The sequence below is a fragment of the Podarcis liolepis genome (genome assembly GCF_965112155.1).
Source record: "Podarcis liolepis genome assembly, chromosome: 10".
NCBI lineage: Eukaryota > Metazoa > Chordata > Lepidosauria > Squamata > Lacertidae > Podarcis > Podarcis liolepis.
Window position 1 is genome coordinate 2,250,997 of NC_139562.1, and position 139,094 is coordinate 2,390,090.

Genomic DNA, 139,094 nt, shown 5'->3' on the forward strand with positions numbered 1-139,094 from the left:
GGAGCCACCACTCCATCCTTCTGCCGGCTCCAGGTGTTGCTGCTTCCTCCATGTTTCCCTGGAATCCGTGACATCACAAAACGGAAGATCTGTCAGATCAGCAGGTGGAGAGTTTGACATCATCACAAGTTCTCTTCTCTTCTCTTCTCTTCTCTTCTCTTCTCTTCTCTTGAACAACCCTTCCGTTTGAGAAAAATGTTTATGTGCCCAGAAGCATGGAAAGAGTAAGGCTTGCACCCATCTTTCTGCCCCATGGAGTGGGCATCCTGTCATGCTTATCCCTGCAGGCACTGGCCAACTGCAACATCCATTCTTTGCAGCACAGGGTACCCTTCCTTGTGCCTATGTGAGTGCCAGAGTGCCAAGGCAAGGCACCCATTATAGTCCTAGAAAGAGAAGCACTGGCACTGTGCTCTAAAGCCTATGTTCTAGAGACAAGTTGTGTGTGCAAAGGGCTCCTTTCTGTTCCATGTGCCCCTTTCGCCCTGCATTCCCCATGCACACTCAAATTGTGTACAACAGCGGACCCTCTTGGACCCCCGTTTTCCAAGGACAGTCCTGGATTTACAGGATCTGACACAGGTTTTGATTTGATCCCGGAATGTCCCACTTTTCCTTAGGATGTCGCTTTTTTCATCAGAGAAAGGTAAGGAGTTATGGGGGACACACACCCCGGGCCAAAGAGATAAGTAACTATACAATTTTAGAAGACATAGCTGTGATTTGTCTGTTGAAAATAGCATCCAGGCACAATTTCCGAAAATTGGGACATCCTGGGATCCAAACAGAAGCTGGAAGGGCTTTTGTAATTCTGGGACGTCCTGCTCAAGGTGTGACGGTTGAGGGGTATGCGCTGTAAGAACAGGATGCTGGAGCAGAGGGGCCATGGGCCGGATCCAGCAGCCTCTTCTTAGGTTCTTATGTCTATTCACCAGTAAACTCCACTGAGGTCAAAGGGGTTACACCAAAGAAACTCCTTGCCTGGTCAATCTACCCAGTGCAACAGGTCAAGGGGTTGGGGTGGGGGGAAAGACCCACTGCTTATCTTTGTTGCTGAAAGCTGGTCCTGAATCCTATAAGCCAGTAGGCAGGCATGGGATCCCTCGACCAGGGATACGTGGGCCTTCTGTGGGCCTCATCCAGCTCCTAAAACAAGTCTGCATTTGGCTCTATTGGCAAACCACAGCTGGACACTGAAGGGGGACTAATCAATAATAAATTTCCAGAAAACTTGGTTGCCATCTGTCACGGATGCTTTAGCTGAGATCCCTGCACTGCAGGGGGTTGGACTAGATGACCCCTGGGGATCCCTTCCAATTCTACCGCTCTATGATTCTGTTGCCCAGTGCCAACGTGACTTAGGCCCATTAATTTCAGTAGCTGAGTAGGACTAGCACTGGGGGGAACAGCAGCTGATATATACTCAGAACTCACTACATAACAGCAGCCCTTCTTACATTTGTGCTGTATGGGAACCTTGGCTTCCAGGAAGAGACATGCGTAGATGGATGGTTTTCTTAGATCACAGACCGGGAGATTTAAATGTTACACCCCCTAACTGCGTATAGACGCCAAGGGTTGCAAAAAAAGTTGAAAGAGAAACCTTGCTACAATTGCATCAGATATTTTAAACCGCTCAAAGAAAGGGGACACAAAGAACAAACAGAAAAGAATGGTCTTGGATTGGGTCTTTTTTCAACAAATCTGGGTCCGGCAACAGCACAAAACCTATTGGGTCCAGCGATGGCACAAAACCCATTGGTGCCCACTTCCCAAATTCCAAAAAGTCTCATCAATTTGCCTTCATTCACATATCTTCATAGGTACATTATACATATCAATGGTGTCTTGGCTGCTTCAACTTTATGCCATGCTCCCCTCATGGCGGCAGCTGCCCTGGCAGCAGAACTGGTGGCTGTGCTTGAGGCCTGGGGTTAATGTACCCCTGATCCCAGCTGTAAAAATCCCCATAGCCTGGAGGTGATGCCCCCCGGTTTGGCTTGGCACTAGGCCTGGCCTGGCCTGGGGGCCTTCCCTTCTTGGGGTGCCACCTTGTGTGTCTCACAGGTGGTGTTGGAGGACTCTGCTGGGTGGGCCTGGTGCAGAGAGCTGTGTGCAGTCTTGTGGGCCTGGGCCAAGGCCTGCCAGTGGGCATGGGCAAAGCCCTACGGTCCTGCTTTGGTCTGGGTGTGGTTGCATCTGATGCCTGGCTCTGTGCCAGGAGTGGTTGGCGGCTGGGCGCAGAGAGACTCTCCCGGGTGGTCCTTTCAATCCAGTGGAGGTAGTGCTGCGTGGAGATGTAGATGCCCGGCCGCTTTGCCTGGTCGCAGATGGGCGCCCCCAAGCTGGCGACGCCAATCACCCAGTAGCGCTCGGACCTTGCTTCCCGGCACATGAGCGGGGCACCAACGTCGGTCTGTGTGTGGGGAGAACAAAGGATGGCGGGAGGCGGTCAGCAGGTGGGCAGATGGGCATTCAGGGGAAAGGAAGCACTAAGGAGCAAACGGTCACTTTTGGAGAAGGAGAGCGCCACCGAAACCCAGCTGCTGGTTCCTCAGCATAGCTCAGTAGAGAGCTGTGGGTCTGTAGAAGATGGACTAGGAATATGGAAAAATGCTGGGTCAGATCATTCGTTCCATCCAGCGGAATGTTCTCGACACTGACTGGCAACAGTGGCTCTCCAGGATTCCAGGCAGGGCTCTCTCCCAGCTAGATCTGGAGATGCCAGCAGGGCCTGATCCTGGGACCTGCATGCAAGGCAGTTGCTTGCTTTCCTGCTGAGCTATGACCTTCCTGAGAGGGAGGCGGGCGGCTCAAGCGGGGCATTGGGTGATTTGGAAGGGAGGGAGGTGGGTGGTGGCTGGAGCATTCACTAGAGAGGAAGATGGGGGAGATGAAGAGTGAAGGAGGAAGGTGGGGCTGGAGCTGAATGGGGTCCTCAGCAGCTGGGAAAGGGGAGGGATGGGGTGGGCAGATTGGTGGCATTGACAAAGGGGACTTGGCATGGGGGATGGCAAGCAGTCCTGCAAAGTCGGGTGCAGAGGGGAATGAAGAAAATGGGCTTGTGGGTGGTGGTCTGGATTGGGCGGTGTTACGGAAATTACGGGGGTGGGCACATCTTTAAAATATCTGGCATCCTGCAAGATGTTAAATGTTACAAATATTATGCCTGAATGTATCTTTTCAGCTTGACAGCTCAGGGAAGCTACCTACCTTTAAAAATAATATAAAATCAACTCCTTTGCCAGTTTCCTCCATTCCAAAGCTATTTTCCCCTTGAAAAAGGACTCCAGGAAGTTCCCAGAGGTGACAATTTGCTGAGTTGATTGTTGGCCACGGAAAGCCAAATCCCATCACCAGACTTGCCAAGGGGCCAGACATGCAAAGGTAGTTCTATTGTACTTTGGGTGGTGGGCCTTCAGAGGTGTTTCCCTATGCTAATCTTATACCTGGGTCTTGCCCTTATGCTAATCTTGTACCAAGGACTTGTCTGGACATGTTTGGCAAGGCTAAACTAGTGTAACCCCTGTCTACCTCTCCCGTTTTGTGACATGTCAGTGATGTAGCAATGATGCTGTATGAACTGTATTCTGGGATAGGGTGGGAAACTTTTAAAAGTCCTCGTCACCCCATCCTCGGGGTTCAAAATTCCTCCTTGAACCTGTTGCGCAATAAACTTTGGTCTACAGCTATTTGCTCCGGTTGGTGGCTGAACTCCTTCCTTTATTCTGCAGCGACCCACGGGCTCTGCCCGATGAGCTGGGGGACTGAGCAGCCTTGCACCTAGATTTTTCCGTAACAGGAGGGGTGTGAGTTTGTGTTGTAGCAGGAACCCCCCCACCCCAATCATTCTGTTTGCACAAACTTCACACACACTCACTCACACACTACATACGTCCCATTTCTGTTATAAATTCATAGAAAATCAACCATACATCGGATTTGCACTTTTCCATTTTTATTTTACTCCATATGACAAAGACTATCAAAGTGAGGGGGTGGCTTTGTTCTGGTCGGCCATAATCCCTTCACCATACCAGCACATCCACAGGAGCCCTGCCCAGTTGCTATGTCAGCCTTGATAATCCCAGACAGAAGACAATCAAAATGACAAAGAACTTGCATATGGTAGTGGATTCAGAACAGACTGAAACAAAGGACAATGATCAGATCTTCCCTCTGGGGGCAGGAAACTGCAAACTCCCCTTTGTCACCTGGAAAGTACACATGGGCAGGGGGAAAGCCAGGTGACTGGACACTCAGGTTACCACCACAACTCCTCCCTCAACCCCTCCTTTCTGTAATGTATGCATGATGTCAACCCTTTCTGAAATGTATGCATGATGTTTCTGGGGGTGGGCTTGACCTAGAGGAGGGGAATTTCAAAAGTTTTTATAAGGTCTTGCAGCCCATTGTTCTGGGTCTTTTCCTCTCTCTTGCAAGTGAAGGAAATACCCTGTTGCAACAGTTCAATAAAGGCCAAGCCTACAGGCTGCTGTTTTGCTCCAAGTTATCCTGGTTGGTGTCTTTGTTTTGTCCAAGAGAGCCCTCGGATTTTTCCGTTAACAGTTGGCACCCCAGATGGGACACTTGGTTCTCCTGTAAAGGTGAGAGGGGAGATAGAAGGGATCGGGCGCCACTGGGCAACCTTAGCCCAGAGATCCTTCTTCCTCTCCCTGCCTCCTCTTTGCGGGCGGTAATCAATCGTCACCAAAAGCTCAACCAGGGGAGCAAAGGCGAGGTCAAAGCCGGCTAAGGGAAAAGGATCCCGGGATCTGCGGGGGACAACTTCGAACGTGAGTATGGTTTGAAGTAAAACACGTTGGGAGGGGGGTGGAAAGTAACGACCCCACGACAGCCAGACTTTCCTTCTTTCATTTCTGGCGTAGCCCCTCGGAGTCGGCCGGGTGCGCTCTAACTTTACCCTTTTCTAGCCCGATTCTCCCCTTCGGAAAGTGGCCAGGGAGATCGCGGAACTTTACTGTATGGCGCTTGCCTCTCGGAGTCGTCTAGGTACGCCAAAACCTTTCTCTTTCTCTCCCCTCAATTTCTTACGCGGTGTGTGACCGGGGAAATTGTGGTACCTTTTGCTGTTTTCTGACGTTCCCCCCGGGGTCGTCCAGGAACGTCTTAATCTCTCTATCTCTTTTCTCCCCCGTTTTCCGTCTTGGAATTGAGTCCGGGAAAGCGTGGCTCTTTTACTGTTTCTCTGACATCCCTCTCTCGGAGTCGTCCAGGGGAGTCTTTCAAGTATTCTCTTACTCTCCACCTACCCTAACTATACAAATGAACCTTCCCCTCCTGCCTGGCGACCTTTGTTAGGGATGACCTGGGTATGTGAGAACGCAAGGTCGTTTGCTCCCCTTTCAAAACTTTGTTTTCTCGGACCCCCGATCTGGCACTGCACAGCGCAGGCGTCCAGTAGGGAGCCCAAACTTAGTCTCAAAGGCTAGGCAGGAGGCTGTCGTGGAGGGTAGAAGGGGCGGTTCACGAAGTGGGGCCCCACACTAGGAATAGTCTTGTGAACAGCGCTGAGGTAAAGGAATTCCGGGCAGAGAGACCCGTGGTTTGAGTTTCTGGGCTGAGAGACCCGTGGTTTGAGTTTCTGGGCTGAGAGACCCGTGGTTTTGTTTCAGGTTCAGGTTTGAGATTTCCAGAATTTAATTCGTGGTTTATAGATAAGTAGGAATTGTGTTAGTCAAGGGTACTTTGAGTACTGAAAGGATCTTTTATCTGTTCCCCCTTTCTTCCCCATTGCCCCCCCTTTCCTCCCTAGTGTGTGTGTTTCCACTCTTTCTGTCTTTAGCGTACTTTGTTAACGAAAAAAAAAAAAAAGCCCAATAATAACATATGAGAGAATGGGGGCTCACTAAACACCCTAGTTGGACTCCTCCTGGCAACAAAGCTTCCATGAAGCCTTTTTGCCCCAGAGAGGACTCTAATATGCCCCTCCAGCTTGTCATCTCCAATTAGAGAAAAAATAGAAATAAAATAAAGGGGCAAAAATGGTTAAGTTTGTGTTGTTAAACTGTAGCCTACAGCTGGAACATGAAACTGTAAACTTAATGGTGCTCAGAAGGCAGTAGATATAATAACAGCCCAGCCTGAGAGCCCACGCATTAGAGATTTTAGTTTCTCTTAAAAAAATATATATATAATAAAATAAAATAAAATAAAATAAATGAATAAGAGATGTACTCAAAGATTTAGAAATATTTCAAGGGTTTGTATTTACATTGGCCTTGGCATCCACAGGCTGTTCTTAAATGCACATAGTTTTAAATTGCAAGCTTGCTTCAAAATTCTAAATCTAAGGAAGCCATGTTGCGCCTTATTGATCTTAAACAAAACAAAATGGTGAATGGAGTGTACAAATGTTTGTTATTTGAGAGAGGCTCTAAAAGAGAGTTTCCCTCCCAAGTGGTGAAATCCTGTATACGTGCTACTTGTGTTCTGAAAGGGGGATTACCCCACCTGTTTCTTCTAGTTTTAAGTGAGGAGGGTGATTCTAAGTCTAATGGCAAATGATGTTTGTTGTAACTTTTGAGTTTGTGAGAAGGAGAAGTTAACCTAATGTTTCTGCTGCAAAAGCCTAGTTGAGCACAACTGCTCTCTCTAGCTAAAATGCAGTGTATGTATTTCATTAAGCGTATGCCTATAAAAGTATGGTGTTCATTCTAAGAAAATATATTTGAGTCCAGTTTTAACTTTGATTTGGTTGGACAGAAGAGTTATTGTAAGGCTCCTGATATCAGTCTCTATAAGACTTCATGGCCTCCTTTGTTAGAAAATGCCCCCCCTCCCCCTTGTTTCACTCTGCCTCTTTCAGTTGTTTTCTCCCTTCTTACTTCTGTGCTAGGTAAATTTACTCCCGAGTAAGCTTCCTTTAAAGGAAACTGCAAAGAGGAGAGGGGGCAACACTTGTGTATTCCCTTTAAAAAAAAAAATCAAATCTAGGGCTGCTTTAACTGTGCTTTATAAGAGATCCTCTCAGGAGTATAGATGTTTCCTTTCCCAGCTGTAAATCTGTACTTAAATGTGTATGCCTCTTTGGTAGTACAAATCTTGCTGCGAAATCTTGCTGTGAACCCTATATTTTGGAGGGTGGGACTAGATGACCCCAGGGTCCCTTTCAACTCTCCCAATTTGTGGCTGTGTGGAAGACCATGTGTCTGCAAGCATTGGAGGGTAATTCTTAAATTCTGGTGTGGAAATGGAGTTGAAATTCAGCCTAGCTTTGCTCTTTAGTTTTAAAAGGTGAGAGGTGAAGCCCAACTGGTAATATCAAGCATTTGAGTGATTACAGTGTTTATCATTTTGTCTACTATTTAAAAATCAGACTTAAAAGTCTACTCAAAGTTTAAGCACATACAAATGAATAATCAAGTAGAATTAGCCTTGACCATTCCTGTAAATAAAGGGCAGGAAATAATAATATTAATAATAATAATAATATTTTTTTGTCTGCAAATGGTAAGGCTGAAATGGCTGAGAATGTTAAAAAATAAAATAAAAACTCCTATGAATTCTAACTCTGGCCATTTTTTACTCATAAATAAGAGAGCGGTTGATTGTTCCGTGAATGGCCAGAGGGATATTAGCCCTTTCCTGTACATAAAGGAAGCAGTCTCAGTTTGCTTGGGCTGAAATTGCTAGCTTTGGTGAATACTTAAATTGCTGAGTTTCTCTGTTTTGTTTAAAATCAAACCCTGTTTTCAAAATCTACTCCTTACCCTTCCTTTCCCTTATTCAAATGGTAATTTAGCCAAAGGATGCAACATTTTCAATAGTATAAAAGGTTTGCTGAGACATGAACTCTGCACATGCACAGAGGCTAGATCAGCTAAAGAAGAGAGAGAGAGGAAGGGGGGAACTGTAAGGGGGGAGAGGAGGTTTCTTCCAAAAAAAAAAAAAAAAAAAAAGAAAAGAAAAGAAAAGAAAAGAAAACTTGGAACCATTGAGGTAAATCACCCTTAATCTGTCTTTGCTCCAGGGCTACTTAAGACAAAAGGCTAAAAAACAAAACAAAACAAAACAACAACTAGCCCATCAAAAGTCAAGAGCTTTCCAAGTTCCAAATCTTAACATGCCAAATTCTTTTCACAGGTAAATATCAAAGCATTCCCCCCTCAATGGGAATTTTAGGAACAGCATTTCCTGACAAGCTTCTCACATGAAATAATTTTCCCTTTTAACAGGATATGTGAACCCCGATAACAAAGTGTTTGTCCCTTTTTCCTCCCACAGCAACTTTCTTTCTGTTCTGTGAAACAAGTCTGAATCCCTGCTATATTAGTAACTTCAATCTCTTTGTGGCCTTGACACTTCTTTTTAAAGTTACAAATAATCTGTTTTCATTTATTTAATCCGTTTCTCCATGATGTCTATGAAGTTAATCGAAACACAACCAAACATTGTTTGTGGAATGGTACTTGTTTACCTTCGGCCTGAGCATTTCTTATTAATTCTGTCATTTTGGCTAGTGCAAGGTACCTGCACAACTTTAAATTGCCATTCATTTTTCTTGGTATTAACTCATTTCCCAGTATTCCGCTATTAACATTACAGTTGTTGTTGTCACATCATTTGGGATGTTAAAATGCCAAAACAGGTTACTTCAGGTTACTTCAAGTTTCTATTAATTGCGTGTCTTAGCATTTATTTATTTTTGGTTCCTCATAGGTAATTTTGTGTCTGTGTGTTCTACTTTGGGGACATGTTCATCGCATGTTCCATGAAGTTCTTTTATCAGATAGCACATGGTGAATTTAAAGCTTTCCCCCCATGGTTTTCCCATTTTTTTCCAGTCTAGTAGTAATCTGCGTGGTTTTGATAATATATTTAATAATAATTCTTTTCTAAATCTGATGTCTTTGTGTCAAGTTTGTTTTCATCTGACTGGTAATCTAATTTTTTGCTTCCTTTTGTATTTTTTAACCTTTGTATTTTTTTACAGTTCCAGTTCTCTTTCTATACATGTGGAGTAATTTTTATTTTATAATATGAAAAGAACAACAACAACAAAAACTAAGTGAAGGAAAGCAAACAAACTTAGCAGATAATAACAGTAATTATGCGGAAATGTGACAATAATATTGAAATTAATAAAATGCTTAATGTGCTAAGATTGTTATTATTTGCAGCTTCCCATGGAAACTGGAGGACATCCTTTTTGCCTTTTGCCCCCTCCCTTTTCTAACTGTCTTTAAGCCCCAAAACCCTGCCCCTTACAGGATATCACCTATACAGATGTGCAATGATGAAAAGCAGCAACAACCCCTCAACTCAGTTCTTCCCTCATCACAAGACACCAGAGTTTTCAAGTGCCCACAGCTATCTCTTTCAAAGGATATAGACTGCCAGGGGAGTGGGCCTGACAAAGGGGGGTGGAGTTGACTTGCAAGGACATCTTTTCACTTGAACCTCAAGCCTCTGTGCTCCAGGATTCAAAAGATACATGCGTAAAAGATCACAATTGTGTCAAGATATGCAACTGATATTTAATTAGTTTGTTTTGTTTTAAGTGTTATTATGTAGGAATGTTGAAATGTGTCTGACAGTGTGTTATTCCCACAAGGGGGGGGGGGCTATTTTGTGTGTAATTATTTTTATGTTTAATGTCTTATTGCTTGCACACCAATTCTCATGCATTTTATACTTTCTGATAGCTCACACTATTGTGTAGTCCAATGTTTAGATAACCACATTTCATTGTCCCACCTGGCACTCTGCCAACTTTCCCTATCCATTTCAAAATGTGCAAAAAAAACTTGCTTTACCAAGGAGAAGCTTATAAGATACATGAAGGTGCACATGCTTTGGTTTAGCAGGAATGATCCCTTATAGAGTTAAATTGACTTATTTGGACAAAGTGCCCTTTTAAGAACGGTTTTCCTTTAACAGACTGGTTTGAAAGGTTGAGAACCATGGGCACATAAATTCAAATTGGACTCAATTTGAATTGGGCAAGTGTATCCAGGCTGCAATTAGCTCTTTGATCCTTAAAGTGCAAGTGAGCAACTCCCATGACTGCAAGACCAGAGCCTGTAATAATAATAAAAATCCCATGGATTTTGGCCAAGGCAAAGACATTTCTCTCAGGACGTGTCCGAAACCTGTGCCAACTGTGGTGGGTGCCAGGCTACATGATAAATATGAAAGCCCTAAGTGGATTCACCAGGGATTGCCACTACTGCGACACCATGCCGATATGAGACCACAGAAAAGCTACCTTGACACCTGAGAACACACAAATGGGTGGGGGGGAAGCAAACTGCACTTTTCAGTCATTAGTGGACCTTCCTGCCTAAATGTAAAGCATAGATCACTATTGAGAAAATATTTCTTCCAAGGTGCTAGAATACCGCAAGTAACTGAGCAGTGCACTGTTACACCATTATATTTCCATGCAAATATCCTTAAAGTAGCATGATATCCAAGTCCCTTTCAGGTTCACATGGACACACACATCTGGGACGGAGAATACCAGGTTATTATTTACCACCTTAAATTGTGCGGAGAAAAGGATTGCAAAGTAGCCACCTTTGCAATCTTATCTCCGAAGGGGGGAACTGTAGCAGGAACCCCCCCACCCCAATCATTCTGTTTGCACAAACTTCACACACACTCACTCACACACTACATACGTCCCATTTCTGTTATAAATTCATAGAAAATCAACCATACATCGGATTTGCACTTTTCCATTTTTATTTTACTCCATATGACAAAGACTATCAAAGTGAGGGGGTGGCTTTGTTCTGGTCGGCCATAATCCCTTCACCATACCAGCACATCCACAGGAGCCCTGCCCAGTTGCTATGTCAGCCTTGATAATCCCAGACAGAAGACAATCAAAATGACAAAGAACTTGCATATGGTAGTGGATTCAGAACAGACTGAAACAAAGGACAATGATCAGATCTTCCCTCTGGGGGCAGGAAACTGCAAACTCCCCTTTGTCACCTGGAAAGTACACATGGGCAGGGGGAAAGCCAGGTGACTGGACACTCAGGTTACCACCACAACTCCTCCCTCAACCCCTCCTTTCTGTAATGTATGCATGATGTCAACCCTTTCTGAAATGTATGCATGATGTTTCTGGGGGTGGGCTTGACCTAGAGGAGGGGAATTTCAAAAGTTTTTATAAGGTCTTGCAGCCCATTGTTCTGGGTCTTTTCCTCTCTCTTGCAAGTGAAGGAAATACCCTGTTGCAACAGTTCAATAAAGGCCAAGCCTACAGGCTGCTGTTTTGCTCCAAGTTATCCTGGTTGGTGTCTTTGTTTTGTCCAAGAGAGCCCTCGGATTTTTCCGTTAACAGTGTTGTGGGGCACGCATGAATCTGCCCCTGCAAGGGGGACATTTGATGGGGAGAGGAAGGTTGGGCTTGCATCTCCTGGTTTTCATCACTGGGATTTTGGAGGCTGCACGATTGCAGTCTGCCTGGCTCTGTATCGCACTTGCACCATGCCTGCTCAGCTCAGCCAGTGTGCAAAGTCAGCGCTCAGAGGTGCAAGCTGTAGCCTCCTCAGGGGGCAGCAAATCCAGTTCTCCCTTCTCCTCTCCAGCAGTAGCCCTGGAAGGCTTTGGCCCTTGCCTACCTCACAGGGGCTGTTGCCTCCTTCTTCCTCGTATCCAGCACACAGGATCTCATCAGCCACCTTCCGCTTCCACCAACTCTTGCTGCCGCAGGTTTGTAGGGAAAGGAGTTTCACCTTTGATTCTTGCAGGATGCCAGATATTTTATGCTCTGTGAGTGGAAGGCAGGAAGAAGCGTTCAGTTGCATCCAGGAGTTAAATGAGAGATATTTACGGAGAATGTTGATTTATGATCCTTCAATCAATGCCACGTAGCAAAGGCAGCTGTTGAGATGACTGCCCTCCAAGCCCTCAGAGATAGCCTGAGGATTATGCAACAATATTTATTTTGCTGTCTCTCACTCTCAGGCTAACCTACCTAACAGGGCTGGTCCTGATGATGAAAAGGGGTGGAGACCTATGTTTGCCACCTTGAGCTCCTTGTAGAAAACTTGGGATATAAACCTAAGCAGTAAATAAATTCAGGTAGGTAGCCATGTTGGTCTGACACGGCTGAAATAAATATTTTTTTTTTGTCCTTAGAGACCAACTAAGATTTTTCTGAGTATAAGGTCTTCCTCCCAGAGCTTGAGAAAGAGAACTGTCATTGTCTGGGAGGAAGACCTTTTATTGCCTACAGACAGCCACCCAATCTTAAACAACTCCTCGCCCACAACAATACAGCAACCAGACTTAACATGGACACTGGTACCAGAGCCTGCAATAAACCCAAATCAGTGGCGTAGCGTGGGTTGTCAGCACCTGGGGCAAGGCAAGTAATTTGCGCCCCCTAACCCATGGATTTGCGCCCCCTAACCCTAACCCCCAGATGTTGCGCCCAGTGCGGCTGGCCCCCCCTGCACCCCCCACGCTACGCCACTGACCCAAATGCCAACTTTGCTGCCACAGACATCCAGACAACACCATCACTGGACCCAACAACATCAAATATACCATTTTAGGCTTATTTAATTGCTCATCTTCTAACATTGTGTCTGCCATCAAGTGCCAGCAGTGCCCTTCAGCTCTCTATCTTGGACAAACAGGCCAAACCCTACGCCAAATGATAAATGGACATAAATCTGACATCAGGAATCACAAGACAGAGAAGCCAGTAGGAGAACACTTCAATTTCCCAGGACATTCAGTACAGGATCTCAAAGCAGCTGTCTTATTACAAAAGAATTTCAGAAATAGACTTGAAAGAGAAGTTGCTGAATTACAAGTTATTACTAAACTGAAAACTATGGAGAGACCTGGTCTGAATAGAGACATTGGATTCTTGTTTCATTATACATGCTAAAGCTATTTTTGGTCATCTGCATATTTACGGGACCGCCTCTCCTGGTCTGCCCCGCAGAGGACCTTAAGGTCCATGAATAACCATAGTTTAGAGGTCCCGGGCCCTAAGGAAGTCAGGCTATCTTCCACCAGGGCCAGGGCCTTCTCAGTGCAAGCAAGGCAGCAAGGAGGGAAGAGAAGATAGCAGAAGCTCCTCTCATGAGCAGCAGTGTTTTCCCCAAATACGTGAAGGGACATATGGTCTTGTTATATGGTGTTTTCCTGTCATGGGCTGGGTGGAGGATGGTAAGACTTTGGGATTTGAACACAGCTCCTTAAACAAGGAAATGGGCATTCCAATCCTAGAATTGGAAGGGTCCTGGGTCATCTAGTCCAACCCCCTGCAATGCGGGAATAGAAGGCCACCCAGCCTCGGCAAGGAAGGAGAGTCCACCACCTTCTGTGACCAGACATTTGTTCACAACCGTTGTTGCGATTCTTGTGTGTCTGTTACACTTGGCATTGAAGGCATGGGACATATTTGCACTCTGATCTTCCAGGGTGGGGTCAGTCCTCACAGGGGGCTGCTTTCGTGGGAAGGTCCTGGGGCTCTCACTTTCCTCACCCATGTCGCCCCAGCCACTGATATAGCAATGAGTGAGCATCGAAAGTACCACGCTGTCGTCAGGCAAACAGGCCGGCTGGACGTAGTCGCTGCAGCGGACCGGCTCCACCAGCTCCACCACGGAGAGGCTGTAGCGAGGTGACTCGTCGTCCTCATAGAGTTTGTAGTCCACCACCCTCTTTATCCGGCGCTGCTGGGCATCGGGACCAGGCTGTGAGAGCTTGGTAATGCCAACCACCACCTTAAAGACTTTTCTCAATCTGGAAGGGAAGAATAGGTTCGTTGCTGGTGGGACAAGGTTCTTGGACCACACAAAGGTTACCCAAAGAGGTCTGGATGCTCCTGTGGAAAGGCCTAGAGCCCCAACCCTGACACAGCTCAGCTGATGGAGGAATAAAGCAGAGAAGCAAGTCAGAGCCAAGGAGTTTGGTCCAGCTGTCTGGCCAGGGACCCTTTTTCACATCTTTTGTGACCCAGGTGGGAAGGGGCATCGGATTAAAGGGGCTAGAAAGGGGACAGGGAGGGGTTTGTAAAAGGGTAGAAGGAACCAGCTCATTGTCTGGCAAGGTCATCTCCTGGGTCACTCTAAGGGCTGCATAAATGCCATACATTTAAAGCACATGATGGCTCTGCTCTGCCTCCACGGTTGGTGGCTGCAATCCTTCTGAAAACCATTTGCTGGAAGCTGCAGGAGGAGAGAGGACTCTTCCTGGTTGGACTGCACTTTTAGCAGCCCTAAAGACAAAATGCTTGCTTTCAGAATGTCAAAACTGAGACAGATCCCCCAAGGACTGATCTAGCAGTGGCTTTCACCCATCACAACTAAAGAGACCTTCATGCTCTATGTTGGGCAGAGGCAGAAGATGGGACTCTGCTTCCATGAGATGCCCCCAGGCTGCCTGCTTTGTAGACCCTGCCATGCTCTCCTACCCGAGGAGCAGCTGCTCCTTTGGCTTACGTCTTGATCTTCAAGCAGTGGGCTGCACTGAGGACCCAGCGAGAGCTGATGAGCGAACCTCCGCAGAAATGGACCCAGTGCCCAGCTTGGCTTGGGTACTGGAAGCTGACTTGCCAGGGCCATGTTCCTGGCAGGACGTCAGTGCCACTCATGGCCTTCCTCAAGTACTGACTGACCGCCAGCGGACGTCTTCCACAGGCTCCCCTGGAAAGGAACATTTCCATTAGTTTTCAGCCGCACATGTATTGCTGCCGCTGTAGAACCAAAAGGAGTTTGGAGGCTCCATCCCTCAAGGAATTTACTCCCTTTCTTATGGTTTTCATACTATGTGGTACCTGTTTGTTTTGATGCCCAATAGATAGTTGCTGAGTGACCTGTGTTCTTTTAAAATGCAATGCCAGCAAACCATGGTGCTTAGCGCCACATGGAAGACAGAGCAAGCTTATTTTCTGTTGCTCCAAAGGGGAGGATCCGAACCAATGGATTCAAACTGCAAGAAAGACGATTCTGACTATACACTAGCAAGAGCTTTCTTGAGAGCTGCTCAAGAGTAGACCTGATAAGCTCAGAAGGTGGTGGACTCTCCTTCCTTTGCAAACAGAGGTCGGATAGCCTCTGCCCGGAATTCTTTAGCTGTGGTTCCTACATTGCAAGGGCTTGGATTAGATCAGTGGCATAGCATGGGTTGCCATCACCCGGGGCCACACAGAGGGGGTGGGGTGGGCAGGAAACAGACAGAGTGCACATGTGCATACAACTGTAAGGTGTCCATGTCACCCAGAAGATCACAGCCGCAGAGATAAAAAGAGTAATTCTGTCATCTGGAGAGATCGCTTCCTGCTTCACATGGAGAAGCCATTTTCAACTGAGCCCAGTGACAAAAGCACATAGCTGTATTGAAGCATCACCAAGTGTTGAAATGTTGTGCCCTTAACAAATTTTGCATCCGGGGCAGCTGCCCCTGCGCCTGCCCCCCCCCCCCATGCTACACCATTTGGGGTCCTTTCCAACTCCACAGTTTTATGATTGTATAATATACCTGTTTAGTCTAGAATAAACCTGTGGGAGATTTCACTTTGCCTAGTGACCTGGGCAACTCACAGTTGATCTAAATGCCAGGAATTTGAAAACGTTTCTGTCAAAGGCAAAAGATGCCAAGTGCTTGTTCCCTCTCCAAGAATAGGGTTTGACTTTCCTTAGTAGATGTCAGGACACTGAGTGGACCGCAGGGGATATAGATTGGGGAGGAAAAGGCCACTTGGGCTCAGTTGTGCTTTCATTGCCATGGAGGCCACATCCAGAGGGTGATGCCTCTGTGCTATCTCCTTGCTACATTGGTCCATTTTGGCGCTTACTTGCAGGTAGGGTCTCCAGCATGGGTGGGCCAGAAATCAGCCAGGGCCAGAATGAGGAGAAGCCACCAGCTCATCCTTCTGCCAGCTCCGGGCACTGCTTCCTCCACCATGTTTTCCTGGAATCCATGACGTCACAAACCAGGTGTGCCCAGGTCCTGACATCACACAGCTGGCTTTGGCAAAGGTGCAAGAACAGAAGAAGCCGGTGTGAAACTCACTACTTGGTGAGCAGGAAGAGAAAGTGAAGGAAACGGCAATGGACAGCTGGAATCAAAGAATTGTCAAGCCAGAAGGTACCCGAAGGACCATCTAGTCCAACCCTTGCAATACAGGGTTAGGGAAGAGAGAGGATGATTTGTGGCATCAGGGAAACCTGGGCAGAAAGCCAAGAACTAACTGGAAGTCACAAGGAGAACTTCATCTAAGTTGTGTGTATTTGTACATGGAGGCAATTTGTGTATGGAGGCAGGGAGCATGGCTTAGCAGCATTTATTTTACTAAAACATTTTTACACCACCCTCCCTTAGAAATCCCAAGGTCGTTAACAAAATATCGCAATGGCGTCAATGCAACAATCCCAGAAAAATTCAAAATATCCATAGCAGAAGGCAGCTGTCTACAGAGCCTGCAAACTCAATGGCCAATTGTGGAGAGAGGAAGTTAGGATGGGTTTCGACATTAGTTCAGGGGTCGGTGGGTGGGGAACCTTCTTTATCCGGAGTGACCACATTCCCTTCCAAATAATCTTGCCCATGGTGGGCGGGGCCAGGGCAAAAGTTGGTGGAGCAACAATTCTAAAGCTTGCCTTGGGTTCTACACCCCAGCCCCATCTACCAGTCAAGTGAGGTTCATTATCAGAGTCCAAGGATACCTTCCATCCAGGTGAAAGCACCAAGGATGTTGGGAAGCAGGGCTGACATGGAGCATGGTCTATGGAGACCAGGTGTGGCTGGGAGCAAGTGAGGGCCAGTGAGTAAGGCTTGGAGAACCCCATTTGGCCCCCTGCCTGAGATTTCCCACTCCTGCTTTAGTTACAGCAGCGTTGGCTAATCTGGCTCTCTCCGGTTGCTTTGGGTTGCTGCTCCCATCAGCGTCAATTGACACAGCCTTCCCAGCTGAGACTCATGGGATTTGTAGTCCTAAGCTGCTGGAGAGCACGAGGCTGGTCAAGCCTAAGTACAAGCATGCGAGTTTTCTTTATGTTGTTGGTTGCGAGTTGTTTCATTGCCTCTTCACCCCAACATTCTGACCCTGTTGTCCTTAGAATAAGTCTCTGGGCTCGTCCATGCTTCTTCCACTTGCTCGAAAGCACAGGCTTGGGCAGTTTCCCAACTTGTCCAATGTTTTCCAGGCACAGGTCCAAGTAGCTTTGCCTTTGTCCCGCCGCTTTCTCCCAGAAAACCTACTCTTTAGTGCTAAATCTGCAGAAACCCAACTGCCGTTTGTTGTGGTTGAGGAAGTTTTCCCATCAGAAAGTGGCAGGGAAGTGGAAATGCGCATGAGCCCCCAGTCATGTTTTTGGAGACAAAAAATATCCAGGAATGCAGGATTTTCTAGGCAGAATTGATGTTGTTATGGTTAAAATGCCATCTCCCCTGCCTAAGGTAATATTTCTAAAACGATATTGGTTGGTAGCAGTGCCGTCTGTTTGTCTGACAAGGTTTAGGGACACACCCCCTCCAAACCCTAGGAATGAACAAAGTCTAAGATTTTGATTAACTGGGATATGGATTAAAGCACAAGCTGCAGGGCTGTGCCAGACAGGAAATTTCTGGGCTGGCTTTGTCAGTTTGCATTTTGCAGAGCGGAAAGTATTGATCCGATGTGTACAGATCTTTGCTATACTACTTAATTCAAGGAAGTTCTGGAAGCTTCTCTGTGTGAAAGAAACAAGCAGAAGGTTCTTGATTTTTGGGTTATTCCTTCAGAGAAGCTGAGTACAGCTGATTTAAACTGGTCCTGTTATCTCTTTCAGTCAAGGTTATGCTGACTATGATAATAAGGCCAGAAGGAGCATGGGTTTCACTTTCTCTTTCCCTTATGTGGTGTTCTGTACATAACATACTTAGTGTTAAGGGTTTAGACTTATTTTTGTTAGGATCGTCCTACTTGTGTGTTGGACCCTGGCAGAGACACATGCCCGACTGGAATGTTCTCTCCCTCCTGGTCAGTCAGTCGGGAGCTTCAAAAGCTTTCTTCAGCCCGAATGTCACAGTGACTGATAGCAAGAGGCATCGGCACGCTTAGGATCCTGCAGAGTGCTAGCAGTTCACATAACAGACTCAGTAGCACAGCATTTTGGCTAAGCTACTTTATTTACTGTACAGTGGTGCCCCGCAAGACGAATGCCTCGCAAGGCGGAAAACTCGCTAGACGAAAGGGTTTTCCGTTTTGGAGGTGCTTTGCAAAACGAATTTCCTATGGGCTTGCTTCAGAAGACGAAAATGTCTTGCGAGTTCCTGCGGGGTTTTTTTCCTCCCCCCCCCCTTTTTCCCAAGCCGCTAAGCCGCTTATAAGCTGATCCTAAGCCACTAAGCCGCTTAACAGCTGATCCGCTAAGCCGCTTATCTGCTGATCCGCTAAGCCACTTAACAGCTGATCCGCTAAGCCGCTAAGCCGCTTATCAGCTGATCCGCTAAGCCCGCTAAACCACTAATAGGGCTAATCTGCTAAGCCGCTAATGGGCTTGCTTTGCAAGACGAAAAAACCGCAAGACGAAGAGACTCGCGGAACGGATTCTTTTCGTCTTGCGAGGCACCACTGTACATATAATACACTCGGAGTGTTCTGACTCAGTTCCTTCCTCTTTCTCATCAGGCAGCAAACAAAAAGAACAAAGGACAATGGCCCCACACGGAACACAGAAGCAAAAACATCCTGTCCCCGTCACTTCCCACTATATGGAATGAAGACATACACCATCATGTGATAGAAAACAATTCCATGACTGCAAGCACAGAGCAAGAATCCTAACAATTCTAAGATATTATAAGTTTAGGTCAAGTCTGCTGCAACTGGATTTCTTATGGACAGTGCCAATCCTGATTGTATTGGATTTGTGACCATTATGCTCATTTGCCTTCAGTAGCAGTAAAGCTCTTCTGGATGAAATACAATTGCCTCTGGTCTATTTTATTTTATTTTTTAAATACTGCAATGTGTTAAAGTTGTTACTCTGCTAACTATACATTGGAATCTGCTCTGGATCAATACTGAGTAGAATTTCAATGGCAGTTTCTGAGCATCGTTTCTAATCTCCTCAAGATACAAAGGTCTCTCAGATACTGTATATACAGTGATCTTGAGATGGAGAATGCAATCAAAGAGGAGATGTTGTAGACTGGTTGCATATTTCTTCTAAACACGGCAAAGAGCTAACATTTATAGATACGCTAAATGACTGTCTTAGAACAGTTAGTAATGGAATTGACCAGAAGAACATAAACTCTGGGCTTTATCTTAAGTGACAGCCAGGATCTGGTTAGAGATGAAAGCGCTGCTGAACTAATTGGGAAGAGTGACCACAGTGCTATCAAATTCAATTTATATATGTAATGGACAATTGCCAAGTAAGTTCATTGTAGTCACCTTTGACTTCAAAGAAAGGGACTTCCCAAAAATGAGGGAGCTGGTAGAAAGGAAGGTGAAAGGCAAAAACTCTGCAGACCACTTAGGGGTTATTCAAAATCACAATAAGCGGATCTCAACAATAATGTATATTGCACTTGACGAAAAAATACCACCCAGGCCAAGAGGGTGCCAGCATGGCTAAAGAGCAGAGTCCAGGAACCAGGTAACCAGGCAGAGGGCCTTCTCGGTGGTGGCACCCTTCCTATGGAGTACCCTCCCTTCAGATGTCAAGGAGATAAAGATCTATACAGCTTTTAGAACACATCTGAAGGCAGCCATGTATTGGGAAGCTTTTAATGTTTGCTGCTTTATTATGTTTTATATATTCTGTAAGTTGCCCAGAGTGGCTTGGGACACCCAGCCAGATGGGTGGGGTATAAATAATAAAATTATTATTGTTGTTACTATTATTATTATCCTCGTTTTGGCATCTTGCCCTGGTGCTTCTGTTAATATTAATAACATTTGTCTGTCTCAAAGAAAGAGAGGAGGAGGAGCATAAAGCAGCGATGATGTTAGGCTGCCCACATGCTCTCTGGACAGAACCTGGATTCATGTGTTTTATGATGTCATGAATTCTAAGGAAAGGTGGTGTGGTGGATCTTGTAGCCTTGGGAGCTGCCCGAAGGATGAGATGGTTGCTCCTCTCTGTTCTGGTCCTTGCTGCATTCCAGCCCACCCATAACGCAACCGTCAGCAATTGCGAGTAAGAGGCCATTGGGTTGATGGGTGGCATTTTGTAAGGAAAGACAAAATAGGGAAGAAGTTTTTTTCCTGGAAAAAGACCCCAGGTGGTCTTCTGTCTGCCTGTCCATCTACCAGGGTTGCTCTCCTTCCATTTTGCCTTGAGGGTCTCATGAAATTTAGTGGCATTTCAGCCAATCCTCTGAAGTAGACCGATTGAAAGCAATGAACACAAACAAGTTAGGTCCATTACTTTTGGTGGATGTACTCTGAGACAAGTCTTGTTGATTACCACCTATAGCCATGGCATCCAAACAGATCTCCCAAGGTTACTATCATGAATTACATAAAACTGACAAGGGTGGATTTTTAAAAAAAATAATAATAGTAGTAGTAGAATTTTTTTCTTCCAAAAATAAAATTTGTGGAACTATATAAAAGACCTGCAAAATACCAGATGACATATGAGGAGCCCGTGTCAGTAAAAAAGGTAAAATGTGCGATCACCATATTCAAAGAGCTGCACAATCCACCCCTGTCATGCACATGATCTGTTGACGCTCTCTATCTTTTTCAGTGGCATCTGCGGAAGACGACCCATGGCAAGCAGCCATAAGTTGATGCGTATTATGGGCGGCAGCGATGTTCTTCCAGGGACCTGGCCCTGGATGGTCAGCATCCAGACAAAAGTACGAGGGAACGTCTACTTTCCTAGCTGCGGAGGTTCGCTCATTGGCCCCCAATGGGTCCTCAGTGCAGTCCACTGCTTCCCAAAACCAAAGTAAGCAGAAGGGAACATCTGCTTAGCAGAAGGTTGTTCCTGGGGAGGGTTGTGGAATCTGCAAGCCCAGCACCCTGGGGGCATCTCAAGGAAGCAGAGTCCCTTCTTCTGCCTTCCAGGTGATACTTGGAGGAACTGCAGTTCACCTGAACACAGAGCCGTCCTCTTGGGATGGTGGAGTCTGCAGCCCAGGAACTGCCCTACCTGATCAGGACTAAGGTCCAGTTGGTCCAGCATCCCATTGGGAACTTCAGAGGGCTGGGCACTCAGAGGCAGAGCAAGGTGGGTGCGGAGACCCTGGGTGTCATCCCTGAGGGTGCGTGACATCGTCACACCGCCACCCTGGGACGCTCGTTGCGGGCAGCACACCCCCGGGACGCACACCCCGCAGGATGCTCACTTCACCCCCCTGGGATGCCAGCCCCACCCCCATGGGTGGCTAGCCCCTCCCCCTGGGTGCACTCCGCTCTGGGTGCCAGAGCAGCTAGCTGCATCACTGTGAGCACTCGGGCCGATCCACCCCCTTTTGGTTCATAGGAATATAGGGCTCACCCACAATTCCATTTGTCCTGAGACCTGTAGGCAGAGATCCGAGAGGCTTCTTCTTTCTCCCACTGCTTTCCTCAGGAAAACACACTGTTCATCGCTGAATCAGAACAAATGTCAATTGAGTTTTCTATGAATTCATGTTTGCTCCAATTTAGATGTAAACAGCAGGTTTTCCCAGGGAAAGCGGCCAGGCACAGGAACGAGGACCCAGGACGTGGGCCAGCCCCCTTGTGCTAAAATTGTGCTTTTAATTGGGGTGATATTTTAACTTGGGTGGGTGTTGTTTATTGTTCTTAAGTGTTCTGTGTTAACTGGTATTTTGTATTTGTCTTTTTTGTTCTTGTTTTATAAAGCTGATTAATATTCTACAGTTTTTTTGTGGGAACGGAGTTATTGTTTTGTTATTTTTTGTTTTGACTATTTACTTGTGTTTTAACCTTGGATTTTTATCCTGTGAACCGCCCTGGGACCTTGTGATGAAGGCAATATACAAATGAAATCAAGTCGAATCAAATAAATAATAAAACCTCTCAGGCTTCAACCACGTCGCCTCTTACCCACATTTTCTCCAAACTAAAAAGTCCCAAGCCTTTCCTCATAGGCGAGTCTCTCCACACCCCTGATAATTTTGGTGGCCCTTTTCTGAACCTTTTCCAGCTCTACAATATCATTTTGGAGGTGAGGCCAGCTTCACTGGATATCCAGGTGTTCCAGCCTCATGAGAGAGGGAGGGCGGATTTTTTCTCCATCCTTTCTCTGACATTCAGGGAATCCAAGAACAGCCTTCCAGAGGCGAAGCAACCTGCTCCGGTACCCAGAGCAGCGTGTGTCCCAGGGGACGTGACGTGCTGCACATGGGGGGCATGGCGTGCATCCTGGGGGTGTGGAACTCCACCCAGGGGCGTGGCATGCCACCCAGGGGTGTGGTGCACCATCCATGGGGGGCATGGCACATGACCCAGGGGCATGGTGCATGTTCCGGGTGGTGCCGCCAATCGGGGGTTGGCATTTAGTCACCCTCCCTTTGGAATGGCACCCGGGGAGTGCCCCCCCAAACCTCAGAACGCCCCTATAGCCTCCCACGAACCATATATCCCTGTTCTTGGTCCCACCTGCAGAGACCAGTACAAGCTTGTTCTTGGCTCCAACCGGATCAAGAAGCTGGGCCCTGAGGCTGAGCAGCGCTTCATTAAGAGGCTGGTGAAACATGAGAAGTACGACAACCAGCTGAATCAAGGAGAGGTGGTGTTCGCAGACATCGCCTTGCTGGAGATGGACGAGCCCGTCAACTGCAGCGACTACATCCAGCCAGCCTGCCTGCCTGACGAAAGAATGGAGGTTTTGACGCTCAGCCATTGCTACGTCAGCGGCTGGGGCGGCCTGCTGCCAAAAGGTGAGAGCAACCTTGTGAAAAGCAGGACTGTTTGAAATAAATTCATCGCCTGTATCTTCACTGCCAGCCAGCATTTTCCAGGGTGGTTTAGGACTTGTCTGCACTTCCGCTTATCCTGCTGTTTCCCCCCAGGGAAAACCTGCAATCGAGTTCTCCACAGATTGTTGTTTGCTCCTATTCAGCAGTCAAGAGTGGGTTTCCCTGGGGAAAGTAACAGGGCAAGCCGAAAACCACTCGGACTCATGCCTAGAGAGCACAAACCTCTTGGACTCATGCTTTCTAGGCAGGGGACGAGTGGAAGTGTGGACAAGCCCTTCCAGTGGGAGGAAAGTTAATAAATAAAATGGAAATGACCGTGGCAAATAATATACCTAGTTCTGAATGAATAAACGCTTCTGGTTGGGCTGCACAAGGTACCTTACTTGCAGGAGAGGTTTTCTTTCAAGGTGTTCCATCCCTGTTTCACATCCCCTCTCTCTTGCATGAATGAGTTTCCCCCCATTCTTGCCTGTAATTATTCTGCTTTAATAATATACTGGGCTCAGGATATCTTCTTCTTCTTATTATTATTATTATTATTATTTGCACCCCACCCAACTGGCTGGGCTTCCCCAGCCACTCTTTGTGGCTTCCAACAGATTAAAAAACGTTAAAACACCATTCATTAAAAAAGTTAACTGAACAGGGCTGCCCTCAGGTGTCTTCTAAAAGTCAGATAGTTGTTTATTCCTTTGACATCTGGTGGGAGGGCATTCCACAGGGCGGGCGCCGCCACCACCGAGAAGGCCCTCTGCCTGGTTCCCTGTAACCTCACTTCTGCCAGAAGGCCCTTGGAGCTGGACCTCAGTGTCCAGGCTAAACGATGGGGGTGGAGACACTCCTTCAGGTATACTGGGCTGAGGCCGTTTAGGGCTTTAAAGGTCAACACCAACACCAACTATTTATGAAATCAAAACATGGTTAGCAGGGATTTTTTCAGCCAGAACTCACTGAAACTCCATTCCAGCACCTCTCAGGTGGGTGCCATTGCCATTATAAGAGACCAGGGAAGCCGTTTGTGGTGAGTTCCGGCACCTCGTTTTTAGAAAAATAGCACTGCTGGTCCAGTGACTGAGAGCAGCTAGCCGTTAGGCAGGTCTTAAGGCTTGTCCACACCTCTGCTTTCTGGGAATGGCTCTGAGGGGTTTCCCCCTTTCCTCTCTCCTTCCCCTGCCCCAGTTAGGATTCATGGGCAGAGCCCCCCCTGGTCAGGCGTCCAGCTGTCTATCTCCATTCCCACCCTGCTGCTTTCTGCTCACAGATTCCACCCCTCCTGACATCATGCAAGAAGGGGCGACGACTATCTACACTAGAATCCAATGTGGGATGCGGTGGGGCAGGATGATTCCTACACAGAACGTCTGTGCCGGACATGAAGAAGGAACCATTTCAATCTGCAGGGTAGGCTGAAACACGGTCATGAGCCAAGGTTAGGATTTTGTGCTCACCTGATGAAGGGTATCACTCTATGGCTCCACATTAGAGCTCTTTTGTGGCCAACCAAGTTTCAATGTTTGGCAAGCTGAGCTGAGGCTGCTCTCCGAGGCTGTCTACACACCACACGGTCAAAGCACATTCAAAGTGCAGGACTCCCGCTGCGCCCCCCCCCCCCGCCACCGGAAAAAAAGGAATCTTGAGGAACTGCAATTTGGGTGCCTGGAATCAGATATCCTTGAGGAGTAAACTACAGTTCCCACGATTCTTGTGGGGGAGGGAGTCACACACTTTAAATGTAGGATGTTGGTATATGTTTCAATCCGTTTTCAGTTTGTAGCTGGTTTTATCTTCTGAATGTTTTCAAGAGTTGGTTTTACTCGTTATTGTTTTGTTCTCCTCGTGAACCGCCTTGAGGTTGCTGTTGAACAATCAAGCAGGGCAGTGGCGTAGGGTGGGTTGTCAGCACCCGGGGCAAGGCAAGTAATTTGCGCCCCCTAACCCTAACCCCCAGATGTTGCCCCCGGTGCAGCCAGCCCCCCCTGCACCCCCCACGCTACGCCACTAGCGAGCGCCTCCTAAGTATGTGCAGAGCGCCTCCCTCCGCCCCCGCCACGCGGAGCTCAGCCTGCGTGTGGGCAGGCCCTTTGCGTCACCCGCGCTTGGCAATCCCCGGCACCTCTCCTCTCCTCTCTCTCTCCCTGGAGAAATGAAGCAGTGACCCGACAAGGAGTAGCAAAGGATGGGTGTGTTTCGTCCCTGATCCAGATGAGATCAAGGCAACGGGAAGGAGGCGGGGGAGAAGCAGGAGCAGGCCAGCCGGGGCTGCTCCAGACCCCCCCCCCATCTCTCCCATCGCCGCTGGAGGGGTCATGGAGGCACTGAGCCCGGGAGGCGGGTAGCCAGCCAGGGCGCACCTACCCAACCTCGCTGCGCCCAGGCGCGCTGCTCTCTCCAGCTTCCTCCCGGCCGGGCCAGCGGCTCCACCTCTTCCTTTGCCTCTTTGAGCCACTTAATTCCCAGCAAGCGATTAGCAGGCTCGGATCGGATCCTGCGGCAGGCGGCGCCTCCACCTCCTCCTCCTCCCCCTCCGGGCTTTGCTGCTGCTGCTGCGCGGCTCTTTTCCCTCCACCGACGGCATGCTGCGCCTTGGAGAGGTTCCCGCTTCCTCGAGGGGGGCCGGCCAAACAGAGACGACGACCCCCCACCCCAAACAAGCCTCGATTGCTTGTCCCTTCCCTCTGGACTCGCGCCCCCCCAGATGTTGCGCCCGGTGCGGCTGGCACCCCTGGCACCCCCCACGCTACGCCACTGAAGCAGGGTATACGTTTAGAATTGTAGAGTTGGAAGGTACCTCGGGGCGGTCATCTAGTCCAACCCCCTGCAAGGCTGGAATTAGATGCAATTAATAATAATAATAATAATAATAATAATAATAATAATAATAATAATAATTTATTCCCCAGGGCGGTTAACACCAGTAAAATTACAATGGAAACATAATAGGGGGAAAAACAACAACAACCCAATTTAAAATACAGGTTAAAATGCAATTTAAAAAGCAGCCTCATTTTAAAAGTAGCCCATAAATCAAAACCGTAAGGGGAGGGAAGACATAAGGGTCAGACTGAGTCCAAACCAAAGGCCAGGCAGAACAGCTCTGTCTTGCATGAAAGATGTCAAGTCCCGCAGGGCCCTAGTCTCTTGTGGCAGAGCGTTCCACCAACTTGGGGCCAGTACTGAAAAGGCCCTGGCCCTAGTTGAGAGCAATCTAACCACCTTACAACTTGGGACCTCCAAGGTGTTGTCATTTGTGGACCTTAAGGTCCTCCGTGGGGCATACCAGGAGAGGTGGTTCCATAGGTGCGTGGGTCCTAGGCCACAAAGGGCTTCAAAGGTCAAAACCAGAACCTTAAACTTGACCCTGTACTCCACGGGGAATAAGTGAAATTGATGTGCTGTGCTGCCCCTGACAGGATAGCTGAGCCTAGTATCATTACCCCATTTGCCTCTGCCTTGATCTCCACAGCATCATGCCTGCACCTCATTCCACCACCTTCTTTCCCCCCTCCCAGGGTGACAGCGGAGGCCCCCTGATGTGCAGGGAAGAGAGGTCTGAGCGCTACTGGGTGATTGGAGTCGCCAGTTTCGGACCGGTGTACTGCGGCACAGCGAGGGTGCCAAGCGTCTTCATCTCCACGCAGTACTATCTGGACTGGATCCAAAGGACCTCTAAGCTGCAGCTCTCAGTTCCCACACACACCCCGCTGCTGGCACAGACCCAGGCCACAACAACGCGCAAGCCCAGGACTTTACCTACAGCGGCCAGGCCAAGACCCCACAGGCCTCCCTGGGTGAGGCCCCCACAGTGGGGTGTGAGGCCTCCTCCCCAGGTGCAGACCACGAGGTCCTCCTTCCCTCCCTGGATGAGGGAGAACTATTTTTGGGGTAACCGGAGGCCTGGCCGCAGGACTAGGTACAGACCGCAGCAGCCCGGGCCCCGGATGGCACCTCGAAGTCAGTTCGCAGATCCACCAGGGTACTACCCTGGCTCCGAAGACTACTACGATCTACTTGTGCCCTCTGGAGAGCAGGATTGAGAGGGGCAGCTGGGGCAGGGGGCAGGCATTATGAAGCAGAGGGGCAGGCTAGAGCCCACCATGATAGGCATCGGATATTCTATAGAATAATAAAATGAAGATGGTTTGAGCAAGCTTCTTGGGATTCGGCAATGGGTCTTTGTGTCTTTCACACCATCATCTCACCAAATCTCAGAGAGATGTGTTGGGAAATGGCCAAATCCAGAGCCATATTCTCCTACTTATGTTCATAATTCCTCCAGATCTTTCTTTCCATTAAATGGAAGTGGTGGAAAAAGAAAAAGAAAACAAGAAAGAAGGGAAGGATGAAGGATATTCCACGTTTAAGAATTCCACAATGTATTTCACAACAAATTAGAAACACTTTATATTTCACATTTTACAGTTTATACTCCAAAACTATTGCAAGTTAATTTATTACCCCAAAAGAGTTTGCAACGTGGGGTGCTCACCCAAAGGAAACATGGCTCAGCAAATGACCTGCTATAAAACCATTAAGACACTTTCCAGTCTCCCAGGCCTAATCAATCACCTACTCCTTTAAGATAGGACTACAGCTTATTTTACCACTGTTAGTAGGCAAATATAAACGTCCCCTGCATACCAGTAAAACCGCTGCCAGCTCCCAGCCCCTCTAGGTTCGCCATACCTCCCAATGCTGCATCTGCACCAACCACTGACAGCCATCTCCAGAATCAAGCCTCTTCCGGCTTCTCGGCACTGCAAGGCTGTTCCACAATAGCTACCCAGCTCATAAATCACCACGGCCGGCATCCACTCCAACTGCTTCACCACTGCTGCCCAGGCACGGAGACTCTCCAGGTCCTCCTCACCCTCCAGCATTTTGGTGCAGCTACTCCTTTGCTCATTCACAGCAAACACTCTGGCACTGCACAACCAGATCTCCTCAGCACTCTTCTCAGCCTCAGGAACCCATCAGCACATCAAAAGAACTTTCTGGGCCCATAACCTGTCAATAAATTCTACTCAATATTGATCCAGAGCAGAATTCTGACCTATAGTTAGCAGAGTAAAAACTTAAACACTTTGCAGGATTCCAAAAAAATAGACCAGGGGCAATTAATATTTCATCCAGCAGAGCTTTACTGCTACGGAAGGCAAATGAGCATCATGGTCACAAATCCAATACATTCACTGTCCATAAGAAATCCAGTTGTTGTAGACTTAACTTATAATAACTTATAAGTCTAAACCTTAACACTGTATACAGAACACCACACTAGAAGGAAGAGAGACAGAAAGAGAAAGTGAAAGTGAAACCTAGACTGTCCTTCCTTTTATAGTCAGCATGACCTTGAAGAAGAGATAAAAAAACCTGTTTAAGCCAGCTGTACTCAACTTTTATGAAGGAATAACCCAAACATCATGAATCTTCTGAAGCTACCAAAACCCTCTTGAATTAAGTAGAATAGGAAAGATCTCTACATATCAGATCAATACTTTCTGCACTAAGAAATGCAAACTGACACCCCACCCCCAAATCCTAGGAATGAATAAAGGCTGGGATTTTGATTAATTGGGATATGGGTTAAAGGGACAATCTGCAGAGCTGTGCCAGACAGGAAATTTCTGGGCTGGGTTATGCAAACCAGCCTGGCTGACTTAGGGAACAGCAAACCTGTTAACATGACAAAAAGCGTCAATAGGCCATTGGAGAGAATCCTTTCACTTGGGGAGAGACCTGACCAAAGTGATGGTGTGTGTTTGAGGAGACAGGAAAAGGAAGATATTTGAGCAAGGTCTGTTGGGAAAGAGAAGAAGGGAGAAGAGCTGAGATCCATCTTGGGCAGGCTGGCAGACGGTTGCCTACGCTGCTGCCTCTGGAAATGTGTATGCCGTAAGATCTGGACTCCCTCCATGTAGACTAGAGGTGTGACCAGGTAAATAAATTATATTTCTTAAAGCTGCAACAGTCTCTGCCATGTCTTCAGTTCTCCAAAGGAGCACAGACACTGTGTGAGTGTCTGGGACCCCGTGGGCTCTTGCTATCGCTTGGCAGAGAGAGGTAGTGTCAGGCATGGAGAATCCTCTCCTCCCCCAGTAGCACCAAAGGCAAGAAGAACAAGCATGTCCGTATTTATGGTTTTTATTCAGTCATCTGGTAGCAAGACAAAGAATCCATGTCTCCATGCAAAGGAGACGTTGCCTACTCTGAGCCCCCCTCTTCCATCCCCAACAACATCCTGAGTACCTACGGAAAGTCCCAGGTGTCACACTCCTCTGTTCTTGAATTCAGAGGGACTGACAGGACCTTGGGGAGGGAGGATCTCCCAGACTCTTCAAGGAGGTCTCTGCTTGCTGCTCCTTCCCTCCTCCCTCCTCTACAATCTTGTAACTAGTATAGCATCTAGATCAAGGGAAGTATTAGTGCCACTGTATTCTGCTCTGGTCAGACCTCACCTGGAGTACTGTGTCCAGTTCTGGGCACCACAGTTCAAGAAGGACACTGACAAACTGGAACGTGTCCAGAGGAGGGCAACCAAAATGGTCAAGGCCTGGAAACGATGCCTTATGAGGAACGGCTAAGGGAGCTGGGCATGTTTAGCCTGGAGAAGAGGAGGTTAAGGGGTGATATGATAGCCATGTTCAAATATATAAAAGGATGTCACATAGAGGAGGGAGAAAGGTTGTTTTCTGCTGCTCCAGAGAAGCGGACACGGAGCAATGGATCCAAACTACAAGAAAGAAGATTCCACCTAAACATTAGGAAGAACTTCCTGACAGTAAGAGCTGTTCGACAGTGGAATTTGCTGCCAAGGAGTGTGGTGGAGTCTCCTACTTTGGAGGTCTTTAAGCAGAGGCTTGACAACCATATGTCAGGAGTGCTCTGATGGTGTTTCCTGCTTGGCAGGGGGTTGGACTCGATGGCCCTTGTGGTCTCTTCCAACTCTATGATTCTATGATTCTTTGATTCTAGGCAATTCTTCATTCAGCTGTAATTCGACCCTTTCCCCTTCTCATCTAGTGTCAGGAGCCCAGGCTGCAGTCTTGATAACACAGCACGCAAGTCATAGTTAGCTTGAAGATTTATTGCAATACAAACAATTAGCCTTGGACATCTAACCAAGCGTCCACCTCTTACAAGTCAGTTGACCCTTCTGAGGAGTGCTTCCTGGTTCTGCAGAATATCCTGAACCTATGACCCTTACATTTCTGGGTTTATTTCCTGTGTAATACCTTTCCCATACGTCTACTCTTTGGGCTCAGGGGATTTATTGCCACCTCTTCCAGTGAGGAAATGCTACCTCTCCTGCTTTCTGAAGCTGCCTGTGCTTCTTGAGCGAGCTGACTTCTCTCCCTCCCACTCTCTGCCAATGCCTTATCTACATTCCATTCCATGTCAGGGGAAGGAGGACTGCTCCCAGCTGTCTGACTGCTTCCTACCTCATGCTGTGTTTCTCTACTTGGGTCACATGTGTTCATGACATCTAGAAACTGCTGGAGACAAAGGGTGAGGGTGAAGTTTCCCACTCTACCTCCTCTTCCAAGAGAAGCCGAGCAGACTGAGGAGACACTCCCCAGCCTTCCTGTTTGGTCCAGTCCCTGACACCACACCCCTATCCAGAGCTTTCCTCCTCCCTTTCTTCCTCCCCCCACCCCTTCAGTATTGGTCTGTTGGTGTGGCTCCTATGAAACTCCCTTTGCAATTCCTGGGCATGAACATGTTCTGCATATTTCCACGATCTTTCTTCAGGCCCATAACCCTTCCATGCAATCAAGTATTGCAGTCTCTTTTGTGTCATGTGTGAGTCTAGAATTTACGCCAAACTCCTCCTCTCCCTCTACCAGAACAGGAAGTGGGAGTGCTTGCCTGAGAGTTTGTTAGGCGTGTGCTGGCACTACTGGGGACAGCACAGATCTTTGGAATACAGTGTGTATCTTCATTGATATTGGCAATCTGAGTCTGAAAGTACACTTCAAATGGCCCCACCTGCTGAGGATCTAGTTTCCTGCATCTATCTCTCTGGGGCAAATCATGTGTAGACAGACACACCTGATCCTCCACCTTTATCTCACTACCTGGTTGTCTATGGGCATCTGCTGCTCTCTTATACAACTCCTTAGCATCGTCCAAGCATTTCCTTAGCAAACTTCGGATGGCTGTTAAGTCTTCTATGAAGTCCTCTGCTGCTGGTACTGACAGGGTGTCTGTCTGTGATGGGAAAGTACATGGATGGTATCTGTAACTGGCATAAAAGGGGGGGAGGTCTGCTGAATTGAAGTATGAAGTGCATTGTGGTACGCAAACACTGCCAAGAGCAATTTGGATACCCAGTCATCTTGCTGGTAGTTCACATAACACCGGAGGTCCTGCTTAACATGGCGTTAGCCCTTTCCAACTCCCCATTAGTCTCTGGGTGTCAGGCTGAGTGAGGGACACTTCTACCTTGAGTAACTGCATGAGCTTCTTCCAGAACTGCACGGTGAATTGGGTCCCCCAATCTGAAATCACTTTAAGGGGAGCCCTTGCGACTTAAATACATTTTCTACAAATAGTTGTGCCATCTCTTGTGTGGTCAGCAGTCCCTTACAGGGCATGAAGTGAGCCATCTTTGTGAACACATCTACCACCACCCAGATCACTGTCTTCTGCAGTGACTCTGGCAGATCAGTGATGTAGTCCATAGCTACGGCTTCCCATGGTCCTTGCAGTGTGGATAGTAGTTGAAGCAATCCTGAAGGGGCTTCCCTGGGTCTTTTTACCCGCTGACAAACCTCACAGGCTTGGACGCATTCCTTGACCTCCTCCCTCAATCTTGGCCACCAGAATTGCTTTGTCACGTGGTATAGCGTTTTGTGCTGTCCAAAGTGTCCCACTGTAGTGTTGTCATGGCATTGATGTAGGACCTTGGCTCAGAGATCTCCTTCTGGAACATAGCGAGCTCCCCCTCTATACAGTAGCCCATCCTTTTCCATGAACCCCTCAGCGCCACCTGTGTCTCCCCGCAGCACTACTAACTTGCACTTTGCAAAAGCATCCTCCTGTGTCTTCAACTGGAATTCGGAAACTTTGACAACTGACCCAGCTGCTAGCTGTAGCTGCTCTGGTTTCAAGATGTGCTGATACACTGGAACTGGCTCATCATCCTGGTACTCCAGCTTCCTGGAAATAGCACCCGCCCTTTGATTCTGACTGCCAGACACATACTGTACTCTAAAGTCGAAGCTGGCAAAGAACTGTGCCCAGCGAATCTGCTGTTGATTGAGATGTCTCATTGTCTGCCCTTACTCCAGATTCAGATGGCCAGTGCACACCTCCACCTTGTGTTGTGCCCCCTCAAGGAAATGTCTCCACACTTTAAGGGCTTCGCGGATAGTCAAAAGTTCCTTTTCCCAAATGGTGTAGTTCTGCTCGGAAGAAGTCAGCTTCCTAGAGTGGAAGGCACAAGTGTTTGGTTGCCATCTTGGTCCTCTTGCAGCAGTACCACCCCCCACTGCTTTGTCAGAGGCATCTGTTTCTATGATCAGCAGCCAGTGAGGGTCAGCATGAACTAGGTACACCTCTGAGGAAAACATGGTTTTGAGCTGCTCAAATGCTTGTTGTGCCTCAGCAGTCCACTGGAAGCACTTCTTGCCCCTCAAACAATCCGTGAGAGGTGCTGTGAGTCTTCAATAGACCGGAACGATCTTGCGGTAGTTGTTGGCGAACCTCAAGAATCTCTGCAGGTTTTTCTTCATCTTGGGTTCCTGCCATGACACTACGCTCTGCACCTTAGCTGGATCAATGTGTACCCCCTCTGCTGTGAGGCGGTAACACAGGAAATCTACTGTAGAGACGTGGAACTGGCATTTTTCTAACTTAGCATAAAGCCGGTGGAGGTGTTCTCTCAGCCTCTACAGCACCTCTGTCTCATGTGCTGTTCCTGGCTTTCAGAGAAGTTAAAAAGATCATCAAGGTAAACAACCATGAACTTATCCACCAGGCCACTGAGGATGTGGTTGATGAAGGCTTGGAACGTTGCTGTCCCTAACTGAAGTCCAAAGGGCATGACCAGGTATTCGAAGCTGCCATACCTAGTGCAGTACATTGTTTTCCACTCGTCTCCCTCCCTCACACGGATCAGGTTATAAGCCCCCCTTAAGTGCAGCTTCGTGAAAAATTTCTCTGACCTCAGCCTTTCTAACAAATCCCCAATAGTTGGTAGAGGATAATGATTAGGAACCATTAGGGCATCAATCTTCCTATAGTCCACACATAATCTAAATTCTGTAGTGTCCTTCTTCTTCACAAATAGCATTGGGGCACCACCTGGTGCCTTGGAAGGTCTGATGAAGCCCCTTACCAGATTCTTCTCTAAAAAACTCCCTCAAGGCTGTCATTTCTGTCTCGGACAGGCAGGCACCCGTCTTTGGTAACAATATTTTGGTATTTTTCTCCATATAGTGTTGTGAGTTGCCATGAGCACAAGATGTGGGTTGGAGCAGGTGAAGAAAGACAGGGCTGTGTCAGAAGGGTGCAGCAGGACTTTTAAAAAAATGGCTGTTTTCTCACTCTAATTAAAGTGGCAATTACTAAGAAATATTGTGTAACATTGGGGGCGGGTTTTTATTTTCACAGGAACATAATGCATTTTATACATTTTGGAATTCTTAAATGTAGAATATCCTTCATCCTTCCCTTCCCTTCTTTCTTGTTTTCTTTTCCGTTTCCACCACTTCCATTTAATGGAAGAAAGATCTGGAGGAATTATGAACATAAGTAAGAGAATATGGCTCCGGATTTGGCCATTTCCCAACACATCTCTCTGAGATTTGGTGAGATGATGGTGTGAAAGACACAAAGACCCATTGCCAAATCCCAAGCAACTTGCTCAAACCATCTTCATTTTATTATTCTATAGAATATCCAATGCCTATCATGGTGAGCTCTGGCCTGCCCCTCTGCCTCATAATGCCTGCCCCAACTGCCCCCTCAATCCTGCTCTCCTGAGGGCACAAGCAGATCGTAGTAGTCTTCGGAGCCAGGGTAGTACCCTGGTAGATCTGCGAACTGGCTTTGAGGTGCCATCTGGGGCCAGGGCTGCTGATATCTATACCCTGGCCTGTGGTCAGGTCTTGGGCGCCTCCCATAGTTCTCCCTCATCCAGGGAGGGATGGAGGATGTTGTGGTCTTTACCCAGGGAGGAAGCCCCCCACTCCACAGTGGGGGCCTCACCCAGGGAGGCCTGTGCTTTTTTGGCCTGGCTGAGGTAGGTGAAGTCCTGGGTTTGCGCCTTGTTGTGGCCTGTGCCAGCAGCGGGGTGGGTCTGGGAGCTGAGAGCTGCAGCTTAGAGTTCCTTTCGATCCAGCCTAGAAAGTACTGTGTGGAGATGAAGACGCTTGGCACCTTCGCTGTGCCGCAGTACACCGGTCCGAAACTGGAGACTCCAATCACCCAGTAGCGCTCAGACCTCTCTTCCCTGCACATCAGGGGGCCTCCGCGGTCACCCTGGGAGAGAGGAAAGAAGGTGGTGGAATGAGGTGCAGGCATGATGCTATGGAGACTGAGGCAGAGGCTACTGAAAAGAGGCAAATAGGGTCAGGATACAAGGCTCAGGCATCCTGTCAGGAGGGAGCACAGTGCACTAATTTCATTTATTTATTTCATTTATTGCCACTGGGTGCCACCCCCTTCATCAAGTGAGCACAAAATCCTGCCTTTGGCTCCTGACCGTGGTTCACCTACCTTGCAGATTGCAATCTTTTCTTCTTCGTGTCCGGCACAGATGTTCTGTGTAGGGATCTTCCTGCGCCACCAGTTCCCACATTTTTTTCTGCTGAAGATATTCATTGGCGCTTCTTGCATGATGTCAGGACGAGCGAAATCTGTGAGCAGAAAGTAGCGGGGTGGGAATGGAGATGACCAGGGGGTGCCCTGCCCATGAATCCTAACTGGGTCAAGGGGAGGAGAGAGGAAAGGGGGGAAAGCCTCAGAGCCATGCCTAGAAAGCAGACGTGTGGACAAGCCTTAAGACCTGCCTAACGGCTAGCTGTTCTCAGTCCGTGGACCAGCAGTGCTGTTTTTCTAGAAACGAGGTGCCAGAACTCACCACAAACGGCTTCCCTGGTCTCTTATAATGGCAATGGCGCCCACCTGAGAGGTGCTGGAACAGAGTTCCAGTGAGTTATGGCTGCAAAAATCCCTGCTAACCATGCTTTTATTTCATAAATAGATACCCTGAGCCTTCAACCATGAAGATTCCAAAAGTGATAAATACAGCAAAAAAAACCCCTTTTTCTAAAGCAAAATAATTACAGGCAAGTACGAGGAAAATCTCCTCCATGCAAGAGAGAGGGGATGTGAAACAGGGACGGAACACCCCGAAAGAAAACCTCTCCTGCAAAGAAGGAACCTTGTGCAGCCCAACCAGAAGCGTTTAGTCATTCAGAGCTATAATTTTTGCCATGGTGACTTCCATTTTATTTACCGCATTTTTCGCTCTATAGGACGCACTTTTTCCCCTTCAAAAATGAAGGGGAAATGTGTGTGCGTCCTATGGAGCGAAGACGCCATAGCCCCGCGACCCTCTCCCGGCTGGAGAGGTGACGCGCGGCTGTGGCAGGAAACTCTACAGCCCCGTGTCACCTCTCCAGCCGGGAGAGCGTGCACGCAGGGCTAAAGCAGCCCCCCGCGACCCTCTCCCGGCTGGAGAGGTGACGCGCGGCTATTGAGGCTCCTGCCATAGCCGCGCGTCACCTCTCCAGCCGGGAGAGCACGCGCGGGGCGAAAGCAGCCTCCCGCGACCCTCTCCCAGCTGGAGAGGTGATGAGCGGCTATGGCAGGAGCCTCTCTGCTGCGCCTTTCCGCTGCTCCCTGACCTGCTCTTTGGGGCTGGTGGTGGGCTTCCCCCCGCCAGCCCCAAAGAGCAGGTCAAAAGGAACCTGAAGCCTGGAGAGCGAGTGGGGTCAGTGCACACCGACCCCTCTCGCTCTCCAGGCTTCCAAGGTAGCCGCCTGAATGCACCTTAAACGGCACCTTGTTTTAGAGCAGGAAAACAAGAGGGGGAAAGTTCTCCCCCTCTCTGTGCAGCGCCTCCTGCCGCTTCACTGAAGGGGCGCTGGGCAGAGAGGGGGAGATTTTCCCCCCCTTGTTCTCCCCCCTCTAAAACAAAGTGCGTCCTATTGTCCGGTGCGTCCTATGGTGCGAAAAATACAGTACTAACTTTCCTCCCACTGGAAGGGCTTGTCCACACTTCCACTCGTCCCCTGCCAAAAAGCATGAGTCCAAGAGGTTTGTGCCCCCTTGGCATGAGTCCGAGTGGTTTTCTGCTTGCCCTGTTACTTTCCCCAGGGAAACCCACTCTTGACTGCTGAATAGGAGCAAACAGCAATCTGTGGATAATTCGATTGCAGGTTTTCCCTGGGGGAAACAGCAGGATAAGCGGAAGTGCAGACGAGCCCTAAACCACCCTGGAAAATGCCGGCTGGCACTGAAGGTGCAGGCGATGAATTTATTTCAAACACTTCAGGGGAGCCAGTCCTCCTGCTTTTCACAAGGTTGCTCTCACTTTTTGGCAGCAGGCCGCCCCAGCCGCTGACGTAGCAATGGCCGAGCATCAAAACCGGCAGGCTTTTGTCAGGCAGGCAGGCAGGCTGGATGTAGTTGCTGCAGTTGACGGGCTCGTCCATCTCCAACAAGGCAATGTCTCTATACACAACCTCTCCTTGCTTCAGCTTGTTGTCGTACCTCTCGTGTTTCACCAGCGTCCTGATGAAGCGCTGCTCAGTCTCAGGGCCCAGATTGGTGAGCCGGCTGGAGCCAAGGACAAGCTTGTACTGGTCTCTGCAGGTGGGACCAAGAACAGGGATATATGGCTTGTGGGAGGCTGCAGGAGCGTTCTGAGGTTGGGGGTGCCATTCCAAAGGGAGGGTGACAAAATGCCAACCCCCGATCAGTGGCACCCCTCGGGACATGCGCCATGCTTCCAGGACACATGCCACGCCCCCATGGGTGGTGCACCACGCCCTGGGGGAATGCCACACCCCCAGGATGAGGGCCACGCCCCCCATGGGGAGCACGTCATGTCCCCTGGGATGCACAGGATGGGAGGCTGTTCTTGGACTCCCTGAATATCAGAGAAAGGATGGAGAAAAAATCCTCCCTCCCTCTCTCACAAGGGTGGAACACCTGGATATCCAGTGAAGCTGACCTCACCTCCAAAAATGATATTGCAGAGCTGGAGAAGGTTCAGAAAAGGGCCACCACAATTATCAGGGGGTGTGGAGGGACTCCCCTAGGAGGAAAGGCTGCCACGCTTGGGACTTTTTAGTTTGGAGAAAATGTGGGGAAGAGGTGACACGGTTGAGGTTGCTGGAACTATGCAGGGTGCGGAGAAAGTTGAGAGAGAAAAGTTTTCCTCCCTCTCCTGAAATGCCAGAAGTTGTGGACACCCCATGGAGATTCAGGAGAAACTAAAGGACATCCTGCATGCAGCACATAGCTAAGCTGGGGAACTTGCCCCCACGAGAGGCAGCAATGGGGCACCAGTCTACATGGCTTTAAAAGACGATTGGGCAAATTCTCGGATAGTTATGCTCTTCCGTCATAGTCAAAGGTAGCAATGCTCTCTGAAGGCTCCTGCCCACTTCTGTTTGTTCCGTTTGTTCCGTTTGTTCCCTTTGATTCTATGATTCCCCGTGATTTCAAGACATGGGTCTGAGAGGGTTTTTTTATTTTTATTTGATTTGACTGTTATCCTGTGGTTCACAGGATAAAAATCCAAGGTAAAAACACAATAGTCAAAACAAAAAAAATAATGAAACAATGACTCCATTCCTACAAACTTTTTTTTTTAAAAAAACTGTAGAATATTAATCAGCTTTAGAAAACAAAAACAAAAAAGACAAATACAAATTGACATGTAACACTTAAGAACAATAAACAACACCCACCCGAGTTAGAACAACACCCCCATTAAAAGCACAATTTTAGCACAAGGGGGCTGGCCCACGTCCTGGGTCCTCGTTCCTGTGCCTGGCCATTTTCCCTGGGGAAACCTGCCGTTTACATCTAAATCGGAGCAAACATGAATCTGCAGAAAACCCGATTGGTGTTTGTTCTGATTCAGTGATGAACAGTGTGTTTTCTTGGGGAAAGCAGTGGGAGAAAGGATAAGCCTCTCAGATCTGTGCCTACAGGTCACAGGACAAATGGAATTGTGGGTGAGCCCTATATTCCTATGAACCAAAAGGGGGTGGATCGGCCTGAGTACCCACAGTGGCGGAGCGAGCTGCTCTGGCACCCGGAGCGGAGTGCACCCAGGGGGCGGGGATAGCCACCCATGGGGGTGGGGCTGGCATCCCAGGGGGGTGAGGTGAGCGTCCTGCGGGGTGCACTGCCCACCACGAGCGTCCCAGGGCGGCGGCGTGGTGATGTCACACACCCTCAGGGATGACACTGAATGCCAGCCGCACCCACCGCACCCACCTTGCTCTGCCTCTGAGTACCCAGCCCTCTGAGGTTCCCAATGGGATGCTGGACTAGCTGGACCTTAGTCCTGATCAGGTGGGGCAGTTCCTGGGTTGTAGACTCCACCATCCCAAGAGGACGGCTCTGTGTTCAGGTGAACTGCAGTTCCTTCAAATATCACCTGGAAGGCAGAAGAAGGGACTCTGCTTCCTTGAGATGCCCCCAGGCTGCTGGGCTTGCAGATTCCACAACCCTCCCCAGGAACGGCCTTCTGCTAAGCAGATGTCCCCTTCTGCTTACTTTCCTTTTGGGAAGCAGTGACCTGCACTGAGGACCCATTGGGGGCTGATGAGCGAACCTCCGCAGGAATGGATGTAGACTTTCCCTTGTCCTTTTGTCTGGATGCTGACCGTCCAGGGCCACGTGCCTGGAAGAACATCGCTGCCGCCCATAATATGCATCAACTTATGGCTGCTTGCCAAGGGTCGTCTTCCGCAGATGCCACTGAAAAAGATAGAGAGCGTCAACAGATCATGCGCATGACGTGGGTGGATTGTGCAGCTGGCATAAGAGACTCGGACACGCTTGACTTCCACACTTCTCCCCAAAATGCTTTCTTGCAGCAGACAAGCATCTCTTTCTTGACCACCTCAACAGAATGAAGTACAAAGCTGGAGACACCCATGGGACCAGATCCCTGTGCACCAGAGATCCCATTCACTGCCCATGAGCTAAGTGAACTTTGGACAACATGGTGCCCTCCAGGGCTGGCCACCTGCAAACACCCTTGCAGAAGACCAGGGCTGTTTATGTTAAGTAGAATTGCTTAATTCACACTGAGATGGAGAATGCTGAAAGGGTTTAACAGGAAGATTCCACTGAAGAGCAAGAAGAGTTATCCAAGCACCTCAATGGGTTGATAATTAACTGCTATTGATCTCTGCTAGCTAGCGCATGGGTGTTTAACCTTAGGTCACATGAGTAAGGTATTCAATGTGCAAATCACCATCTTGGGGAGTTGGTCTTTGGTCCTTTGTTCCCAGTCAGAGTGGGGGGGGGGGGAGATAATGCAACTCTCCAAGAGATGCATAGCCTTAGGTAGGTGAATGCAGGCTAGAATGGGAGAGAGACACAGTTTTGATTTCTGGAAGAAGTAAAGTTATTTCTTATAAGATGCTGAGCCTGTGCTGGACATGCACAAGAAATTGTAAATTTATTTAGATGCATTGTGGATGTTTCTGTCCTGTTTTGAATAAAGTTCTGCAAGTAAAGCGCTGAATCAAACATATGGGCCTGGACAATGTTTTATACCAAAAGTAGCCAGTTTTGTATGCATCCAGTTGCTTCAAGTGGCGCAATATAAATACCGTATATGCAATAGTTTGTGTTCTAGGACCTTCCCCTTTGGACTGCTCTACAGTCCAATCTTTGATCAAGATTTTGGTTGCCTCCAACATGACATAACCTTGGGAGATCTCTCTGGATTCCCTGGCTATAGGTGGTAAACACCACAATTAATTCACCAAAATTAATGTGTTTGTTGCTTTCAATGGGTCTACTCCAGAGGGTTGGATGAAATCTCAAATATCACAAGATCCTCAAGGCAAAATGGAAGGAGAGCAACCCTGGTAGATGGACAGGCAGACAGAAGACCAATAAAAAAACTTCTTCCCTCTTTTGTCTTTCCTTACAAAATGCCACCTTTGGCCTCTTACTCGCAGTTGCTGACAGTGGCGTTATGAGTGGGCTGGAATGTAGCAAGGACCAGAACAGAGAGGACCAACCATCTCATCCTTTGGGCAGCTCCCAAGGCTACGGGGTCCACCACCACCACCTTGTCTTAGAATTCATGACATCATAAAACACATGAATCCAGGTTCTGTCCAGAGAGCATGTGGGCAGCCTGACATAATTGCTGCTTTATGCTCCTCCTTCTCTCTCTTTTTTAATTAATATTAACAGAAGCACCAGGGCAAGATGCCCAAATAAGGATGCACCAATTTTTTAATATTCCTTCTTTGCAGCTTGCACTTTTTTTGCCAAAGTTTGCATTCCTTTGTTTTCTCCTCAAGGAAGCCTTCCTGCCTCTAATAGCTTCCTAATAGCTTCCTAACAGCAACAACAACTTTATTATTTATACCCCACCCATCTGGCTGGGTTTCCCCAGCAACTCTGGGCAACTTACAGAATATATAAAACATAATAAAGCAGCAAATATTAAAAGCTTCCCAATACAGGGCTGCCTTCAAATGTGTTCTAAAAGCTGTATAGTTCTTTATCTCCTTGACATCTGAAGGGAGGGTGTTCCATAGGGAGGGTGCCACCACCGAGAAGGCCCTCTGCCCCGTTCCCTGATTCCTGGACTCTGCTCTTTAGCCATGCTGGTATCCTCTTGGCCCGGGTGGTATTTTTTCCTCAAGGGCAATATACATTATAGTTGAGGTCCTCTTGTTGTGATTTTGAATAACCCCTAAGTGTTCTGCAGGCTTTTTGCCTTTCACCTTCCTTTCTACCAGATCCCTCATTTTTGGGAAGTCCCTTTCTTTGAAGTCAAAGGTGACTACAATGAACTTACTTTGCAATTTCCAGTACATATATAAATTGAATTTGACAGCACTGTGGTCACTCTTCCCAATTAGTTCAGCAACACTTTCATCTCTAACCAGATCCTGGCTGTCACTTGAGATAAAACCCAGAGTTTATGTTCTTCTGGTCAATTCCATTACTAACTGAACTAGGACAGTCATTTAGTGTATCTATAAATGTTAGCTCTTTGCTGTGTTTAGAAGAAATATGCAGCCAGTCTAGAACATCTTCTCTTTGATTGCATTTTCCACCTCAAGATCACTGTATATACAGTATATACAGTATCTGAAAGACCTTTGTATCTTGAGGTTAGAAACGATGCTCAGAAACTGCCATTGAAATTCTACTTAGTATTCATCCAGAGCAGGGATGCGGGTAGCGCTGTGGGTTAAACCACAGAGCCTAGTACTTAGAATCATAGAATCACTTGCCGATCAGAAGGTCAGTGGTTCGAATCCCCACAACGGGGTGAGCTCCCGTTGCTCAGTCCCTGCTCCTGCCAACCTAGCAGTTCCAAAGCACGTCAAAGTGCAAGTAGATAAATAGGTACCACTCCGGCAGGAAGGTAAACGGCGTTTCCATGCGCTGCTCTGGTTCGCCAGAAGCGGCTCACTCATGCTGGCCACATGACTCGGAAGCTGTATGCCGCTGGCTCCCTCGGCCAATAAAGCAAGATGAGCGCCACAACCCCAGAGTCGGCCACGACTGGACCTAATGGTCAGGGGTCCCTTTACCTTTACCTTTATGGATCCAGAGCAGGTTCTAATGTATAGTTAGCAGAGTAACAACTTTAACACGTTGCAGGATTTATTATTATTATTATTTTTTAAAAAAAGACCAGAGGCAATTGTATTTCACTCAGCAGAGCTTTACTGCTACTGAAGGCAAATGAGCATAATGTTCACAAATCCAATAGAATCAGGATTGGCACTGTCCATAAGAAATCCAGTTGCAGCAGACTTGACCTAAACTTATAATAACTTAAAATTCAAGGCCATGCAGTGCGTGACTGCACCTCTTTCTTGTTGTTGCTAAAAAGTGTGGCACTTGCGGTGACAACTTCATGGTGAGTACCATGTCTAGGAAAAAAGCACTGATTGGAAGGGTCATTAAGTCCAAGCTCCTGCAATGCTGCCATCTCAACTAAAGCATCCAAGAGAGATGACAGAAAACCTCCAGCTCACCCATCTTGGCTCAGAAACTTCTCGTATTGCCATAGTGTTACCTGCCACCCCACGACCCTTGAACTCCCCATATACGACCCACTGCAACCGCGCCAACATATACATTAGAGGAAATTCACACTAAAATGCTGTGTGTGTGTGTGTGTGTGTGTCCCCACCCACCACGAATGAAGAATTCTCAAACTGAGATGGACATGTGGAGAAAGGAACAGATGAAGGTGATAGAGTACATGGAATTGGCAGAAATGACTGGCAGAATCCGAGACCAGGGAGAAGAGGCGGTGGAAGAAGAATGGAAAAAATTTAAAGACTACTTGCAGAAATACTGTAAAATCAATGAATGTTAAAGGGATGTTGGATTGAAAACAAGCGGTATTGGTAAAAAGATTAACAAGATTATGTAAATATGGTTTGACAATGGTGGAAAATATATATTTATAATAGGTTAAGATGCTGAGCAAGGACAAATGATAGAGGGTAAGGACTTGCTGAATTAAATATCTAAACTGGAATACAAAAAGGGAGGTGTGAGGAGGTCAGGAAACTAGTAAACGAAGTATAAGATATGAAATTATTGATTTTTTTCTTTTCTTCTTTTCTTCTTGTTAACTGTTTTCTATTTTGTATTTTTCATGTGTTTTGTTTTTGTATTTTTGTAGTTCTTCTTTCTTTTATTAGGGTTATTCTTTGTTCTTATTTTTTAAGTTTGAATTTTGAAACTTTTTAATGTTTGTAAAATTTCAATAAATATTACTTAAAAAAAAAAAAGGAACGTGAGACTGCAAAAATGAGGGAATGAAACGGACAGCTCCTCCCACTCATAATCCCGTACCAAGCAACAGAATAAGCAGGGAGAGCCGGCTGAGAAAGCACCAATTTATTGCAGATGTGCCCTGCACATTACAGAACAGCTGCCGGGAGACAGCTGGAACCACAAGGTCTTCCCACAAAGGCTTTGGTATGGATGCACAAGGGCACTGAAATGTCTGGGGTGCATTTGGGAACCCCCTTGGCCCTCTAGTGAGCCCCAGGGGGGCAGAGTCCAGGCAGCGGCGTTGGCTCCTCTGGAGCAGATTGATCTCAGAAACAAGCTTTGCCCCTATATCCCTTTGCTGCCCCATCCCTCCAGCAATTTCCATGGCCAAAAAAAGTGCATATGTGTGTGTCTGTATCTCTATGTACTTAAAAGATAACTATTTTGTCCCGGGAAGACGGCTTGTGAGATCTGATTTCATGTGCAGTAAGGAAAGGGGAACCGAGCTGACGGCTGCAGCAGCTTGTACAGGGTTAGTTTGAAAAGGGGAGGGCAGGGCAGCTGAGTGGCCAGGGGCCGGGATGGACTGTCCGGCTACTTGACTGGCCTGTTCTTCCTAATGTTCCAGTAGTAAGTCCCCACCCAAGAAGGCTTACCAAAGGTCCACTTCTGCGTGAGCCTGGTCCTGGGGGGAGGCCGGGTCACCTGTATGTTCCACGAAGGGTATTGCTGCACAGTGAATGGTGGGTAGGTTCTGGGGGGCGGCTTAGTCAGCACCCACATATTCCACGCTGGCCGGGTCGGAGCCACGGTCCACGTCTGGGTCCAGCCGTACGACCCCCAGGGCGGCTGGGTTTGCACGGGCTGCAGGGGGGGCTCGGTCTCGGCTGGCGGTTGCTGCCAAAGGGGAGGGGGGGTCGTCACGACAGGCTGGGTGTAAGCCCAGTTCTCAAACTGCTGGATTTCATTGGGGGAGGCCGGCCGCTGCCTGGTGGTTTTCATCCAAGGGTTGGCAAAGGTCTCAAGCGGCATTTGGACGTAGGGGCCCGTGGGCCACCACACCTGGGACGTTGAGCTCTGTGGCGGGGGCGGGACCATCGTTGTAGGTTTCCCCACAAAGCCGCCCTGGAAGAAGTCCTCCTTGGTCGACCACTTTATCCAGTCGAGGAAGTGCTGTGTGGACGTGTAGATGCCCGGCTTCTGTGCCTTGGCACAGCCCGTCCCCCAGCTGGTGACTCCGATGACCCAGAAGCGCTCAGACCTCATTTCCCGGCACATGAGGGGGCCTCCGCTGTCACCCTGAGGCAGGAGGAAAAGACGGGAGACGAGTGAAGAGGGTGCAGCTGCACTCAGGAGAACTGGGTTGCACATCCGCCAGCAGCAGCACCAAGGAGCTCTCATGACGACCACAAAGGATGGAGGCATCCCTCATCTTGGCAGGAGTGCCAAGGAGTGTGGTGGAGTCTCCTTCTTTGGAGGTCTTTAAGCAGAGGCTTGACAGCCATATGTCAGGAGTGCTCTGATGGTGTTTCCTGCTTGGCAGGGGGTTGGACTCAATGGCCCTTGTGGTCTCTTCCAACTCTATGATTCTATTCTATGATTCTATCTTGCATGCAAGAGAGAAGGGGGTCACACAAAAAGCAGGGCTTCTGCACATGGGCAGAGAATATCGCGCCGGGGTTGTTTCACTCATGCCTCAGCTCTATTTCAGCAGTGAGGTGAAATTCTGGGAAGGGCAGAGCAAAAGAGAGCCATACGACCGCTGGAAGCCACCTTACACTAAATCAGCCTGTTGCTCCAATTAGCTCAGAACTGTCTATGTTGATTGGCAGCACCTTTCCAGGGTCTGAGGTCTCATTCACTCTTCCTTTCTGCCCCGCTCTTTCCAGGCGCTCCTTCCATGTTTTAAAGCTCTGAATCTGAGGGTGGATCTACACTCATGGTTTCAAATGTTAAGGAAGGGTTAAGGAATGACTCTGATAATGTATATGGACCCATGATGTTCCGCTTTTAACATTCATAATGTGTTATTAAGGTGTGGCACCAAAGGGCACAGCAGAGCAACCAGCAGACTGCATTTTGATGAAAAAGATCAAGGTAAAAAAACCACCACTTTAATTAACAAGTATGCCTTGTGATATTTTAGAACGACATATCTAATAACGTTCTAAGAACGTTAAACAGGTCAGTGTAGATCCAGCCTAGGTGTCTTTTTTGCCCCATGAAAACCTGCTCTTTAGCACTCTATTGAAGCAAACATCAATTTGGGTTTTCCAAGGATTGTGTTTGCTTTCGCTGTGCTTTCCAGAATGGGGCTTTGGAGCAAAAAAACAAACAAAAGGGGGTGATCAGACACAGAGCTTTAAAGCACAGACCTGTGCCTGGAAAGAGCTGAAGAAAGGTAATTGTGGATAAGTTCCCAGGCAGAGAAGCTGGCTGGAGATGCCCAAACCTGAGACCTTCTGCATGTAATGGAGATTCGCTGGACCAATGTTCTGACTCGGGATAAGGCAGCTTCCTATGTTCCCAATGCCAAAAAGATGAATAATCTGGGAGCAAGAGGACTCTGTGGTGGGACAGGCAAACCTTGAAGGATGGGGAATTCTGAGGGACAGCCAAGCACGTCTTCTGGAGAAGGTGAGAGAGAGCCCTGAATGAGATAACTTGCCTGCCTTGCCCTCCTTGCTGAGAGCTGCAGTGTGGCATAGTGGTCAGACTAGGACCTGGGTTCAAACCTCTACTCAGCCAGGAAGCTCACTGGATGAGCTTAGGGGGCCGTCACTGCCTGTCAGCCCAACCTACCTCACAGGGTTGTTGTGGGGATTAAATGAGGAGGGGGAGAAACACGTCTGACACCTGGATCTCCTTGGAGGGAAAGGCAGGAAGATAATAACATATTGATAACCACGGGGGCTGTCTGAATATGGGATGGAAAGGGGATTTTCCTGGGTGGGACAGAGTTAGGCCATTCCTCCAAGAGGAGGGGGCTTCCCTCGTCCTGCCCCTCCCTCCAGCTTCCCCCCTCCCTGGAGAAACAGCCTTTGGCTTTGCGCCACTGCATACCTGGCAGCTGTCAATGCCCCCTTGCTCGTGCCCAGCGCAGATGTTGTTGAGGTGGATGCGCTTATTGTACCAGCCGGTGCTGTTGCAGATGTGGGAAGGGATGAGGTTGACTTTGGCCTCTTGCAGGACATCCGAGGTCACGCCTGGCTCTGCAAGCAGGAAGTCTTGCTTTAGCATTTCGCCTCAGGACGCAACCTGGCTTCCAAGTCAATACAACTGATCCGGGAACTTTCTGAACCAGCTCTCACCAACCCGGTGCCCTCCAGGTGGTTTTGGGCTATGATTCCCACTGGCCCCTCTTATCAGCTGGGAGGTCCTACAGCCTCTGGAGAAGCAATATCCGCTTCCCAGTCCTGCCATCTTTGGCCATCTCGATGCATCCCTTGGTAGGTAGGAATATAGCCACCCACCCACCCTACCCGGTCCAGGAGCTGGGTGAATCACATTTTTTTTTAGTTTAGGGACTCCCAGTACATCCAAGAGGTGGCTGGTCTCCGGTTATGTATGCATAGGGTAGCAGATGTGGTGTCCTCCCACCAGGTGTTGCCAGGCAACGCTTCCCCTGTGAGACCCTCTTTGATGTACATCCCACCCCAGGACTCTCACTTGACACATCTGTCACTCCCCAGCCGCTGACATAGCAATGCGTCAGAGACATCACATCCACGTCCATGTCAGGCAAGCAGGCCGGCTGGATGTAGTCGCTGCAGTTGAACGGCGCGCTCATCTCCATCAAGGCGATGTCGTTGAGGTTTATCCGTTGGATATACTGCGGGTGTACGATCAGGTTCTTGATGGTGCGCGCCTGGGCGTTGGGGCCAGGGTCAGAAAGCTGGTTGGCTCCCATCACCAGCTTCCATTGATCGAGAAACCTGTAGCAGAGAAAGATGGAAAACTGGCCCACCAAGGGGGAAGAAAGAGGTTCTCTTTGAACTGTGTGCCATTCGTCTATGATTTTGGGGAGAGATTCAGGAACCCCATGAAAAGCGGTTAGACTGAATGGTATTGCAGGTGTCTCTGGGTTTCCAAGGATGGTATGAGGGAGGGACTATTTTAAATTGTTGTTGGTGTTGTTTGATTGATTTGTTGTTGTTGTTGTTGTTGTTGCTGCTGCTGCTATTCTCTTATTAAGTTTCTATGCCACCCTTCACCGGAGGACAACAGGGCAGTTTACAATATAAAAACACAAAAATACGCACATAACATAATAACAAACGAAACAATACCCGCCACAGTTTAAAAGGCCATAAATGGTTTAATTAGCCAGAGGCCTGAGAGTGTTAGGATATTTCCGTTCCACCTTAAAAGGGAGCAGGCTTTGTGAGTCACAGAGTCTGCGCATGTCCTGTTCACAGGATGTTTATGTTTGCTGTTGCTTTCGATTTCTCTCTCTGTCGAAGACACTGACGCAGAACAGTCATGTCTTTCTTTGTTCTGATCAACGCTGAATAAAGTCTGTAGATAATGCTCACCTGGGTGCTGTCAATTCTGCTGTCAATTATCTGCTGATAAAGAGTGTGCACGAGCCCTGGAATGTGGCAAGGTATTTCCAGGAAACTCGTGTCGCTAAAAGCTGATACTGCGTGACTACAGGGATCGATGGATCGTCCGGCAGCCGGCTTGGGGCCATGATGGACTTTATCCCCCTGGCAGTATCCCAACAGAGAGAAGGGGAACGCTTTTGCCTGGTGCCTAAAGATATGTGATGAAGGCGCCAGGTGAGCCTCCCTGGGGAGAGCAACCCACAAGTGGGGAGTCACCACAGAAAAGGCCCTGTTCTCGTGTTGCCGTCCTCTAGGTAGCTGTGGAAATATTCATATAATATAATGTCATATATAATTGTTATATAATATAATGTATATGCTATTTATTATCTCAGTCAGTAGAGCATGAGACTCGTAATCTCAGCATCGTGGTTTTGAGGATGAACAATTCTTGCATTGCAGGGCTTGGACTAGATGATTCTTGTGGTCCCTTCCAACTCTACAGTTCTACGATTCTGTGATTTGAACAAGGAAATTCCTGGCTGCCTGCAGCACTGTTCAGGGCATTTTATGGAGAGAGAAAAGTACCATGAGCGTGGCACCCAAATAATAATGCCAGCGATAACAATGACCATCGCTTTAGCTGTTATTATGGTTATTAACCTCTGTACAAGCAGTGCATGTAGGGCAACTATGCTTTCAGGGTGGCTAGCAGAATAGATCATAAGCAATCATTGCAATGCACCATACCCTGTGGAATTAATGATACAAAACAGTTCATAAAACCACAGGGTTCAGACTAGGCTTAGGTACCCCATAGACTTAAACTAGGTTAATGCTAATTTCACCTCCCCTGGGAACTGTAATGAGGTGACAAAATCTGTATCTTGTCAGCCATCCAAATGTTTTGGACTACAACTATCCTGAAACATCCATTAATTCCTGGCTGAGGAAGGTCATAAACTTGGGGCTTTCTGGCACACACCTCACTGTACCAATTTTTAAATTCTAGAACTTCGTAGCTAGAAACCTGTGTTTCTTTTTTCCTCCTCCATCCCAACCCCCTTTCCTTTTGTGCCATGCCTTTCAGATATGAAGGAGGGAGCCATCTTTCTGCTGCTTGTTGCCTCCCCGACCCCCTTTTTTTGGCTGTGGTGAGGGGCAAAAATCTTTTAAAGGATGAAATGAGCTATAATGATCTCTGGTAGGCAAGCAGCCTGATATGCAACAATGTCTCTCTGACATTATGTAGGTTTATTTACAAGAAAAACACATCCAGAGCATGGCTTCCCACCTGTTCATATTAATAGTAGTTGATCAGTCTGAATCACCGTCCCTCTCCCAAAAGGAAGGACGCCAAAATCCTGCCTTTCTTTTCCTTCCCTTCCTTTCCTTTCCCTTGTTCTCTGAGCCCCTCCAGTCTCCTAGTACAGGGACTGTTAGTACTGCCTCCTCCTCACTCCCAGATGACGCAGCCTCAGACTCTGGCTTATCTGCTGGCTGCCTGGCAACGCTCTGGCCGCCTTCCAACTCTCCCTCTTCTTGAGAGCAAACAGCATCTTCCCTGGGAAGGAGGGGGGCCAGACTGCCCTTTCTGGACTCTGACAGCCAGATCTCATCTGCAGAGATAGCCCCTTGCTCGCTTAGCTCAATTTCTGAGGCCGACTCTTCCGCTGCGCTCTGGGGGGCCATGTTCCTGACATGAGCTCCACAGCTCAGCCGGCATTACATCTGCCAGGCTGAATGATCTGCAGGGACAGCACATCTGGAGACTCTACAGCAAAGTCCCCCACCCCTTGCCGCATGCAGCTGCCCCCTGGTACCCTGCTCACCTTCTGTCTAAGAAGCAGTGCGCTGCAGTGAGGACCCAGCGAGAGCTGATGAGGGAGCCTCCGCAGGTGTGCCTGTAGCCCTGGTTAGATGGGACCTGGATGCTGACGAGCCAGGGCCATGTCCCGGGGAGAGCCTGCGTGCCTCCGATAATCCGAACTGAGCCACCATGGCTGGGCGCCAAGGGACGTCTCCCGCAGACTCCACTGGAAAGGGACACAAAGCACGGGCAGCCCACACATGCCATGTGTGACAGGTGAGAGGCACACAAGACTCAGGAAAGCAGAGCAGCCCTCCCTGAAAAGTCTGCCTTCTGCCACAGGAACCCGCCCAAGCCAAGCCTTTGCCAGAGGCCCTTTCCCAAGCAACCCCACCTTGGGATGTGAGGCAGGCGACTTTGTGGGAAAAGGACTTCTCTGTAATGGCACCTGAGTTGTTGTTGACATTGGTCTGTCTCCAGAGACAATGGGGTGCACCTCTGCATTAGCAGGACCAAAGAAGAAGAGGAAGAGTTTTGGATTTGATATCCCACTTTATCACTACATGAAGGAGTCTCAAAGTGGCTCACAATCTCCTTTCTCTTCCTCCCCCAAAACAAACACTCTGTGAGGTGAGTGGGGCTGAGAGACTTCAGAGAAGTGTGACTGGCCCAAGGTCACCCAGCAGCTGCATGTGGAGGAGCGGGGAAGCAAACCTGGTTCACCAGATTATGAGTCCACGCTCTTAACCACTACACCACACTGGCTTGGAGTGACCTCCCAGGGATCAAGCCTGGGCAATGTGTCTGGAGGTCCTGGGCTGCCCAGACGACAAGACCCCTCTTTTGGCCTCATTGATGTGGTCCAAAGGTTTAAGAAACCAGAGGCCTTTCTCCTGGGCATGGCCGGCCAATTGGTGTCAAAGAAAGACAGAACATTTTTTATGTATGCTACAACAGCAGCAAGAATACTCGTCGCAAAGTATTGGAAGACACAAGATCTACCCACTCTGGAAGAATGGCAGATGAAGGTGATAGACTACGTGGGACTGGCTGAAATGAATGGCAGAATCCGAGACCAGGGAAAAGAGACAGTGGAAGAAGATTGGAAGAAATTTAAGATCTATCTTAAGAGACATTGTAAAATTAATGAGTGTTAAAATGTTGCGGCTATAGAAGTAAGTGGATTACAGCTGTAAAGATTAGGTTAAAAGAAAAGGAAGGATTACAATTAGATTAAATTAAGGGTGAGGATTTGCTGAACTAAATATTTGAAATTGGAATGCAGAAAGGGGAGGTATGAGGAGGTCGGTGAAGTAAGTTTTAAGAGAATAAGGATTTGAAGTTATATTTGTTCGTCTAAGTGTGTGTTTGTTTGTATTGTGTTTGATTTTATAATTTGTGAAAATTGAATAAATATCTTTAAAAAAATAATGATGATGTGGTCCAAAGGAGAGCAGCGCAAGATGTTTGGCAACAGTTAGGCTGCAGGAGTTGCCGGAAGGAGGCATACAAGACGCCATCCAACCACCTTAGGAACTCCACTCCAGATTTGTATAGGGTTTACTCCTGAGCCTTTTGGTTTAGGACCAGAGTTTTTCTTCTCCTCTATGGTCTCCCTTCCCAGGTGGATGAGCCCCACCTGCCCCTCACTTCCATCTCTTGGTTTCTTCTGCTCCATCTGCTAGAATCTGTCTTCACATGCAGAGGAAGCCCCTAACTCACCCAAGTTGAGTGGCAACGTGGCAACATAAGATGAGCCTGCAGGATCAGGCCAATGTCCCTTCCAGTCCAGCATCATGTTCTCACGGTGGCTGGCCAGACGCCCGTGGGAAACCAGAAAGCAGGATTCAGTTATGGAACTCCCTCCCTAGATGTACTTGCCTGGTGCCCTGCAGCCCATGTCTAATCACACCTACTCAGTAGTAAGTCCCATTGAGTTCAATGGGGCTTACTTCCAAGTAAGTGTGGTTAGGATTGCAGGCATGTTCTTGGTTGGAACACAGCTGAAAGGCACAGGGGTTGGCGGAACAACAGGAAGGATGTCAAAAAGGGGATTCACTTCATTTAAAGTGATCTAAACGTCTGACGCAGGTGGCGCTGTGGGTTAAACCACAAAGCCTAGGACTTGCCGATCGGAAGGTTGGCGGTTCAAATCCCTGCGACAGGGTGAGCTCCCGTTCCTCGGTCCCTGCTCCTAACAACCTAGCAGTTCGAAAGCACATCAAAGTGCAAGTAGATAAATAGGTACTGCTCCGGCGGGAAGGTAAACGGCATTTCCGTGTGCAGCTCTGGTTCGCCAGAAGCAGCTTAGTCATGCTGGCCACATGACCCGGAAGCTGTACGCCGGCTCCCTCGGCCAGTAAAGCAAGATGAGCGCTGCAACACCAGAGTTGGCCACGAGTGGACCTAATGGTCAGGGGTCCCTTTACCTTTACCTTTAAATGTCTTACTTAGGGCTCATTCACACTTCTGTTTGCCCTGCTCCTTTCCCCCAGGGAAACCCATGGGGTAAAAGGCAACTCACAAAAAAGATGGTTGCCGATTGCTCTGGACTAATCCACACTTCCACTTCTGCCATGCTTAGAAAACATGGGGCTAAGAGGCTTTCCTCTTGTCACACTGCTTTTTCCTAGGGAAAGATGCTCTTGAGCACACAGTCGGAGGAGAGGGATGTTGAGTATAATTGTTTAATTAAATTATTTAATTAAATTTCCATTAAAATGGAAAATAACTCTGTATATGTGCTGCTAAATGCAGAGCACGGAAACTTCCACTGCAGCTAAACAAAGGAGTTGCATAATTAACTTTGAATGTATCTCTGCTACTCTGTCACAAGGTGTTTAACCTTTGGATCCCACGGGGTGTATGCAAGTAGTATTCACTTGCAAACCTACATTTCGTGGGAGTTGGGTCTTTGTTCTCTCTCAAGCACCTTGGAAGAAAAGACGTGAGGAGGTGATTCTCTCTAGGAAAACACAACCTCCAGCTGTAATGGGGGCTGTGGGAGAGACACGCCTTTGTTTTCCGCTCTGGAAGAAGTAATTTTATAGTTCCAAGATGCTGTGCCTGTGCTTGGTCAAGCATGTGATATCATGAAACTATTTGGATGTAACTTACTTTGTTTTTGTGTCTGTTTTGGAAGAAGTTCTATTAGTAAAGCTTATGAACCATATTTTTGGACTGGGCAATTTTTAGTCGAAGAAGAGTGTGTTGTATTCATCCAATTACTTTCCTATGTGCAATACGAATAACTGCAATAAGAGTGATTCAAATTCCACCCTGGTTGCCATTTGTTCCAATCTATCACTAAAGAGCGGGTTTTCCATGGGAAAGGAGTGGGAGAGGAGGAAGACTGCTTGGACCCCTACATTTTAGGCATGGGGAAAGTGGAAGTGTGGGTGAACCCTAAATTTAAGGAGGCCAGGAAAGACCAGCCAGGGACAGAGGCAGGGGAGAAAGTGTCTGCAGTGGCTGCAATATATGTGACCTGATACGAAAGCCAAAGGCAGGGGTTGGTGTCCACCACAACAGGTGCCTGTCTGAGCAGGAGGGCTGGGCTGGGGCTCTCATCTCCCTCCCACCTTCCCACTGGATTCTGATGCCACTTACCTGCAAGTTTCACCTAGCGCATGTTCAGAGAAGAATACGGAAAGGACCAAAAGAGGAAGAGGAAGCCACTTCATCCTACATGTCTCGACAGGTGGCAGCTTCCGCCGCCTGTTCCCTTTGCTCATGTGACATCACAAACCATGCGCTTCTGGAGCCCCGGCCAATCAGCACAAGGCAAGTATGACATCACTCTGGAAGAGCCTGCCGTTCTCTTTCAGCGGAATGGATGAGGGTCTCCCACGGAAGTTCTGTGAGGGGCCAGCCTGAGGCAGGGCTGGCCGGGCAATGCAGCAGAACAACCCCTGGCTCTCCTCTTGCGCCATAGCCATTGTAGCCCAAGAGTATTGTCCTCAAGAAGGGATGGGGCTCAGGAGCAGAAGACTCCAGGTTCAATCCCCACTGCCATCTCCAGATGTGGAGAGCTGCTGCTAGTCTGTGCAGACAATACTAAACTAGGTGGACCGTTGGCCCAACTAAGTATAAGGCAGTTCTGTATGTGCCACATGTTGTTGTTGTTGAGTCATTTAGTCATGTCCGCCTCTTCGTGACCTCCTGGACCAGAGCACGCCAGGCACTCCTGTCTTCCACTGCCTCCCACAGTTTGGTCAGACTCATGTTTGTGGCTTTGAGAACACTGTCCAACCATCTCGTCCTCTGTCGTCCCCTTCTCCTTGCGCCCTCCATCTTTCCCAACATCAGGGTCTTTTCCAGGGAGTCTTCTCTTCTCATGAGGTGGCCAAAGTATTGGAGCCTCAGCTTCACGATCTGTCCTTCCAGTGAGCACTCAGGGCTAATTTCCTTAAGAATGGATGCGTTTGATCTTCTTGCAGTCCATGGGACTCTCAAGAGTCTCTTCCAGCACCAGAATTCAAAAGCATCAATTCTTCGGCGATCAGCCTTCTTTATGGTCCAGCTCTCATTTCCATACATCACTACTGGGATGTATGGAATGTACTTCCATACATCACAGCCTGGGAGTCTGTTCAAATCATTGGTTGGGCAGGGGGTGGGAATCCTCATCCAACAGGGGTGGTTTCTGGCATTTGAAATCATTTTTATTGGTTTTCCATGGGCCAAAGCCAATGAGGGCAACTCTAGACCATCTGCAAAGCCTAGCAAGTTTGCACATAGCCTTTTGTCTGCTCATGTGATGGGCAAGAGGTGTAGCAACACTTATCCCATTGTCACCCCATTTGCTGCAGTCTCCAGTCTCTGCTACTCCTTTTGAAATCTGGAGGTAGTTAGAGGACGGATGGCGGCTAAAAGATTGAGGCTGAATCCTGACAAGATAGAAGTACTGTTTTGGGGAAACAGGGAACAGGCTGGTGTGGGGGACTCCCTGGTCCTGAATGGGGCAACTGTGCCCCTGAAGGACCAGGTGCGCAGCCTGGGAGTCATTTTGGACTCACAGCTGTCCATGGAGGCACAGGTCAATTCTGCATCCAGGGCAGCTGTCTACCAGTTCCATCTGGTACGCAGGCTGAGACCCTCCCTGCCCACAGACTGTCTCGCCAGAGTGGTGCATGCTGTGGTTATCTCCCACTTGGACTACTGCCATGCACTCTATGTGGAGCTACCTTTGAAGGTGACCTGGAAACTGCAACTAATCCAGAATGTGGCAGGATCTAATCCAGGATCACAACTAATCCAGGATCACAGGAAGTGGCGGCCGGAACCATATAACACCGGTCCTGAAAGACGTACAGTGGCTCCCAGTACGTTTCCGAACACAATTCAAAGTGTTGGTGCTTATCTTTAAAGCCCTAAATGGCCTCAGTCCAGTATATCTGAAGGAGCATTTCCACACCCATCGCTCAGCCTGGACACTGAGGTCCAGCTCCGAGGGCCTTCTGGCAGTTCTCTCACTGCGAGAAGCAAAGCTACAGGGAACCAGGCAGAGGGCCTTCTCGGAACGCCCTCCCATCAGATGTCAAGGAGATAAAAAACTACCTAACTTTTAGAAGACATCTGAAGGCAGCACTATTTAGGGAAGTTTTTAATGTTTGATGTTTTATTGTGTTTTTAATATTCTGTTGGGAGCTGCTCAGAGTGGCTGGGGAAACCCAGCCAGATGGGTGGGCTATAAATAATAAATTATTATTATTAATTATCATCATCATCCTTAAGCTATGAGATCCTAGCCCTGTCCTTCCAGCCCATGGCACGGGTTATGGGGTCACACGGCAGTTTGCTTCTGCCAGGAATACTCCTTTCTCTGGCACAGCCTCTGGTGAGACATCAGGGCCAAGTCCAAGGAACATCTTGTTGCAGCGCTTCTGTCAAAAACATGGAACTCTCTGAGGCCTCATCCACACTTCGGCCTGTCCTGTGTTTTCAAGGTCCAGATCCAAGAGGTTTTCATTTGCCCTGCTCTTTGCCAGGGAAAACCCAGTGTTGAATCAGAACGAACGCCACTCCACAGAAAACCCAATTTGTGTTTATTCTGATTCAGCAGTAAACAATGGGTTTTTCCCAGCGAAAGCAACAAGACAAGCAGAATTGTGGGCAAGATCTCAGACTATCAGATTGTTGGTTGAATTAATGTGGGTTTTATTTTATCTTGTGTTTCCTCCGTTTTTAAGCTGCTTTAGAAACCCATGTAGAAAAGGAGGGCATAAATTAAATAAACTGAGCTGAGCCAAACATAACACTGGTGTGTTCTTTCTATGTCTGAACTATTGGTCAAAAGAGACTGCAGCACCCCACACCCCACCCCGAAATGTTCATCATGTTGTACCCGCGTTCTGTGCAAGACGAAAAAGTGGATGGAATTCCTTGTTTTGTGTTCTACCCTCTAGATTTTATAATCAACAGCAGAGTAATTAAAACCAAACATTCCTAAATACTACCAGAAAAGAACATGCCAAAGAGAAAGAGAAAGGCTTGTGGTACCAAAATTGTGCAATACGCGTTTGTCTATTTTGAAATTAAATTTTGTAAAATATTGCAGTGAGTTGTGTCAATCATCCTGCTCCATGAAGGAGAAATTGTATACCTGTTTTTCAACTGGTAGGAGTTGAAGCATCTGAGTTTGTCACAAAAGAGAGGAAAAGTTTTGGGATGCCTTGTCAGGAATGAGCCAGCTCCAAGCAAAGGTTTGCAGCCAACTGCAGAAAGCAGCCAGTAACAGACAGGCTTAGATGTTAGGCAAGGGAGAGCTGGCAGCTGCAGACTTTGGCTCTTCCTGACCTTGGCAGGCAGGATGATAAGGCAGTAGTTGAGAGAAGGCTAGAACACAGCCAAAGCTCGCAGGAAGCACAAATAGGCACGAATAGACTCAGAGATAGCCTCTCAGAAAAGGAAGAGGTTGGAGCTGATCCACTAAGTCAGAAGAGTCAGCGAATGGGAGGGCTGCTAGATAGGAAACAAAACAAGAGACATAAAGTTCCTAAGTTCAATATCTTCGGTCGACACCGGAAGGAGTCTTCAGAAGAGTCACCTTGAGTAATGATGCTGGAGGCTTTGTTAGAGCCATCTGGAGCTGTTTGTTTTTGCAATAAATCCTCCTTTTTAATTATCTACGCTTACTGTGTTATCAAGCTGGGAACTTGGACTCCTGATATGTCTGTAATTGTGGCTGCTCTCATAAATAAGTATGTTATTTGACAAGACCTGTATGTGGTCAAGTCATTTTGGAATAATGGCCTAGAAATATCATAAATACCTATAGATAAATGGAAAGATATGTTGGGAAACTGTGTACATGCAGCTACTCACACAGAGTCAATTAAGGTTTGGCAGACAGCCAAAAGGTTATGTGAAGGAGTAAGTCTGCCTGGTGATAACAGAGGCATGGGGACAGCTCCATGATTGGTCAAGCTCTCTCAAGGGAGTGATGGCCTACTAACCGGAGTTGTGTCAGAGAGAGCTAGCAAAAGATCTGTGTTCTGTTCCTGTAAATAGTCCACTGTATATAATAAACACCTAACTACAAGTTCCTGGTTCCTGCTTCGTCCATCCTGTCTGCAGCCAAGTTGCCAATTGCTTCCATGGATTCTGCGTTTACTCTGCTAGGTCTGTCTAAGGTCCTGCAACTAGTCAGAAAGTTGCAAAACACCAATAGGTTTTGCCAATATGATGGACCATGAAGCCTGAGGTCAAAAGGATGCCTGGAAAAGTGGAGGGAAGAGATGCAGACAAAAAGCAGATAGGCCAGTAATCCTCTCTTGGGGCTCATCCACACTCCCTTTCATACTGCACTTTCTAGGGATTCCAGGTCTGTGCCCCAGTGGCTTTTATTTTCTGCCCTGCTACTTTCTCTGGGAGAGCCTGCATTTTACTGCTGAGTCGGAGCAAACGGCAGTCGGCTTTTCTGCAGCAACGCTGACAGCAGCGAAGGCAACATCAATTCCGAAATTTCAAAGCTTGCAATATTGGGACTCCGAGCAATCGCCATTCGAACACAAGCAAAGCGTGGCATGTCTTTATTTTTAAGCACAACGATTTCAACACATTGGATATACCGACACGCTCCATTGTGGAACACTTTGCTTGCGTAACTGAACGCTTATAAAGTTAATAAAAGGACGGGCTGCGTCACAAACGCCGACGTCAGGCTTGCAATGGCGCCCGTTTGCCAGGCCAGTCACCCCAACTGCTGCCATAGCTGACGCTGGTGATCATTTCTCTGTTCTTTTTGCGTTTTGGAATATATGGTATGAAATAATACGGGGTCGTTGTTGTGGGTGTTGTGGTAGTAGTAGTGGTGGGTGTTGTGGTAGTAGTGGTGGGTGTTGTGGTAGTAGTGGTGGGTGTTGTGGTAGTAGTGGTGGGTGTCGTGGTGGTGGTAGTGGTGGGTGTCGTGGTGGTAGTGGTGGTGGTAGTGGTGGTAGTGGTGGTAGTGGTGGTGGTAGTGGTGGTAGTGGTGGTCGTGGTTGTGGTTGTGGTGTCTGTTACAGGCTGTGGCTCTGCCCCAAAGGGCGGCAGCTGTGGAAACCGAAGCAATATGGGTCGTTTGGGTTTCTGGGGTGGCGGCTGAGGATTTGGCTCGGGTGCTGTTTCCATTTGCGGCGGGGCTAATATCTCTGACCAGTCCGACTCAGACATGTGCAGATTTGGCTCGAGTGTCGGCTCACTTTCTTCAGGCGCCTGCTCTTCCTCCTCGGTCGGCGCCGGGGGCGGTTGTGAGTTCGGCCTTGTGTAGCTCTGGATCCAGTCGAAGAAGTGCTGCGTGGAGGTGTAGACGCCGGGCTTCTGGGCTCTGGCGCAGCCCAGTCCCCAGCTGGTGATCCCCACCACCCAGTAGCGCTCGGAGCGATCCTCCCGGCACATGAGGGGCCCGCCGCTGTCGCCCTGCAGTGGGGAGAGGACAGCCGTGTGAGGAAGGGGAAGGCCAGCCACTCAGTGGAGAGAGTCCCTGCCCTGCCAGAGGAAGGTCCCAGGTTCAGTCCCCAGTGGCATCTCCAGGTGGACAGGGGGACTCCTGCCAGAAACCTGGAGGGCCATGGCTGCCGGTCAGTGTAGACAGTACTGATGGCCAGTGGTCTGACTCAGGGCTCATCCACACTGACCTTTCTAGACACAGGTCTGTGCTTCCAAGCTCAAGGTCTGAGTGCTTTTCGTTTGTTTGTCCTGCCACTTTCCCCAGGAAAACACATTCTTTCGTGTTCAATCGGAACAAAAAGCAATTTGGGTTTTTCTGCAGATTGCTGTTTTCTTCAATTCAGCGGTAAAGAGCAGCTTTTCCTGAGGAAAGGAGCAGGAATTAAAACAACCCACTTGGACATGGCACTTTAAAGTGTGGTTCAGTGCCTAGATATGCAGCAGGAAAGGAAGTATATAACAAAATAAGAAGTCATAGAAAAAAATGCTGTTCTTATTATTTTTATATAACAATATTACCTCAATATATTATTTTTATATATTACATTATATTAGTTTTAATAATAATATGTTTTAATACAGGCATAGGCAAACTCGGCCCTCCAGATGTTTTGGGACTACAACTTCCATCATCCTTGACTACTGGTCCTGTTAGCTAGGGATGATGGGAGTTGTAGTCCCAAAACATCTGGAGGGCCGAGTTTGTCTATGCCTGTTTTAATATAATAAAAATGTCAATGAATCATCAAATCATCAAATTATCGAGTTGGAAGGGGCCCATCTAGTCCACCCCTCTGCAATGCAGGAATCTCATGGTAGATGGCTACCCAACCTCTGCTTAAAAACCTCCAGGAAAGTCCCTCATCTTCCCTCTGTGCTAGGTTGTAAGAAAGTATTAGAAAGTATATTAAATGTAAGGTAATAATTATAAGTCCCCTTCATGGATCACTGCCTTGCCATGGCGAAGGGGCTTGAATAACTCAGAGAAGCTATGAGCTATGCCGTGCAGGGCCACCCAAGATGGACAGGTCATGGTGGAGAGTTTTGACCAAACGTGATCCACCTGGAGGAGGAACCGGCAAGCCACTCCAGTATCCCTGCCAAGAAAACTCCATGGACAAAGACAACAGGCATATAGAAGTTATGACGCTGGAAGATGAGCCTCTCAGGTCGGAAGGCATCCAACATGCTACTGAGGAAGAGCGGAGAACAAGTACAAGTAGATTCAGAGCTGAGGAAGCGGCTGAGCCAAAGCCGAAAGGACTCTCAAGAACTGTGGGCAAGAATCCCGTAAAAGAAATGGAGTGGCCCTCATAGTCAACAAAAGAGTGCCGAAAGCTGTACTGGGATGCAATCTCAAAAAATGATAGAATAATATCGATACGAATCCAAGGCAGACCTTTTAACATCACAGTAATCCAAGTTTATGCACCAACTGCTGAAGAAACTGAAACTGACCAATTCTATGAAGACTTACAACAACTTATAGAAATGACACCAAAGAAGGATGTTCTTCTCATTATAGGGGATTGGAATGCTAAAGTAGGGAGTCAAGAGATAAAAGGAACAACTGGCAAGTTTGGCCTTGGAGATCAAAATGAAGCAGGGCAAAGGCTAATAGAGTTCTGCCAAGAGAACAAGCTGGGATTCAAGCCTCATCATGGGACTGAAACTGCCTTGGTCGCACTGGTTGATGATCTCCGGCGGGCGAGGGACAAAGGTGAGAGCTGTTTCCTAGTTCTGCTGGATCTCTCAGCGGCGTTTGATGCCATCGACCATAACATCCTTCTGGACCGTCTTGAGGGGCTGGGAGCTGGGGGCACTGTCATACAGTGGTTCCGCTCCTTCCTCCTGGGCCGTGTTCAGAAAGTGGTGGGGGGGGGGATGAGTGTTCAGATCCCTGGGCTCCCACTTGTGGGGTGCCTCAGGGTTCTGTCCTCTCCCCCATGCTTTTCAACATTTACATGCAGCCGCTGGGAGAGATCATCAGGGGGTTTGGGCTGGGTGTTCATTAGTATGCGGATGATACCCAGCTCTACCTCTCTTTTAAATCAGAACCAGTGAAGGCGGTGAAGGTCCTGTGTGAGTGTCTGGAGGCAGTTGGAGGATGGATGGTGGCTAACAGATTGAGATTGAATCCTGACAAGACAGAAGTACTGTTTTTGGGGGACAGGAGGCGGGCAGGTGTGGAGGATTCCCTGGTCCTGAATGGGGTAACTGTGCCCCTGAAGGACCAGGTGCACAGCCTGGGAGTCATTTTGGACTCACAGCTGTCCATGGAGGCACAGGTCAAATCTGTGTCCAGGGCAGCTGTTTACCAGCTCCATCTGGTACGTAGGCTGAGACCCTATCTCCCTGCGGACTGCCTCGCAAGAGTTGTGCATGCTCTGGTTATCTCCCACTTGGACTACTGCAATGCGCTCTACAAGGGGCTACCTTTGAAGGTGACCTGGAAACTACAACTAATCCAGAATGCGGCAGCTAGACTGGGGACTGGGAGTGGCTGCCGAGACCATATAACACCGGTCTTGAAAGACCTACATTGGCTCCCAGGATGTTTCCGAGCACAATTCAAAGTGTTGGTGCTGACCTTTAAAGCCCTAAACGGCCTCAGTCCAATATATCTGAAGGAGCGTCTCCACCCCCATCGTTCTACCCGGACACTGAGGTCCAGCACTGAGGGCCCTCCTGGCGGTTCCCTCCCTGCGAGAAGCCAAGTTACAGGGAACTAGGCAGAGGGCCTTCTCGGTAGTGGCGCCTTCCCTGTGGAACGCCCTCCCACCAGATGTCAAAGAGAACAACAACTACCAGACTTATAGAAGACATCTGAAGGCAGCCCTGTTTAGGGAGGCTTTTAATGTTTGATGTATCACAGTATTTTAATATTTCTTGGAAGCTGCCCAGAGTGGCTGGGGAAGCCCAGCCAGATGGGCGGGGTATAAATAATAAATTATTATTATGGTCATCACAAACACTCTTTTCCAACAACAGAAGAGATGACTCTACACATGGATATCACCAGATGGGCAGCATCGGAATCAGATTGAATATATTCTCTGCAGCCAAAGATGGAGAAGCTCTATACAGTCAGCAAAAACAAGACCTGGAGCTGACTGTGGCTCAGATCATCAGCTTCTTATAGCAAAATTCAAGCTTAAACTCAAGAAAGTAGGAAAAACCACTGGGCCGGTAAGATACATTCTAAATCAAATCCCTTAGGAATACACAGTGGAAGTGAGGAACAGGTTTAAGGATTTTGATTTGGTGGACAGAGTGCCTGAAGAACTATGGGTGGAGGCTCGTTACATTATACAGGAGGCAGCAACAAAAACCATCCCAATGAAAAGGAAAAGCAAGAAAGCAAAGTGGCTGTCCAACGAGGCCTTACAAATAGCGGGGGAGAGAAGGCAAGAAAAATGCGAAGGAGATAGTGAGAGATACAGGAAATTGAATGCAGATTTCCAAAAAATAGCAAGAAGAGACAAGAAGGCCTTCTTAAACGAGCAATGCAAAGAAATAGAGGAAAACAATAGAATAGGAAAAACAAGAGATTTGTTCAAGAAAATTGGAGATATGAAAGGAACATTTCGTACAAAGATTACCATAATAAAAGACAAAAGTGGAAAGGACCTAACAGAAGCAGAAGACATCAAGAAGAGGTGGCAAGAATACACAGAGGAATTATACCAGAAAGATATGGATGTCTCGTACACCCCAGGTAGTGTGGCTGCTGACCTTGAGCCAGACATCCTGGAGAGTGAAGTCAAATGGGCCTTAGAAAGCACTGCTAATAACAAGGCCAGTGGAAGTGATGATATTCCAGCTGAACTATTTAAACTTTTAAACAATGATGCTGTTAAGGTGCTACACTCAATATGCCAGCAAATTTGGAAAACTCAGCAGTGGCCAGAGGATTGGAGAAGATCAGTCTACATCCCAATCCCAAAGAAGGGCAGTGCCAAAGAATGCTCCAACTATCGCACAATTGCACTCATTTCACACGCTAGCAAGGTTATGCTTAAAATTCTACAAGGAAGGCTCAAGCAGTATGTGGACCAAGAACTCCCAGAAGTGCAAGCTGGATTTAGAAGAGGCAGAGGAACCAGAGACCAAATTGCAAACATGCACCAGATTATGGAGAAAGCTAGAGAGTTCCAGAAAGACATCTGCTTCATTGACTATGCAAAAGCCTTTGACTGTGTCGACCACAGCAAACTATGGTAAGTTCTTAAAGAAATGGGAGTGCCTGATCACCTCATCTGTCTCCTGAGAAATCTCTTTGTGGGACAAGAAGCTACAGTTAGAACTGGATATGGAACAACTGATTGGTTCAAACTTGGGAAAGGAGTTTGACAAGGCTGTATATTGTCTCCCTGCATATTTAGCTTATATGCAGAATTCATCACGCGAAAGGCTGGGCTGGATGAATCCCAAGCTGGAATTAAGATCACCGGAAGAAATATCAACAACCTCAGATATGCAGATGGCACAACCTTGATGGCAGAAAGTGAGGAGGAATTAAAGAACCTTTTATTGAGGGTGAAAGAGGAGAGCGCAAAATATGGTCTGAAGCTCAACATCAAAAAAACGAAGATCATGGCCACTGGTCCCATCACCTCCTGGCAAATAGAAGGGGAAGAAATGGAGGCAGTGAGAGATTTTACTTTCTTGGGCTCCATGATCACTGCAGATGGTGACAGCAGCCACGAAATTAAAAGACGCCTGCTTCTTGGGAGGAAAGCAATGACAAACCTAGACAGCATCTTAAAAAGCAGAGACATCAACTTTCCAACAAAGGTCCATACAGTTAAAGCCTTGGTTTTCCCAGTAGTGATGTATGGAAGTGAAAGCTGGACCATAAAGAAGGCTGATCTCCGAAGAATGGATGCTTTTGAATTATGGTGCTGGAGGAGACCCTTGAGTGTCCCATGGACTGCAAGAAGATCAAATACATCCATTCTTATTTTTTTTATAAGAAATTTATTAAGATTTTCAAAATATTACAAAAAAAAAATTCAAAAAAAATACAAAATAAAAATAATTAAAAACAACTCAGTCTTTCCATTACTTATTTTTCATTAGTTTCCCGGACCTCCTCACGCCTCCCTTTTTTGTATTCCAATTCAGTTTGTTGGTTCAGCAAATCCTTCCCCTCTTTATTTATCCTAATCTTTAATCTTAAAATATTGTATAGTAACATTAAATCTTTACCTATTAGTAATCCATTTTTCATATTCCCTTATAGTATTGCAGCTAAAAACCACTTAGTTTCTATCCAACATCATTCTAGCATTCATTAATTTTACAATATTTCTGTAAATAGTCTTTAAATTTCTTCCAATCTTCTTCCACCAACTCTGGGAGCCAGTGTGATGTAGTGGTTAAGAGCGGTAGTCTCGTAATCTGGGGAACCGGGTTCGTGTCTCCGCTCCTCCACATGCAGCTGCTGGGTGACCTTGGGCCAGTCACACTTCTTTGAAGTCTCTCAGCCCCACTCACCTCATAGAGTGTTTGTTGTGGGGGAGGAAGGGAAAGGAGAATGTTAGCTGCTTTGAGACTCCTTAGGGTAGTGATAAAGCGGGATAGCAAATCCAAACTCTTCTTCTTCTTCTTCTCCCTGGTCTCAGATTCTGCCAGTCATTTCCGCCAGTTCCATATAGTCAATCACCTTCATCTGCCATTCTTCCAGAGTGGGTAGATCTTGTGTCTTCCAATACTTTGCGATGAGTATTCTTGCTGCTGTTGTGGCATACATAAAAAAAGTTCTGTCCTTCTTTGGCACCAATTGGCTGACTATGCCCAGGAGAAAGGCCTCTGGTTTCTTCAAGAAGGTATATTTAAATACTTTTTTTCAATTCATTATAGATCATCTCCCAGAAAGCCTTAATCCTTGGGCACATCCACCAAAGGTGAAAGAATGTACCTTCAGTTTCTTTACATTTCCAACATTTGTTATCGGGCAAATGATAGATTTTTGCAAGCTTGACTGGGGTCATGTACCACCTGTTACCATTTTCATAATATTCTCTCTTAAGGCATTACATGCCGTAAACTTCATACCTGTGGTCCATAACTGTTCCCAGTCAGCCATCATTATATTAAACATAACAGATTTCACCGTTTCATCCTGAGTATTCCATTTCAACAGCAGATTGTACATCCTTGACAAAATCTTAGTATTGGGTTCTAACAGTTCTGTTTCTAATTTTGATTTCTCTACCTGGAAACCAATTTTCTTGTCTGAATTATATGCCTCCATTATCTGATAATAATGAAGCCAATCTCGCACTTTATTTTTTAGTTTCTCAAAACTCTGCAATTTCAGTCTATCTCCCTCTTGTTCCAGAATTTCCCAATATTTTGGCCATTTGGTCTCCATATTGAGCTTTTTCTGTGCTTTGGCTTCCATCGATGACAGCCACCTTGGGGTTTTATTTTCCAATAAATCCTTATATCTTATCCAAACATTAAACAATGCTTTCCTGACAATATGGTTCTTAAATGCTTTGTGTGCTTTGACTTTATCATACCACAGATATGCATGCCATCCAAATACATTGTTAAAACCTTCTAAATCCAAAATGTCTGTGTTTTCAAGAAGCAGCCATTCTTTCAACCAGCAAAAAGTTGCTGATTCATAGTAAAGTTTAAAGTCTGGCAGGGCAAATCCACCTCTTTCCTTTGCATCTGTTAGAATTTTAAATTTTATTCTAGGCTTCTTGCCCTGCCAGACAAATCTAGAAATATCTGTCTGCCACTTCTTGAAACAGTCCATTTTATCCACAATTTGTAATGTTTGAAACAAGAACAACATTCTAGGCAATACATTCATTTTTATCGCAGCAATACGACCCAACAGTGAAAGCTTCAAATTTGACCAAATTTCTAAATCTTTTTTCACTTTGGCCCAGCATTTTTCATAATTGTCTTTAAATAAATTTCCATTTTTTGCTGTCGTTTTAATCCCCAGGTATTTCACTTTCTTAACCACTGTTAAGCCTGTCTCGTATGTATGGAAGTGAGAGCTGGACCATAAAGATGGCTGATCGCCGAAGAATTGATGCTTTTGAATTATGGTGCTGGAGGAGACTCTTGAGTGTCCCATGGACTGCAAGAAGATCAAACACATCCATTCTTAAGGAAATCAGCCCTGAGTGCTCACTGGAAGGACAGATCATGAAGCTGAGGCTCCAAGACTTTGGCCACCTCATGAGAAGAGAAGACTCCCTGGAAAAGACCCTGATGTGGGGAAAGATTGAGGGCACAAGCAGAAGGGGACGACAGAGGACGAGATGGTGGGACAGTGTTCTCGAAGCTATAAACATGAATCTGACCAAGCTGCAGGAGGCAGTGGAAGACAGGAATGCCTGGCGTGCTCTGGTCCAGGGGGTCATGAAGAGTCGGACACGACTGAATGACTAAACAACAACAACAATAATAATAATTATAAGTACAGTCAAAATCACAAATGTCAGCTATATTGGCAAATGATGGGAAGTCTATATTTATTTTACTTTGGTTTCTTGTTGTTGTTTTACTTTACTTCATGTACCATTATATGATTTTAGCTTAGCTGATATCTAAGTGGAATTAGAAGGTTAAATTAACATTCTAAGTTAAACTAATTTAAATATATATATATAGTATATGTGTGAAGTTAAATCTGTAATGACATTAACGGATTTCAATAAAGAATTTTTTCATCCAAAAAACCTCCCCAAAAAACTCGAGCTTCGGTGAGGTGCCATCTTTTGTAAGGTGCTGTTTCTCTGGGACGTTTGCAAATCGCTTTGACTTGCACGCAGAAGGTGCTAGGTTTCATGAGACTGGGACCATGTAAGTTTTCTGAATGGCACAGAACACAATGGTGGCAGATGCCCTCATTTTATCCCCTTGCCAGTGGTGGACTCTCCTTCCTTGGAGGTTTTACAGCAGAGATTGGATGGCCCTCTGTCCAGGATGCTTTACCTGAGATTTAGGGAAGCTTTTAATGTTTGATGTATCACAGTATTTTAATATTCTTTTGGAAGCCGCCCAGAGTGGCTGGGGAAACCCAGCCAGATGGGCGGGGTATAAATAATAAATTATTATTAGTATTCCTGCATTGCGGATGGGGGGTGAGCTAGATGTCCCCCTGGGGTCCTGTCAGGGAACTGCCATCGCAGTCAGGAGTGGAGGAAGGGCTCCCGAGCGATGCCGGAGAAGGTCCCAGCAGGAAAAGAGGGGACTCAGTAACCAGGGAAGGAAATCAGCGTTACACCAGGGAGAAAGGCGGGCGGAGGCGGGCTTCGGAGGGATGGCTCCAGGACTCTTTGCCAGAGACCAGCGGGGAGAGCATTGGTCCTCCACTGACCACACCCACCCTGCGCAGAAGACTTCCGCGCAGGGAGGCTAGGCGGAGACTATCCGTCAAGGAACTTTTATGTTGGAAGAAGTTCAGGAAACGCCCACTGACGGATTCTGCCAGTGACTGAGACAGACGCGGAATCAGGACTGTCCAGCCAGGGAAAGGTTTATCCAGGCAACCTCACCGAGAGTGGCGGCAACTTACGCACGAGCAACCCCCCAATTCCCATTACAGGTCCCTTCCAATGATTCTACTCCCCTTTTAAACACTTGGCCTTGATGCTTGCTGGGGCACACCTCGGCCCTGCTTTGTAACTTTTCCTCAGCACTAGCCGGTGATAAGAGAATTGAAGAAGTATCTGGCTAAAGACGCAGGAAAGTTGGAAGATGCAGGTGAGTGGCAGCAGCCCAAATTCACATACCTGGCAAGTGTCAATGCCTCCTGCCTCGAACCCTGCACACAGGTTGTTGACTCTGATGCTTCCATAGTACCAGGAAGTGCTATTGCACCTTTCTTGGGAAATAAGTTCCACTTTGGCCTCCTTCAAGATGTCGGATGGAGCATTCGCTGTAAGGAGAAAACAGTTACGAAATTTCTACATGCACAGGACCCGTCCAGTGAACGCTCCAGCCTTTTTCTCTGTTGTCTACTCAGTTTCTATTCCCGGGAAAAACCCTTAGAACCAGCCATCCTTCGCCTCCCTATGTGGTGAGTTATGCTAAGAAGGCTGTTTGACCCAGTAGCTCCTTGCCAGGGACTAGGGCTGGGGGTTCCCATTCCCTGGCGAATCTCACTCCATGTGCTTGACTGGGTCAATAAAAGAAGTCAATATCAGAATGTGTGCAGAGGCAGAACTTCTGAAATAGGTGCAGATCGACTTGCACAAAGGCGAGAGTTGGGCCATTGTAAGTCTAAAAACAGACTACAGTTCAGTGTTCAAAATTCCCATTGTTCTGGGAGTGCCTAAATGAATACCTCCAAAGTCAAGCTTCGAGGACAGAAATCTGGCTGAGTCTGGAATAACCTTGTGAATTGAAAGGATAAGAAAGAGGGATTTATATCTAGATGCTAGGATAGAGATGATCAGGAAAACAGGAAGACACAATGAGAGATAAAGGAGGTGCTGTGGGATTGGTGGAAGTCAATATCTTCTTGTTGTTTTAGTGTTTATAGTATTAACTTGTAAGATATGGATTTGTGTGTTTTTTTGTTCCTTTCTTTAGTTTTCGAATGTTGGTTTTTGTGTGTTGTGTATTAGCATTTTCCGATATTTTTCGTGTTGTTGTGTGGAAAATACTAAAAAAAAATATTTTTTTTTAAAATTCCCATTGTTCTAGGCGCATTTTGCAATGGGATTTTATTAGGGCAAGCGATTTCTGAGCTCTGCGCGCAGTACTGCACCTAAAATTTCAGATTAAAACAGCAGAGTGGAAGGAAAGGAGGACCTTTTTCTGCCTCCCCACTTCCAGCTACTCTCTGAAGACAGGAGAAGAGACCCCCTTAAGAATATTAGGGGGGTGGGCAGCAGAAGGACTAGAGTAGACCATGTGAAAAACAAACATAATATTTTAGCTGCAGTTCATTCACTTTCAGCTTTGTATTCTTGTTATTAAAAAGCGTGCCTAGACATTCTGTTGTTGTGCCCATGACCTAGTCTTAAGGTGTCATTTAGCTCCTAGCTTCCATATCTCAGTTTCTAGCTTTCATATCTCTGTTTCTAACACTGCTACAGTTTATGAGATGTTTGTGTCTTAGCCATACCTTCAGAGTGACATATTGAATGATTTCATTTTCCATTCAGTGATTTTAACTACATTTCCTCAGGGCTTATTATTTGAAGGGCTGTACCAGGGCTTGCCACTCTGGTGCCAAACCAGATGTTGTTGGACTCCAACTCCCATAATCCTCTACCATGGGTGATGCTGGGTGGGGTCGATGGAAGATGGTGTTGAACAACATTTATAGGTCATCAGGTTTGCCTAAGCCCGGCATGTCCAAAGTCTGTTTGGGGGGGCCTAATCCTGTTCAATCCTGGCAGTTTATTTCCTGTGGTAAAAAACCCCTCAAAAACTCAAACCCTAAAAAAAGGTCAATAAGTTTAGTTAGCCCTTTGGTCACTTCATCAAATCTGGCCCTCTTTGAAAAAAGTTTGGACACCAGGGCCTAAACTGTGCAGTATACTTGAGTACACTCTTTGCAGCCCATATAAATCTGTGCACCCTTTCCTGTTTCCTCTTCATCCCTAGGCCCCACTTTTGTGCATTGTTCTGTCTTTTTGGAAACCATTTGTCCTGTTCCAACTTTGCATATCAAAGGACGTGACTTGAATTGGGACAATAACCCACAGACTTGAACTGGTTTCATAGTTATCTCACCAAGGGACCCTGGGTTGAGTGTCAAGAGATCTCTAACACATTCATCCCAACATCCTCATGAACTACAATTCCCAGGATTCACTGGGGAAAGCAACAACAGTTACACTGATATAGAGCCAAACTGAGTTTGTAGACTACAGCTTGAAGTCCAATATTACACGGTGTGTCTATTTTTCTCCTTTGACGCCTTCACTCTTTCTCTCTTGGCTTTGCCACCCCTTTCCTGCTTTCCTCTCTTCTTTTGAAACAGGGGTAGGCAACCTAAGGCCCGGGGGCCGGATCTGGCCCAATTGCCTTCTCAATCCAGCCCGTGGACAGTCCAGAAATCAGCGTGTTTTTACATGAGTACAATGTGTGCTTTTATTTAAAATGCATCTCTGAGTTATTTTTGGGGAATAGGAATTCGTTCATATTTTTTCCCAAAATATAGTCCGGCCCACCACATGGTCTGAGGGACGGTGGACTAGCCCACGGCTGAAAAAGGTTGCTGACCCCTGTTTTAAAAGCCAACATAACCGTTCTTAGCTCAAGGCATCTCAGTTATGACCTCAGCCCACCAGCTGCAGCCCCAAAGTGTATGGAGATCATATGCCCTTGGCTCACGGTACAGCTTTTCTGCTGCAAACTTCTGATTTTGCAGCATTGATGCTTTTAGGGTCTTGGAGGCTGGGTTTTTTGGGGGTGGGGTGGGGGAGAGAGACTGCCAGCAGAGACTGGGCTTCCTTCTGATCAATCACACGGTTGTTCCACTGCTTCCCATCCTGTCCCAGGCCTAAAGGAGCATCAGGGCATTGCTGCATCTCTCTCACATTTCTCATGCGTGTAACCCCAGCCAGCGATGTAGCAATGGGCCATGGCAGACACGTCCACAAAGCTCTCTGGCAGGCAGGCAGGCTGGATGTAGTCACTGCACTGGATCGGGTCATCCAGCTCTATCAAAGCGATGTCGTTGACTTGCTGCTGTGGGATGTAGTTCTCGTGCTCCACCACCCTCTTGAGGAAACGCACCTCCGCATCAGGGCCAGGCCGGGAGAGCACGGTGGAACCCAACAGCAGCTCCCAATTTTCTAGATATCTAGAGCAGAGAAAGAAAACAGGAAGCGTCTTATGCAACACTTTACCCATTTACCCCAGTATTGTCTGCTGTGATGGACAGCAGCTCTGACCACAGCTGACCAGAGTTGAACCTGGGACCATTTGATGGCAGTGCCCATGCTCTACCACTGAGTTCTGCCCCTTCCCCAAGAAGGGGAGCGTAAGCTAGCACTGGGGTTGCCAGAGTGGCACCCATGGGTGCAATGACCCCCTTCATGCTTTTCCTTGGCGCCTGTGTGAAATCTCCGCCTCTCTCCCTCCACTCTCAACATCTTTATCAACGACTTGGATGATGGACTCAAGGGCATCCTGATCAAATTTGCAGATGACATCAAACTGGGAGGGGTGGCTAACACCCCAGAGGACAGGATCACACTTCAAAACGACCTTGACAGACTAGAGAACTGGGCAAAAACAAACAAGATGAATTTTAACAGGGAGAAATGTAAAGTATTGCACTTGGGCAAAAAAATGAGAGGCACAAATACAAGATGGGTGACACCTGGCTTGAGAGCAGTACATGTGAAAAGGATCTAGGAGTCTTGGTTGACCACAAACGTGACATGAGCCAACAGTGTGACGCGGCAGCTAAAAAAGCCAATGCAATTCTGGGCTGCATCAATAGGAGTATAGCATCTAGATCAAGGGAAGTAATAGTGCCACTGTATTCTGCTCTGGTCAGACCACACCTGGAGTACTGTGTCCAGTTCTGGGCACCACAATTCAAGAAGGACACTGACAAACTGGAACGTGTCCAGAGGAGGGCAACCAAAATGGTCAAAGGCCTGGAAACGATGCCTTATGAGGAACGGCTAAGGGAGCTGGGCATGTTTAGCCTGGAGAAGAGGAGGTTAAGGGGTGATATGATAGCCATGTTCAAATACATAAAAGGATGTCACATAGAGGAGGGAGAAAGGTTGTTTTCTGCTGCTCCAGAGAAGTGGACACGGAGCAATGGATCCAAACTACAAGAAAGAAGATTCCACCTAAACATTAGGAAGAACTTCCTGACAGTAAGAGCTGTTTGACAGTGGAATTTGCTGCCAAGGAGTGTGGTGGAGTCTCCTTCTTTGGAGGTCTTTAAGCAGAGGCTTGACAACCATATGTCAGGAGTGCTCTGATGGTGTTTCCTGCTTGGCAGGGGGTTGGACTCGATGGCCCTTGTGGTCTCTTCCAACTCTATGATTCTATGATTCTATGATTCTATGAATGCTCACTGTCCTCTTCATGAGGTCAGAAAAGCCCTGCAGTATGGTCAGAGCAAAAGAGGCCCATCTAGTCCAACATCCTGTCCTTACAGTGGCCAATGAGATGTCCCAGTGAGAAGTCAGCAAGCAGGACTTGAGTGTGACAGTGTGGGATGTGTCATCACTGAAGCAGTCAAACACAGCATTTCCTGTTGCCTAGAGTGGACACGGAAGTGAGAGCTGGACCATAAAGAAGGCTGCTCACCGAAGAATTGATGTTTTTGAATTATGGCACTGGAGGAGACTCTTGAGAGTCCCATGGACTGCAAGAAGATCAAACCTATCCATTCTGAAGGAAATCAGCCCTGAGTGCTCCCTGGAAGGACAGATCCTGAAGCTGAGGCTCCAAGACTTTGGCCACCTCAGGTGAGGAGAAGACTCCCTGGAAAAGACCCTGGTGTTGGGAAAGGTGGAGGGCACAAGGAGAAGGGGGACGACAGAGGACGAGATGGTGGGATAGTGTTCTCGAAGCTACCAGCATGAGTTTGACCAAACTGCAGAAGGCAGTGGAAGGCAGGAGTGCCTGGTGTGCTCTGGTCCAGGGGGTCACGAAGAGTCAGACACAACTAAATGACTAAACAACAACAGTGGACACACAGGGGAATGTGGCTCCAGAGAGGGAAGACTTCCTGTCATACCTGCCGTGGAGCCTCCTCCCCCTTTGTGTGACCAGGTAGATGGGCATGGTCCTAGCAGACCCTACAAAAGGGCTAGCCATGCAGCCATCTTCCCCCTTTTGCTCTTTTCCTCTTTTGCCATCTTCCTCTCTTCTGACTCTTAGCCAGCAGCACATGGCTCACTCTTCCAGAGGATGGAAGCCACAAGGTAGAAAGTCTGAGGCCTAGCTCAAACTTCTTTTCTCTACACATGTTCCTGTAACTACAAGATAAAGCCTGCCTTCAGGACAATACTGTGAACTGAATGTACGGTAAGTAAGCTTTACTCTTTGTTATGTACTGAGCTTGGATCCTAGAACAATAGGCAGGTAGGATCCTAGAACGCAACAACCAGTTGGCTTGCAGGAGCAGCCCAATCAGGCTCTAGGAGGGAAGCAGAGTCAGCCAATCACACAGGACCCATTGTGTAAATAATGTATCTAAATCCCAAGGTTTTGAGGGAAATTCATTCATTACGAGCTGCAATAAAGAGCATGAAATCACTACGTGACTTGTCGTGTTATTACAGTGGTACCTCTGGATGCGAATGGGATCTGTTCTGGAGCCCCGTTCACTTCCTGAGTAGAACGCAATCGGCGACTGTGCATGCACGGGTCAAGTTTCGCCACTTCTGCGCATGTGTGTGACATCATTTTGAGCATCTGCGCATGCATGAGTGGTGAAACCCGGAAGTAATGAGTTCCGTTACTTCTGGGATGCCTCAGAGCGTAACCTGAAAACGCTCAACCTGAATCATATTTAACCCAAGGTATGACTATATTTTTAAGAGGGATGTTATGTACTGAGTTGAATAGGATCCAAACTGAAGCAGTCTGATTGGTCCTAGAACAATAGGATCCAAATTGCAGCAGTCTGATTGGTCCTAGAACAATAGGATTCAGAATGCAGCAGTCTGATTGGTCCTAGAACAATGCAGCAGTATGATTGGTTGGCAGGAACCACCCAATCATTCTCCAGATAGAAGCGAATCCACAACCTGATTGGCTTACAGTAGAATTCCAGAATTAGCCAATCATGTGCAGCCCATTGTGTAAATAATGTATATAAAGCAGATACTTTGAGGGGACATTCATTCATTCCTCCTCACCACTATGAGCTGAATAAAGAGCATGATATCACTTTGCGACTCTGAGTATATTTCAAGGGAAATAAAAGGGGAAACTTACTAAGAACAATCCAGACTGGACAAGCCAGTCTGGATTGCTCAACTCAAGTGATTCTAACGAATCCATCAGCTTGGTGCCAGCAATGTACAGGGGAATGTGCTCTGCTGCTTGCTCACTAGTGGGAGTGAGGAGGGATAGTATGCAATCAATATATCCTCTCCTACTTTCCTCAACATTCCCACAGACAGCAACTGTCTCCACTTGCGATTCTCAGCAGCTGGTATTCAGAAGCATGAGGGGCAGAGCATAGCAACTGTGGCTTATAGGCACTGACAGCTTGACCTCTGTGGTTTTGTCCAGTCCTCTTTTAAAGCCGCCCTACAAGTCTGTTTCTCGCCCCAGATCCTTTGGCTCACCTCTTATCTCTAAAGCAGTGGGCTGCGGTCAGAATCCACTTGGCGCTGATGAGGGACCCTCCGCAGGTGTGCTGATAACCTGACCGGAAAGGTGTCCGGATGCTGACCATCCAAGGCCAGGTTCCTGGCAAGGTGTTGACGCCTCCCCCCATCTGAAGGGAGCTGCTGTGGCTGGATGCCAAGGGGCGCCTCCCACAAACTCCACTGGAAAGGAGAACAGCGGAAAGAGCATCAAGGGTACCAGCAGGATTTATTCCTTGGTTAGCTTATATATCCTGCCCTTCAATAGCTTCTCCAAGACGATTTACATCACTGTCAGAAATGAAAATGTTGCGCTTTTCCTCCACCAAAGACCAGAAGGTTACAACAGCTAATGTATACCTGAAGGAGCGTCTCCACCCCCATCATTTAGCCTGGACACTGAGATCCAGCTCCGAGGGTCTTCTGGCGGTTCCCTCATTGCGAGAAGTGAGGTAACAGGGAACCAGACAGAGGGCCTTCTCGGTAGTGGCGCCCGCCCTGTGGAACGCCCTCCCTTCAGATGTGAAGGAAATAAGCAGCTATCCTATCTTTAAAGGACATCTGAAGGCAGCTCTGTTCAGGGAAGTTTTTAATATTTAATGCTGTGCTGTTTTTAACACTCGATTGGGAGCCGCCCAGAGTGGCTGGGGAGACTCAGCCAGATGGGTGGGGTATAAACAAATTATTATTATTATTATTATTATTATTATTATTATTATTATTATTTTATTTTATAATGTTATGTACTAAGCTTGGATCCTACAACAATAGGCAAGTAGGATCCTAGAATGCAACAACTGATTGGCCTGCAGGAGAAGACCAATCAGGCTCCAGGAGGGAAGCAGAATCAGCCAATCAGAAGGGACTCATTGTGTAAATAATGTATATAAAAGCCTGAGGTTTGGGGGGTAATTCAATCACTGTTTTACAAGCTGCAATAAAGAGCATGAAATCACTACAGGACTCCGAGCAGATTTCAACTAAGTAAGCGCCAACTCGCTTAGAAGCTTATCTTTAACAGAGCTTGTGGTTAGAACACCTGAAAACAGGGCATCTTGCAGCTGAAATGGGGTTTATCTATACACTTCAGCAGATATAGAATCTGTGTCCCAGGGGACCAGGGCCCTGCAGGATTTAACCTCCTTCCGCAGGGCCTGTAAGACAGAGCTATTCTGCCTGGCTTTCAATTTGAACTTAGCCTGATCTTTTATTCCCCTTCCTTCCCTCCCTCTCCCCTTTTTATGAAGATTACCCGCTCTGGGATCTCACAGCTCATTCTCCCCTGGTCTCCTCGCTGGCTCAAATAGGACTAATTTAGCCAGCTAATGTTTATTGGATGGATTCCCCCCCCCAATTGATTTTTGAATTCCGAATTTATTGTTATTCATGTTTTATACCGTATTTTATGCTGTTTTTTGTTGCATCAATTAAGTGTTTTAAATTTGTTGTTAGCTGCCCTGAGTCCGGTTTTCTGAACTGGGAAGGGTGATATGGAAAAAAAATTATTATTATTATTATTATTATTATTATTATTATTATTATTTCCAATTCTTTCAGGAGCTGAACCCAACTCTTCTAAATTCAGGGGAAGTAGGCTATCCTATTCTCCCAGAAGGGGTCCACCTCTCCGCATTACTTATGCTGCCTCTCAGAGGGGTGATTTGTAGGATCAACAATTTCGGTGGCATCCTAAAAAGAAAGCTCTGTTATGTACTGAAGTTCTCACCCTGGGCCAGCAGGGGGATACTGTAGATAGTTATGCAAATAAGGGATCGAAAGTGATGTTCAGTGATTGGATAGTTTTAGAAAATTGTTACAGTTACATTGTACTGGAGCTCTATATAAGCAGGCTGACTGTGAACCCTTCAGTTCAGTTCTGGTCTGGCCTGTGAATAAACAAGAGCTGTTTGAAGAATCGCTGTGTCGTCTGATATGTTCAACCACAACTTGACAAGCTCAACAACTTGTGGGGTATCCTGGTTTTTACTTTTTGAAAGACTGCAACCCTAGGTAACTAGTAGCACCCAAGCCTGTCCCCAGCCTGGCAAAGCGATGCGCCCTGCAGGCTGTGGAACTGATGCCGTCTGCATAATTCAGCTTTCTGGGAAAGACATCTTTGCAATGAGCTAGTGGGTATCATCCAGGGGAACAGCGACTGCTCTTGCTGTGGTCACTCACCTGCAGCTGTCATCTGCGGCACGCATAGGGCAGGTTGTGAGGAGGGCCAGGAGAGCGAGAAGCAGCCTTCTCATCCTCTTTGCGATTGCTGCTTCCTGCTCTCTCGCCACTTGACATCATATAGAACTATGTTCTATATGACATCACACAGAAGTGCCAGCAGTTGTTCTTTAGTTTCCTTTGGAACGAGTCATTGAGCCCCAGGAAGGTGCATTGAGAAGTCTCAGGGCTGCACCAGGGATACATTCAAGCACCTGAGCATGGAGCTAGAGGGAAACTGGGAAGGAACCTTTAACTCTTTGTTCACCATGCCCAGCTGAAGAGGAGGATTGCCATAACCCCGCAGAGTGCTTGAAGATACCGTATTTTTCGCTCTATAAGACGCACCAGACCACAAGACGCACCTTGTTTTTGGAGGAGGAAAACAAGAAAAAAAATATTCTGAATCTCAGAAGCCAGAACAGCAAGAGGGATCGCTGCGCAGTGAAAGCAGCAATCCCTCTTGCTGTTCTGGCTTCTGGGATAGCTGTGCTGCCTGCACTCGCTCCATAAGACGCACACACATTTCCCCTTACTTTTTAGGAGGGAAAAAGTGAGTCTTATAGAGCAAAAAATACGGTAGTTTACTTAGAATTATTACTATGATTATTTGTTAAATTTGGATTAGAATAGAGCATGTGCAGTGTAGGGTTGGACTGGAACTGCGGGGTAAAAGGTAAAGGGACCCCTGACCATTGGGTTCAGTCATGACCAACTCTGGGGTTGCGGCACTCATCTTGCTTTATTGGCCGAGGGAACTGGCATACAGCTTCCGGGTCATGTGGCCAGCATGACTAAGATGCTTCTGGTGAACCAGAGCAGCGCACAGAAACGCCGTTTACCCTCCTGCCAGAGCGGTACCTATTGATCTACTTGCACTTTGACGTGCTTTCAAACTGCTAGGTTGGCAGGAGCAGGGACCGAGCAATAGGAGCTCACCCCGTCACGGGAATTCGAACCACCGACCTTCTAATCGGCAAGTCCTAGGCTCTGTGGTTTAACCCACAGCACCACCGGAACTGCGGGGACCTGGGTTCAAATCCTTCTTCAATCACGAAGCTTACTGGGTGCTTCCTAGAGCAATCTGCTGTCCCTCTTCTTAAACCACAGAGTTGCAGCGAGAATAAAATGTGGACTGTGCAGAGATTGCAGAAATCAGAAACCAGGAGGATCAAAATGTCAACGAAGAATGGGACAAATTTATATTATATTTGAAATACCATGGTAAACACCTGAACTCTTTGACAGGTTTTAAATGACTCTTGTAATGTTACACAGATTTTGGATACAATGGAGGATTGTAAATTAGATGGACTTATAATATCCAGTTAAAAAAAGTTACTTAAATAACCCACGGAGGGGAGGAGGAAAGTCTTGATATTCGGAAGAATCTTGTGTCATGTTTATTATTTGTGATTATGAGTGTGAATGAATTTGTAAAATCAAATAAAAAATTTAAAAAGAGAGAGAGAATAAAATTTAGAGGATCTGTTATGCATAAATGTGATCACGTGAGGGATACAAAATTTTGAAGTGGCTTATTTGTATATTTTGAATGACCTCATAACCAATTATATATTCACTAACAGTTATTAGCCAACGTGTTGCGTTTTCATTTTTGTAGATTGTTACATTTTGCAACACAGGGGTTTGTGTTTGTTCAGATTCTAGAAATTCAGCAGAGAGAAGCTTCAGTTGTTAAGCAAATAATGTCTTGTCTTATTCACACTTATCTCTTGTCCGACGCCTTCCAGGAGCATGTGTGTGCCCTTCCCCTGGGAGCTTTCCCCACAAAAACCTGCTCTTTAAAGCTGAATCGGAGCAAAAGTCAATTTAGGTTTCCCGTGGATTGCCGTTTGCTCCAATTGAGCTTTAGAGAGCAGATTTCTGTGGAGAAGGCTTCGGTGTGAAAAAAAGGGCACTTGGACACAGAGCTTTAAATTGTGGGCTGTGCCTGGAAAGAGCAGGGGAAAGGTTAGTGTGGATGAGCCCTCAGGTGGTGCACTTACTGTTGCGTTTACTCAAATATCTCACCTGCAAACGCAGGAGTACCGCATGCAGATAAATAGTGAAGTATACTGCTGTTAAGCACCATCAATGTACATGGTGCTCTTCAAAGTAATAGAAGGGTGGGTGGGGGAATACAGTAAGGGCTCATCCACACTCACCTTTTGCCTTGTGCTTTTTAGGTACAGGCAGCTGAGCTATCTATCTATCTATCGATTGATCGATCGATCGATCGATCGATCGATTGATTGCCTCAGCACTTTCTCCACAAAACTTGCTCTTTAATACTGAATTGGAACAAACAACAATTTGGGGTTTCTGTGAGTTGACATTCAGCAGTAAAGAGTGGGTTTCCGTGGGGAAAGCACGAAAAAAGTGATTAAGCACGACACTGTAAAGCACGGACCTGTGCCTTTAAGCAGTAGCCAGATCAAGCTTTGCTTTCCTGGCTGAGTTCCACAAAGAACTATCATTGCAAAGGGAGGCTGGAGAGATAGAAAAATCCCCTGGCAAATAGCCTGGTCCGTGCTGGATTTTTTAGTTCCCTGGATCCCTTAAACAGGATTACTGAGCAGTCAGAGCCATTGCCATATTCCCTTCACCTTGTTTGCTTTAACCACTTCTATATTTCTGCATTGATTGCTGTCCTTCTCCCCCCCCCCCCCATTACCAGTGCTGATAGTTTATTTGCAATTCTCCAAGACTGGATTGTGTCTACGTCAGCGAGTCCCCAGATGTTGTTGGACTACAACTCCCATCATCTCTGAGCTCTGGCTTTGCTAGCCAGGAGTGAGGGGAGTTGTAGTTCAACAACATCTGGGGATCCACAGGTTAAGAAAGGCTGGTCTACGTGATCCTGTGCCTTGGAGATTATGGCAGTTTGTGGTTGGGTCAGGCCCTGCAACCTGGAACCTCTTTGGTTAACGTGTGTGATCTTTGCTTTGACTTTTTTTTGCAATTAAACCATTTCCGTACAATTTGTAGTGTTCATTCATGTTTCTCCTGAATTTCCATTCATAAAATTGGCCGAGATTAATAACTTCTGCTAATTGCAGCCTTATCTGACTCTGCTGGTTTGCCAAGTCTCTGTCGTTCTCCGTTGCTTCTCAGTGGAGGCGATGCCTGCAGTTCTTTGCCTAATCCCTATAGGGGGAGCTGTTGCGTAAGGGGATTTAAAGTTTAAATGGCCCCTAGGGACTCAGCTACATTAGTCAAACTACAACATTATAAATGCGTTATAACACTGTGACACCAGTGTAGAACTGAAATCGCAACACAAAGATATTTTCCATTGTGAGCTTTACAACAATTTACCCCCAAGAGTGTTTTCAAAGTGTTCATGGTATCTCCCCTGCCAGGTAAGTATAATGATGGCTGACTGGGAACAGTTATGGACCACAGGTATGAAGTTTACGGCATGTAATGCCTTAAGAGAGAATATTATGAAAATGGTATACAGGTGGTACATGACCCCAGTCAAGCTTGCAAAAATATATCATTTGCCCAACAATAAATGCTGGAAATGTAAGGAAACTGAAGGTACATTCTTTCACCTTTGGTGGACGTGCCCAAGGATCAAGGCTTTCTGGGAAATGATACATAATGAACTGAAAAAGGTATTTAAATATACCTTCTTGAAGAAACCAGAGACCTTTCTCCTGGGTATAGTCGGCCAATTGGTGTTAAAGAAGGACAGAACTTTCTTTATGTATGCTACAGCAGCAGCAAGAATTCTCATTGCAAAGCACTGGAAGACACGAGATCTACCCACCTTGGAAGAATGGCAAATGCAACTAATAGACTATATGGAAATGGCGGAAATGACTGGCAGAATCCGAGACCAGGGAGAAGAGCTCGTGGAAGAAGATTGGAGGAAATTTAAAATTTATCTACAGAAACATTGTAAAATTTTTGAATGTTGATGACGTTGAAATGATCTGAAGGGGTTCTAGCAACAAGGTAAAATGTAAAATGGGATTGATAAGTTAAATTGGAGATGAATTTGCTGAACCAAATTTTAAAAAAGGGATACAAAAAAGGGAGGCGTGAGGAAGTCAGGAGAATAAGTTAACAAAAAGATGAGAATTTTAAAAAAGAGGGAGTTTTGTTTTTATGTCTTTTCTTTTCTTCTTTTTTCTCTTCCCTTTTGTGTTTAATGTCTGTATTTTTGTATTTTGTGATTCTGTATTATTCTGTTTTTGTATTTTTTTCTGAATCATTTTATTGATAAAACTTAATAAAATATTAATTTAAAAATAATAATAATCAAAGTGGGGTGTGTTTTTTTTACTGCGTAGATCTAGCCTAGATCTGGTTGGATCGCTGTCGGTGGTGTGTTTGGTTGCATATATTGGTGTGTGGGTGTATGTGTGAATACACTTATCTACATGCACCAAGGTTTCTGAATGTTAGTTGCTGGAAACCTCAGGAGAGGAGTGGGCCCTTGTGTTCATGTTCTGCCCATAGGCATCTGACTGGATGCCAGACCCTTTGGCCTGATCCAGTAGGCTATTCTTATGTTCTTGTGATCCTTTGGGGAGATAAAGCTGCAGGAGCTAGCAGGTCACTTCTTGCAGCCCGGTGGGCTGGATCTGGCCATCCTAGTGTAAATATTCATATCTGAGAAATGATTGGATTGGTTCTGCTAGAAAAGCCTAGCAGAGGGAATTAATTCAGAGATTCACTGCTGGGCTATCCAGCTCCGGCTTAGACTGGATAATATTAACCAAGTTGTTGTTTAAAAGAGATTTACGGAGCCATCGGATGGAAGCATACTTGGAAGTGCATCCCGGCAACAGTCAACTGAGCTTAACGAAAGGTCAATATGATTTCAACCTTAATGTTTGAAATTAAAAATAAATAAGCGCAGGCCAATTTAATTTCCCCTCCCTCTTTTTATAATCGGTTTTTGCCCACCATGTTCTGAACCAGAGTTACTGGAGCAATAGCTTTCTGTCCTCCAGTGGGAATAGAAGAGGCAGAATTCCTACACCGCCAGTTTTCCTCCAGTTGCCCGTAGTTCCTGAGGGTGAGGGAGGGCACTGGCAGGACCCGGAATCAGGTTCTCAGGCACATGCCAGACCTGCGTGTTTCCAAGCAAGCATGGTAGCATTTTGCTCCGACTGCTTCCCCTCTGGAATTAAGGCATTCCTGCGGCTGCAGCAGAGGGTGAGCCCACGTGGCAGATCTGTGCGTGGATTCTCAGTGATGTGGATGTTCCCTCACGTATCTCCTCCTCTTTTACTTTGAATTAACCACCTTGTAGTCCCAAGGCCACCAGCGACTTAAAGCAGGGCAGGTTTTGCACCCTGTGTGCCATCCCATTGCTCCTCCGTAAGTCCATATGAGTCCCGCTATCTGCTACGGACTGGCAATCAACTGATTTAATCGCATCCCTTCTCTTTGGTAATCTTGAAAATCCAAGGGAGCTTTGGGCCCTGGCATGTAAGGATGGAGGTCATGGTATCGAAGTGCAAATTACGGTATTTGGGAGACGGATGGCACTTACTGCTGCGTGGCCTTCTGAAGAACTGGCTAGTTGAGGACAGCCTGAGGGTCAGACAGACAAAGAGCTGTAGGCAGGTTGCACCCCATGTGTGGACTCTCTTATTTGGAAGGTTGCCAGCGTCGGCCTGGAGGAGCAGCTCGGGGAATGCGAATAGCATAGAATGCTGCAGAACGCTTGTAAGACTTGGGAGGGTCAGCAGCCACTTGAATGCTATATGGTGCCTCTGGGTTCTCAGCTGAACCTTCTGGGATATTTTGGGCCTCTGGAGGGATGTATGGAGGGTATGGATCAGTGTACGGGATCTCAGGGGGAGTGTAGGGGGCTTCCAGGGTGACAGGTGTCTCTGGGAGATTGTATGGAGGCTCCAGAGTGAGAGGTGTCTCTGGGGGGATATATGGGGGTTCTAGGGTGGCAGGTGGTTCCGGAGGAATATATGGGGGTTCTAGGGTGACAGGTGGCTCTGGCGGGGTGTATGGAGGCTCCAGAGTGAGAGGCGGCTCTGGAGGGGTATATGGGGGTTCTAGGGCCACAGGTGTCTCTGGCGGGGTGTATGGAGGTTCCAGAGTGAGAGGAAGCTCTGGAGGGGTGTATGGCGGTTCTAGGGCAACAGGTGTCTCTGGAGGGGTGTATGGGGGTTCTAGAGTGACAAGTGCCTCTGGTGGGGTGTATGGAGGCTCCAGAGTGGCAGGTGTCTCTGGAGGGGTGTATGGGGGTTCTAGAGTGACAAGTGCCTCTGGTGGGGTGTATGGAGGCTCCAGAGTGGCAGGTGTCTCTGGAGGGGTGTATGGGGGTTCTAGAGTGACAAATGCCTCTGGTGGGGTGTATGGAGGCTCCAGAGTGGCAGGTGTCTCTGGAGGTGTGTATGGGGGTTCTAGAGTGGCAGGTGTCTCTGGAGGAGTGTATGGGGGTTCTAGAGTGACTGATGTCTCTGGGGGAGTGTATGGAGGTTCTAGAGTGACTGATGTCTCTGGGGGAGTGTATGGAGGTTCTAGAGTGACTGATGTCTCTGAAGGAGTGTATGGGGGTTGTAGGGTGACCAGCGTCTCTGGAGGAGTGTATGGGGGTTCTAGGGTGACCGGTGTCTCTGACAGGGTATATGGAGGCTCCAGAGTGACCGGTTTGTCTTGAGGCATGTATGGAGCCTGCAAAATGACAGGGTTCTCTGGGGGGATGAATGGGGGTTCTATAGTGACTGGGTTCTCTGGCGGGGTGTATGGGCGATCCAGAATGGCAGTTGCCCCTGGGGGTGTTTCTTGGGGGATGTATGGAGGCTCCAGAGTGACTGATGTCTCTGGAGGAATATATGGAGGATCCAGAGCGAATGGTCTTTCTTGTGGGACATACTTGGACTCTGAGGAATTGGATGAGACACTGCCTTGTTTTGGAGAGATGTATTTGGGTGGTGGGGGAAGAAATGGAGGCTCTGGGGCAGTGTAAGGCTCCCCCAGAGGAATATAGGGGGGCTCCAGAGATGCAGTCACGTCAGGGGGGATGTAGGGGGCCTCTAGAGCCCTGGGCTGTATCTCTTTAGGAATACGTGGAGGAGCTAGAGGTTTGGGTGCTGTTTCTTGGGGGAAATAGGGTGCTTCCAGGGTGACAGTTCGTTCTGAAGGGACATATGGGGCTTCAATAGGGGGAGGTGTAATTATTGGGGGTATGAAAGGGGGCTCCACAAGGATGGTTGGCTCTGGATCTTTGTGCGGGGACCTCAAAGTTGCTTTGGGCCTTCGAGGACGGCGTTTGGTGGGATGTGTTGCGTGAGCACCATGGGCTTTTGGAGAAGCAGCTGTGGGCAGAGGGACTGTGAGCACCTGTGGGGTCTTTTTGGAGGCATCTGTGGGCAGAGGGACCGTGAGCACCTGTGGGGTCTTTTTGGAGGCATCTGTGGGCAGAGGGACCGTGAGCACCTGTGGGGTCTTTTTGGAGGCATCTGTGGGCAGAGGGACCGTGAGCACCTGTGGGGTCTTTTTGGAGGCATCTGTGGGCAGAGGGACCGTGAGCACCTGTGAGGATGTTTCAGAGGCATTTGTGGGCAGAGGAACTGTGAGTGCCTGTGGGGACTTTTTGGAGGCATCTGTGGGCAGAGGGACCGTGAGCACCTGTGAGGAAGTTTCAGAGGCATTTGTGGGCAGAGGAACTGTGAGCACCTGTGAGGAAGTTTCTGGAGCATCTGTGGGCAGAGGGACTGTGAGCACCTCTGGGGGGGTTTCAGGTGCTGTTGAAGGAGCGGTGGTGGACAGAGGACCAGTGGCCACCTTTGGGTTGGTTGCTGGCTCTTGTGTCATCAAGATGTCCTTTCTGTTAGGCAGGAGCGTTATTCCACCAGGTGACTTTCTCTTCTTCTTCTTCTTCTTGGGCTTCTGCCCTTTGGCTTCCACCATCTCCCCCAAGATCCATTCAAGGAAGTCTTTGGTAAAGGTGTAGATTCCTGGGTTGTTTGCCTGGGCACAGCCCTTTCCCCAGCTGGTGATGCCAATCACGTAATACGGGGAATCCTGGCTTGTCTTGCACATCAGGGGGCCCCCACTGTCACCCTGCAGAGAGAAGGAAGGAAGGAACTTAAGTGCTCTTTCAGGAAAGCAGGGTCCCCTCACACTTATGGTGTAGGTGCAAGTCTAAGCCCACCCAGCTGCCAGGACCAAAGACCACATAAACCTTCTTAGCTGCTACATGACACCACAGACTCACCCCCTGCCATTCATCTCATCATTGCTTGCCAAGAAATGCCCACCCATCTTGTGCTTCCGCCTGTGTTACCAGGAACACATTCACACTATTCATTTAAAGCACATGGCTTCCCTCAAGAATCCCAGGAACCATATGGCGGAAATGACTGGCAGAATCCGAGACCAGGGAGAAGAGTCGGTGGAAGAAGATTGGAAGAAATTTAAAGACTATTTACAGAAATATTGCAAAATTAATGAATGTTAGAATGATGTCAGAATGAAGCTAAGTGGTTTTAGCAGTAATGTTATAAAGGTGTATGTAAAAATGGATTGTTAATAGGTGAAAATTCAAAGTTATAATATATTAAGTTAAAGGAATAAGACAAAAACAAAGAGGGAAAGGAATTGCTGAATTAACTAACAGAACTGGAATACAAAAAAGGGAGGTGTGAGGAGGTCAGGGAAGTAAGGAAATGAAATGTAAGGCATGGAAAGATTTTTTAAAAAGTGTTTTTATCTTTTTTCTGTATTTTGTATTTTTTCCTTTTTATTTCTTTTTCTTTTTCCCCTCTTTTTATTTAAGTAATCTTTTCTTTGAAACTTTAATAAATATCATTTTTTAAAAAAAAGAATCCCGGGAACCATAACTTATCTTTCACAGAATTACAATTTCCAGCAAACTGCAGTTCCCAGGATTCTCTGGGGCAAGCCATGTACTTTAAATGGGCTTTAAATACATGGCGCTATCACTACATAATGAATAATACCGTGTCTGTTTCCATGCTGAATGTGAAGTTCCTTGGAACGTACCTTCAGGAAAAGAGCTGAGATTTGTCAGAATAGAGCAGACGCTCTCTCTAAATGCATTTGTTCGTAAAATTGATTATCAGAATTCATTAGTTCTGAGCTTCTTCTTTTTTGTAATTGTCTGTTTTAAAACTGTATTAATCTCCCTAATTTTTGCATATGCTGACATGAGATTTATGGTTTGGGAGAAAATGTCTGAATTGTATTTTCAGAAAATCGGTTCCCCATCTGAAAGTCAATGGTATGAGGCACAAATTCACTTTTGGAGTACCGATGACTACAGGGCTACAGTGTTTTCTCAACTAATCCCTTAGTTTGATTAACTTGGATGAGGAGGTCTGTCGGGGACTGGGCAGAAGAAGAATGGTGGAGACCACATCCCCAGTCTAACCCTTCCAGGAAGGGGGAAAGACAGTTTAGATTTACAACATGGGTTTGAGGGAGATCACAGCTCAGAAGCAGATGAGGGGGGAAGTTGGGAAATAATGGGAGAGGAGGAGGAGGAGGCAGAAGCGGAGCGGCAGCTAGCTGACATGGTGTTATCAGAAAGCTTCCCAGACCCTCCATCTCCCAGAACCCACCGAGCCTTGAAAGTAGGAGAGAAAAGAGCTCAAAGACAGAGGGCACATAACAGCACCCATAGAAGTGATGAATGAGGAAGTGGGAGAGACTGGAGGGGGGGTGTAGATTATCCAAAAGCCTCTCTCTGTAAATATTGAATAAAAAAGGACAGCTTTGGGAGTCACAGAGTCTGCGCATGTCCTGTTCACAGGATGTTTATGTTCTGATATTCCTTTCGTTTTTGCCAGTTGGTCAGAGATGCTGACACAGAACGGTCATGTTTTCTTTTGTTCTGTTCTACGCTAAATAAAGTCTGTAAATTATGCTCTTCTGCGGTGCAAGCTTTCGGCTGTGTTTCTGCTGATAAACATTGTGCACAAGCCTGGAATGTGGCTAGGAATTTCCAAAGGCTTCGTGCCGCTAACTGCTGGATCTGCCTGTCTACGGGAGATCGATGGACGTCCAGAACTCCGGCTGGGGCCATGATGGACTATATCTCCCTGGCAGTTTCCCAACAGAGGAGGCAGAAGCGGAGCGGCAGCTAGCTGACATGGTGTTATCAGAAAGCTTCCCAGACCCTCCATCTCCCAGAACCCACCGAGCCTTGAAAGTAGGAGAGAAAAGAGCTCAAAGACAGAGGGCACATAACAGCACCCATAGAAGTGACGAATGAGGAAGTGGGAGAGACTGGAGGGGGGGTGTAGATTATCCAAAAGCCTCTCTCTGTAAATATTGAATAAAAAAGGACAGTAAGAAACCTTCCCTTGACTTTATAGTTTCCTGGGCAACAGCTGAGACCCACCGACAACATCCTGACATGGTCTTGGAAAGAGCGAGAGAGACAGGAAAAAAGATTAACCCTGGGCTTATTCATGCTTTCTCTTGTCCTGCTGCTTCCCTCCTTCAGCCCCAGAAAAATGCTCTTTAGTGCTCAGTTGGAGCAAACAGCACTTCAGGCTTTCCCCATTGCCATTGGTTCCAATCTGTCACTAAAGAGCAGGTTTTCCCTGGGGCAAAAGGAAAACCGCTCAGATCTGTGTCTAGAAAGCACAAGTTGCTGGTGACCTGTGGAAGTCAGCTGGCAGCTCACCACACCTCGACCTCAGCTGTGCATGCGAAGCCCCAGCAGAGTCTTCAGAGATCTCCCACTCCCAGCAGAACAGTTTTTCCCCAGAGTCCCTAGTTTAGGGGAAAACTCCTCTTCCACACAGTTCATATCAACTGTTTATTATCTCCAGATGCAAGACAAAGCTAAATACTACTAGATTCAATTCATCTGGTCTCTGAAGTAAGCATACATATGTACAGACAGATCTGCTAACACTATCCCCATGGTAGCTTATGCTGGTGTGTAAAGCCCACAGCCTTCCCCTGACTCTCGCAGATTCAGTATCAGACCCTGACGGCAAACACGACAAGACACGGACGTGCAACAGGACAGGAGCATAATGAAAGCAATGCCCTACTATGCCCATTGGTCTACATTCCTGGACCAATGGGAGGGTGGAAGAATCGGCAAGTCATACACTCAACCTTGCAGGTGTTGCTTTGGTAACCCAGTACAACTGGCACACTTATCTCTGAACATCCAGACATGGGAAGATGTGCTAACTCAAGACATGAGCCCAAGCACTGTGGAATTTCACCCATGACGCCAACACGGATTGAGCGACAAACCACTCCGACACATGCTTTCTGGGCATGAGACAAGCAGAAGTATGGACGAGCCCAAATACAGAAGTGAGATGAGGGAAAGCAGGCCATGCAGACTCCATGCAGCAAGGCAGACAGAAAGCAGAGAGTAAGGTATTATTAGAGTGTGAGGCAGGAGTGGCGAACCTGTGGCCCTCCAGCTGCTGACGAATTGCAACTTGCATCAGCCATGGCCATTGGCCATTCTTGCTGGGGCTGATGGGCATTGTAGCTCAGCAATGTCTAGAGGGCCAGAGGTTCCCCACCCTTGGTGGAGGGGAAGAGGTGAGGAAGAGTGGTCTCAAGTTTTAGGTTCAAAGGGTGTCCACTGTGTGTGGGAGAGGGCACTGTTAGGATATAGTCCCATTCCACCTTTAGAACAGGCATGTGGAGTTGTTGTATGTCACATGTCTGTTTACTTCCAGCATAGTCTGCTAGGAACTTCCGTTGTATATAGCTTTTGCCTATGCTTTTTGCTTGGGCACGAAGGGAAGCAGACATGTTTTTCCTTTGTCCTGCTGCTGAATAATATGCTGTAAATATGCTTACATATGCCTCTGTCCGCTACTTCCGTTGCAAAGAGTTCTTATCTCTGTTGGCTTGTGTGCTCAGTCTCTAAAGGTCTCTGAGGCTTGAGTCGCAGTTTTGGATGCTGTTCAGAGAACCAGAGTTTGCCCAGCTGCTGGCCGAAGGGCTGGAGCCAGCTGGGAGCCTGCCAAATGCCCCCATCTCCCCAGACGCATCCCAACAGGCACTGCCCCAGTTGCCCAAAGCAAAAGGCGTTCCTTAGCTCAGCGACGGAGCATATGCTTTGCTCATCAAAGGTTCAATCCTGGGCAGCTTCAGTTAGTGTCAGGGACTGGGCAGAGGAGGAATGGTGGAGACCTCTTCCCCAGCCTGACCCTTCCAGAGAAGAAGGAGACAGTTCAGAATTACAACAGGGGTTTGAGGGAGGTCACAACTCAGAGGCAGATGAGGGGAAAAGCTGGGAAATAATAAGAGAGGAGGAGGAGGAGAGAAGAAGCACAGGGGAGTGACAGCTGATGGACTCAGTGTCTTTAGAAAGCATTCCAGACCCTCCCTCTCCCAAGACATGGCGGGCCTTGAAAGTAGGAGAGCAAAGAGCTCAAAGGCAGAGGACACTTTTCAGCACCAGTAGCGATGACTCATGAGGAAGTGGGAGAGATGGAGGGGGTGGAGACTCATGAGGAGCAACGCCATTATTCTGAGACGCCACATTCCCAAGTCTCTCTCTGTGGATATTGAATAAAAGCAGATGATAAGGAGTTTTCCTTGTCTTGTCCATCCTGGGGGTTCCTCTGCCGCCTGACAGTTAGAGGGATCTCAAGCAGCTGTGCTAAGGAAGACCTATCCCAGTAGTGGGATTCCTTACCTGGCAGCTGTCAATGCCCCCTTCCTCATATCCTGCACATATGGTGTGAGGACTCATGGCCCCATTGTACCACTGGCTGCTGTTGCATTTCTTGGTGTCCAGAATGTTGATTCTCGCCTCCTGAAGGATGTCTGATGTCTTCACACCTGTCAGGAAAGCCAGCAGATTAGGTTGGTTTCTGCTTTCCCCAAGCACTGCAATCCACAGCTCTTCCCTTCCCTAGCCACACACAAATGCACACACAATTTCCCTGCTGGAATATAGCTTGGCAAAACTACACGTTACATTAAATAGGTATTTGCTTCTGTGTGTGCAGTAGTTGTTGTTGTTAAAGTCGCAGGTTCAGGATCACACACACACAAATTAAAATATGCATTCAATGTAAAATGTAGCTTGGCAGAGGAAGAGGAAGAAACCAAAACAAGTTACATATACACACACACTCATTTTGTGTGCTACTCAAATCATTTGAGCACCTTAGGATATTTTTAAAGCTCCTGTAAGCAAAATGGAAGGAGGAAGGTGTGGGAGTTGCAGTTAAACATGCATGAGTGCTAGTTAGTGCATGAAGGGGTTAAGACCAGGTAGGTCACTCCCCCTTACCTCCGTGAGGGGGGAAGCGAATCTGCTTCTCTTTCTTTTGCTCACTCTCCTCTAGTTATGTAACTGACCAGTACGGACATTTCTGAACTTGTTCCAAAGTACAGACCGCACGCTTGAAACTATAATCTGTATTTTACACCCAGGACAATTCTTCCTCCTTGCTGCTGCATGGAATAATGCATGAACCAGACCTTTCAATTTAGTAAGTAAAGCTTTTAAACTTACTTAACAGGGTGTTGCCTGTTGCCTGTAGGCAAAATATCCCAATTTCTACGCTATTCTGGGGGTAACTCTGAGGGTGTTGTAAGCTCTGCTGGAGGCTCTCTCCTGCGGGAGAGTGTGCAAAGCCTCATGTTTTGAATCTAGGCACCTGGCCAATTTGTTTTAGTATTAATTACCCACATGTGGGTTGGATCTATTTTCCACTTCCAGAGAAGGAAGCACCAGAAAACAGCTACCTTTATGTGAAGGGGAAGCAGCCAGATTTCCATCTGACCTGAAATAAGCAAAATAAAAAATTCCTTCCAGTAGCACCTTAAAGACCAACTAAGTTAGTTCTTGGTATGAGCTTTCGTGTGCATGCACACTTCTTCAGATACACTGAAATAGAAGTTGCCAGATCCTTCTATATAGTGAGAAGGTGGGGAGGGGTGTTAACACACGAAAGCTCATACCAAGAACTAACTTAGTTGGTCTTTAAGGTGCTACTGGAAGGAATTTTTTATTTTGACTATGGCAGACCAACACGGCTACCTATCTACTACTGAAATAAGCCTTCATTAATTCCTGTTCTCCCAGATCTGAAGTTTGTGGGGACTGGATACCAGCCATCCACAGCAGCACCTCTATCTCCCCCTGCCCTGTGTGTTATCTTCACAGCTGCGTTTCCACCCCTACTTGAGCTGCCCCCAGTCCCTGCCTCCCTCTGCTCCCAGTCTCTCACTGTTCTGGGAGGTGGTGCCCCAACCACTGATGTGGCAGTCTGAGAAGCTGGTATCAGAGCCCATGGTGACAGGAGGCAGGCAGGCTGGCTGAACGTAGTCGCTAAATGTCACAGGTTTCTCGAGTTTTATCAGTGCAATGTCGTTGGCCTCCGTGCGCGGGTTGTAATCCTGGTGGAGGAGGACTTTGTGCACCGAGCGGATTTGCACATTGTCCGGCAACTTGGAAAGGTCTGTGGCACCCACCACAATCCTCCAGAGATTCAGTGAGCTGCAGGTAAAACAGAACATGGTTAGCGCGAGGCCCTCCGGAGTTCTTTTAAACAGAGTTCGCTCTGACTACTTCTGCAAAAATGGGGAAAAATAATAATTCCTGGACACCCTAATACTGATAAACATGTATACCTGAAGGAGCGTCTTCATCCCCATCATCCAGCCTGGACACTGAGGTCCAGCGCCAAGGGCCTTCTGGTGGTTCCCTCGCTGCAAAAAGTGAGGTGACAGGGAACCAGGCAGAGCGAACAGCCTCCCATCAGATGTCAAGGAAATAAACTACTATCTGACTTTTAGAAGACATCTGAAGGCAGCCATGTTTAGGGAAGTTTTTAATGTCTGACACTGTATTGTTTTTAATATTCGGTTGGAAGCTGCCCAGAGTGGCTGAGGAAACCCAGCCAGATGGGCAGGGTATAAATAATATATCATCATCATCATCATCAAGCTATGAGGCACAACAGGACTATTTACACCAATTCCAGCTTCATGCAGATGTTAACATGCCAGTCTTGTGGTTTTGTTGGTTGCTGGTACTGAGCAAATAGTAGAACTAACTGATGAGTCACACTGCACACATTTTTCTGGGACACTGCACTGGGCTGAAGTTACCTATAGATTCATGTTAATGTGCCTGTATACTTTTACAGTTAGTCCAAAATGGCGTGCCAGCATTCTGGATGGTCATTTAAATCACAAAGTACATGTATCAGAATAGCTGCTCCTCTTGTCCTTCTGAATGTCCCACCCCTGGGAATCAGCCAGGTATCAGAACCAGCCCCTGCACAAACAGCTTCTGAAGCAGGGAAGGGGTGACCCACTGCAGGGAAACACCTGATGTGCCGATGAGGCAACATAAAGTTTCTGAGACATGGCGAAAGGACAGGAGGAAGCGGACAGCTCCCACCAGTGTCCAGTTTCTAGCAAGCAGCTGAGTCTGCCTAGAATCTCTGCCCACTATTCTGTGGGATGTAATCCACTGGGAGCAGTCAAGTACAACATTCCTTGTTTTGCTAGAGTGGACATGCAGGGGATGTTGGTCCAGCCAGTCAAAACTTCCTGTTCCTCCTGGCCTGGAGCATCCTTCCTTGCATGTGACTAGTAGGTGTGCGTGACCTAACCTGTCCAGGTAAAAGGACAAGGCATGCTGCCACTCTCTCTCTCTTTTCCATCTTTCTTTCATCCTGCAAACTTCCTGGACTGAACTGCTGGCTGCCAGCCAAGCAGTCGCCCAGGTCATCTCCCTTATGGGGTAAACCTGTTTGTACATGTTTGTTTCTTTGTTTTTAATCTATTTAATCTTTTTTTTATATACAAACAACAACCGCAAATGACACATACAACAAAAACCATAATAACAATAATAACACAATTTGACAATTCAGATTTGAATACACTGATATACCTATGACTACACCTTTTTAACAATATTTTACCACCTCTCTCCCCTCCCCCTACTTCACACCACTAACATGTTTGTAACTTTAAGCCTAAGGCCTGCCTTCAGGGATCACACTGTGCTCTGCCTGATCGTGAATAAACTTTCTTTTCACTGCTTATGAATAAGACTGTGGTGCCTTTATTCTTTTAGGAGGGATTCAAGGGGACTTACCAGGAAAACATTAGAACACATTTCAATCTGGACAAGCCAGATGGAATTGTGTATTGTCTTAAGAAACTCACACGAGTTTGCAACTAGTTTTCTGCTGTGTAAAGGGGAATGCGCTCTGCTAAGTAAAGGAACTTGCTAGCTCAAGTTAGGAAGGATATTAATAAACAATATATCCTCTCCTGCCACCCTGAACATTCCCACATATTCTGACATGTTCTTGTGGATAGACAAAGGCACTCTGCACATGCTCAGAAGCACCACACATCTTCAGCCTGCGGCAGAAATCTTGCCTTGCCTTCCCACCTCGTGGACATTCTGCTTGTCCTCAGCAGGCCAGACGTCCATTTTCCTGCCATCTTTCATACTTGCCTTCTCTTAGTCTTGAAGCAGTGAGCTGCTGTGAGGACCCAGCGCTTGGAAAGGACGGATCCCCCGCACGAGTGCCGCGTTCCCTTGGAAGAGGGGATCTGGACGCTGACAAGCCAGGGCCACTCTCCAGCCAGGGCGTCAACACCACCCACAATTCTCATGCTGCCGCCGTGGATGGGGGCCAGGGGTCGTTTCCCGCAGTCTGGTGGGAAGGAAAGAACATTGGAGGTGTTTACTTCTGAATTGGAACAAACACCAGTCAGGTTTTCTGCGGACTGATGTCTATATCAGTTCCAAGAATTGAAAAGGTGATAACATCCCCCCAGAAACTGACTGGCAAGCGAAAAGGATAGAATATTTACAACTCGCAAAGATGACAGGGAGAAAAAGAGGAAATTCAATACAGAAAGTTAATAAATATTGGATAATATTTAAAGAATATCTTAAAAATTACTGTGACAATGTTAACCTCCTGACCGACTTAGAATGAATCTTTAAATATAGAGAAAGTTCATAGCAAAAATTCTTCTGATAAAAAATGGGAAAGTAAAATAATAACAATGAAATGTGTATAGATAAACAAAATGTAAAATAGCACAATGAGAACAATCGGAAGTTAGTGTCTATGGTGTGTCTATGTAGTGGTGTGTATTGTATGTATTGTCTAAGTTGTATGTAAACTGATATATAATAAAGGTGATTTAAAAAGAAAAGAAAAGAAACTTCTCAGTATGCAAGGACGTTTGATTCTGAGGTCTCAGCTCCTGTTTTCGGCAGTCAGTGGTGCCATCGTGTGGCCAGCTTGTGCAAAGGCAGCTTGAATACCCACAAAGAGGGACATTCTGGCATCAGAAAGCCTGAGCTTCATAGGATAGCGCAGTTCTTTGTTGTTGTTTAGTCGTTTAGGTGTGTCCGACTCTTCGTGACTCCATGGACCAGAGCTCGCCAGGCACTTCTGTTTTCCACTGCCTCCCGCAGTTTGGTCAAACTCATGCTGGTAGCTTTGAGAACACCATCCAACCATCTCATTCTCTGTCATCCCCTTCTCCTTGTGCCCTCCATCTTTCCCAACATCCGGGTCTTTTCCAGGGAGTCTTCTCTTCTCATGAGGTGGCCAAAGTCTTGGAGCCTCAGCTTCACGATCTGTCCTTCCAGTGATCACTCAGGGCTGATTTCCTTCAGAATGGAGAGGTTTGATCTTCTTGCAGTCCATGGGACTCTCAAGAGTCTCCTCCAGCACCATAATTCAAAAGCATCAATTCTTCGGCGATCAGCCTTCTTTATGGTCCAGCTCTCACTTCCATACATCACTACTGGGAAAACCATAGCTTGAACTATAAGGACCTTTGTTGGCAAAGTGATGTCTCTACTTTTTAAGATGCTGTCTAAGTTTGTCATTGCTTTTCTCCCAAGAAGCAGGCGTCTTTTAATTTCGTGGCTACGTTCACCATCTGCAGTGATCATGGAGTGATCAAGAAAGTAAAATCTCTCACTGCCTCCACTTCTTCCCCTTCTATTTGCCAGGAGGTGATGGGACCAGTTGCCATGGTCTTTGTTTTTTTGATGTTGAGCTTCAGACCATATTTTGCACTCTCCTCTTTCACCCTCATTAAAAGATTCTTTAATTCCTCCTCACTTTCTGTCATCAAGGTTGTGTCATCTGCATATCTGAGGTTGTTGATATTTCTTCCGGCGACCTTAATTCCAGCTTGGGATTCATCCAGCGCAGCCTTTCGCATGATGAATTCTGCATATAAGTTAAATAAGCAGGGAGACAATATACAGCCTTGTCGCACTCCTTTCCCAATTTTCAACCAATCAGTTGTTCCATATCCAGTTCTAACTGTAGCTTCTTGTCCCACATAGAGATTTCTCAGGAGACAGATGAGGTGATCAGGCACTCCCATTTCTTTAAGAACTTGCCATAGTTTGCTGTGGTCGACACAGTCAAAGGCGTTTGCATAGTCAATGAAGCAGAAGTAGATGTCTTTCTGGAACTCTCTAGCTTTCTCCATAATCCAGCGCATGCTTGCAATTTGGTCTCTGGTTCCTCTGCCTCTTCTAAATCCAGCTTGCACTTCTGGGAGTTCTCGGTCCACATACTGCTTGAGCCTTCCTTGTAGCATTTTAAGCATAACCTTGCTAGCGTGTGAAATGAGCGCAATTGTGCAGTAGTTGGAGCATTCTTTGGCACTGCCCTTCTTTGGGATTGGGATGTAGACTGATCTTCTCCAATCCTCTGGCCACTGCTGAGTTTTCCAAACTTGCTGGCATATTGAGCGTAGCACCTTAATGGCATCATCTTTTAAAATTTGAAATAGTTCAGCTGGAATATCATCACTTCCACTGGCCTTGTTATTAGCAGTGCTTTCTAAGGCCCATTTGACTTCACTCTCCAGGATGTCTGACTCAAGGTCAGCAACCACACTACCTGGGGTGTACGAAACATCCATATCCTTCTGGTATAATTCCTCTGTGTATTCTTGCCACCCCTTCTTGATGTCTTCTGCTTCTGTTAGGTCCTTACCAGTTTTGTCCTTTATTATGGTAATCTTTGTACGAAATGTTCCTTTCATATCTCCAATTTTCTTGAACAGATCTCTGGTTCTTCCCATTCTGTTGTTTTCCTCTATTTCTTTGCATTGCTTGTTTAAGAAGGCCTTCTTGTCTCTCCTTGCTATTTTTTGGAAATCTGCATTCAATTTCCTGTATCTTTCACTGTCTCTCTCACATTTTGCTTGTCTTCTCTCCCTTGCTATTTGTAAGGCCTCGTTGGACAGCCACTTTGCTTTCTTGCATTTATTTTTCATTGGGATGGTTTTCGTTGCTGCCTCCTGTATAATGTTATGAGCCTCCATCCATAGTTCTTCAGGCACTCTGTCCAGAAAATCTAAATCCTTAAACCTGTTCCTCACCTCCACTGTGTATTCATAAGGGAGTTGGTTTAGATTGTATCTTACTGGCCCAGTGGTTTTTCCTACTTTCTTCAGTTTAAGCTTGAATTTTGCTGTAAGAAGCTGATGATCTGAGCCACAGTCAGCTCCAGGTCTTGTTTTTGCTGACTGTATAGAGCTTCTCCATCTTTGGCTGCAGAGAATATAATCAATCTGATTTCGATGCTGCCCATCTGGTGATGTCCATGTGTAGAGTCGTCTCTTGTGTTGTTGGAAAAGCGTGTTTGTGATGACCAGCTTGTTCTCTTGACAGAACTCTATTAGCCTTTGCCCTGCTTCATTTTGATCTCCAAGGCCAAACTTGCCAGTTGTTCCTTTTATCTCTTGATTCCCTACTTTAGCATTCCAATCCCCTATAATGAGAAGAACATCCTTCTTTGGTGTCACTTCTATAAGGTCTTGTAAGTCTTCATAGAATTGGTCAATTTCAGTTTCTTCAGCACCAGTAGTTGGTGCATAAACTTGGATTACTGTGATGTTAAAAGGTCTGCCTTGGATTCGTATCGAGATCATTCTATCATTTTTGAGATTGCATCCCAGTACAGCTTTCTCCACTCTTTTGTTGACTATGAGGGCCACTCCATTTCTTTTACGGGATTCTTGCCCACAGTAGTAGATGTGATGGTCATCCGAACTGAATTCGCCCAGTCCCGTCCATTTTAGTTCACTGATGCCCAAAATGTTAATATTTATTCTTGCCATCTCATTTTTGACCTCATCCAACTTACCCAGGTTCATGGTTCTTACATTCCAGGTTCCTATGCAATATTTTTCTTTACAGCATTGGACTTTCCTTTCGCTTCCAGGCATATCCACAACTGAGCGTCCTTTCGGCTTTGGCCCAGCCGCTTCATCAGCTCTGGATCTACTTGTACTTGTCCTCCGCTCTTCCTCAGTAGCATGTTGGATGCCTTCCGACCTGAGGGGCTCATCTTCCAGCGTCATAACTTTAAATGCCTGTTGTCTTTGTCCATGGAGTTTTCTTGGCAGGGATACTGGAGTGGCTTGCCGGTTCCTCCTCCAGGTGGATCACGTTTGGTCAAAACTCTCCACTATGACCTGTTCATCTTGGGTGCCCTGCTCGGCATAGTTCATAGCTTCTCTGAGTTCTTCAAGCCCCTTCGCCACGGCAAGGCAGTGATCCATGAAGGGGAGCGCAGTTCTTTACTTCTAGGGAAAATGGTGCTGGTACTACGAGCCCTTCAGTACCTACGGGGGGGGGAGCACTGGGAGAGAGGACACTTACGTATGTATCATAGGGTGGGGCTCTATGATGTCATGGGCCTGCCAACTTTCAAAAGACAACCCAATATCAGAGCAAGGCTGAAGGATGGAACTGTTAGAATTCCTGATCTATGATTGCAGTCATGGGATTTTTGTCTATCACATGACGGTGTATGTTTTGACTCCACAAAGTGGGAAATGACGAAGACAGGATGTTTGTGTTATTGTGTTCCAATGAAGAGGGACTATTGTCCTTTGTTCTTTTTCTCTTTGCTGTCTGATGCTAGAGAGAGAGGGAGCCATGTTGCAGTGCTCCGTGTGTGTTGATATGTAAATAAAGTAGATTAGCCTAAACGCTGAGTCGCTGAGGTCTGTTACGCAAAGCTGCGAAGACTTGCAGATCCCTAAGCATGCCAATGTCTGTTGGCATCGGTCGCAGTGATGTTCGGGCTGAAGAAAGCTTTTGAAGCTCCCTAATGATCGACCAGGAGGGAGAGAACATGCCAGTCGGGCATATTTCTTTGCCAGGGTCCTACTCGAGTGTAGGCTGAACTCCTGGCAGGAACTTGTCAGTCAAGGTGCAGAATTACAGAATTGACCTTGAAGGGCAATTGGGAAAGGAGAAAGGGTGTGTGTGTGTGTGTGTACGTGTTTTCATTTCGGTTGTTGCTGATTTTTTGTTTCCTCCTGGAACGTTTTTGTGGAAACAGAGGTTGGGGGAACTCTTCTGCAAATGTTTCCTCTTTCACAACGATGTGTGCTGTGGCTTCTAAAGTGGCGTTTTAAAATAGTACAGCTACAAACCTTAAAGGTCAACGTTTCAAAGATGCAGTTCAGAGATGAGGCTCATTCTTTGCAAATGAAAGGTCTAGGTTGAGTCTCTAGCAGCGGGGAAGCATATGCCCATACTGCCCAGGGTGGGCGCACTCCCGAAGGGGGCGTGGCATGGAGGGTGCCCTCCCAGGCATGGGATAGCCGCTCGGGTGCCTGGAGTGGCGCATGCAACCTGCAGCCGGGGGAGGAGCAAGCCATCCATGGCGGACATTTGGCGCTCCACCCACGACTCCCAAGCCTCCCCCAAGCTGTCAAAATGAAGGGGGAAGGGGGGGCAACGCCACTGGCAAAATGGCACAGCTCTCCCCTTACCCCGATGGCTCGGGGTAGGTTTGGGAGTCACAGGCAGGAGGCACGTTGAATGTCGCCCCCCTCAGTGAGGGCACCTGGGGCGGACCGCCCCCACCGCTCCCCTTCCTAAGCCCCTGGTCTCTAGCATGCCCAGGTAGGGCTGGCAAGGCCCCCTTTTGAAGCCATGAAAATACACCTGAAACAAATGGACCAGCTGTCTCACTCAGCCTAAGCACTCATCTTCTGCTTGTCCCATGATCTTTTCCGTTTGTCTCATGTTTTCTAGGGCTCTGAGAGGTTTTTCTTCCATCTCGCCACTTCCCCTGGGAAAATTCGCTGTCTACCACTGAATCAGAGCAAATTTCCATCCTCAGTAAACCCAATTAGCATTTTTTCCCCCCTGATTCAGCAGTAAACCACAGGTTTTCCTGGGGAAAGAGACAGTACAAGAGAAAAACTATGGACCCATGCCTAAAAATCGTGGGACAAGTGTGGATGAGCTCTAAGGCAGTAGCCTGTGTTTCTATGGTCTGTGTGTGTGGTTTGGAAGCTGCACGGTCAGGGAAGAAACAATGCTGTCCAGGGTTGTAAAGACTGCGGAGAGAATAATTGGGTGCACTCTTCCCACCTTGGATCAAATCTACGCTTCCAGGTGCCATAAGAAAGCGGCAGAGACAGCGCATGATAGTGCAGAATAGTGATCTCTTTCAGCTTCTGCCTTCTGGAAGAAGGTACAGGGTTATAAAGACTAGGACTAGCCGCCTGAGAAACAGTTTCTATCCAAATGCAATTTTGGTTTTAAACGCAGTGTAAGGAGTCTCTATGGGAGTATATTGTATTTTAAAAATGGGGTATCAGAGTTTTTAGGGGGCTAACCAGGTTGGGATAGCTGGAATAGCAGGCTTGTTGGTTTTGAATGTCTTATGTAGATTTTTATTTTATTTTTTTGGTTTTGAATGTCTTATGTAGATTTTTTTCCCCAATTTCATTGTTCTGTTTGGGACAATGACAATAAAGATTATCATATCGTATCATATTGTATCGTATAAAAGAAATAATTTTAGACTAGCTGATAGTCCTGAGCTTTAAATTGCTGTCCTGAGAATGCCGCCCCCCACCCACCGCAAACTGAGACCTGACAAGAGACCTTATCCATCAAGGGGATATCTGGCAGGGCCCCTAAAATAGAGAGAGAGACAAACCGGTTGCAAGAGGCAGATTCAAACAGTTGCTAGCATTTGCATCCCCAAAAGCAGATAACTAATTGTAGCCTGGAATGATGTGTGTTGACTCCAAGTAAGAAGGACCACCAGGTTCCATGGGACTTACTTCATAGCAGTCATAAGCCAAGGGGAATTGGGACCTGGAACTGTGTGTGGGTTTGTCTTCACTTCTGTTTCTCTTGGACCTAGTAAGGATGGTTCTGAAATGGTTTCTGCTTGCCCCATGCTTTCTAGCCATGAGTCTGGGCGGTTTTCAATTTCCCCGCCACTTTCCCCAGGAAAATTTGCTCTTTACTGCTGATTTGGAACAAATGTCAAGCCACAGGAAACCCAATTGATGTTTGGTTCAATTCAGAGGTAAAGAGCAAGTTTTCCCTGGGGAAAGTGGCGAGACAAGCAGAAGTTTGGATGAGCCCTCAGTCTAGTAAAAACTTCATTCCTTCTGCCTCATCTTAGGATGGGAACGATGCAGAGAGCACCACCATCATATTCTTTGCAAGAAACATCCTCTCCCCCCCTTCACATTTATTTTTTGTTCCCTCAACATCTAGCTTGGGAAGGGCCTCCTGCGGCACTTAAAGGTGCTTTGTGAGTTTGGGTTGGTCTTAATAAAAGATCTGTTCTCCATCTTGGGGCGAATCTACGGCAATTTCTATCAGACGAAAGGTATTCAGGATAGTATTGTCCCTTAACACATATTAATCATTTCTCCAAACTCTCAGGGTGATAGTGAGAGTGGTTTGCGTTCACTTCTCCAATATATAGACATTTCTACAGCTACCTACTTAGCAGAACACTAAGCGCTCCAAGTGTCGACTGAGACAGTGCGAAATGAATTCTTGCTTCAACACCAATTTTTAGGCCAGGAGGGCCGTTTGAATCCTGGGGTTTCCAGCTCACAGCAAACAGAGAATCAGGTCCTAAAGCAGGCACCATGAAAATATTCCACCAGGTATGTTGAAGAGCTGGTTGGATGCCCTGACTTTCAACATCTGCCTGCGCCAAAGCCTCAGACACAGGGCAAAAATTATCAGGACTCTGTAATGGGTGGAACGAGAGACTCTCTTATGTTGAGCCTCCTTAACCAGACTTGTCTCAGGAGCCCAGAAGATGACTATCATTTTGCTTTTCTCTTCTGCCCTAGTTAATCTGAATAAAACACAGCTACAATTCACCTCTCATGGATCACAGCCAGCTCCAAAAATGGGTGGGGCTGGCTTCATTAAGATCTGGGTTGTGTTTTGGTGGGAACATGCCTAAAGAGAACGGCTGAGTGAGAGCTCTAGGGTGGGCCTGGTCAAAGGCACAACGAGATAAAGGTCTCACCCCCAGCCACAGACGCCAAGCCCCACTTACCTGCTGGATCATATCCATGTGTCCCCAACAACCTCAGCAAGGCCACGACCCCCAGAAGCAGCCCAGCTGGGACTCCCTTTATGAGCTGCGGTTCCTGGTAGCGGTTCCACATCGTTTGGCCTCAGCAGCAAGATGTCGACTTTGGTGGGTTCTCCTTCTGTGTTGCTAGGAGACAGAGCCTGGCCATGTCCACCGAGGAAGGGGGTGGGATGAACAGGTCACCCATCCCCTATGGACCAGACACAGGGTAGCACCACCTCCAAGGAAAGAGTCTCCAGGAAGCAGGCAGAACCTCTTTGCTGGCAGTAGAGCACTGGGCGTTACAGTGTCTCCAAAGAACTTCTGGAGGAGGTCTGGTCATCATGGCTGGGCTGTGGAACCTCTACACAATAGACCTTCTGGAAGCCTGCAATCTTCTGGAAGCCCAGCAAGGCCTTTCTGTTTGGTCTGATCTGAGCAGCAGATGTTGGGACTCAATCCACAGCCTGCCCAATTTCACAAATAACCACAGGAAGGATGCTCACAGAGAAACCCATAGAGCTATGGAAACATCACAGGGGCTGTTGAGAACAACTCAACTTTGATCCACCTCAGCCTGCAAGACACCTTGGGGCCAGGCTGGCAAATGCCTCCACATCACCAAGAGACCTTTGGCCAAGTGGTGAGGCTGAAATCGGTTTCCCAATTCCTTCTCTGACATTTCTTGTGCCCAAAGGTTCTTCTTCCAGGCAGAGTTGAGATGACCAAATGTCATATCCACTTTCCTTAGCTAGCTAGTTATTTTTCTAAAACTGATTACAGTGGTACCTCGTGTTATGGAAGAGATCCATTCTGGAGGCCCATCCGTAATGTGAAATGCCTGCAACTTGAAGCGCCGTGTTTGTGCAGGCGCGTGGCGCGATTTGGCGCTTCTGCGCATACACAAAGCATGATTTAGCACTTCTGTGCATGAGCGAGTGGCAAAACCCGGAAGTCACCTGTTCTGGTACTTCTGGGTTGCCACGGGACATAACGCGAAAAGACGCAACATGAAGCGGATGCAACACAAGGTATGACTGTATAAGCTGTTGTTATATCACCAATGAAAATTGTATGCCATTCATTACTCTTATTATATTTTCTTCCCACCTTTCCCAAAACAGCCAGAGGCAATTTAAAGGGGGGGGGGGGAATCAAATATATACATGGTTTTAAACCAGACTATGAACAGCAAATAATCCATATAATACTACCCCCCCACCCATTTTTTAGAAACAAAATCACCTGGCAAAATGCAGACCTGATTACATCTTTTTCCTGGAAAAAATACCTCTGTGAGCACAAGTTTATTACAATTTCATTTATTATTCCTGGGATACGGTATAAAAGGTGAAATAAAAATACTGCGTTAATAAAGGGCATTTTGAGCCTTGAAAGCATATCTCAGCCACATTTGCAACATCCTTATTAGGCAGACCACTGTTACAATTTCCAGCTGGGGGAAAGGAGGAAGAAGACTGCCTACAAGCCAGGATGGCATTCAAATCCGCATGATGCTTCCTCAGCTCACAAGCAGAGAGATACTAAGAGTCCAGCCTTCCTCCAGATTAGTGCACCATTTGCTTCCCATGAGGAAGTTTGCTTTTAGTTTCCAGAAGATTTGCCTCTCCAGTCACCTGCAGGAAATATGGGAAACACATTCCTGATTGATGTTGCTGTGGCAGACCCTGCCAGTGTCTCCAAGAGGTTGCAGGATACTTTCCTCAACATTGTATACCTGAAGGAGCGTCTCCACCCCCATCGTTCAGCCCAGACACTGAGGTCCAGCACCGAGGGCCTTCTGGCGGTTCCCTCCCTGCGAGAAGCCAAGTTACAGGGAACCAGGCAGAGGGCCTTCTCGGTAGTGGCTCCACCCTGTGGAACACCCTCCCATCAGATGTCAAAGAGATAAACAACTATCTGACTTTTAGAAGATATCTGAAGACAGCCCTGTTTAGGGAAGTTTTAATGACTGATGTTTTATTGTGTTTTTAATATTCTGTTGGGAGCCGCCCAGAGTGGCTGGGGAAACCCAGCCAGATGGGCGGGGTATAAGTAATAAATTATTATTATTCAAACCCATCAAACCTCCTTTGGGGTAGTTTCTCGGGAATGGTGGATGTAGAAATAATTTGCCCATGTGAAGTCCACCTGCTGGAAACTCTTACTCACATGGTTCTTAAATGTAAACTATATGCTGATCTCCGCCAGCAGTTTCTAGATCAACTCTGCATCCCCGAATGGAAACCAGAGTTGGAGGTCATACATTTTCTATTACTGGGGAATGATCAGGAGCTCACCAAGTTAGCAGCTAAATATCTCTATTTGGTTTTCTGTCACAGAAACACATTGCAGACGTCTGATCTCCCTGGAGACCTAGAGATGTAACGTTAGACTTTTCGCCTCTTTTCATTTGACAAATGTTCTGTGACACTGGGGAGGTGGTCATTCTGTATTGATTTACTATGGATGTTTGTATGTGACACCAATAAAAGGTTTGATGATGATGATGATGATGATTCTCGCCCTGAGCATTTGGGCCACAGAGCCTGCTTGGAGCTGCTCAGCTGCTGCCCCCAATCCAAAAACTGAGATGATCCATTTTGATGCCTGGTTCCTCCCCACTCCCCACACCTGGTGAGGACCAGACCTTGTACATAGCTGGCTTTCTATGGGGTGAGAACATGGTGCCACCAGTTTGCTGATGTTGAACCTGTGAAGGTCTGGCCAATGCATGGATGGTTGACCACTTAGGAGCCCCACAGAGGAAAAAAGGCAGGATGTTAACAAAGGAATATCTGGGCTTCTCAATTCATCCCAGGCTTCTCAAGTTCTTTATTATTGCATACAGCAACCGTGTGAACGATGCCTTATGAGGAACGGCTAAGGGAGCTGGGCATGTTTAGCCTGGAGAAGAGGAGGTTAAGGGGTGATATGATAGCCATGTTCAAATATATAAAAGGATGTCACAGAGAGGAGGGAGAAAGGTTGTTTTCTGCTGCTCCAGAGAAGCGGACACGGAGCAATGGATCCAAACTACAAGAAAGAAGATTCCACCTAAACATTAGGAAGAACTTCCTGACAGTAAGAGCTGTTTGACAGTGGAATTTGCTGCCAAGGAGTGTGGTGGAGTCTCCTACTTTGGAGGTCTTTAAGCAGAGGCTTGACAACCATATGTCAGGAGTGCTCTGATGGTGTTTCCTGCTTGGCAGGGGGTTGGACTCGATGGCCCTTGTGGTCTCTTCCAACTCTAGGATTCTATGAACAGCTTGGCTTCTTTTTGTGATGCGTTGTGGTTCTAGCGCTGCCTTGCAGTTTTCTTAGGATATGAGCCACCCCCTTGAAGTGGAAGGGCTGTCCGATGGGCTGAGAGAGGGTGCGACACAGGGCATAGGGAAGGTGTAGGGAGAAGATAGTCCGATGTATGCTTCCGCAGTTAAGCCAAGCCCTACCAGGCCCTGCCTGAAGGCTGGTGAATTCCAGTGAGCAGAGAGACATTTGTCAAAGAGAACACAGAGCAAACCAGGCAACTTCTGGCTGGACGGAATTCTTTCCTAAATGCAAGTCACCCAGAACACTTCCCTCGGGGGAGATGAGCGAGGCACGGTTGGCAGTTGATCCCACAAAGTCCTCCTCCAAGGAGAAAGAGGAAGAGGACCAGTCACCGCGAACACTCAAAGTGGCAAGGTTTTACAGAGTATGTTGTCATGGGCAGAGGCAAAGCTGCCTGCTGCAACCACCTCTAAGATCATGCCTTGCTTTTGCACTGTTGGACCAGCCTCTCTGAGGATCCATGGACATTTAAAGCAGGGGTAGGCAACCTAAGGCCCGTGGGCCGGATCCGGCCCAATCGCCTTCTCAATCCAGCCCACAGACAGTCTGGGAATCAGCGTGTTTTTACATGAGTAGAATGTGTCCTTTTATTTAAAATGCATCTCCGGGTTATTTGTGGGACATAGGAATATTGTCATATTTCCCCCCAAAATATAGTCTGGCCCACCACATGGTCCGAGGGATGGTGGTCCAGCCCATGGCTGAAAAAGGTTGCTGACCCCTGTTTTAAAAGCACCGAGGTCCTGAGTGCAAATCCTGCATCTCTAGGCAGGGCTGGGGACTTCCCTTCCTTGAAACCCCAGGAAGCTGCTGCCAGTCTGTGTAGACAATACAGACCTAGTTGTGCCAAATGGTCTGACTCAGTATGAAGTAGTTTCCTATGCCCCTAACATGTGGATTTCCCTCAATGAAAAGGGTGCTGAAAGCCCTCATTGGAGTTCGCAACTGTTCAGCTGTGCATGTACAAAGTACGGCGAGTGGCAGGAGCTTATGCAAGGGAGGCTAAGAGGCCGACGCGCAGCTGCAGCACAAAGGCTTTGGGCTACACGAAGGAGAACAGCAGGGCTCCAGCGACGGGTCACTGCCCCTCGCAAGCTGACTCTCCCCAAACTCCATCTGTTTATCGAAAAGCGCCTTCTGCAGAGAGAGCTCCTTGAGGGCAGACAGGACGTCGGGTCCCACAGGGCCGCCTCGAAGGAGGTTGTAATTCTCCGCAGGATCTGACTCCAAGTCAAAGAGCAGCGGGGGCTCGTGGCCTGTGAGGGGGGTCGTCCCGTGGCAGTCCTGGTCGGGGGTCGTGTCGCTATGGAAGGCTCCTGCAATGACACAAAAAGGAGACATGGCGCACCATGGCCGTCCCAGGTCAGGAAGGGGTTCAGATGACCACAGGGAGTGCAAGGCAGGATCAAGCCCTGAGCTTACCTTGCGTGAAGAAGTGGGCTTTGTATTTTCCATAGCGGACTGCGAAGACGCCGAGCGACTGGCTGGGGGCTGGGGGGTAATAGAACATGGTCTGACGGGGACTCTGAAAGAGGAGCCAGAATGATATGCCTTGTGATATTTGGTTGAAAGGCAGCATATAAATTTAAGGAAGAACAATATGGGGAGGGTAATATGCAAAGCATGAGATTTTCCACTTCATTGGCTGCCAAGAGAGAAAACATTGAGTGGGATGGCATCAGCGACAGGTCTGCTTTGTGGAGTGTAATTGACTGGTGCAGTCAAATGCAACATTCCTTCTTTCCCTAGAATGGGCACAAGCAGGGGGACATCCGGTCAGTGTAACTTCCTGTTCCACTGGTCTGGAGCATCCTCCCCCTGCATGTGACCAGGGAGAAGGGCATGGCCCTGGCTGACTCCATAAAAGAGACGAGTCATGCAGCCATCTCTCTCTCTCGATTCCACGCTGCTCTCCTGCTGCCAGTTTTGTTCTCTTGATGCTGTTCTCTTAATGTATTTCGCTGTCTGCTGGCTCTCAGCCAGCAGCGCAAGGGCTTTGATCCTTACAAAGGATGTAAGCCACACTTTTCTCTGTACTTTTAACTGCTAGCTAGAGCCTGCCTTCGGGGATCATACGGTGAACTGAATGTGAGTAAACTTCTTGTTACTTTTAAGGAGAGACTCTTGTGTCCTTATTCTTTTAAGAAGGATAAAAGGGGACACCAGGAATAGTCCAATCTGCTTAACTAAAGAGATTCAAACTAATCTGCAAACTAGCTTTCTGCTCTGCTACATGACTCACTAGAGTGAGTGAAGGAAGGATAATATTTAATCAGTATATCCTCTCCTACTATCCTTAACATTCCCACATGCTTAACCTAACCTTACCTGGAAGCACAGAAGTATTTGCTCCAGCAGCAGCAGCAGCTGGACATATCAAGGGCCCCATTACCTTCAGTAGTTTAGGGCCTCATCAAACCTAAATCCAGCACGCTTCTCAAACTAGGTAGCACAGCTGCTCTCCAGCATCACCAAGCTCCCCCCAAGCACCATGGCCTCAGAGATTCGCTCGACGCCTTGCGGTCCCTCAAATGGTGTTGGAGGGAACGTGGTGGAACTGCTGCAATCCCGGAAGACCAGTCTGCAGTGGCACCACGGAAGCAGGATGGAGTGCAGAGGGGTCAACGGACCACCCTGCTTCCCTGCCCCTACCTGGCCCCCACCCGACAGCCCATTTCAATTCACGCTGACTGTGACGGCCGATGCTGAGATGGAGAAACCAACCGGAAGCTCACCTTCCCACTTCCAAAGAGGATGGGGCTGAGGTTGTAGCCATCCAGTGTGACATTGGGGAGAGGAACCCCAGCCAAGGCCGCCACGGTAGGCAGGATGTCTAGGGTGCTGGCCAGCTCATGGGTCACGCCTGAATGCAGAAACAGACAGGAAAAGAAGGGGCAGCGAAAGACAATGGGGGTATGGTACTTTAAATTTTGGCGTTGACTTGTTTTAGCCCACCCGGGGAGGGTATACCCCCTAGAAATCCATTAAAAATAGTATTAATTATAACACCCCCGTGTAACCGACAGGCAAGCAATACACCCAGTTTCACCGCCAGCCAAAGCAACCCCTGTCCTTCCTGCTAGATTGTAAACACGACCTGCAAGGTCCAGGATGGGGAGGCAGTCCTTTAAAAAATATTTTTTTTAAAAAAAACAACACAACACCAGGTGCCCAGCCCCGATTTGGAAGACATGCGCTGTGGCATCCTCTGAACACAAGACAGGAAGGGTAGCCAGGGCAGATGCAAGCAGTGGCATAGCAAGGTTAGCTGGTACCCGGTGTGGAAAATTTCTTGTCACCCCCTCCCCCCTGAAATCTAGTTGGACTCCCAAGAGACTGCGATCTACTCACAGTATAAAAAGACTGGCTGTGATCTACCCATTGTCATTGCCAGGAGTTGTTGAGGTTTTTTTTAGGGATAAAAGGTAAAGGGACCCCTGACCGTTCGGTCAAGTCACAGACGACTCTGGGGTTATGGCGCTCATCTCGCTTTATTGGCCGAGGGAGCCGGCATACAGCTTCCGGGTCATGTGGCCAGCAGGACTAAGCCGCTTCTGGCAAACCAGAGCAGCGCACGGAAATGCCGTTTACCTTCCCGCCAGAGCGGTCCCTGTTTATCTACTTGCACTTTGACGTGCTTTCGAACTGCTAGGTGGGCAGGAGCAGGGACCGAGCAACGGGAGCTCACCCCGTCGCGGGGATTTGAACCGCCGGCCAACCTTCTGATCAGCAAGTCCTAGGCTCTGATCAGCGCCACCCGCATCCCTTTTTTTAGGGGAGGATTGGCCAAAGTTGTTGAGCTTCTTTTGGGGTTACAGGCTTTGGGTCCTGAGCTGAGGGAAATTCTCCTTCTCTCCTTCCTTTCACCCTCCACTTGTTTGCTTGCCCTACTCCTTCCTGTCCTCTCCTTGCCTGCCTCCTAAAGCAGCCTGGGAGCGCGGGGCTGTCAAAAGTGAAGGCCACTGGCAAAGCGGCACAGATCTACCCCTTCCCCTGACAGATCGCGGTAGGCGGGAATCACAGGCAGGTGGTGTGCAGAATGTCACCTCCTTCAGTAATGACACCTGGGGCAGTCCACCCCCACCTTGCTCCACCCCTGGATGCAGGACTGCACCTGATCTAGCGGTTGCTGCAACCCTGAGGCAGCAAGGGCCGGACATACCTGGGGCCAGACATACCTGGGGCAATGTGGCCTGGCCAGTAGGCCACAGCAGGCTCCCTCACTCCTCCCTCATACGTTGTGCCTTTGCCACACTTGAGGTGGCCAGAGCTCCCTCCTCGGGACATGCGCATAGTTTCAGGGCTGTAAGCGAGAGGAAATAAACATTAGGATCATAGCTGTCAAGTGTCCCTTATTTGGCAGGACAGTCCCTTATCCCAGCGCCATGTCCTGCTGCTGTCCCTTTTTGATGAGGCTTCGTTTGGCTGCTGGCTGGGCTTTCTGCCTTTGACTCGGAAGGGCTCAGAAGTTGAACATACCTGTGCCCGGAAAATCCCTTATTTTGGCTGCTGATCCCTTATTTTTGAGGCTGCTGGTCCCTTATTTTCAAATCTGTAAGTTGACAGCTATGATTAGGATGCAATATTCCCCCATCCCACCCCTTTTTCATTTAAAACATTTTCTAAATTACATTTCAAAATATTCATTTAAGCAACCTTAAATCAATAACTTCCCTTCTCTTCTTTCCATGGTTCATTGTACATACCTTAAAGGTAAACGGACCCCTGACCATTAGGTCCAGTCATGGCCAACTCTGGGGTTGCAGCGCTCATCTTGCTTTACTGGCTGAGGGAGCTGCTGTTTGTCCGCAGAGAGCTTCCAGGTCATGTGGCCAGCATGATTGAGCCGCTTCTGGTGAACCAGAGCAGCACACGGAAACGCCGTTTACCTTCCCGCCAGAGCGGTACCTATTTATCTACTTGCACTTTGACGTGCTTTCAAACTATGTTGGCAGGAGCAGGGACCGAGCAATGGGAACTAATCCCATCGCAAGAATTCAAACCACCAGCTTTCTGATCGGCAAGTCCTAGGCTCAGTGGTTTAACCCACAGCGCCACCTGTGTCCTTTTACATACCTTACATCCCTGCATATTTTATATGAACTAAACCGTTCAGTAATCAATTGCTACATCCATCAAATCTTATTTGCACTGTCGCATTTATCTTAATGCTACCAGGGTTTTCAAACGAACACAATTTTCACCCATATATTCAGTAAACATTTTCCAGTCTTCTTTAAATGTGCATATTTCTTGTTTTCTTATTCTATTGGTTAGATATATTCCATCAGTTTAAGTTGCCCTTCTTCTTTGGTTGGGACCTCACTCCTTTTCCATTAAAACATCTCCTTTCTAACAAACTTGGTGCAGATCACTTGCGTTTTACGCAGGGATTAATGTCCCAGGGCTGTGTGTATAAAGCCGAAATCGCGTATGGTCAAAACAACACCTTGGAAGTGCCCCTGTGTGATCATCTTTACCTTCCAGAGCCGGCATGCCAAAAGGGTCTTAACCCCTCACCACAAATGGGAAAGAGAGCTTTCAAACACTGAGTTTACTTACTGGTCTCTGGGAGGCTCTTGCGAGATCTTGCATGGCGATCCCAAGATCTCATGAGAGCCTCCCAGAGCCCAGTAAGCAAGTCTGAGAGTTTAAATGCTCTTTCCACACTGGGGAAGCCCTGCGCAAAAAGAGCTTTTAAGCTCTCTGCCTTCCATGTGTTTAATTTGTGCAGTGTCAACCACATACAGTTGAACTTGCATGTGTTCAATGCACATAAGTTGCCTGGAACTCAAAGCTCCCCAAATTCTGCAGCCATATCTTATGGCCAGATGGAGCAATTTGCCTTCAAGGAGCTCAGGAGCTCGGCCATAGTCAAAAAGTATATATGGCAGCAGAACTAGTCTGCAATGTCAGCAATTCACTGTCCGTCCTAATAAAATCCGCCACAGTCTTTGCCAATCTTTCCTGCTTCCTGAGCAAAAAAACCCCTTTGAGACCCAGTTCTGGGTTAGATATCTTGGAGATGAGAAGCAGCCTCACCCGTTGTCGGCGGTGAAGAACACCAGGGAGTTTTCGGCTACCCCGCCGTCCTGCAGTGCTTGCAAAATGTGCCCCACGGATCCATCAAACTCAAGGAGGGCGTCTCCGAAAGGGCCCCTGGGCGAGCGGCCTGCGTATTCTTCACTCCCAAACTGGGGGTAATGCGTGTGCTGTGCATGAGTAGAGAACAAGGCACTTGTCAATGTTCCTAACTTCAGCAGAATAGTTTTATCAGGAAACCTCGGAAGAGCCCTGCTGGTTCCATTGGCCAAGGTGGCCCAGCCAGACGCCTCTGGGGAGCTTGCAAGGACAGTGCAGAAGGGACTAACTCTTTCTCCCCCTTTAGGCATCCTGGCTCATTGCAGTTGATAGAACAGATGCTGTGAAATTAAAACTATGTGTACCGCCATGCTCCACCCCCAGCTTAATTTGTCCAAAAGTTGATCTCTACCATTCCCATTTTCCTGGCTGGGGCTTCTCTGTGGTGGCTCCCTTGTTATATACAGTGGTACCTCAAGTTACAAATGCCTCAGGTTACAAATGCTTCAGGTTACAAACTCCGCTAACCTGGAAGAGGTACCTCGAGTTGAGAACTTTGCCCCAGGATGAGAACGGAAATCGTGTGCCGGTGGCACAGCGGCAGCAAGAGGCCCCATTAGCAAAAGCACGCCTCTGGCTAAGAACAGTTTCAGGTTAAGAACGGACCTCCGGAACGAATTAGCGGTAAGTTCGTAACTAGAGGTACCACTGTATAAGTCTTTCCATCTGGAAATATGCCCCCCCCCATGACTTCTAGGAGACAACTTAAAGAAACACATTTTCTCACAGGCCTTTGAACTTATTATAAGGCTGCTGCAGCGCTACTAACTGGTTTTATCGCCTTGTTGCAGTGTTTTAATGGTGTTTTAACTTCATTATTTTGTTTTGTTCCCACTAAACATCAGGAAGAACTTTCTGACGACGCAAGTCATACAGTAGCAGAATAGACCATCTACAATAGCAGATGATGGAGTTTCCTTCCTTGGAGGGTTTTAAGCAGAGGTCGGACGGCCATCTACCATGTATGTTTTTGTTAAGAGTCCGTCATTGTGTGGGGTTAGGCTAGAGGACCCTCAGAGTTCCTTCCAACTCTTCCAATTCTTTGTTAAAGACAGGGGCAGCCCAGCAGTGCTCTTAACTGCCCGCACCTGGTGGTCAGAAACATGCAGCATTTTATATTTATAAAATCATCATTTGGCAGCAGAAGAGCCTTGAGGTTTTGAGAAGGGTCTGGACCATCAGAAATGTGCATACATGTGATTATTTTGCAGGATGCACTTCATCACCCAAGGGTGGGGCTAAGCATGATACGGGGAACTCAGACTATTATTTTAAAGCACCCAACCCTTTTTCAAAAGCCGCTCAAGACAAGAGACTTGCAGCAGTTCTGCTCTGTGTGAAGAAACACCTGCTGCAGTTATCTCCCGCTTGGACTACTGCAATGCGCGCTACGTGGGGCTACCTTTGATGGTGACCCAGAAACTACAACTAATCCAGAATGTGGCAGCTGGACTGGTGACTGGGAGTGGCCGCCAAGACCATGTAACACCAGTCCTGAAAGACCTACATTGGCCCCCAGTACGTTTCCGAGCACAATTCAAAGTGCTGGTGCTTTAAAGCTCTAAATGGCCTCAGTCTAGTATACCTGAAGGAGCATCTCCACCCCCATCACTCAGCCTAGACACTGAGGTCCAGCTCCGAGGGCCTTCTGGAGGTCCCCTCCCTGTGAGAAATGAGGTTACAGGGAACCAGGCAGAGGGCCTTCTCAGTGGTGGCGCCCGCCCTGTGGAACAGCCTCCCATCAGATGTCAAGGAAATAAGCAACTATCTATTAGAAGACATCTGAAGGCAGCCCTGTTTAGGGAAGTTTTTAATGTTTGAAGTTTTATTGTGCTTTTAATATTCTGTTGGGAGCTGCCCAGAGTGGCTAGGGAAACCCAGACAGATGGGCAGGGTATAAGTAATAAATTATTATTAATAATAATATTAGCTTCAGAGGGGAGCGGGGTGTGTCAAACTCCCAATCAACCAGAGAGGTGGAAGATCATGCGGCCACTCATTCTTGCCTGTGTGGCACACAAGCGCATCTCACACAGCCGCAGGCAGCGCTGGAGCTCTGCTGGACTCCAGAGAACAGGCTCCAGCCCATCCGAAGGACAGGAATAAAACTCAACTGCCTGGGTTCTTTGCCCCAAGCCTGCACAAAGAGCTCCGGAACTTACATGGGAGGCATAATATAGCAGGAAGGGCTGGTTGCGCCGTGCGCTAGCGACAATGAAGTCTCGGGCAAAGCTGTTGTAGAGAGGCTGCAAGTGTGGGAAGGACACAGGTTGCTGTGTGATGCTCTGGTTCCAGAACAGGGGGACGGGAACCACTCCCTGGTTGCAGGTCCCAAAGCAGGGCGTGTCCGGGGGGAAGCAGGTGAGGTTCTGGCAGGGGCCCTGAAGCAGGACGAAGAAGGGGAAAGGCGGCGTTATCACAGGAGAGAGGAGGAGTCAGAGCATGCCAGTGACACAGAATGCACACAAAACCACAGGCGTTCATTGCCTTAGAAGCCCATTTAAGGGTTGCCACTCATCGTTCTAGCTCCACCAGCGCCACTCCCATATGGGCAATGATGAAGTTTAACCTTAATCTTTCTCTCTCACAGACACACATACAAACACACGGCCAGATTTAGGTTTGATGAGGCCCTAAGCCACTGAAGGTCATGGAGCCCTTAATGTCCAGCTGTCCTTTGTCAACAACAAATTGTCACTGTTTTGTGTGTTGAATGTATGCTATATGGTAATTGATGGACCTAATAGGTATCTCAAGCCATTTGCACATGTTGGCATGCAACTAGTCCACGCAGAATGTAGGCACCCTATATATAGAAATATACCTGAAGGAATGTCTCCACTCCCATCGTCCAGCCCGGACACTGAGATCCAGCGCCGAGGGCCTTCTGGCGGTTCCCTCCCTGCGAGAAGTGAGGTTACAGGGAACCAGGCAGAAGGCCTTCTCGGTAGTGGTGCCTGTCCTGTGGAACGCCCTCCCATCAGATGTCAATGAAATAAGCAGCTATCTTACTTTTAAAAGACATCTGAAGGCAGCCCTGTTTAGGGACGTTTTTAATATTTAATGCTGTATTGTTTTTAACACTCGATTAGGAGCCGCCCAGAGTGGCTGGGGAAACTCAGCCAGATGGGTGGGGTATAAATAATAAATTATATTATTATTATTATTATTATTATTATTATTATTATTATTATTATTATTATTATTATTATTATAGAAAGGAACAAACTAGTGATATTTTAGGCAGCAGGCTAGCATGACTTACATCAGAGGAGCCTACACAACACAAAACACTGTTGCTGTATGTAGGTTTTATTTTATTGGTTTTTTATCTTATATTTTTGAAATGTACGTACATGCAGGTTTTTTTCCTTTAATTTTTTTTTGGGGGGGGGGCCCAAGAGAGTGGGGCTCTAAGCTAGAGCTTGTTTAGCTTATATGTAAATCTGGCACTTCTCTCTCTCACACACAATTCATCAACATTTCACAGTGAAGAACTTAACAAGAGCCTTGCCAGAGCAGACCAAATGCCCATCCAGACCAGTAGCCCATTCCCAAGAGGGGCAACTACGTAGATGCTCCCAGAAAACCCCCAAATTCCAGGCCCAAAGGCAACAGCCTTCTCCTGCTGTTGCTTCCCAGTAAATAGGGCTCAGGGCCACATTCTGAAATGTAATGTTTAAAGTTCAGTGCGTTGTTAATTTAATGCTTAGAAATCCCTGCATTGCAGGGGATTGGACTAGATGAATCTCAGTATCCCTTCAAATCTACAGTTCTGTGATTTGTTTGTGAGAAGCATTTTCCAAAGAATTAAGTGATATTGTATTGCCAATATAATATCAAGGTAAAGGTAAAGGGACCCCTGACCATTAAGTCCAGTTGTGGGGTTGTGACGCTCATCTCGCTTTATTGGCCAAGGGAGCCGGCGTACAGCTTCCAGGTCATGTGGCCAGCATGACTAAGTCGCTTCTGGCGAACCAGAGCAGCACACGGAAATGCCGTTTACCTTCCCGCTGGAGTGGTACCTATTATCTACTTGCACTGGCGTACTTTCGAACTGCTAGGTTGGCAGGAGCAAGGACCGAGCAACGGGAGCTCACCCCATCGCGGGGATTTGAACCGCTGACCTTCTGATCGACAAGTCCTAGGCTCAGTGGTTTAACCCACAGCGCCACCCGCATCCCAAGGTAGTCAGGTCCAAATCCGAACCTGCTGAATTCAGTGCTTTTCTTTTTTTATATAAAAAAATGAACAAACCACCAAATTCACAGGGAATGCTGTAATTGAGGGGGAAAACCTTGCATCTCCCCAAGCAGATCTGAGTTAGACCCTCTCATCAAAACTGCTTCAGCTGCAGCCTAAAGCACAAGGGTCTCCTAGCCCAGTTCTCCTCCTTTCCTGCAGCGACGCCAAACCTCCCCCCTTCTGAGCCTGCGATGCTCCCTGCTTTGCCCACCGGGCCGCATCTCACCTGGTCATGCGAGTAGGGCACCCCCAGGAAGTGGTCGAACCCTTGGTGCGTGGGCAGGAACGTCCCATTCGGTCCGAGGCCCAGGTGCCATTTGCCTACCATGGCGGTGGCATAACCTCGCCCCTTCAGCAGCTCTGCCAGAGTCACCTCGGCCAAGGGGAGGCCTCCTCGGGAGCCAGGGTAGAACACGCCGGGGTAAATGCCGGAGCGGGTCTGGTAGCGACCAGTCAGCAGGGCTGCCCTGGAGGGGTAAGAGCACGTAGGAAAGACACCAGACTTCTGGGCCAACAGCCAGGCAGTCACCCAGCTCCAGCCAAACCCCACCCACTCCAAAAGGAACATGCCGTCACCTGCCCACTCAAGGAAAAGTGCCCCAGGCAGCGCCAGATTTAGGGCAATCTGGGCAGTTCCTCCCCCCCCCCACTGGGCGCTGAGCAGAGCGGGTGCAGAATAATACTGTATTAGCCTGAATATAAGCCTCCCTTCCCCCTCGCCAAATTCCGACCATGAAAAGTTAAACTGCAGCTTAAATTTGCGACCTTACAAAAATGGGCTTTTACGATATCGCTGCTGAAACAGACGTACAGTAAAAAGGAACAAAACATGTTTTCTTGCCAATTTGCGAGCTTCAGACTGTTGCCATTTACAAGAGTGCCTGTGGAATTGTGGCGATTGAATAGTGATTTATGATTTTAGCGGTTGTATGGAAACTTTTGCGGGCTTGCAAGATCAAAGGTTTCAATGGGCTCAGAGTTACAATTCTACCAAACGCAGGAATTTTCAGCCTGTAACCCAATTTTAAGGGAGCAGATTATATTCCGTTATTGTCTTTCCTCCCCCCCCCCCAAATTTTAAAGGTGTGGCTTATTTGCGGGCCAATACGGTAATAATAATACCCAATAATAATGACTCAAGGTTGGAAGGGGTGCCCAATTTTGTCCTTGCTCAGGGTGCCATATTACCAAAGTCCACCTCTGCCCAAGGACTAAGGGAAGGGAGCGATAGAACATGCAAGAACCAGTCATCGTGTGTGTACTGGTGTCCAGAACATTTTACGGTTAGCATAGTCTGTATAACTGCATATCTGGGGCGTGGGGAGGAGGGACTGAGTCCGAGAAAGATGACTGTCCCCTTTGGTGTGACTTATGTCACATTAACTCAGTGTTTCGCAACCACTGTTCCGCGGCACACTAGTGTGCCGCGAGATGTTGCCTGGTGTGCCGCGGGAAAAAGTAAAAAATTCGAAAGATTTTTTTCTTTTTTTTAAAGTCAAATTTTCGATTGGGGCGCCGTCACTAGATGACCCCTGGGGTTCCCTCCCTCCCTCCCGCTCTGCGCCTCCCTCCTCCTCCTCCGGGGAGGCCCTTCCTGGCTCTCGGCCAAGGCTTGGCGGCTGCCACTCACTCACTCGCTCGCCCACCCGTCCCTCCATCCCTGCACCCGGCCTCTCCCCCTCCGTCCCCGGCGCGGGGGCTGCTGGGATCCGTAGTCCCCTTGCCCTTGGGCTCCGCGCCCGCGCGGGGTGCGCAAGCTACGTTTCCCAGCGTGGCCTGGCGGGCCGGGCGTTTTGTTTGAAGCGCTCTTCTCCCGGCCATGGAATGAGCGCAGCGGCGGCGGCCGGGCGGGCAGGGGCTCTTCCGCGCAGACCCCGCACAGCCTGCCTGCGCCCCCGCGGAGATCGGGCAGCAGGATGGAGCCCGGGGATCCCCGCGGAGGCGGAGCGGCGGAGGCGGGGGCTGCCCCCCAGGTAGGGCTGCGTCGGGGGGGGGGTTATTTTTGCAATGCTGCATCTGCGCCGGAGGGGACGCATCGGACCGCGGGGAGACCCCTTGGCGTGCGTGCAAGGCAATGCATGCGTGCAGGCGTTGCATGGAGTGCAGTGCAATGCAATGGCAACGCGGCGCCCTGCATGCATGCATGCAACTTCCACCGGCGCTCCGGACTTGGCAGGTGAGGGGGGTCCCCAGTGGGCGGCAGAGAGAGCCGGGGGGGGAGCAGTGCTGCTCCCCGAGCCGAGCCCAGGGGGAAACTTCGGCGTCGTTGCGCCGGGTGTTGGAAGCGGAGGCTGGCGGGGGCCCCTCACCTGCAAAACCTGGTCGCCTCTCATATATTTCGTGCATTGCATTCATTGCCCGCTTTCTCCTCCAAGGAGCTCCCGGGGGCGCGCGTGGTTCTCCCCGTGTTATCCTCGCAACAACAGCCCTGCGAGGTGGGTCAGGCGAGTGGCCCAAGGGAGCACCCAGGGATTGTCCTGGCCAGGTGGGGTGATTTGAACCCTGCTCTCTGCCCAGTCTTTGTCCTCATTTAGCCCCCACATGTGCATGACTGTGCATGACTGAGGTTTTCCCCCCTCGTCTTGGCTATGGTGTGAGTCTGTGCTGTTAATTAATGGGGTTCTGCCTTCGGAGAAGATGAGCCAGCCCTCAAGGAGGTGATTATGTAATTTGCTAGCAATTCATGTCCCTCCCGGCGTGACGCTGCGCGCTGACGTCATGGGGCTGTAATGGTGGTGTGCCTTGAGATTTTTTTCATGAAACAAGTGTGCCTTTGCCCAAAAAAGGTTGGGAAACACTGCATTAACTAACTCCAAACAATTGATCAAGAAAGGGAGATGGGGACTGGCATACCGGGAGGGGCTGCAGACAGGGCTGCTGCTATAGAAGTCGGTGAACCGGAGGCCGGCGGCCGCCATCTTGTCCAGGTTGGGTGTCGAGGAGGTGGGATGCCCATAGCTGCCCAGATCTCCAAAGCCCAGGTCATCGGCGAAGATGAGGACAATGTTGGGGGGCTGGCTGGCTGAACTCAGCGGAGCCAGGGCCACCAGGCACAGAAGCACAAGTCCCAGAGAAGGCATGGCTGATGAAGGTGTGTCCCCAAAGACCGTCCCCGGATGCTGCCCAGGTACTTAATGCCAAGGTTGGTGCCAGGAAGCCTGTTGGCCTACAGTCAGAAGAAGCTTTGCTGGAGTGACTACAGAGATAGGGCAGGAACCCAATGTTCTAGCCTCCCCAGCTCAAAACAACCATTGCCTCTTCTCAGCTACCCGACTCTAGAATAGCAAGATCACAGCACTAGGAGGTTGTCACGGATAATCCTCCTCTTTGAGGCAGATGGCAGGTGCTCTGTAGAAGACAGGTCTGCAAGGAGAACCAACAGCTTGGCAGGGATGGAGATATTGAAGAGTTCATCACTAAAAACATGAAGACCAAAGAAAGAAGACTCTCTTAAAACAAAAGAAGAACGCTGCTGCATCAAGCCAAAGGAGGCCCATCTAACCCAGGATCCTGTTCTCACAGGGCCAACCAGATGATCCAGTGGGAAGTCCCAAGCAGCATCCAAGCACAACAGCTCCTCTCCCCAGTTGGGAATCCCAGGAACTGGTGTCCTGATTCTGAAGAGCACAGCCAGCGTGGCTAACTAGCGCTTATCCACCATGAATCTGCCAAACCCTCTTTTAAAGCCATTTAAGGTGGTAGCCAACACTGTTTAAGGATACACAGAGTGAGGTAGGACTTTGTTTCATCTGTCCTGAAATCTTCCAACATTCAGCTCCACTGAAGGGCTCTAAGTTCCAGCATTATAAGAGGGGGGAAAGAAACCTTTGCTCTTTCCACTTCCCCTACACCCATGTTTCCAACATTGATAGAACCTGTAATGGGAGACAAAAAAATGCATATGCCCTATTCTTCTCATTTTTCACAGGGATTTATAGCCAGCTTCACACTTTCTGTGTTTAACTTCCCTCCCCCCAGCCGGAAGAACTCCTGCAGATGTCCATGTCGGATTCTCAGGCCTCAGTCAGAGGTAACTGGCATCTCTCCAGGCTTGAGATCCTTGTTGACCTCCCCGTCTGCATCTCCCAGCAGGATACAGGCAAGGTCACATTCGGCGATTCCACTCAGCGTGAGAGGGACACACCATTCCTCCGTCCTCCCTGCTTCCCTCAGGGAGGGGAAAGAGACAGACAGAAATCTATTTACATGTCTTTATTTCTGTCATTGCAGCAGTACAGAGAAACACGTCTGCACTCTCCAGACTCCAACAGTAGAGAGAGAGAAAACTCCACCCCTGTACTTCCAGTACAGGTCAGATGACACTCTGAGCTAACACCCGGTGCTCAGTACAGTGAATAGACTGCCCCTTTGTTCCAATGGTACAGTCCCAAACATCAACATCCTGTTTTGCATTCCAGCAACTTGCAGCTCGCTCTCGCATTGCTGCTTTTTCCTGACAGTCCATACCATGAATATGATCATGTTTGCCACACCATTCCTGTGACTAACTGCTTTTCTAATCTAAAAAGCCACAAACATTGCAACTTTTCCACACAGAGAATTTTCGCTTCTCCTTTCCTGCCCTGTGTGCTGCTCTGCAATATCCCTTTGCAATATACTGACCAGGTTTTGATGCGGTCACAGCAAAGATGTGCAGAGCTCATTACAAATGATCCGCAGTTTTGTTTTAGATCCTTTTCTTAAGGAACCCTAGCATGGAATTTGCCTTTTGCTTATCTACACACTGGGTTAATGATCCCACGATGCCAAGATCCCATTCCCAGTAAGTCACTGCCAGGTCAGACACTGTCAGCCTCTGTGTGAATTCAGGATCTGTCCCAGTTTCCATCAATTTACACTTACACCTGCCATTTTGTTGTCATCCAGTTCGGAGAAATCCTTCTGAAACTACACACAATTCTTTTATGTTTCGACCACACGGAATATTGTGATGTTTTCTGGAAGCAGGACCACTTCACTGCTAACCCTTCCTTGAGATTATTTCTGAACATTTTTTAAAACAACAACAACACTGGTTGGGACTTCGGATTTTGGAGGCTCTGCTTTCTAAATCCCTCCACCAGCAAAACTCTCCGCTTATTCCTACTCTTGTATTCCTGTTCTTTAACAGGTTAGCTGACCTTGAGCCAGACATCCTGGAGAGTGAAGTCTAATGGGCCTTAGAAAGCACTGCAAATAACAAGGCCAGTGGAAGTGATTTAAATAGCTGAACTATTTAAAATTTTAAAAGATGGTGCTGTTAAGATGCTACACTCAATATGCCAGCAAGTTTGAAAAACTCAGCAGTGGCCAGAGGATTGGAGAAGATCAGTCTACATCCCAATCCCAAAGAAGGGCAGTGCCAAAGAATGCTCCAACTACCGCACAATTGCACTCATTTCACACGCTAGCAAGGTTATGCTTAAAATTCTACAAGGCAGGATTAAGCAGTATGTGGACCGAGAACTCCCAGAAGTGCAAGATGGATTTCGAAGAGGCAGAGGAACCAGAGACCAAATTGCAAACATGTGCTGGATTATGGAGAAAGCTAGAGAGTTCCAGAAAGACATCTGTCTCCTGAGAAATCTCTATGTGGGACAAGAGGCTACAGTTAGAACTGGATATGGAACAACAGATTGGTTCAAAATTGGGAAAGGAGTGTTACAAGGCTGTATATTGTCTCCCTGCTTATTTAACTTATATGCAGAATTCATCATGCAAAAGGCTGGGCTAGATGAATCCCTTGCTGTAATTAAGATTGCTGGAAGAAATATCAACAACCTCAGATATGCAGATGACACAACCTTGATGACAGAAAGTGAGGAGGAATTAAATAACCTTTTAATGAGGGTGAAAGAGGAGAGCACAAAATATGGTTTGAAGCTCAACATCAAAAAAAAGAAGATCGTGGCCACTGGTCCCATCACCTCCTGGCAAATAGAAGGGGAAGAAATGGAGGCAGTGAGAGATTTTACTTTCTTGGGCTCCATGATCACTGCAGATGGTGACAGCAGTCACGAAATTAAAAGACGCCTGCTTCTTAGGAGAAAAGCAATGACCAACCTAGACAGCATCCTAAAAAGCAGAGACATCACCTTGCCAACAAAGGTCTGTCTAGTTAAAGCTATGGTTTTCCCAGTAGTGATGTATGGAAGTGAGAGCTGGACCATAAAGAAGGCTGATCACTGAAGAATTGGTGCTTTTGAATTCCCGGTGCTGGATGAGATTCTTGAGAGTCCCATGGACTGCAAGAAGATCAAACCTCTCCATTCTGAAGGAAATCAGCCCTGACTGCTCACTGGAAGGACAGATCCTGTAGCTGAGGCTCCAGTACTTTGGCCACCTCATGAGAAGAGAAGACTCCTCCCTGGAAAAGACCCTGATGTTGGGAAAGATGGAGGGCACAAGGCGAAGGGGACGACAGAGGATGAGATGGTGGGACAGTGTTCTTGAAGCTACCAGCATGAGTTTGACCAAACTGCGGGAGGCAGTGGAAGACAGGAGTGCCTGGCGTGCTCTGGTCCAGGGGGTCACGAAGAGTTGGACACGACTAAACGATTAAACAACAACAGCAACAGGTTAGCAGCCCACATGAGGACACCTTTTCTCACCTTCTTGCCAAGTTCCCATGGAGTTAGGGCATTTGTGAAATCTAAGTACACTGTGTTCCCCAGCAAAACCCATGCAACTGGCTTTTTACATTCTCAAAGAACTCTAAACCTGTTCTTTAACAGGTTAGCAGCCCACATGATGACACCTTTTCTCACCTTCTTGCCAAGTTCCCATGGGGTTAGGGACTTTGCGAAATCTAAGTACACTGTGTTCCCCAGCAAAACCCACGCAACTGATTTTTTTACATTCTCAAAGAACTCTAAAAGCTTAGGGCTCATCCACACTCAAGGCTGGATTTAGGTTTGATGAGGCCTTAAGCCAGGCACCCCCAAACTCGGCCCTCCAGATGTTTTGGGACTACAGTCCCCATCATCCCTGACCACTGGTCCTGTTAGCTAGGGATGATGGGAGTTGTAGTCCCAAAACAGCTGGAAGGCCGAGTTTGGGGGTGCCTGCCTAAGCTACTGAAAGTAATGGGGCCCTTTATATGTCCAGCTGTCCTTTGTCAACAACTATTTGTCACTGTTTCCTGTGCTGAATATATGCTATAAGGGAATTTATGGACCTAATAGCTATCTAAAGCCATTTTATTTGTTTTTCATCTTATATTTTGGAAATGTACATGCAGTTTATTTTTAAATTTTTTTGCGGCCCCCAAGAGAGTGGGGCCCTAAGCAGTGGCGTAGCGTGGGGGGTGCCAGGGGTGACGGCCGCACCGGGCGCAACATTTTGGGGGGCGCGTTTGGCCGGCCCTCCTCGAGGAAGCAGGAACCCCACTGTCCTCGGACCTCCTCCGAAGCCTGGCGGTGGGGCAGAGAGACCTTCTCCCCGCGCCAGCCTTCGGAAGGCTGTCCTGAAGACTTGTGGTGGGAGCAGTGGCGTAGCGTGGGGGGGCAGGGGGCTGCCGCACCTGGAGCAACATCTGGGGGGGGCACGGAAGAGACTCGAGTGCTAAAATCCACGGGTTAGGGGGCGCAAATTACTTGCCTTGCCCCGGGTGCTGAGAACCCACGCTACGCCACTGGCCCTAAGCAATAGTTTCTTTAGCTTATGCCTAAATCCGGCCCTGATCCACACCCACCTTTGCTCCACATTTCTAGTTCCCTGTCTGAGTGCATATTTTATTTTATTTTTTGCTTCTTCAGAAGCTCACCTCCATCTAATCCAGTGGGGTCCCCCTCAGCCTCTGCATTTTAGGCCAGCTTCCAAGGCAAAGCACCTAAATTAATCTTCCCGAGAAGCTCCTCTTAGTCCCCCAACACAAAGCCCACATCCGCCCAGAGCAACACTCACCCAACCTCAGAAATGCTCCAAGAATATGCCTGGAGGAGGGCAGGAGAACGTCCCTGGCGTTGCCTTGAGGCATCAGTCCGGCAGCTGACTTCACGGGGCACGCCCACACTTTCACTTCCCCAGTGCTTCAAAAAGGTCATGGAAAAGCATTAAAAATGCTCAGTTACCTGAGGTTCTGCCCACCCCACCCCCGGCAAGCAGAAGCCCGCCCCACTCGACAAAAGAAGCACAACAATTTGGGGGCGATCGCCGCCCTCCTCCCTAACAAAAATTCTGTGCACTTTCCCCGGCAAACGTCACTGGGTCTTCGCCGAATTGAGTTTCGCTCTGAATTCGCTCTAGGCATGGCACCAGCAGAAGTGTGGCCACTCTCGAGCCCCGGCCGGGCATCTATTCCCCCCGTTTGCAGAACTGGGGGGGGGGGGGATCCGGGGCGTCGGCGCCCGGGGCGCAAGAGCGCAAAGGGCGCGCGAAGGGGCATCGCGGTGCCAGCTGTGCCCGCAGAGAGAGGTCGCCCGCCCGCCCGCCTGCCCCTTTCCCCACGACCCGGCGAGGCTGCCCAGATCGGGTGCAGCCCCGCCACGATCCGCCCGACCCTCCACCTTCCCTCCGCGCGCCTCGCCCATAGCGGGGAGACCCACCGGGTTGAGCGACAGCGGCGGCCACAGCTGTTCTTGCGCGCGCGCCCCCCCCCCGAGATCCCGCGGCGCTGGGCATGCTGGGACTTGCAGTCCCCGAGAGTTGGTGAGTCCACTGAAGGGCGGGGCCCTGGAACGGATCCCAGAAGCGGTCCCGAGCAGGATCCGCTCCTAGCGCCTGCGTCGCCGCCGCCGCCGCCTCCTCCCGCTTAGCTTCGCCCTTGCGCCTCCTCCGGTTGGAAGGGTCCCCCCAGCAGCCAGGGTCATCTAGTCCGACCCTTTGCAGTGCGGGAATCTCCACTGAGATGATTCGTTCTTCCTATTAGCCCCCCTTCCTAAGGAGATCCCGTAAAGTGCAACAGATCAATGGGGCTGACTGCATCTCAGGCAGACAGTAGCGCATTCTGTGTATGCTCAGGGGTCTCCAGGATCGCTCCCATGCTCCATGCCTTTTAAACATGCCCAGAATCTGATGCTGTGCCTTCCTCGCTTCCGTGCTCACCCCGTCTGCCCTGCCTCTCTTCCTCTGGATCTCAACTGCGTGCGCGCAACGCGTGTGCAAAGCAGCGTCACTGGGCCCGGGGCTGCGCTGCGGGTGGAAGGCATGGGATGATGCGACATCGCGGGCGCAAGACAGCATCTTCCGGGAAAGCTCTCTGCAAAAATTGCAGCGCAGCTTTCTGTCTGCAGCCGGCAGCTCTGGATCAGGGCTGCCGCGCGAACCTTTTGCGAGAGATTTTGGGCAGCGGAGATGCGAGGAGAGAGCCGGCCCTTGCCTTCTTGCCGAGCAAGGGCTTTGCTCTAGAGAAGGGTGGCCACTCGGGCGCAAAAAATCTCTCCTTGGCAGTGGCAGAAGCCGTGAAATAGAGAACAGAGACATGGCGGGTTGGGGGAGGCAGGAGAGAGAGAGAGACTTGAGAAACAGGCTGGGCGGGGAGGAAGAGAGAGAGAGAGAGAGAGAGAGAGAGAGAGAGAGAAAGAGAGAGAAGAAAGAAAGAAAGAAAGAAAGAAAGAAAGAAAGAAAGAAAGAAAGGGAGAGGTCTAGATGGGGCGTGTGCCATCTGCAGGCAAAGGCCAGAAGTGGGCATGGTGGGAAAGCCAGAGGGCACGACATGGGCAGCAAGCAAAGGCCTCCATGTTCTAGGGTGTCTCTTGCGTGCCCATTCTTGCTCACAGCTGGCAAGGGCCTCTCATCGTCTTGCCACAAAGATGCCCTCCTCCCGGATCTGGCAGCGGCTGCTTGAAGACGGGTCTCGCCCACCACTTGGGCACAAATGGCACAGGGTGGCATTTCCAGGAGTTGGCACAGTGCCCAGCCAGAAGGGGGGAGCAGAGGGGGCACCGGGCCAGACAGAACCCCAGCGACAGACGGCGCTGGGGGGGTGGGCCAGACGGTTAATTGCAGGCCTGCTTCATTTGTACTCAATTAACAGACTGGAGAGCTGGTGCTTTGAACAGGGAGCTGCTGCCAAGGAAATGCCAAGAACAGGGACCCAGAGGCGGGGGGGGGGGGGAGGTGAGAGGAAGGTGGGGGGCATGGAGGGAGGGAGAGAGAGAAAAATCACCCAGCATTAGCACCCAAAGGGAGCAAGCATGGCGGCTTGCCAGGGTTAGATTTGGGGCGAGGAGCAATACATTTAACAATGTAAAATATCTTCATCCAATTAAAAAGTAAAACTCTGGATACTGAAGCCCCTGAGAGTTTAACCCTCTCTCACCGCAGCCATGCTCTTATGCAGAAGGCGCTGTCACAAAAAGTGATGCTGATCGCCCCCCCCCCCTTTACATGGCTGTTTCCTTCTTTCTTTCTTTTAAAAGGCTTATTAGATAAAATTCCTAGACCGGAAGCTTTTTTGCTAGGTCTAATGGGAAGGGAGATTAAAATAAAAGATCAGAATTTGTTTATGTATGCCAAAACCGCCGCAAGAACCCTAAAGGTAAAGGGACCCCTGACCATTAGGTCCAGTCGTGGCCGACTCTGGGGTTGCGGCGCTCATCTCGCTTTATTGGCCAAGGGAGCCGGCGTACAGCTTCCGGGTCATGTGGCCAGGTCAGAAGGTGTATTTTCAGAAAGTTTTTCAGCAGCAGAAACTAAAGGCGGAAAACTCTCTAATTGTCCTGGCCCGAGAGTGGGGCCGCAATGGAGTTTCCCGGACTCCTGCATTGATTAGCCCAATGGTAGCCTTTACCACATTTCGGGCATTTTTTGGAAGGTCTAGCCCTGTTGGCAGCACCATCCTTGCTTGCTCTCCCCCCCCCCCCCGCCAGGGGCTCTGCATTGCTTAGCAAAATGGCCTGGGCGCTTGCAATTAAAGCAATTACCATATTTTTCACCCCATTGGACGCACTTTTTCCCCTCCAAAAATGAAGGGGAAATGTGTGTGCATCCTATGGGGCGAATGCAGGCTTTCGCTGAAGCCTGGAGAGCGAGAGGCATCGGTGCGCACCGACCCCTCTCGCTCTCCAGGCTTCAGGAAGCTATCCGCAAGCCTTGCAAGCCCGGTGGGAGTTCCCACGGGCTCACAAGGCTTGCGGGCAGCAGCCTGAAGCCCCCGTGAGTGTCTGCAAGCCTTGCTCGCCCTGCAGGAGGTCCCGCCAGGTGCGCAAGCCTTAGGGCGGCAGCCTGTCGCCTGAAGCACAGGGAGCCCTCCAGAGGGCTCCCCGTGCTTTGGGCGAGTGTCTCCAAGCCTTGCGCGCCCGGCAGGAGGTCCCGCCCGGTGCACGAGGCTTGGGGCGGCAGCCTGTCGCCTGAAGCACAGGGAGCCCTCCGGAGGGCTCCCCGTGCTTTGGGCGAGTGTCTGCAAGCCTCGCATGCCCAGCAGGAGGTCCCACCGGGTGCGCGAGGCTTGGGGCAACAGCCTATCTCCCGAAGCACGGGGAGCCCTCCGGAGGGTGTCCTGTGCTTTGGGCAGGTGAGCGCAAGGCTTGGGGTGGCAGCCATGGCGGGGGGGGGGGGGAAATAATTTTTTTTATTCATTTCCCCCCCAAAAAATGAGGTGCGTCTTATGGGCCGGTGCGCCCTATAGGACGAAAAATACGGTACCTGTAGGTCTGTTGGTAGCTTGGATAGCGCCGGCAAGCAAAGACATCGCATGGCTCTGGCTGCCAACATCTGCACAGGCTTGAATCATGTCGGCCAGGTCATATTTAGGGCGATGTATGATTGACTGCAAGGCTTTCTTGCAATCGGTGTTTGCGTTTTCAAAGGCCAATTTTTTCATCAGTTCATTCTGAGCTGTAGTGTTATCAATCTGCCTAGTGACTAATTCTTTCAATCTATCTATAAACTGATGGTAGGGCTCCGAATGTTGTTGCTTAATATTAAGGGATGGGGGTGGATGTGGGCTGAGGCGAAGGGGGGGTTAGAGAAAGTTGTGATGGAGGCAAAAGCTTTGGGTAAGGAGGTAGATTGTCTGTTGTGGCTAAAAGGGCAGGTGGTGGGGAATTGTCTGCTGCGGTTGCCGACAGAGACGCCTGGGGACCTAACCTAGCGACAGCATCTGCACACTTCTGCCAAGTGAGCAGACAATGAATCGGAGCCCTCGGTTCTGCGAAGAGGATTTTTCCGATTTTTTGCCAAGTCTCCATCCCCAAAGACCCTGTTTCTGGGTACCAGGGGCACTCACAAGCAATATGACATAATAATCGTTCAATTTCTTTTAAAGAAATATGAGCACCTGCTACTCTCTGCCTGACTAAATGAAACAGTTCCTTTGGATGCTCTTTTTGGGACTTTGTAAGCTCCCCCCCATACTCACGGTGTAGCGCGCTGAGAACTTTCCAGTCGAGTGAAGTATGAGGCTGCGTGAAGGGATCTGGCACGTCGGGGTCACCAGATGTTGGATTGAAAATGAACGACAGACGAGTAGATAGGTGTCATACAGGAGGCGTCTCTCGAGCAAGCCTCGGAGACTCCCTTTTATTGAATATTACTGCATTTGCCACGTGTGCTTGTTCCTGATTGGTTAACATAAGTTCAAAACAAGGGTTGCATACAAGACATTAATTATTGCATATGAGACATTAGTCATAGACAGGTTAAAGGTTGGGAAAAGGAACGCGGAGTTTACACAGGCATGGGTTCGGACTTCCCGTACCAGAGTGGTACGAAAAAGGAATGTACAAGGAGGGGTAAGTACAGATTGATATGGTGTGAACTCAAGGTGAACAGAACGTACCAGGGTGATGATGGAATGTCTTAGCATCAGCACAGTTTGTGCAGCGTGAGCAAAACAAAGCTTAGAAGCAAGACTTCCCAGAATGCAAGAGAAAAGAAGAAATACTTGTTAGTATCTTGGCTCACAGTCAGAGGTACCTGGCCTCCCCCGAGGCAATTGAGTGAGATACTGTGTTTACCTTCCATCTGCAACCCCCGGCAGGCTAGGTAAACAAACCCGGCGATTCTTCTCATTAGTCGTGAGAAGAACACACCCTCTGCTTCTCTGCTTCTCTCTCCCTCCCTGCATTCTCCCAGAGAGGAGAAATGAGACAGACAGGAGTCCTTTCTACATGTTTTATTCCTGTCACTCAACAGTACATGGAAATGTGACTGCACCCTTCAGTCTCCATCAGAAGAGCCACAACTCCTCCCCTGTACTTCCAGCACAGGTCATATGACACTCTGAGCTAACATCCGGTGCTCAGTACAGAGAATAGGCTCCACCTTTTCCCCAACAGTACATCTGCAAAACATAACATCCTGTTTTGCATTCCAGCCATCTGGAGCTGGCTTTTGCCTTGGTGCTTTTTCCCAACAATACTTTCCCATAATGCGACAGTTATGTGCAGAGAGAGAACTTCCCTTTATGTGGCCAGCATGACTAAGCCACTTCTGGTGAACCAGAGCCGTTTACCTTCCCGCCAGAGTGGTACCTAATGATCTACTTGCACTTTGACGTGCTTTCGAACTGCTGGTTGGCAGGAGCAGGGACCAAACAACGGGAGCTCACCCCGTCGCGTGGATTCAAACCACTGACCTTCTGATCTGCAAGTCCTGGGCTCTGTGGCCTCAAAATGGAAAACACAAGATATACCAACCATCCAGGAGTGGCAGGTGAAGATGACAGATTTTGCGGAACTTGCCAAATTGACAGGGAGGATCCGGGACCAAGAGGACCATAGATACAAGAACAATTGGAGTAAATTTATTGAATACCTAAAGGAGAACTGTAAAAACTTAAAGACACCAGCAGGACTGGAATAATACCTTCAATGTAAAATAGTAGAGATATAAGAGTAATATACGTGATAAGAATTTGATAAATATACCAACTGAAGGGAGGGAGGGAAGTCAAGCCTCGGCAGAGTCAAAGGGAATATATTGTGATGGTACGGATTGTTGGAAAAAGAATACTTAAAGAAAACAATAAAAATTTATTTTTTGGGGGGGAAAGATAAAATTCCTAGAGTGTTAATGGACTGTCTGTGAGGAGAGGGGACATGTCTCCAGATTATATCATCCCATAGCAAACTCATTCCCTGAATTTAGAACATTATTGCCTGGGTGGGGGCCAATAAATTGAATCTTGAAAAGATGGCGGTATGGGGTGTCTTCCAAGTTCTCAAGTCCAAGAGGTGGGGGTCACAGCTTGTTCTGCGTGGGCTTGCATGCCCCAGGGAGGAGCAGGGCCAGAGCTTGGGGTGTCTCTTGGATCCAACATTTTCACTTGAGGCCACAGTTACCCAGTGGCCAGGAGTGCCGGTGTCTGCCTCTGGCTGGTTCACCACCTACAGCCCCTTTTGGGCAGAGATGAACAGGTGATATGTAACGAAGGCACCAAGTAAGCCTCCCTGGGGAGAGCATGCCACAAACAGGGAGCCACCCCAGAAAAGGCCCTGTTCTCAGGTTTTGCCCCCTGGACCTCTCACAAACCACTTAGAGGGTCTTACAACAATCTGGTGGAATCTGAGGGCTGGATGAACTCAATATGGGATGTGATACACAAATGCAACATTCCTTGTTTGCCTAGAGTGGACATGCAAAGGGGATGTTTGTTCCAGTCTTTTAAGAGGGAAAGTAAGAAGAAGCCAAAAATGAAGAACAGGTGCATCTCTCTCTCTCTCTCTCTCTCTCTCTCTCTCTCTCTCTCTCTCTCTCACACACACACACACACACACACACGTGCGCACACACACACACACACACACAGAGGGAGAAAGATGTGCCTGTTCTTTTTTGGCGATCACTCATAGCCAAGTTAAGATTGTCTTCCATGAATATGTTCTTAACAGTGAGTCTGTAAGTGACTGCGGAGGCCGATTCTGGATCCACATGTCATTCCACAGCGGGGACATAGTTTTCCGGGCGGGAGTTGATCACGGTGTGGATTTGCCAAGCGTGCCTTCCTCTTAGCTTAGTGCTCTCTCCCTCTCTCTCTCTCTCTCTCTCTCTCTCTCTCTCTCTCACACACACACACACACACACACAGAGTGCTTCAGTGCAAAGATGGGCATTTCCCCTGATGCCTTTTGTACAGTTTGCTGAGTTAGATTAACAGGGACGTGGGGTGGTGGGAGATTTTTTTTCTTTTTTTGCGGGGGGCACAGTGCCAGCCACTTCCCCATCACCCTCCCTGCATCAGCCACCCAAGGGGCACCAGCTGAATGGGCGGCTTGATGGCCCCAGTGCCTTGGCAGCGGTCGCTGAAGCGTGGGAGGGGGATTCCTTTCCTTGCATGCCTGTCCCCCCCCCATCTACATTGAAAGGCCTTTTTTGTGCAAAGGGTGGGGGTGGATTCCAGCAGGCGGCTCCTAGGGAACAGCCAGCAGAGACTCTTTCCAGGGAGGGCCACCCTGATGGGCTCCGGCTTCCCCTCTGGCCGCTGCCAGCCCCCTCCCCCAGGAAGCCACCCGTTGGGAAGCCGGGCATGACTGAGCATGCAAGGCGCCCATTCTGCCCTGCCGCAGCCCAGCGGTCCCTTCCTGACGCCAGTACATGCGCTGCCAGTCACCTTGAGGGACAGGCAGCGTTCAAGGAGAAGCACGGGCCTGCCAGACCCTGGCTGGGATTCTGCTGCCAAGGTAGGTGCTGCCGCCCTCTGAGCTTCTGCCATCCCCTCAGGTGCCCTGGCATGACCTGCACCCTTGTGAACCATCTTCTAGCACAAACCCTGCTTCAAGTCCCAGCCAGGAAGGTTGGAGGAGGCCTGGCAGGGCTTCATCTGGGACGAATTCAGGCTTGAAGGTACAGCCTGTTCGGGATAAGGCTGTCCTCGCTCTGAAGGAACAGGAGTGCTCAGCTTTTACTTGTGTGCTAGCTGAGCCCCTTCCTGCAGGATGTGGATCAGGCCACAATGACACAAGCCTCGGTCACCTCCGGGCTAGATTACTGCAATTTGCTCTGCATGGGGCTGCCCTTGAAGAGCGTTCTCCAAAACGGCCGCTAATGCAAAATGCTGTTGCCAGACTGCTTTCTGGTTTGTGTTTGTTGGACCATATCATCTTCACTGGCTTCACTGGTTTGCTTCTGGTCCCAGTTCAAGGAGCTGATCTACAGAAACCGTAAACAGTCTAAGTTCAGGGTATCTGGTAGACCGCCGTCTCCCCTATAAACCTGCCTGTAGCTTGAGCTGATCTTCCATCGTCCTGCTATACACCCCTCCATCAAAGGAGGCTCAGCTGGAGAGGATACTAGTGGCAGCAGCCATACGAGGATCCTGCACTGGCAGGTTCTTATAGGTCTTTCATCGGGGCCACAAAAACATTTTCATTCCACTTGGCTTTCATTATTTCCTCATTTGTGTTTGACCGCGCTCCTCTCTCTCTTTTAGTACCCTACTACTTTTAATTCTGATACCTTTAAAATGGTTTCTTGCATTTTCATTGCCACTGTTGTAAACTGCCTTTGGGGGCCTTCAGTTGGGAAAAGTGGTACTTTGCAAGTGTTTTGCAGTGCTTGTTCCACTCTGGTAAGGAATCGATGCTTCAAGGTGGCAGCCCTTACCCTTTGGAACTGCCTGCCCATTGATATTAGGCAAGTGCCTTTGCTGTATTCAGGGGCGGAGAGTCTCGGGACCTTCAGGGCTCCCCATCTGGCCCTTGGAATTCTACCCAGGCTGCACCCCTTCCCCACCCCACCAGACCCATTTCTCACCTTGAGTGTTTTTTCTTGACTGGAATGTGCCCAAGAACTCCAATAAGGCTTCTTGCATGTCTAGATGGAGGACAGAGAGGTTTTGTGCAAGGCTGTGTCGAAATTATTCCAGTGTTCACGTGTGAACATATATTTCGATCCATGAAAATACGCAGAGCAGTTTGCCACAATTATACATACATACATAATACAATGAAAACCATGTATACAAAAGTTGAACTGGAGAGATGCAGACTTGTGCTCTTTAACTTGTTCACAAATGAACATTATTATTAAAACTAGACTGATGACTGAGCAGTAAGGTGGCTAAGTTTGCTGATGAAATTCTCCAGGGCGGTGAAAACAAAAAAAGGTTGCAAAGACCATCTGAAAGAACCGAGAGCCAGTGTGGTGTAGTGGTTAAAAGCGGTGGACCCGTAATCTGGTGAACTGGGTTCGCTTCCCCGCTCCTCCACATGCAGCTGCTGGGTGACCTTGGGCTACTCACACTTCTCTGAAGTCTCTCAGCCTCACTCACCTCACAGAGTGTTTGTTGTGGGGGAGGAAGGGAAAGGAGATTGCTGGCCGCTTTGAGACTCCTTCGGGTAGTGATAAAGCGGGATATCAAATCCAAACTCCTCCTCTTCTTCTTCTTCTCCCAACTGAGTGGATGGTAAAATGGCAAATGCAAGGCAGTGCAAGCAAGTGTAAAGGGATGCATGTCAGAGCAAAAAATCTGAACTTCGTGTGCACTCTTGGGGTTGGAACTGGGGGTGATGAATCGGGAGCGAGACCTGTGGTCGTAGCAGAGAGTTTGATGAGGATATTGACCCAGTGTGCGGTGGCCGTGAGAAAGGCAAATTCATTAGGAAAGCTAAAGAAAGCTGCCAGTATCATAATGCCATTGCACAAATCCACAGTGTGTGACTGCATTTGGAATACTGTGTATTGTTCTGGTTGCCTCACCTCAAAAAGGATACTGTATAATTGGAAAAGGTTCAGAAAAGGCCACTGAAACGACCCAGGGGATAGAGGGACTCACCTAAGAGAGAAGGCTGCAGCTTTTGGGACTTCTTAGAGTAAGTGACCACATGGCAAAAGTGTGGGACTGTTCAGGGAGGCAGGAGAGGATATATTGTTTATTAATATCCTTCCTAACTTGTGCTAGGAAGTTCTATAACTGAGCAGAGTTTTAACATTCCCCTTTAGGCGCACAGCGGGTAGCAGGTTGCAAGCTTGTTTAAGCTTTTCAGAATCCTGGTAGGATCCCTTACTTCCCTCTGAAAAGAATAAACACGCCACCATCATATTTAAGATATATAAAAGTAGTTTACTCACAGCATCATCAGTTCACAGATGGATCCCTGAAGGCAGACTTAGTTACAGATATGTGCATTTGAGTCTATCCCATATGGAGATAGTCTCTTTGTCCTCTGTTGGCTGAAAGCCAACAGGACATCTCTAGCTAAAAAGCTACTGGTCCAACAACAAAGTCCAAAAGGAGAGAGAGAGAACTTTGTCCATTTGTTACCTGCACAGGTAAGGCCACGCCCACCTCTAGTCACATGCAAGAGGAAGTATGTCCCAGTCCAGGAGGAAACAGGAAGTTCCGACTGGCTGGACCAAACATCCCCTTGCATGTCCACTCTAGGAAAACAAGGAATGTTGTACTTGACTGCTATCTATGTATCACATCCCACAAAAAATGTTTAAAATCATGCCTGGCCTGCAGTAAGTGGGTAGAGAAATCCTCTGGTGGGCATCCACCAAAGCTGACTGTTGGGAGACTCCGGGTGGATAACGGAAAGTCCAGCAGGGCTGGAGAAGTTTGCCTTGGCCGTGGGGTGTCTTCCTTGCGTCCCTGGGCCTGCCATGAAGTGAGATCTGGCGTTTGCCACTCAAAGGCTGCTCTCAAAGGCTGCGCTCTCTCTCTCTCTCTCTCTCTCTCTCTCTCTCTCTCTCTCTCTCTGCTCTGATGTCTACAAGGAAGAAGATTCCACCTAAACATTAGGAAGAACTTCCTGACAGTAAGAGCTGTTTGACAGTGGAATTTGCTGCCCAGGAGTGTGGTGGAGTCTCCTACTTTGGAGGTCTTTAAGCAGAGGCTTGACAACCATATGTCAGGAGTGCTCTGATGGTGTTTCCTGCTTGGCAGGGGGTTGGACTCGGTGGCCCTTGTGGTCTCTTCCAACTCTATGATTCTATGATTCTAGGAACAGACTGAAGGTTTAACTTGGCAAGGGAGATGAAAGGATGAGAAAAGCTTCACCCACATAAATTCTCTGTGTCAGGCTGCTGTTAAAGGCATAAGGACAGGACCAGGGAAAAGCTGGCGAGCTCTGTGCCCACTTGCTTGGTTGTGTGACTGTCAGCAGGACTTGAGAACCCTCTCTGCCATGAATTTGCCTTGTTGTTGTTGTTGTTTAGTCGTTTAGTCGTGCCTGACTCTTCGTGACCCCCTGGACCAGAGCATGCCAGGCACTCCTGTCTTCCACTGCCTCCCGCAGTTTGGTCAAAGCTTCGAGAACACTGTCCCACCATCTCATCTTCTGTCGTCCCCTTCTCCTTGTGCCCTCCATCTTTCCCAACACCAGGGTCTTTTCCAGGCAGTCTTCCCTTCTCATGAGGTGGCCAAAGTCTTGGAGCCTCAGCTTCAGGATCTGTCCTTCCAGTGAGCACTCAGGGCTGAGTTCCTTCAGAACGGATAGGTTTGATCTTATTGCAGTCCATGGCACTCTCAAGAGTCTTCTTGAATTTGCCTAATCCTCTTTTAAAGTTGGTGGTCATCACTGTATCAGTACAGTGGTACCTCAGGTTACAGACACTTCTGGTTACAGACTCTGCTAACCCAGAAACAGTACCTCGGGTTAAGAACTTTGCTTCAGGACGAGAACAGAAATCGCATGGTGGCAGCACAGCAGCAGCGGGAGGCCCCATTAGCTAAAGTGGTACCTCAGGTTAAGAATGGTTTCAGGTTAAGCACAGACCTCCAGAACGAATTAAGTTCTTAACTCGAGGTACCAAAGTATTGGCTGTTAGCTGAAGGTCGGTGGCTCTCTGGGTGACATTCCCAACCCAACCTGGAGATGCCAGGGATTGACCCTGGCCCCTTCTGCATGCCAAGCAGGCGCACTGTCTCCCTGAGTTTACCCCTCTTCCCCTTGAATTTGCACCAGCCAGGCTGTGAACCAGAGCCTATTGGCGTCAGTTCCCTGGAAGAGGGAAGGCAGCCTTTCCCAACCCGGCGCACCCCAAAGGTTTGGGACTACAACTCCCATCAGCCCCAACAAGCACAGGCCAGTGTGAGCTGCAGTCTAAAACAGTGGCGTAGCGTGGGGGGTGCAGGGGGGGCCGGCCGCACCGGGCACAACATCTGGGGGGGGGGCGCTCGCACTCGCAGCTCTCTGCCCCCTGCTAAAATCCACGGGTTAGGGGGCGCAAATTACCTGCCTTGCTGACAACCCACGCTACGCCACTGGTCTAAAACATCTGGAGGGCGCCTGGTTGGGGAAGGACGAGGTGTTCCTCTGAACATATGCAGAGTGCCTCCTCTCGCTGCCAGCCTGCTCTCGCTCTGGGGGCCGTGGGAAAAGCTGAGTGCAGTGTTGTCACTCCCTGCTTCTTTCTGTCAGCAAAGGGGGGGGGCAAGGTAGAAGGGTAGAGGCTGGCGACTGGAGAGGGGAGCTCTCATTGGCAGCCCCCCCTGGGGATCAGCAAGGGCAGCCGTGAGGCGCTTAAGCCGGCTGCAGCGGCCGAGGGAGTCGGATTAAGGGATCTGGGAGGTGGCTGTGCTTGGCTGGCTCTCCCTTATTAAGTCTCATTTTTAATAAGCGTCCAGCCAAGGGAAACGACAGAAAGAGCGAATACGTGCTGGGGGTGAAGATGGGCAGGCTGGGTCCTCGGGGGCAGATTCTCTCTCTCTGTGTGTGTAGGGAAAAGCTCAGTCTTGCATCTGATGGGAAAGTCAAAAAACAGGAGGCACAGCTCAGAGGCAACCCTGTCGTGAAGCAAAGGCTGGGGCATTTGGGTCCCATTGAAGCCCAGCAGAGATGGAGGCAGGGAGATCTATAGGAAGAGATGGAGGCAGGGAGGCCTGTAGGAAGGAAGCAGTTGGGGGAGTGGTGCAGGAAAAACATCTTACTCCTTAACTTAAAGAAAACAAAAGAGATTATTGTGGACTTTAGGAAATGTAAATTGAATATTCAGCCACTTATTATTGAGGGGAAGTGCGTGGGACAGGTCTCGGTGTTTCGATATCTGGGAATGGAGTTGAGAGATGATATTTGCACCACGGCACCAGATATGCTTAAGACGGCCCTCTGTAAAGCAGTAGATTCCTCACCGTTGCCTCCATAAACTCCCCATTGTGCTTGACAGCACACCATCCCCGCAAGGTGGGCTTTAACTGATTCCCATTTTCCAGCTGAATCTGGGAAATGGAGCCGCTCGCCCAGGCCTCTGCAGCAGCCCCAAACCCAGCTTGCCTGGGCAGGGGGGGGGCAAGGGTTGCTTGTTGGCCCCTGGGCTACACTGGCTGTTGTACGTCTCCATCCTGGCGGGGCTTGCCTCTTAATTAATCCCTTTGGAAAGGGACCACCAAGCCCATCTCGACAGGGGCTCATTATTCCTAGAAGCACAGGAAGACGTTCTTCTTGTCAGCGAGAACTTGGCAGGACTTTCCTTTCTCCCTGGCTGCACAAAGTTCACACAGTACCATGGCTGCGGCTGCATCGGAGAGCCTGCCACTGCTGCCTCCTGGAGGGCAGATCTAGATCCAGCGTTACCTTGGTTCTCAAACATAATCTGTTCCGGAAGTCCATTCCGAAACTAAAGCGTTCCAAAACTGAGGCACGCTTTCCCATAGAAAGTAATGCAAAACGGATTTATCTGTTCCAGACTTTTAAAAACAGCCATTGAACATGAATTTTACCATCTAACGAGACCATTGATCCATAAAATGAAAGCAATAAACAATGTACAGTCACACCTCATGTTACGTTTGCTTCATGTTATGTTTTTTCAGGTTGCGTTCTGCAGTGACCCAGAAGTGCCGGAATGGGTTACTTCTGGGTTTTGCCGCTTGCGGTGTGCAGACGTGCAAAATGACGTCACATGCATGCACAGGAGCGGAGATTCGCAACCCACGCGTGCGCAAATGCGCCCCTGTGGGTTGCGTTCTTTTCATGTTGCGAACGGGCCTTCGGAACGGATCCTGTTCGCAACCAGAGGTACCACTATACTGCAGTCACACAATCCATCAGTAGCTGAACTGGGTTCCACACAGTCACAAAAACGAAAAATAAGAGCCACAAAAACGCAAAATAAATAGCAAAAACAGACAGACCTCAACGTGGCACTCAAAACCGAAGTGTGGCATTCAAATCGGAAGTGTAACACTCAAAACAGAGCATGTTCAGGTTCCGAAAAATGTTCGCAAACCAGAACACTTACTTCCGGGTTTGCAGTGTTTGGGTTCCAAGTTGTTTGAGTACCAAGGCGTTTGAGAACCAAGGCGTTTGAGAACCAAGGTGCCACTGTACCTTGGAAGCACCACCTGCAGCACTTTGATGTAAAGGGGAGAAGGATCCATGGGCAGGCCAGTCATTTCCCCCAGCTTTGGGGGTGAAAGGGACCCGGTTTGGAGGGCTGATGAGAGGCTCACTTGCTTCCAGCAGGAAGCCGTAAAACTTGCACAGTTTTACAAAGTGGGGTTGCATGGCATCAGATAAGGCCAGGGAGATTTGGGTTCAGAGCAGACCCTTTCCTTATTCTTCTTCAGCCTGACCTACACCACAGGGTTCTTGTGTGGACAAAATGGGGGGCGGGCGTTTTGTACGTGCCCCGTGGAGAAAGTTCAAAATGAAAAATGCAGTTCCAAATAAAATATGAAATTACTATCACCAAAAGTTTATTTAATATTTTACTTAAAAACAAAAACCACCCAAATTAGTCAACTGCCAACAGGCTTCCCCTTCCTTCCTTCCTTTTGATTTAGTCAAAACAAACTTACGATAGCAGCAAAATCAATCAGCATTTCAATAAGGATAGCAGCAATGCGTTTCAAAACATTATATCAACATTTCAGCAACGTCTTTGCAGCTATTAACTGAAAAGCATTCCCCCCCCCACACACAATCCAACCGAAAGCGCTGCGTAGATGTTAAAAATTAACTATAGGAAAGCACCCAACACCAGTCACTTCAATAACAGGAGTTTTCAAAATCTCAACTAACTGGTTTGGTCACTCACCTTATCTCTAGACTGCCCTCCATCCTGTGTGTCTCTGCCCATTCAATGCCACCCATTCTCAAAGTATGCAATATTGCAACCTTATTCACCCGGGTATAAGTGTGTGCTCACATTATGCCCTTAGAACACAGAATTTGGCTACCCTTAACGTGATCTCAGGATCCTTGTCCTCTACCAGGGATTTGAGATTTTCAGGTACCGGTATATCACGTCTGAGCAGAGGACAGCAGCAGAAATTGCACAGAGACACCCAGAACTCACCCAGTGTTTTGGGACTACAGCTCCCATCATTTTTTTTTATTAGAATATTTATTGAGATTATGCGAAAAATTACACATAGAGAAAAACCAAACAAAAACTAACAAACACAAGCTAATGAGAAAGTTAACAATAAAGCAACCTAAAAAAAGAAAGAAAATGATACAAAATACAAAAAACAGATAACTAAGAAATAGGAAAAAGAAGAAGGAAAAAATATTTTAAAAAAGAATAAATCCATTTTTCAGCATCTTTGAGCTCATTTGCTTATTTCCTTCACCTCCTCACACCTCCCCTTTTGTATTCCCGTTTTCCAAGTCTTTTCAGCAAATCCTTACCCTCTTTCATTTATCTTTGCTCTATAACTTAACCTATTATAACTATACATTTTCATCCATATAACTATTTATATTTACCTATTCTTATTAACCTTATTACCAAAACCACTTCTTTTCAGTCCAACATCATTTTAACATTCATTAATTTTACAGTATTTCTGCAAATAGTCTTTAAATTTCTTCCAATCTTCCTCCACCATTTCTTCTCCCTGGTCTCGGATTTTGCCAGTCATTTCTGCCAATTCCATATAGTCCATCACCTTCATCTGCCATTCTTCCCGGGTGGGTAAATCTTGTGTCTTCCAATACTTTGCAATAAGTATTCTTGCTGCTGTTGTAGCGTACATAAAAAAAGTTCTATCCTTCTTTGGCACCAATTGGCCGACAATGCCCAGGAGAAAGGCCTCTGGTTTCTTCAGGAAGGTATATTTAAATACCTTTTTCATTTCATTATAGATCATTTCCCAGAAAGCCTTAATCTTCGGGCACGTCCACCAAAGGTGGAAGAATGTACCTTCAGTTTCTTTACATTTCCAACATTTATTATCGGGCAAATGATAGATTTTTGCAAGCTTGACTGGGGTCATGTACCACCTGTAAATCATTTTCATAATATTCTCTCTTAGGGCAAGGACTACAACTCCCATCAGCCCCTGCCAGCACCCGACGGAAAAGTCAGTTTTAACCCCACCCCTTCCGCAAGCAAGCAGATGAATGCCCAAGGAAATGTGTTGACTCAGCACCAGGGCTAATAGCACAGACTCCGCACACAGATGCAGGACTCATCCAGCCAGGCTTCCCTTTTGTGCCACATTTTGCACTTTTCCAGCTCTGTGGGTTCCCTTTAGAGGAAATGGGCTCAGGTGCACAGCACTGAAAGCTCGCACACCTGTCAATCTGGTACCCTCCAGATGTTCTGCACCGCAATTCTCGCTGGCCGTGAAAGGCCGAGCGGGAGTTGTAGTCCTAAAACATCTGGGTTGGCGCACCAGGTTGGCGCAGGCCTGTGTGCACACAGACACAAATTCTGTTGCCATGGCAGTGAGTCATGCCCAGCTGTGTGATTGGCACCTGCCAGAAAGTGTGAGTCAGGCTTGGGGTGGAGGCTCCACAGCCGCCTTCTCACTCCCTTGCTGTGTGACTTTGCTCCTGCTCCGGGGGCAAGGCCGACAGAATACATTTTTTGGTGCTGGGGATGAAAAATCTCCCCCCACACACACACACACCCCCACACTCTGCACACATACTAATTAGCAGCAGACTCAATCTGCAGGGAGATTCTGGCACACGTACCTCATTGATATGAGCACCCTAAGCCCACAGTCACTTGAAGGAGAAACATAAAGTGCGTTGGGCTACCACTGCGCCTAAACTCTCTCTCTCTCCCACCTCCACAGCCAACTTCTCCAACGTGTTGCAGTTTTGGTGGCTTCAACATCAGCCTTTTTAAAAAAAATCCACAAGGAGTTCTCCAGAACCCAAAAACTCGTGTATTCTCATGTAATCTTTTGGGTGGCTTAATCAAGATATTTCCCTAATACAGTGGTACCTCGGGTTACATACGCTTCAGGTTACAGACTCCGCTAACCCAGAAATAGTACCTCGAGTTAAGAACTTTGCCTCAGGATGAGAACAGAAATCGCATGGCGGCAGCGGGAGGCCCCATTAGCTAAAGTGGTGCTTCAGGTTAAGTACAGTTTCAGGTTAAGAACGGACCTCCGCAACGAATTAAGTATGTAACCAGAGGTACCACTGTACAGTCGTACCTTGGCAATCGAACGGAAGCCGTTCCAGAAGTCTGTTCAACTTCCAAAATGTTCTAAAACCAAAGCGTGGCTTCTGATTGGCTGCAGAAAGCTCCAATCAGCCAATCAGAAGCCGTGGAAGCCCCACCGGACGTTCGGCTTCCAAAAATAGTTCGCAAACCGGAGCAGTCACTCCCAGGTTTGTGGCGT

General features: G+C 48.0%; 8 protein-coding genes across 12 annotated transcripts in view; 1 reads left to right on the forward strand and 7 right to left on the reverse strand.

Annotated features, from left to right (window-relative positions):
• Positions 1–81, reverse strand: part of LOC310686922 (acrosin-like) — a 6,343-nt gene extending 6,262 nt beyond the window's left edge. The window contains exon 1 of the mRNA XM_083461461.1: positions 1–81. This exon is cut by the window's left edge and continues 58 nt beyond it. Coding sequence (XP_083317587.1) covers positions 1–52 — 52 coding nt within the window. The 5' untranslated portion in view covers positions 53–81.
• Positions 82–1,671: 1,590 nt separating this feature from the next.
• LOC310686930 (acrosin-like) lies at positions 1,672–15,951 on the reverse strand. The gene is made up of 5 exons (XM_083461477.1): positions 15,797–15,951; positions 14,442–14,645; positions 13,484–13,743; positions 11,601–11,749; positions 1,672–2,416 (listed from the first exon to the last, which is right to left on the reverse strand). Exons 1-5 carry the CDS (start codon positions 15,904–15,906, stop codon positions 1,880–1,882), a joined length of 1,260 nt encoding a protein of 419 aa, XP_083317603.1. The 5' UTR covers positions 15,907–15,951; the 3' UTR covers positions 1,672–1,879.
• Positions 15,952–16,077: 126 nt separating this feature from the next.
• LOC310686932 (acrosin-like) lies at positions 16,078–27,019 on the forward strand. Of its 3 annotated transcripts, none has more exons than XM_083461480.1 (5): positions 16,078–16,224; positions 20,688–20,891; positions 22,559–22,833; positions 24,134–24,273; positions 26,382–27,019. In XM_083461480.1, exons 2-5 carry the CDS (start codon positions 20,710–20,712, stop codon positions 26,904–26,906), a joined length of 1,122 nt encoding a protein of 373 aa, XP_083317606.1. In that variant the 5' UTR covers positions 16,078–16,224; positions 20,688–20,709; the 3' UTR covers positions 26,907–27,019. The 3 variants fall into 3 exon arrangements, with proteins under 3 accessions (XP_083317606.1, XP_083317605.1, XP_083317607.1); XM_083461479.1 differs by lacking the exon at positions 16,078–16,224 and adding an exon at positions 19,985–20,132; XM_083461481.1 differs by lacking the exon at positions 16,078–16,224 and adding an exon at positions 20,538–20,600.
• Positions 27,020–33,734: 6,715 nt separating this feature from the next.
• Positions 33,735–40,160, reverse strand: LOC310687258 (acrosin-like). 2 transcript variants are annotated; one of them, XM_083462130.1, is made up of 6 exons: positions 40,032–40,139; positions 39,323–39,429; positions 38,617–38,820; positions 36,416–36,690; positions 34,594–34,733; positions 33,735–34,356 (listed from the first exon to the last, which is right to left on the reverse strand). In XM_083462130.1, exons 3-6 carry the CDS (start codon positions 38,775–38,777, stop codon positions 33,841–33,843), a joined length of 1,092 nt encoding a protein of 363 aa, XP_083318256.1. In that variant the 5' UTR covers positions 38,778–38,820; positions 39,323–39,429; positions 40,032–40,139; the 3' UTR covers positions 33,735–33,840. The 2 variants fall into 2 exon arrangements, with proteins under 2 accessions (XP_083318256.1, XP_083318257.1); XM_083462131.1 differs by lacking the exon at positions 39,323–39,429 and having other exon boundaries at positions 40,032–40,160.
• Positions 40,161–42,948: 2,788 nt separating this feature from the next.
• On the reverse strand, positions 42,949–52,963 carry LOC310688114 (acrosin-like). The gene is made up of 5 exons (XM_083464242.1): positions 52,807–52,963; positions 49,220–49,423; positions 46,510–46,775; positions 45,904–46,052; positions 42,949–44,139 (listed from the first exon to the last, which is right to left on the reverse strand). Exons 1-5 carry the CDS (start codon positions 52,929–52,931, stop codon positions 43,435–43,437), a joined length of 1,449 nt encoding a protein of 482 aa, XP_083320368.1. The 5' UTR covers positions 52,932–52,963; the 3' UTR covers positions 42,949–43,434.
• Positions 52,964–57,201: 4,238 nt separating this feature from the next.
• Positions 57,202–75,699, reverse strand: LOC310686908 (acrosin-like). Its single transcript, XM_083461432.1, has 5 exons — positions 75,591–75,699; positions 73,392–73,595; positions 69,660–69,925; positions 66,897–67,042; positions 57,202–58,098 (listed from the first exon to the last, which is right to left on the reverse strand). The coding sequence occupies exons 1-5, from the start codon at positions 75,662–75,664 to the stop codon at positions 57,358–57,360; spliced, it is 1,431 nt and encodes a 476-aa protein (XP_083317558.1). The 5' UTR covers positions 75,665–75,699; the 3' UTR covers positions 57,202–57,357.
• A 5,284-nt stretch (positions 75,700–80,983) lies between these two features.
• LOC310688136 (uncharacterized protein) lies at positions 80,984–100,295 on the reverse strand. Its single transcript, XM_083464261.1, has 5 exons — positions 99,944–100,295; positions 92,062–92,263; positions 89,810–90,078; positions 88,264–88,409; positions 80,984–83,678 (listed from the first exon to the last, which is right to left on the reverse strand). The coding sequence occupies exons 1-5, from the start codon at positions 100,053–100,055 to the stop codon at positions 81,243–81,245; spliced, it is 3,165 nt and encodes a 1,054-aa protein (XP_083320387.1). The 5' UTR covers positions 100,056–100,295; the 3' UTR covers positions 80,984–81,242.
• A 972-nt stretch (positions 100,296–101,267) lies between these two features.
• ARSA (arylsulfatase A) lies at positions 101,268–117,555 on the reverse strand. Of its 2 annotated transcripts, none has more exons than XM_083461362.1 (9): positions 116,534–117,555; positions 113,907–114,147; positions 111,598–111,816; positions 109,337–109,506; positions 107,473–107,597; positions 106,030–106,157; positions 104,717–104,819; positions 103,228–104,610; positions 101,268–102,830 (listed from the first exon to the last, which is right to left on the reverse strand). In XM_083461362.1, the coding sequence occupies exons 1-8, from the start codon at positions 116,758–116,760 to the stop codon at positions 104,297–104,299; spliced, it is 1,527 nt and encodes a 508-aa protein (XP_083317488.1). In that variant the 5' UTR covers positions 116,761–117,555; the 3' UTR covers positions 101,268–102,830; positions 103,228–104,296. The 2 variants fall into 2 exon arrangements, with proteins under 2 accessions (XP_083317488.1, XP_083317489.1); XM_083461363.1 differs by having other exon boundaries at positions 113,907–115,063; positions 116,488–117,555.
• Positions 117,556–139,094: the final 21,539 nt, after the last annotated feature.

Excerpts from the sequence above, each read along its gene's own strand:
- LOC310688136 (XM_083464261.1), bottom strand. The coding sequence starts at position 100,055 with ATGTGGAACCGCTACCAGGAACCGCAGCTCATAAAGGGAGTCCCAGCT. Across the intron at positions 92,264-99,943 it reads ACATGGATATGATCCAGCAG|ACTGCGGGAAACGACCCCTG; the intron begins GTAAGTGGGGCT and ends CCTTCCCACCAG. Across the intron at positions 90,079-92,061 it reads TGCTTCAAGACTAAGAGAAG|CTCACTGAATCTCTGGAGGA; the intron begins GCAAGTATGAAA and ends TTTTACCTGCAG.
- LOC310688114 (XM_083464242.1), bottom strand. The coding sequence starts at position 52,931 with ATGAGCAAAGGGAACAGGCGGCGGAAGCTGCCACCTGTCGAGACATGT. Across the intron at positions 46,776-49,219 it reads CACTGCTTCTTAGACAGAAG|GTTTCTCGATCAATGGAAGC; the intron begins GTGAGCAGGGTA and ends TCTCTGCTACAG. Across the intron at positions 46,053-46,509 it reads GGGAGTGACAGATGTGTCAA|AGCCAGGCGTGACCTCGGAT; the intron begins GTGAGAGTCCTG and ends TCCTGCTTGCAG.
- ARSA (XM_083461362.1), bottom strand. The coding sequence starts at position 116,760 with ATGCCTTCTCTGGGACTTGTGCTTCTGTGCCTGGTGGCCCTGGCTCCG. Across the intron at positions 114,148-116,533 it reads CCTGTCTGCAGCCCCTCCCG|GGCAGCCCTGCTGACTGGTC; the intron begins GTATGCCAGTCC and ends TTACCCCTCCAG. Across the intron at positions 109,507-111,597 it reads TGCTATATTATGCCTCCCAT|CACACGCATTACCCCCAGTT; the intron begins GTAAGTTCCGGA and ends ACTCATGCACAG.
- LOC310686932 (XM_083461479.1), top strand. The coding sequence starts at position 20,056 with ATGAGATGGTTGCTCCTCTCTGTTCTGGTCCTTGCTGCATTCCAGCCC. Across the intron at positions 20,133-20,687 it reads GCAACCGTCAGCAATTGCGA|TGGCATCTGCGGAAGACGAC; the intron begins GTAAGAGGCCAT and ends TATCTTTTTCAG. Across the intron at positions 24,274-26,381 it reads GAACCATTTCAATCTGCAGG|GGTGACAGCGGAGGCCCCCT; the intron begins GTAGGCTGAAAC and ends CCCCCCTCCCAG.
- LOC310687258 (XM_083462131.1), bottom strand. The coding sequence starts at position 40,108 with ATGAGATGGTTGGTCCTCTCTGTTCTGGTCCTTGCTACATTCCAGCCC. Across the intron at positions 38,821-40,031 it reads GCCACTGTCAGCAACTGCGA|TGGCATCTGCGGAAGACGAC; the intron begins GTAAGAGGCCAA and ends TATCTTTTTCAG. Across the intron at positions 36,691-38,616 it reads CACTGCTTCCCAAAAGGAAA|AGACCAGTACAAGCTTGTCC; the intron begins GTAAGCAGAAGG and ends TCCCACCTGCAG.
- LOC310686908 (XM_083461432.1), bottom strand. The coding sequence starts at position 75,664 with ATGAGAAGGCTGCTTCTCGCTCTCCTGGCCCTCCTCACAACCTGCCCT. Across the intron at positions 69,926-73,391 it reads CACTGCTTTAGAGATAAGAG|ATATCTAGAAAATTGGGAGC; the intron begins GTGAGCCAAAGG and ends TCTCTGCTCTAG. Across the intron at positions 58,099-66,896 it reads GAGGCATTGACACTTGCCAG|GGCGACAGCGGCGGGCCCCT; the intron begins GTATGTGAATTT and ends TCCCCACTGCAG.
- LOC310686930 (XM_083461477.1), bottom strand. The coding sequence starts at position 15,906 with ATGGTGGAGGAAGCAGTGCCCGGAGCTGGCAGAAGGATGAGCTGGTGG. Across the intron at positions 14,646-15,796 it reads GCTGGAGACCCTACCTGCAA|GGGAGCCTGTGGAAGACGTC; the intron begins GTAAGCGCCAAA and ends GTTCCTTTCCAG. Across the intron at positions 11,750-13,483 it reads CAGTGGCTGGGGCGACATGG|AGCATAAAATATCTGGCATC; the intron begins GTGAGGAAAGTG and ends TTCCACTCACAG.